The sequence below is a fragment of the Furipterus horrens genome, unplaced genomic scaffold (assembly GCF_987537825.1).
Source record: "Furipterus horrens unplaced genomic scaffold, mFurHor1.1.pri manual_scaffold_2, whole genome shotgun sequence".
Lineage (NCBI taxonomy): Eukaryota > Metazoa > Chordata > Mammalia > Chiroptera > Furipteridae > Furipterus > Furipterus horrens.
In genome coordinates, this window is record NW_028327172.1 from 132,915,494 (window position 1) to 133,059,672 (window position 144,179).

The window sequence follows — 144,179 nt, forward strand, 5'->3', positions numbered from 1 at the left end:
ATCAGTGTTCATTCCTTCACAATCACAAGCTTCAGTGGCAGATGGTATAGGACAGGAAACATGACCTGCAGGCTTTAACAACAAACCCCATTCCTCAAATGAGGTCATAGAAAAGTTTTGGAAACATCTTAGATGCTTAGGTGTATTTACTATCCGAAGGGAGTAAATACAGAACTTGTCTAATAAAAAAAGAATAATAACCTACAACCAAGATTACTCTATCCAGCAAAGCTATCATTTAGAATGAAAGGGCAGATGAAGTGCTTTCCCAGACAAGGTAAAGCTAAAGGAGTTCATCATCACCAAGCTATGATTATTTGCAATGTTAAAGGGACTTATTTAAGAAAAATAAGATCAAAACTATAAACATTAAAATGACAACAAACTCACATCTATCAACAACTGAATCTAAAAAATAAAAACAAACTCCAACTAAGCAAACCAGAACAGGAACAGAATCATAGGTATGGGGACCATTTGGAGAGTTATCAGCTGGGAGGGGGAAGGGGGAAAAATGGGGAAATGGTGCAGGGATAAAGAAGCATAATTGTTTGGTACAAAATAGACAGGGGGAAGTTAAGAACAATAGAGGAAAGGGTGAAGCCAAAGAACTTACATGCATGACCCATGGACATGAACTAAGGGGGGGTGGGATTGCTGGAGGGAAAGGGGTTACTGGGTGGAAGGGAGCAAAGAGAAAAAAAATTGAGACTACTGTAACAACATAATCAATAAAATATACTTTAAAAAAAAGAAAGAAAAAAGAATAATAACCTCAAGATCAAAGCACAGATTAACTAGCAGTACTTAGAATATAGAAACATTTTCATTAATTCCTTGCAAATGTCTGTGTAAATAAAACAGATTATAAGCACACCTTTCCTGGCTACAAAACCAAATCAAACCATTGTAGCAACCAAGAAACGCCTATGAAAGAAAGTAAACAGGCCAATTATTTATGGTTGAAGCTAATAGCAATCTGTTATATTTTTAATATTATTATCACCTTACCATATAATATTTACTATAAAACATTTCACATATACATACAAACATAAATAAAAGTATGTATGCCATATTATATTCATGCATGTTACATGCTTCTCTAAGGAGCCCAGACACTGACTTCACAAATATCATCTAAGTCCACTTGAAGGCCATGATGAAATGAAGGTAAGGAGAGATTCTGAGTGTGTCTGCCAGCTAGAAGTCAGAGTCCACATCTTCTGCGAATCTCAGCTGCAGTGGAGAGTGCAGGGGAGGGAGGGCAGAGCACACGGGCTATCGGCAGATTTCACTGAACCTGGTAATTACTAAGCAGCAGGATGTGTTACCATGAGTTTTATTGCCTTTGTTTAGAAACACCTTCACTCTGTCACACTGTGGCTGAAGCACTGAAGGATGTCTGTGCTTTGTGTGAGCTGCTGAGCCAGGGTGCCCGTGATGTCTGGAGAGTCCCTCAGCCCAGACTGCAGAAGAAACTCGACGCAGGCCACATGCTGACCTGCGCAGGCCAGGTGCAGGGCTGAGTAGAGACAGAAGTCACATGAACTTAGTGCACGACCCCCAAAGCAATACCGACCTGGTCAGTAGGTTGCTCCTAACAAAAATATTGATTGTTTCAATTGTACAGGCTTTATAGTTCCATAATCCATCTGTATGACTTTCCCTATACTAGATCAAAACATTTTCTTTTAACTTGATTGGGTTGGAAATGACTTAAAAACAACATGACCAACTGGAGAGGATTTAAGAGACTTGTCTAAAGCAACAAAGCAAGTTTATGAGTAATAGGAGACTTTAAATGGTACAGAAAACATTTTCAAAGTTTTGTGAAATCTCTGTGTAAGTAGAAGTATCACCACAAATAAGAACGTTGTGACCAAAAAACAAAAAAACCCAAATAACAAAACGGCTGACAAATCTTCCTGTTCTGGTTAGAAATTAGCACTGAAGGGACCCTGGCTTCTGTTCTCACCTTTAGGAGAAAGTCTGTGTCTCTGGACTTAGTGACCATCCTCTGTGGCCTGAGGGTGAGTAGTTATCTATAAGTTTTTTGTTTTTGTTTTTTTAAATCTGAGTCTTTGAAGCATCATGAAGCTCCCATAAAAACTCCTGTAGAATTGCCACTAATGCAGAGAATGTTACTGAGATTTATTCTAAAGTCTGAGTTTAAAGGATTAGCTCTAAAAATATCCTTTGGAGCCCTAAATTGAGAAAATTGTAATGACTATTGTTTTTAAGCACACTTCAAAGAGAGATGACCTATGAAGAATCTATAGAATACCTGGATAGTTGGTGGCATCATAGATTAAAATAGAAAGTTCTTTTATGTCATGTATATTGTTGCAGTTTAAAAGAATAAAAACAATAATAGTAACAGCAGTAGTAATGAGTAGTAGTCATCATCATTGCTATGGTAACAGCAATAGTTCTACAGCTTTGCAAACAGAGATGTTATTTTAAGAAAGTTGCTGAGCTAGTATTAGAATATTAAAACCAGTGTTCTTAGTCCTGGTCGGGTGGCTCGGTTGGTTGAAGTGTCATCCATACACCAAAAGGTTGTGGGTTTTATTCATGGCCAGGACACAAACGTAGGTTGTGGGTTTGATTCCCCAGTTGGGGCACAATTGATGTTTCTCTCTCTCTCTCTCTAATTAATAAACATATCCTTGGGTAAGGATTTAAAAAAATATATGTACAACCTTAAAAAAAATTTTTTTTAAGTCCATGTATTGTTTACATTCCATTGACTGATCATTTCAAAGGCACAAAGAAGTGGTACCTGATCGATTTCTTTCATCTTTAGAGTTGATGTCAGCACCCAAGGATACAAGCATCTGAACTGTGCTCACATGTCCTTCCTGAGGATTGAAATAAACTTGTTATCACTGTGACAAGGATCTTTAAACATAAACAGTAACGTATATATCAGGTCCTTTTTCTAAAATACTCAACTGCTAAAATCAAGTTTTCATATCTAAAAGAAAACACATTACATCACCCTCAGATTCTACTATAATTCATTAAAGATAGGTTTTGGTGATATTTAGCTATTAGAATATAGAAGGTCAACTTTGTATGCCAAACTATCAACTAAACCAGTTGGATTTCCTTCAGTGTAATTACTATTAATGATTGTGATTTCTTGTGAACACATAATTCCAAATTATCCCAAGCACATATACTCTTTGCTAAAATCTTTAAACTAGAAAAGATGGTCACCTCTCCTAGATGGGACTCTCATCATAGCTGGCATTATCATTCATGAGGCAATTTATACACTTTCTGTGTAGCCAGTTAATCCATTAGTTATGTGGTGAGACTAAAATCAAAATGGGAGGTTCAGTCTTCCTATGGATGGACCCACCAGCTTCCCACCCCCCACCCCATGGCCATAGATCACACTCATAGCCCACCCTCATTTATCTATCCACTTTCTCATAGGAGAATGCAGGAGAGAATGTGTAGCTCACTAGAAAACATTTATTCTTGTTGCTAGAAAAACAAGTGAAGGCGAGTAGCCAGTCATGTTAAAGATAATAAGCAAAAGACTCCTAGCATTTAAAAGGGGAGAATATAAGCAGCTATTTTTGTAGTGAAAACCTTTTGTATGTCTTAAATATTTTATACATTGGAGAGGCCAGTAAATGCAATTCCCTTGACTCAGTTAAAAGAAATTTTAGCTTCTGAAATCTACCGTAAGGACAGAGAGCTAGGAGTTGGATACAATGGATTTTTATAGCTTCAAATAAAACCTTCTTGAAAATGAAAACAGGGCAGGATGAAACATAAAGCTGAGGCATTATATGGAATAAAGGGTGTTTTCAGTTTCTACCTAGCAACAAATAAAGGCAGGTTTCTATTTAAAGGGACACAGGGCTTCAGAACCATGAACATTTCAGAAGCATATCATGAGCAATTTCTTTCTTCCACAAAGATGAAGCCAAAGAAACAGAACTGTGGAGCTATTCATCAGTGGAGTAAGGCAAGCCTGAAGAAGCAGGGACACCCTTATGAAAAGAAACAAACCTTAGCTGCATAATGAAGTGCTGTGAGGTGGGTTGATGTTGCTCTCACGTCTACATCAATGTCAAGTTCAGAGACCAAGAATTGGATGGCCTCATTCTGCCCAGTGACTGCTGCCCTGTGTATAGCCTGGGCCCCCAGGGAATCCTCAGCAGAAACGCAAACCTGGAAGATTGGGAAGACACAGGAACAAAAATAAGCAGAGAAACCTGGGTCCATGATCTTCTGACATTTTAGCTAAAATTTGTTGGCTATGTAAATTTTTCTGGGCCGATGTTCTATAGCTTTTGTCAGATTTTTAAAGGACTCTGTAAACAAATAAACAAAATGGTTAAGATTCAATGCTCTAAAGTGTGCTGAAAGTGCACTCAGAGGGGAGCCTGTTATTATTACTATAAAACACCTATTGTTTTTGAAATCTTACTTTGCTAACTGCTTTATGTACATTATTTTTTTTATTCCTTAGAGTAACCCTCTGAAGAATTTAAATTTGGCAGCATTTTACAGATAAAAATATTGATGCTTAAAGAGGTCAAGGGATCCCACAGGGGGACCGTGAGAGTGCTGGAATTTGAACCCAGGATATGAGTAACTAAGATTTCTGTTTGTCCTATGATCTGAAACTCACAGGAAAAACCAAAGGAATAAAACCAAACCATTGCTGTACCTTATGTTCTTCTAGGAGCAGCCTGGCTATGTTGATGTGCCCACACTGAATTGCATCCATAAAGGGTGTGAAGCCACACTTGTCTCTGCCGTCTGGTTCATACTGACACCTAGAGCCCAAACCCAAAATAACAGAGCTGAGAAAAGCCACTGCTTCAAACCCAATGAACAGCTGACTATTGACCACCACCTTGCAGTAGATGACATGGCCTACATCTGTGGAAATCTGGAGCACTCGCCTTCTGTCCCCCATCTCAGTATCAGAACTTAGCTCTTTAACAGTATGTCAATTTCCTGCAGCAAATCTGCTCCTCCTCTAACTTTTGTCATCCCATATATGGACTAGCATCTCTCCAGAAGCCCTGTAGTCATCCCTAAGCCCTCATAACTGATCTGTTGCCAGAACCTCTCAATGCTGCATTCAAAAAAAATGTTTTTTTTTAAAGATTTTATTTATTTATTTTTAAAGAGAGGGGGAGGGAGGGAGAAAGAGGGAGAGAAACATCAATATGTGGTTACCTCATGCAACCCCAACTAGGGACCTGGCCTGCAACGCAGGCATTCCCAACTAGGAATCCAATCAGCACTCCTCTGGTTCACAGGTTGGCACTCGATCCACTGAGCCTCACCAGCCAGGAATAAATATTTTTTTAATTGTACCTTTCTATCTCTGCTTTCACCCTTTAGGAGCAAGTCAATAGACAATAGCCTCCTCACCAATTTCCTCACCTTGGCTTCTGCCTTGCTAATCCATTCTCACAGCTACCAGAATAATCTTTTTACTATGCAATTGGGGTATGACCACTCCTGTTAAAAACCTTTAACTACATACTTCCCCAAACAAAGCACAAAATCTGCAACCTCAGCATGACCTCTGGTGGCCAAGATAACGTGGCACAAACTTACCTCTCCAGGTTTCTCTTGCCCGCATACCCATCACCTTGTGCTTACCACAAACTGCCCTCTCCCTGGTTGTCCTTTCTTCTAGGTCCTGCTTATTTCCAGGTCCTACATGTCCTATCTTCTTACATTCCTACATTCCTCTCCATCCTACCTGCCCCATTGTCTTCTTGGTCATACCTTCTTCTTGTCCTATCTTCTTCTCTGTCCCATTTCCTTTTCCCATTCCTATCTCCAAACTCTTGTCCTATCTTCTCAGTATCATCTCCCATCAGTCCAATCATCTTCTGTTTCTACCTTCTTCGTGGTCCTACTTGTCTTACTTTCTTTTTTTTCCTCCCTCTCATCCTACCTTCTTTTTAAAATATTTTTTTTTCCTTTTATTTTCCAGAGAGAGGGGAAGAGAGGGTGAAAGTGAGGGGGAGAGACATCAGTGTGAGAGAGAAACATTGATTGGTTGTCTCTCACACACACCCCGACTAGACCTGAAATCTGGGCATATGCCCTGACCAGGAATATTACCTGTGACCTTTTGGTTTGCTGGATGATGCCCAACCAAGCCACACCAGCCAGGGCCTGTCCTACCTTCTTCATGGTCCTGCCTTTTTCCTGTTCTCTCATTTGCCCAGCTCTTTCATGCCTTTTCACCTGTTGATCCTCTCTGCTTAGAACATTATTTCTCCATTCTTCACTTGACAAACTGCAGCTCACCCTTCAAATCACAGCTTCAATGTGACCTCCCAGAGCCCTGTCTTCTCTCCTGCATCAAGAGTACCTTTGCTTCCCCATAACCAATGTATACCTTTTCTTTGTAGTATTACAGGTTCCCCCCACTATCTGAAAGTAGAGCATACCTATGCAACTATTTGTAAGCCAAAACGGCATACTGCAATGAGTATCTCCAGCTTTCTGAAAGTTTGCATTATGTATGCCACTTCACTTTTATGAAAGATCTAGATACATTGGTATAGTAACAGCTTTTCTTGCAAAAGTGAAAATCCTCTTCTTTGGATTTCTTTTGATTAGTGAAAACAAGCAGTAATGTAGGTCTTATGTAGAGGCAAAGTGGGATAATGGGAACTTTCAGAAAGTGGGATACCTGTATTACAATTTATAATTTAATGGTATTTTTTTCTATGATTGTTTATATTTGGCTTCCACACCAGCCTACAGGGAAAGAACTGCGTTTGTTTTGCTTAACACCCAGCACCTAACGCATAGGAGATGCTTAGAAATGTTTGTTCAATGAATGAATATTTATAAGTTTGCAGACAACCAAGTACATTCCAATTGGCAGCAGACTAAGGCCTACACATACATAGCATTTTCCCGGTACTGCATTAAGCTCTCTTCTTACTATATATTGTCTCCTCAAGTAATCTCTTCGCTCTTATGAATTCAATCATTATTTCTGTGTTGATGAGGCCCACATTTGTATCTCAGCCCACACCTGTCCTTTGGGCTTCCTATCTGTGTCTCTAACTGCCCCCTTGATGTCTTTACTTGGATGTCTCACAGGTCCATGCAACTCAACGTGTCCAAAAGTGAAACTGTCATCTTCTCTCACAAAACCTGCTCCTCCTCCACTGCTCTCTACCTCAGCAAATGGCACCAGCATCATTGCACCAGTTGCTTAAGCGAGAAACCTGAAAGTCATCCTTGACTTCTCCTTCTCCCTCATTTGTTTTATTGAATTATTTCCCTAGATCTACTGATTCTACTTAAGCATCTCCAAATCTTTTTCTTCATCCCTACAGTCTGCCTCTCAGTCCAGCTACCATGATTTCTCTGTTTAACTATATATAACAACCTCCCAACAACTTTCATAGCACCCACTGTTGCTCTTCCTCCAAGTCTCTATTTTGCAACCAGAGGATCTCTGAAAATGCAAATTTCATCCACCCCCATGCTTAACCCTTCAGCGGCATCTTATAGGCTTAGAATAAAACCTAAAATCCTTCCCATGGTCTACAATGTCCCACCTGATCAAAACCTGGCCTTCCTCTCCAGCCTCACCCTGCACCATTCTCCCCCTCACTACAGGCTTCAGAGTGTTCTGGGCTTTCAGTTTCTCACATGCACTGTTTTTCCCAGGCTCTCAGCATTCCCGGGTACTGTTTCCTCTGTCTGGAATGTCCCCCAGCTTCCTACTCTCAGCCTCCTTCAGGTCACGTTTAAATATCACTGGGGCTGAGATTCCTTACTTCTAGGCCTAGCTGGGTCTTCCTGTCATACACTCCTATAGGGATCCGGCAATTCCTTGTAATGGTCACTAGACTAGCACAGCTTGTGCAGTGTTTGTGAATTCCATGAGAGGGAAACCACATTGTCTCATTTCTGTTGTAGCCCTTGTATCTAGTACATTTCATAATAGGTACTGAATAAATAGATCAATATTTGTTGAATGAACAGATGAATGATCTTCTCTCATGTCTGTTAGCTATTTTTGTTTTATGTTCTTTGAGTTATCTCCTTATATCCTTTGTTCATTTCTCCTTTGGTACCTTAGTTGCTCTCTGAACAATTTACTTGAGCTCTTCATGGAGCATTGATATTAACTGTCATAATTAGCAAATATCTTCCTCAATTTGCTCCTTTGTTCTTACCTCTGAAGAAGCACCTTTACTGCCTCTAAACAGCCATGCATTGCTGGGAGAAGAGAGTTGAGAATTAGAGCTTTTGTGTGCACAAAGAAAACACTTTCCTCCTGGCACCAGTCTCTGTCCCATCTTTTTAGCTATGACTTAAAGGAAGGTATAATTATATTAGGTACATTAATAAAAATCTGGCTGGATAATTGTAAAGAATGATGTTTTTACTGAATAGGTCCACAGCCAAAATTGATGATCTTATCTATATGAGAACTTTTATGGCAAATTTTCAATACTAAACTTATCTCCTTATTTTTGTGTTGCACCAGTTTTTGCCTAGAAAATGTAAAACATTTTAAGTGTGATCCATGACAAAATAACCGGGAATTTAATTCTCCTATTAAAAATAACTACAGTCAATAATAAAGATTTTTGACTATCTGTGCTCCACTACTTTGTGTAAATGACTGGATGCTGTTCCTCCAGAAGAGTAGAGGAGCTAGTCAAACAATCTGTGAGCTGAGAAACATTTCTACTCACTGGCAAAGTTTTAAAAAGAATTCCTTGGTTCCTACTTGCCCACTGTGGCTAGAACAAATGTATGCATATTTCCTAAACTATATCATGTCATAGGCATTGATTTTTAGAGAAACTAACAGCCCTGTATTTTAACTCGGTGCACTCACTAGAAGGCTAAAGATTATTTTCTAAATTTCTTGATCTGGACTGTTGAGCTCATTAATATCCATTTCATTTTATGCCACAGCATATTTGCTTTTTACTTATTTAAAATAATGTACAAATAGATCATTCAGAATTTAGAATAATTATTCAAAACAATGAAAACTGTACCCCAATTTATATTTGGCATTATCACTAGGCAAGTCAAATACACTCAGACCCAAGTATTTAATTATAAGCACCTATATTTATTTAAATGGATAGTACTGTGGTAGGTATTGCTGAGGATATTTAAAAAATTGTCTCTTTTCCTCCTGCCTTTAATAATAAAAACAATGTGAAAATTATCATAAAATAGTAGTAGCCAGTTCTGTGCTCAGTGTCAAGCACTGTGTTAAGGGGTTTACATACATCTGGCTCCTTAAACCTTGTAAGATCCTTGTGATATGGGCATCATTATTATCACCTTGCTGATGAGGAAACTTGCTCAAGAGACTAAGCCCCTTGCCCAAGGTAAAAGACTAAGGGAGAAACAGAACCAGCTTGCCATCTAACTAGGTGGGAAGAGCAGGAATGATATATATGACAAGTGAACTAATATAAGAAAGAAGAACATGTTAAGTACCAAATGACATTAGCTTTAGAAACTAAGTATGTGCCAAAATACCCCAAATCTGCTCTTATTCTCTGATTTCTATTTTCCAAAACACTCCAACTTGATGATATTCTGCAGTGCTGGGGAAGGAAAGCTGCACATCTATGCTTGCATAACTGCAGACCCCGGGGCCATACCTGCTGTGTGCAGAGGAGTTCTGCTAATTTTGCTCTCTGTCTTCCAGGAATCTGGGCAAACGGTGAGCAAGTACTGAAGGGTTTGAGGGTCACCTTCTCGACAGGCAATGTGGAAGCTATTCCAGCCATCTTTGTTCTTCAGAAGTGGATTTGCACCATGTGCCACAAGGTCCTGGATCACCTCAACATTCTTCCTTGTGCAAGCCATCATCAGAGGAGTCCTAAGGCCAAATAGGACAAGCTGTCAGGTGGAAGGGCAGCTGAAACATTAGAAGGGTCCGACCAGATCTTTAGAAAAACATACATCCTTGGTAGAGATGAAAAACCTAGAGGACTCAGGTCTGGGAAGCAGGAAAACTGGCAACTTCTCTGCTGTCCTAAGGACCCTGGGTGAAATAACAAGGGGAGAATGATTGTGATATAGACACACCTACACGAAAAGGATACTGAGGAGGCAAAGCTGCTTCTGATCTGGTTTACAGTATGGCACTGAATCAGGACAGGCTAATACAAACTATAAAGTGTGTCCTGAAGAATACTACATAAGGGGTACTCTGCTGGACTTATCCCATTCATTTCAGTCAGAAACCATTTATTAATTTACATTGTGCTGAAAAGGAGTTTAAAATGAGCACTTGACACAGCATCTAGCCATAGGATCATACACTGGTGAAGCAAATGCAACAGTGTGATTACAATAAATTTCTGAACTGACTTGTGTTCACAGCTATAGGAGAGTGAACTACATAAATGATTTGGGGTAAGCTATTTCACTTCCATGAGCTTTTCAGTTTTTCGTCTGCAAAACACAGGAGCTATGATTTCTGAAAAGCAGGAACAGGTCTTGTTTACCTCCTTGTTCCCAGGGTTAGAACCTGTGTCTGGCACATAGTGGGAGCTCACTATACTTGGATGGCCTCTAAGGTCGCATCATTAAGAAGGTAATGTAGTAATAAGAGTGAATGAGAGGACTTCCAGCCAAGATGGAGGCATAGACAGACATGCTGCATCTCCCTCCACAACTAAGAAGGACTACAACTACCTCAAAACTAGAAACAACGAGAAGTTCCAGAAAATCAAACTGCATGGAAGTCCAGCAAACAAAGATATAAAGAAGAAATACTCATCCAGATAGGTAGGAGGGGCGGAGATGGGGCGGAGAGGACACAGTGTGGTGGCGGCAGCAGCAGGCCAGCAGAAAGCGCAGCCACATGTTTTAAAAAGTCAGGAGGGACACATAGGGAGCATTCCCAGCTCCTCACCGGACCTCGCAGCTCCCGGTCCCAGCGCCAGGGAAAATCAAGCCTCACTGCTTCTGACTGTGCAAACCAGTGGGGGTTGGGGTGGAGGAAGATATTGCCAGTCTCTCAGCAGAGTCCACTTGTTTAAAGGGCCCCCATGGTCCTAGAACGTCCCCAGACCCACCCACTCTGGGAACGACGGCCATGGCAGCAGCTAGAGGGAGGCCAGTCCAGTGCGGAAGTGGGAGAGGTGCCTGGAAAAGGGGCGAGTGCTGGGCAGGTGGCATTGTTTCCTGTCGGACCCCTCCCCCACATACAGCATCACAACGTGGTAAAATGGGTTGCCCTGTACTGATGAATACCTAAGGCTCCGCCCCTTACAACTTAACAGGGGCGACAGCTCTACCTGGGATGCGGAGGCAAACAAACACAGGAGCCTGTCAGAATGAGGAGACAGAGAAGTATGGCCCGAAGGGGAAATGGATCAAGGTTCCAGTGGGAGAACTAAGCGACGAGGAGATAGCCAACCTAACAGATGAGGAGAGAGACAACCTAACAGACGCAGAATTCGAAACACTGGTGATAAAGAGGCTCACAGGCTTGACAGATATGCTTGAGTACGGCAAACGTATAAGAGAAGAAGTGAAGGCTATGCTAAGTGAAACGAAGGAAAATCCACACAAAACCAATGGTGAAGGGAAGGAAACCTGGGTTCAAATCAATGATTTGGAACATAAGGAAGAAAAAAGTCAACCAGTGCAGAATAAGGAAGCAAGAATTGAAAAAAATAAGGAAAACTTCCCAAATTTGTGAAAGAGATGGACATACAGGTCTGGGAAGAATGGAGGGTCCCGGGCAAGCTGGACCCAGAGGGGACCACACCAGGATGCATCATGATTGAGATGGCGGCAGCAAGAGAGAGGCGGAGAGTTGCCTACAGGGGGTGCCTATAGGACTCTCAGCTGATTTCTCAGAGGACACTTTGCAGGTAGGAAGGGACTGGCAAAAAGTATTCAATGTGATGAAAGGCAACCTGCAACCAAGATTATTCTATCCAGCAAAGCTATCATTTAGAATGGAAGGGCAGATGAAGTGCTTCCCAGACAAGGTAAAGCTAAAGAAACTCATCATCACCAAACCATTATTATATGAAATGTCAAAGGGACTTACTTAAGAAAAAGAAGATCAAAACTATGAACACTAAAATGACAACAAACTCACAACTATCAACAACTGAATCTAAAAAATAAAAACAAAACCCAACTAAGCAAACCAGTATAGGAACAGAATCATAGGTACGGGGATCATTTGGAGGGTTATCAGCTGGGAGGGAGGAGAAATGAGGAAATGGTGCAGGGATTAGAAGCATAACCGGTTGGTACAAAATAGACCAGGGGAAGTTAAGAATAATATAGGAAAGGGTGAAGCCAAAGAACTTATATGCATGACCCATGGACATGAATTAAGGGGGGTGGGACTGCTGGAGAGAAGGGGGGTACTGGGCAGAGGGGAGCAAAGGGGGAAAAAATTGGAACTACTGTAACAACATAATCAATAAAATACACTTTAAAAATTATTTTTAGACGAAGTAACTGGACTAGATTAACTAAAAATGTTATTCTTCTGGCAAAGAAAGAAAAAAAAAGAGCGAATGAGAAATTAAGAAGGAAAAACCCAGATAAATGAAGGCTGGACTCTTTGAGAGGAGCTTCACAGAGGGAATAAATGTTGAGCAAGGCAGGATGACTGGAAAAGCAGGGAAGGTATCTCAGGAAGCCAAAAAGGTAAGAATGGGAAAAATGTCTCACTGTGACTATACACATGCCAAATAGATAATCAAAGGAACCTCCTCCTTTCAGTTTTTTTTTTTTTTTTTTTTCTCTTCTTTGAGGCTGTTTCCTTATCTGAAGAATTGCTTTAAAGCATATATTAAGTCTCTGCCTCTTGGAACTGTCTTTATTTTATTTTATTTTTAAAAACTTCACCCAAGGATTTGTTTATTGATTTTAGAGATAGAAAGTGAGGAAGAAAGAATGGGGTGGGGGAGTTGGAGAGAGAGAGACAGAGAGAGAGAGAGAGAGAGAGAGAGAGAGAGAGAGAGAGAGAGAGAGAAATCTGATCAGTTGCCTCCAGGGACCAAACCTGCAACCTAGGTACCTAGGTATGTGTCCTGACCCGGGATTAAACCCACAACCTTTTGGTGTATGGGATGATGCTTCAATGAACTGAACCACCTGGCCAGGGTTTAGAACTGTCTTTAGATCAATTTACCAGCAGCACAAGAAAATCAGTCTTGGGCTTAGTCAAAGTGCAACCTTCCAAACACAACCAGGACTACTCTCCCCAGTGGGCAAAATGCACTTTACTGTATATGGCCGTCTGCTGAGTTTCTTATTTGTATCACATCAGGAACTACTTGTAGACAAGAACTTCATTATGTTATGAATCTTAAGGCATTCATAACTTCTAAGTAGCCAGACATAGTGAGTACTGAAAACAGCGTCAGTCTAACAATATGCAATTGGTTTGTGTGATAGTGAAGGTATCTTGACTGTGGAGGTGGTTATGCAAGGTAATATAGGACAAGATCATAGATAGCACCACCTACACACATGTGTATGTATACTCTGGTGAAATGTAAATAAACATATTGTTTGTAGCAATGTCAATTTCTTAGTTCTGTTATTATACTGTAACTGTGTAAGATGTTAACTTTGGGGGAGCCTAGGGGAAGAACACCTGGGACTTCCCTGAACATTTCTTTCTTTTTTAAAGATTTTATTTATTTTTAGAGAGAGGGGAAGGGAAGGAGAAAGAGAGGGAGAGAAACATGGATGTGTGAGAGATACGTGGATCAGTTGTCTCTCCCACCCCCACACTGGGGACCTGGCCAGCAACTCAGGCATGTGCCCTGACTGAGAATCAAAACCAACGACCTTGCAGTTGGCAGGCCAGTGTTCAATCCACTGAGGCACACCAGCCAGGGCCTGAAAATTTCTTTGTATGTAACTTTCTGTGAACCTATAACTATTTCAAAGTAAAAAGTTAAATCAATGCCATTGATGAAGTAATCATTTCCCTTGATGTCTGTTCCCAGAAAAACTTTGTATGCTGGGGCTCATGTAATATGTAGTACAGACAATTCATTGTCTGATATTATCCTATCTGATAATATTCTGTACTGTTCTCTGCTTTATAAAGGGAAGCAAATGCCTGGACCAGTTGACCCCACCAAGGGTAGGAACAATGTGCCCTAATGGGAAAGGCTGAGAAGCTATGCAGTAGAGACAAAGTAAATAGGACTCTATGATTCTGAGGAAAAGAGGGAAAGGGGTATCTCTCTGGAATTCCTGCCACCTACCAGTCACCCCTCTTCAGGCAGTCGATCGTGGCTCCTCGGCTCAGCAGGTACCGCACGCAGTCCCTGTGGCCCATGCAGGCAGCTTCATGCAGAGGCCGCTTGTAGTCTCGGTTGGTGGCCTCGATGTCCATGTTCCAGGTCTCGGCGAGATAGACAAGAATGTCCAGACACCCGTGGCGGGCGGCGCAGTGCAGCAGGGTGCACCCCGCCACCCCCAGGCAGCCGGCGCCCTCAACTCTCTGTAGCTCCTCCTGCAGGGTGCACAGACGGCCTTCTTGCACCAGCCTGAAGAGCCGCTTCGAGTCCCTGGGCGCCGTCATGGTCACCGGGGCCTGGCAACGTGACCGATTCCTGGCAACGTGACCGAGTCCCCTGCCCTGACCTGCGTAGGGTGGGCGTACTGTAAGCCGTCAGGGTGTCCCTTTCCCGCTCTGGACCCCGCCTGATGGTGGGCGGGGCGCGTAGAGGCCAAGCTTCCCTGCGCCGGGTGGTTAGTGCTCCTGCAAACAACTCGCCTCGCTGGTCGCTGCGAACACGCGCTCCAGGTGTGGGCTCAGCCGTGTTCGAGGACTCGCGGAATGCACGCAAGCTGCCGCCCGCACGGGTTTCATTTGGGGCAAAACACTGGGTAGTGGCGGAGCGGCTGTCAAACCCACGGCAAGGGGCGCGTGTAGCCTGGCGCAGGTCGGAGCACGAGCTCGCTCTGCGCCACAGCAGGGCTAGCCCGGGATCTGACCGCCTCCAGGGAAGGGGGTCAGTAAGGTGCCCGCACTGGTGAAGGGCTCCGATCTGGGCCCGCTCGATGGGAGCTCCGCGTCCACGAGACACCGGGGAAGGTGCCCGCCAGGAGCCGCCTCCCGTACTCTTTATCAGGGAGACACCACCCTTCAGGATGGAGTGGGCTTCCGCGTGTCCCGATTCTCTGCCAGTGCCTCACCTCCGCCCCACTGCGGCCTCTCCGAGGGTCCCCAAGAGCTCGGAGGAACTATGGGAAAGTTTTCATTGGCCTCCTCACCTTAGCGGAAGCACGGGCGGGGCGGGCCCTCCCCCCCCCCTGCTAACCGTGGCCGCGCCCCCTCCAAGCGCGCGTTCTAATTGGCCGTGGGGGATGTCTATCAGGCCCGGAGGCTGGCTCTTCCCTGAGCGGTGGCAGGGCAGAGCTGTCAGAGGAAGACCGAGGCCTGTTTAGGCTAGCGCTGCCCTGTGGATTCCGGAACTGGGCAGGCCAGGCGGCTGGGGCCCAGAGGAAACAGCAGTGGCTGGATCCCCAGTCTGTAGCTCCATAGTGCGTGAGATCACGGACGTGGCAGGGAGCGTGGGTGGGACATTGCGCTGTGGACACTTAACCTTTTGGGGTCTGAGCCAGGGTCTGGTCTCTCGGGGCGGGGTCGGGTCTGCAGGGGGTGGGGGGCGTGGGGACCCAGGGCCTGGGCTGTCTGGGGGCTAGTGAGCTGCAAGCACCGGGCGGGGCTTGTGCGCTGGAGGCCGAGGGGCGCGCCTACATTGCGTCCTTGCTCCCGGGAAGTGGGGAGCTCGTCGTTTCTTGTGGTTGTGGGAGTCACGGTGGATGTGGCCACGGCTACGGGCAAGCCAGCATTCCTTTTCTACTCTGGTATTTTGACCTTGGGCGAGTCATTTTATTGCGTCTTTTTGCCTCTTTCATTTGTATCCTCCCTCCCCCTTACCTGAATATTAAGAAAAATTGAGGTGATGTGGGAAGGCCTTGAGTTCCTGGAGGATACATTGAGATCTGAGCAAGCTGTATGGGGTGCTGGAGGGAATTTGAGTAGGTGTTGAGTTCTTTCCCGATCTAATTAGGTGCTAGTCATTTAAACCTCTTGATGTTTTCAGTTTATTTAAAGGTAAAATGGGAGGTGCTATTATTTGACAGACCTAGAAACAATTATGCTCTACGTATTATGTTGCACTCTATGGTTTACAAAGCACTTTATGTAACCTGCAAACCTGTAAAGTATGATTATAGGTGGGGAAATCGAGGCCTAAAGAACTTAGTGATTTTGCCACGAAGGTATAGCTAATGAAGTCTGATGGAAGGAAGGATGGTAGCAGCTAGTGAGTGTCTGCTAGTTCCTGGCCCTGTGCTAAAATAAGTTAAGGGAGATAAAATTTTTAAAAGACCTCTGGTGTGAGTATATGAAAACAAGCCCATTTTACCACTGAGCAATATGGACAGTCACTGGAGACAGAACTAGGTCCGCTATCAACTTTGCCAAAGTGTTTGCCATTTCAAAAAAAAAAAGAGAAGACATGAAAGTGGTTTGAAATGCATGATGTTTTAGAACATGCCAAGCATTGCTCCTGCTGCTGTTGGAGTCAATGCAAATGGAAGTGAAGGCATCTATTTGGCAGCTTCACGTTTCTGGAGCAAATGCTCCCCCCATCCTAATTATGATACAAAACAGTCCACCTTCTCTTGCCTTCTGCCTCCAGTGTCCCTGTTTTTAAAAACAAAATAGAAAGCTATCCCATGCACAATAGGACAGATTATTTTAAATCCAGATGATTGGTTACTTAACTGCTGTCAAATGCCGCTGTTTCTCTTGTCTTTTTTAGAAACTTATTTTGATCTGTAGCCCCATTTGGATAACTAGTTGATGAAGTATGCGAATTGATCCACAGCCCCTGTGATTTTATGGAGCAAAACCTTGCTGTACAGGAAGCTAATGGATGGAACTATTCTGGGCTCTTGCTAATTTTCCATTTGGGTTGCCCATTTCTTTTGTGCAGGCTTTTGAGTTTTGTGGTCTGGCCTTTACTGTCTCATTTCGCATGTAGTCACTTTGGCATTGTGATTTGCTCCTTGTCTGTCTTCTTTCCTTTCTCCTGCATTGTATTTTGTGATTATGTAGCATTCAGTGATGGTCATTGGCGTGATGAGCATTTGTCATTTTTTGTGATCTGTGATGTGTGAGCACCAAACTTCGTGTTGAATTTACAGCTCTAATTTCAGATTTGTTGTCATCCTCTTTTCTCTGCTTATCATATCCCTCTATACTTCCTGGACTGATTTTGTTTGAAGACTGAATTTGGTTCTCTCTTTGCCCTCTGGCTGTGGAATTATCTCCTTCTCCAAAGCACAAATCTTATGTCTTAACTGTCATTCACATGCCTTTTGAAGACCAGTCTCATATTTCGAAGTACCTCCTGGAGCTTTACCTGGCATTCCACAGATACCTTTAATTTTTTTTTTTAATCCTCACATGTGGATATGTTTTTTAGTTGATTTTAGAGAAATGAAGGGAGAGAAAGAGAGAAACATTGATCTGTTGCCCCCTGCATGCGCCCCAACTGGGGATCAAACACGAAACCCAGGCATGTGCCCAGACTGGGAATTGAACCCGGGACCTTTTGGTACATGGGACTACACTGCAATCAACTGAGCCACACAGCCAGGGCTCCCAGATAACTAAAACAAAGCAAACAACTATTTTCAAAACTGAAAACTTTAACCCTCCCCTCACTCCAGGAAAAAGTGATTAAAAGAAAAACACTATTTCTTCTTTACTTCTTAGTGTGGTTAATGACATTATCATTAAGTTCTAGCTGGAAATGTCAGTTATCTTTGTTCTTTCTTTTTCATCTTTCTCTTCCAGTTTTGTTAGAAAAGACTTGTTGATCTTCACTCCCCTCTACTCCCTGCCCCTCCTGCTGTTCTCGGGCCTTTAGCAAATCTTGCTTTGGTTAGTAAAGTCACAGTTCTGCCTTGTTTTCCTGACAATCTTCATGTTTACCCTACATCCAGCATTACTGTTCTAATGTGTAAAATTGATTGTACAAAATATTGACCTGCTTAAAAGGTAGATGATGCTCTCAGTTGCCTACTTGATAACGTCCAATTTCCTTACCATTATACAGGAGTTGGCAAAAATAGGTTTACAGTTTTAGTGTATGAAACAAAGAGTTTATGCTTGTATCATTTATTAATTATTGTAGTATTTTCCATATGAACAACTGTAAACCTGTTTTTGCCCACCCCTCTAATTAAGGACCTTTATTGTCTGTGCCTCCAAGTTCCTTTTCCAGCTTTGTCTCCCATTCGTGAATCTCTTGTTCTAATGAAACTCAACTTCCCACAACACTCATGCTGTGCTGTGTCTTTGTGATTTTGTACATATTGTTTCTTTTACCATACTGAATCTTCATGTTTTGAGGCTGAGCTCTTCATAAAGCCTTTTTCAACTTTCCTAACTATTCTGTTTTATTTATATACTATCACAGCACTTGATGTGTGCATTTGTGTGGAATTTGTATTGCCGTATGTATAGTAATTTGTTTTGGTAGCTATCTTATGGGAAGACTAAGCTTACTGATTTTTGTATCTTCAATGTCTAAAATAACATTTGATACCAGAGATGCCAAGAGAGGAAGCACTCATAGTGTTTATAATGCATTTTGGATATAGTGAATAGTTAAAAGTGGTTGTAGAATGAATTGACAGTAGAAAAAGCCTTTCAAATATATAAAAACATGTTCTAGTCTGTAGAAAATGATTATTTTCTTATTTTTCCTTATTTTTTTTAAGAAAACCATTCTTTTTTTTTTCCCTTGTGAGAAACATACATAGAGAAAAGCTCCCTCCATCCTAGTTTGCAATATTAAGTGAATGTGTCTCTAAGGGCGAAGCAGGTGTTTGCTGGGTGTGGGAAGACAGATGACTGAGCCTAGAGCCTAGACCTTTTGGGTTTGTAGAGAAGCACCTTTGGCACTGGGAAAGACCTGGCTTTGCATCAGGATAAGTACTTGGGAAGGGGCTAGCTCTGTGTTTATTTCTTTTAGAACTAATGGGGACAAAAATATTTTTAAGGTCTTTGTTTTGAATCTACAGTATTTAGTGATATTTCCCCTGTAGTTATGTTATTCATATACTTGCTTGTTATTAAATCATTGGTTATGACATTGCACAATAATTTTTTTCAAGTGACGGAAATTAAACCAGAGGTTTTTAAAAGATGCTTTAAATCTTTCTGTACATGGAAGGGAGAATGTTACAGCTGGAAGAACACTGGACATTCTATTACCTGCAAGTTGTGTTGTGACTTCAAGCAAGTCTTCTCTGAGACCATTTTAATCATGGCACAATTGTAGGATTGTGTAAAGATCAAATAAGGGCATGTGAAAGAACTTTAAAAGCTAAGAAACATTTAGGAGCTGAAAGATACTATAGGGTTTTGAAGATAAGCTAGACTTCTTTAAAGAGACATGCTATAGTTGTGCAGTTGTTCGTTTATTTTACAGTTATTTATGGAGTAATATGCAGTGGGTGTTGGGGCTTAGTGAGTTTCTCATTCTTTCCTCCCACCAGACTATAGAGCTTTCAGTCCAAACTTACACAAACAATTGTTAATACTATAATAATAAAATACACTCTAGTAACAATTATTTGTATGTGACACATATTAAACACATAGTTATACAAATATTTATGACAGTATCTCAGAGACATATGGGGTGGTTTAATTACAGCAGAGTGCTTCCTGCTGGAAAGAATATTTTCTACTATACTGGAATTCAGGAATAACACTGTTAATTGTGTTTAAATTGTGCTCTTAGGCCTCACAAGTGGCACCTTGGCCTGTGAAGTACTTGAATCTTTGTAATAATGAGCTACCTTGCAGAGCACCTCTGATGTCTCCACAGGAAACACAAGAAGGAAAGTGTCTACTTGTTGATCTTCACAGAGTCCCTCAGATAAAATTGAGAGACTTGTGGGGAACTAACAAGATGAGGTTAGGGACTCAGTAAGTTTTCTAGATTAGCGGAACTGCCCTCTGTGATTCTTGTTAAGGGGAGTCTTTCCGGTCGGGTACCTTGTACTAGAATTGTCTTGATTTTTAAAAAAATAATAATCTTTTCCTCCAGGAGTTGTAGATACTTATTACCTTCATCTTGTCCATTTAGGTCTGTAACCTGTAAATTTTAGAGGACTTTTTGGTATAATTATGATTAGTAAAGGTAGAAAGGCCCTGGCTGGTTTGGCTCAGTGGATTGAGCGTCGGCCTGCGAGCTAAGTGTCGCTGGTTCGATCTTCCAGTCAGGGCACATCAGAGAAGGAAAACTCTGACTCCAAAAAACCTCCGCTGCCTTGCGGCATATCTCTTCAGGGGAAAGGCTAAGGGAGTAAACCCCGACAGAAAATCCGGAGCCGGAGTCCCTAAGGTGGTTTGACGTTGTAGTCAACACCGGCAACTCCTGCGGCGCACCTGAAGCCAAGCTGTATTGACTCCGTCTTTCCCTTGGACCCTTCAGCTGCGAAGAGAGGGGGGGTCTGCTGCATGGGCAACAGCAGACCCTCCATATCACCCTGCCCAGGCTCTGTAGCTTCAGCTTCACTGGAGAGGACACTCCAGTGTCATCGCAAGATGTCGATTCAACACAGGAGGAGACAGATACCGTGTCACTCCCGAGTCGGACTGCACAGCCATTCTCGGCGGTGCAGATAGACTCTTAAGAAGCTACACCATCGTCTCTTGAGACGGACGGCTGCCAATACGAAAGGTAGAAGAAGAAAGAAAATTATTTGCTATCTGATAGCCTCAGTTCCCATGCCCTCCCCCGCCTGCCTGCAGCTGCCTGGGAGATAACGATATTTTGGGCCAGGGTTTGTCAAACCAAGCCAAGTTTGGCCTTGATCAGTCCGTAGTACTTGCAGCTGCGAGATAACCAAATGGCCACTAATCTCAATAGTTCCTTTTTTCTTCCCCCTATAAAGCAACCCCCTCCTCCCCTAGGAGATCGGAGCCAGAGCCACCTGCGGCATGGCTCCCTCCCCACATGCTGATTCTCCCAATAAACTTCTTTTTTCCTGCTCGCTGAATCTTAATGGCCTTCTGAGCGACTCTGTTCTTACATTATCAATTTCAAGTGATCCTGGAGTGATTAGGGTAAGCTTGGCTACAGTAACAGATGCAAACATGTAATGAGCTCACAATAAGAATTCAATTTTCAATCCCTTAACAATCTAAGGTATATCCAGGTAGCTGGGGAGTTGGGGGGGAGAGAGAGGAGAGGAGAGGAGAGGAGAGGAGAGGAGAGAGGAAGGGTGGGGAGGAGAGGAGAGGGGAGGAGAGGGGAGGGGAGGGAAAGTGTGTGTTGTTGGGAAGGCATGGCTCTCATAATCCAAGGACCCAGGTTGCTGGAGGCTCTTTCTTTTTGAATGTGTGTCTGCAAACGATGTCCTGGGGAATTCACTTCCTGTGTTCACTGAAAGGGAAGCAGAGAATGGAGGAACAATCCTGAGAGGGTTCTGTAGACCAGGCCTGGAAGAGGCACACATCCCTTTTATTCACTTTGCCTGGGCTCAGTCAAGGCAACATCCCCCTGTAAGCAGAACAACGAAGTGTGGACTAGCTGTGTGCTAAGGAAGAAGGGGAACTTCGGCCTTTGCCATAAAAGCCAAAGCACTCTATTTTACTTTCAGTGACTTGTTTTGTAAATTGTTCTGCAATAGAAAGATTTAAAAATGGCCCTGGCTAGTGTGGCTCAGTGGATTGAGCACCAGTCTATGAACCAAAGGCTCACCAGTTCAATTCCCAGTCAGGGCACATGCCTGGGTTGCAGGCCAGGTCCCCAGTTAGGCGCGTGCGAGAGGCAACCATACACTGATGCTTCTCTTCCTCTCTTTCTCCCTCCCTTCCCCTCTCTCTAAAAATAAATAAAATCTTAAATAATAATAACATATAAAAAGATTAAAAAATGAAACCAGGCAGATTAAAACAGAATCAAGGAATCAGCCACATACTGCTTATTCAACAAATATTTGAGTATCTGTTATTTGCAAAGTATTGTGCTAAGTGCTGTGAGGAATAAGGTGATGAGACATGTTCCCTGTCTTTTAAGAGCTTGCAGTCTGGTAGAGGTTTAGTAGGAACCGTAGTTCAAGGGAGACTGATCAGAGTCTAATCTCATCAGTGGGCATGACTGGTGGAGGATGGGGTAGGGTCCAGAAGTGGGGCTAGAATGGGACAGATCATCATAACGGCGAAGGAGAGATCAATGGTGGGTAAAGGGCCAAACTCCAGGTAATCACCACTTGAAGAGAGATAGCAAAAACCGGGAACCAGCTGTCTGAGCTGGGGGCTTTAGAAAGGGGGCCATGGAAGTGGGCGATCAGAGAGATGTCACCCTGTAAGAAAGCCATTGCAGAAAGAGTGGGGGAAGGGGCAAAATTGTGTTTGATGAAGTGATTTTCATACAGTCTCAGTTATTTTTTGTCCTAACACCTGAGGGAAACAACACATTTCTGTTAGTCACTGTGGTAGAGTCTCCAAGAGGGGTTCAAATACTCAGGTTTTGAGGAGACTCAGTTGAGCATCTTTGGGGCCTTATAGTTTGTAAAATCCGTAAGTGACTGACCTCTCTCCATGTCTTTCTTCTTACTGGTGCACATTTATCATGGAGCACTCTTTGACTTTGATCTTTGATGGATCTTGAGCAGCTTCTAACAATAAGTGTCCTTTAAGAGAGGTGCAAAATGCACTTGCTGTGTAGAGGAGGGAGGAATACCATGGGCTCTGGGGGACTCAGGAGAGGAAGAGGTAGCATTTGAGCATCTTTATTTTGATAAAGTTATATTTGCCCTGTTAGTTTGAAAGCATATTAATAAGAGTATAAGGGTGGTTAGAATTTTACTATAGTTTAAAAAATAATAATTTTGCAAGAATATTAAATGCTGTTAAACCTTATGCACCTTTTAGGAGACACTCAGAATGGTGTGGTTGATATGTAATTCTGACATTTCGCTGATAGGTTTTGTCAGCTTCAACGTGGGTGTCACAAAGTACTTTCATCTATATTGTCTCATTTGAACCTCATATAACTATTCTGTGAATTCAGTGTGGCAGGTTATTATAATCGCCATTTTTAATAATAAGGAAATCAAGGCTTTTAGTGATTAATGCACCTACCAAGTGGAGGAGGTCTTCTGACTCCAAATCTGAATATATCATGTACCTTTTAGTGAAATGATTTGTTTAACACAGGGCTCCTGATTCCAGTTCATGAATCACAGCAGCTCCTCTCTCAGAGATCTGAGAGGCAAATAAAATACAGTCTAATTTTTCTGACCTCTAGCTAAAGTCAGAAAAGTAATTTTGGACATATAAATAAAAGTGTTAGCTCTGCATTCCAGGTAAGCAGTCATGGCTCAGGAGACACCATTCCAAATGGACAGTATAGGCATCCGTATTAGTACCCGGAAGCCAGATTGCCCTGTCTATGTGCCCTTCCCCATTTATTAACCTTCTATCCTTCCATGATGGCTTCTTGTGAGAACACGTTGGAATATACTAGAACTCCGGAGGTACAACACTGTGTTCCTCCACTCACTCCCCTTACCTCTTTCTTTTGCTCCTGTGCCTTTGTTAGATTTCAAACATTTAATCCTTTTAACAAGCACTTAACATTCAGATGTATTTTACAAAATATATCCATAAATGAAAATCTATCTTTGTCCATATTACCTACTTTTCCAGAAGTTTCTTTTGGGCACTTAAAAATTATTTATTTATTTATTCTATTTTTAGACAGATTGGAAGGGAGGGAGAAAGAGAGGGAGAGAAACATCAGTGGGAGAGAGAAACATTAATCGGTTGCCTCTTGCAGGTGCCCTGACCAGGGACCGAGCCAGCTGGCAACCTAGACATGTACCCTGACCGGGTATCAAACCAGTGACCTTTCGCTTTGCAGGGTGATGCCCAACCAACTGAGCCACATTGGTCAGGGATCTTTTGAGTATTTTTGATGTACTTGTGTCTAGTGTGCTACATTTAAGGGTTCCCCTATGTAGTCTGCCCTTGCCAAGTTCTAAATGAAAGCAGTTCTACAGCAAATTCCTAGTGATAAAGGGCTCAGGTGCCTCTGCCACCAACCTTACCACTCTGACTTTGCTGTCTTCTCATCCTCCTTCATTCTTTCAGTATTTGTTGAACATGAACTGTGTCTGCCACCATGCTACATACAGAGGGTACAGCAGTGGAAAACATAGAATACTGTCTACCTTCTTGGAGTCCGCTTTGACTCTTAGGCATGTGATTAAAACATGACTGCCTAGTTGATGGTTAGTTTCAGTGCTTCTGTGTTTTTACTATGGCATCATTATTATACTTAGTTGGCTGGGGAAAGATGGGATAAAGCTATTCTTACAGACTTTTTACAGGAAACATTCCAAGGTGCATTATGTATGTATCACTACCTCTTCTATACGAATCTTCTGACAGCTTCTGTCCTGTATCATTCCAAAAACTGAATTTAGGAGTATATTGTATATTTAGGTGGGCAACTAAAGACCTGAGACAGAATTCTAGGCACAGTTGCTAAAATGTGTTGCTAAGGGAGAATATGAGATTTTCTCCTTTGAGATCCTTAAAGGTAGATTTGATCCTCTTCTACTTGGGAGCCTTGCTTATATCCTATGCACAATGCTGAGATCCTCTGGATGCTAAGAGGTGGACACTGGTCTTCTCTAGGAATTTACAAGGGCAGTTTTATTAGTCACTTGCATTCTGCTTCTGAGACTTGGAGAAGCTGGTATATGCTGTACAAGGGATGATGAATGAGTTTATTTCTGAAAAGCTATAACCAACTTTTAAATATTTATGGTTATTATGGGAGCATAAATGCCTGGCTAACATCAAGGAAAAGATGCTATATCTCAATTTATCCATTAGTGATAACTTCTTTTTGAAAGAGTATTTTATGATTTGGGCTTCTAGAAAGTATAATAAGTGGAAAAGAAGTCTTTTCAGATTCTTGTTTTAGGATTCTTTCTTAAATTTTGAGCAAGAAATGCTAACAAACTGAAAAAACTAAAAATTGATGGGAATATAGGCAAAAAGAAAAGCATCGTCTGGGGTGGCCCACAGTCACGGTGTTACTTAAAAATTAAGGCTAATTTGCTGGCTAGCTTGTAGAATTGGTGGTAACTAACAGGTGTTCCATTTCTTCCACCTTTTGGTACAAAACAGTGAGACGGTTTAAGCGGAAACATCTTACAGCCATTGATTGCCAACATTTGGCTCGAAGTCACTTGGCTGTGACCCAGCCCTTCAGTCAAAGATGGACAAACAGAGACCCAAACCATGGTCTCTATCCTAGGCCCAGAACAAAAAGAGGGTCTAGAGGTATGTCTTCTAAAGAAGTACCTTGCATTTCAGAATCTGTAGTGTGTGTGACCTTTGAATATCTCCAGTATTTATAAGTATTACAGCTGTGATTTTCTAGTCCTGTTGCAACAGTTTGACACTTTTAAAACAATTCTTCGTGAGTTTTCCATGAAAATCCCATTCTATTATATTGGTTGGTAAAGGCCTCAGGAAAATGTGAGTGAATGAACTCCATTAGCTTGCTTAGTTATAACATGGTTGAAAACACATCCTAATATCACCACTATTCCAATCTAGAACCATTATGATTTTTTGACTCTGCAGTAATCCTCTTTGTCCAATTGTCACTAGGTCCACTGTGTCATTATTTTTCTTCACAATCTTCCCTCATTCAGTGATTTCATGGTAGACTACACCCTTGCTCACCTCAGACCTGGACTGCTGCAGTAACATTTTTCCTTGCCTTTAGACTATTTCTTTCAAATCAGCTGGACCATACATCAGATTAATATTCTTAAGTACCATTTCCTATCATGCCACTGCCACTCTAAAGAACCTACAGTGAAATGTCTCCATGTTACTATTATGGACCCAAGCTCAAACTTGCCATCACCTGATACTTATTATTTATTACATATAAGTTTTCTTTCTGACAGTTCAGTTTTCTTATTACCTCTCTTTGTGCCAAATGAATTCTTACTTTTGCTAATAGCTATTAGTATGATTCAGATTACCTTATTTCCCTTTGATATAACTAATTTCAGAATCCAGCTTAAATCTTACCTAGTTATCTTTAAATATTGTAATATGTGTTTATCACTTTTGGGGATGGCTATAACCAATTTGTGAGGGAGTTTTAAACTACATGGTTATATTTTGTTTATTTTGTGTGTGTAAGTCAACTCCTCCTCTGTTGTGAGTTCTTTACAGACAAAGACTCTGTCAGCATGTGTATGTTTCAGTGGGGAGTCCTAGCACTGAGAATGTAGTAGGCTCTTAATAGGTATTGCTGTGATTCAATTCCACAATTAGAAAAATGTGAAGAATTTTTTAAAAGATTTTATTTATTTATTTTTAGAGAGAGGGAAAGGGAGGGAGAAAGAGAGGGAGAGAAATATCAAATGTGTCAATCGGTTGTCTCTTGCCAGCCAGGGGACCTGGCCTGCAACCCAGGCATGTGCCTTGACCAGGAATCAAACCAGTGACCTTTTGGTTTGCAGTACAATGCCCAATCCGCTGAACTACACCAGTTAGGGCAGAAAATGTCAAGATCTAACCCATACCTGTTGACTTCAAAACTGGGTTTTTATCAAATTGTCCCAGAAAGTTATAGTTTTTTTTCCTAATGTAGAAACAATATTAAATTCTATAAATTCTGTTAAAGGCCAAACTTAGTTTTATTCCACTCTCTCATTTTCCAAAGTGAGAATTCTGGCTATAGTCATTTAAAAAAGGAACCATATATTTTGTTTATATGATAGGTGTTTAAATACTTCATTGGCATTTTACAATAATTTATAAGAGTTTAAAATGCAGTGGTAATCTGTAAAATGATCATTTGATTCCCCTGAGTGCCTGAAAAGCCTGTGAGGTCAGGGACTATATATACCATATTTCACTTAATTTTTGTCTTAGAATCATAGATGCTTATGAATAAATATATAGAGTAGATTAGATACCACTCTAATAATATGAAGAGAATTCTGACTCCTTCCTTTTTATTTTAAAATAAATTAATGTGTCAGCTTCACAGGAGGAAGTGAAAATAAAAGGGTTTTCTAACTGCCACAGGAGAGAGTTGGTTTTACTGAATCCTGATAACATAAAGTATTTTTCCTTCTACTTAGGCAAACTTAGATTTTTTTTTTATTGTAAGAGCAAGCCAGGAGGTGTGAATTTTTATAAGTGGATGTGTGAATGAATGTGAGCAATTGCTTAATTTTTGTCTGTCCATTCATGTATTCAGTTTACATATATTACAGGGTATAATGTTGTCCTCACGCCATCTGAAGACAGGTCTCTGTCTCATTTCATACGTGTGCTTGACTATATGATAGAGCCAAATGTAACATTTTTTTTTTTATTAAGCTCTTCATATAATCAATTAGCCAATAACTGTGTACTTGTCTCTTAATTGAAAATGGTTTGTATCATTTGGGTCAATCATTATTGGGTCAGCAGCCATTATTCATTTCTCATTATTCTGTTTGGGTTCTCTGTACAGGTCAAGGATCTCAAAGATATATCACTGAATTCCTCCTAGCTGGCCAGCAGTGGTGTACCAATGATATGGCTAAAAGCAATTCTGTGGAGCAGGACAGCTCTAAGGACTCGGAGGGTGAAATGACCTTTGCTGCAGAAAGCAATTGTCCCCTGCCTCGGGAAGGTGATGGAGAAGCAAGACTGGGCTCATCAGGCTCTGCTCTGCCTGCAAGGAAGCGCTCTCGGTCCTTTGAGGATGAGCGGAATCAAGCTATAGGGACTGATCAGTGGGGTGAAGTTTCTAAGAAAACCCTACGGCATCATTTGTCCCTGTCCTGCACAAAGGCCAGGGAAGCCAGGCAAGAAGTAGAGGGCTCTTTCTCATGGCTCTCTGCAGAGTCTGAAGAATCCAGCCAGGAAGTGGAGGACATGGGTCCTGATCCCATTCCTGACTCTTACTATGGGCTTCTTGGGACCTTGCCCTGCCAGGAACCCCAGAGCCACATCTGTAGCTTGCCCAGTGAAATCCTAAGGCACATTTTTTCTTTCCTCCCTGTGGAAGATCTCTATTGGAATCTGTGCTTGGTGTGCCACCTTTGGAGGGAGATAATTAGTGATCCACTGGTATGTAAAGCACTTGGAGTTCTATGATGTTTTCTCTAAAAATTCATAGATTTACTTCCCTCAATGTATACTTCTGTTTATAGTGTTTAGTTTCCATTTGCCTCCAACTAAAATCCCAACTCCCTGAAGGCATGTAAGGCTTTCCATGTTTGTCCCACCTTGTTATCCCCGCCTCATTGCTCACTTCTCAACACATCCCTGTGTTCTGTCCATAACAAATGATTTGTTGCATCCCAACCAAAGACTGTGTATTCCTTTCCACATGTTGGTCTAACGCCTCCACCCATATGCCCACATAAGGGGTCCTTCATATACATTGATATCTTACCTCTTCTTCAAGTCTTTACCCTATTCCTTCCCATTTCACCTCCTTCCTTGTGCTACTGTAGCAATTTTTACCTGTGTTAGAAGCTTATCACATTCTGTATTACACTTTAGAGAGCCTTCTTCCCCCCCTTTAAATTATTAGCTCTTTGATAGAAGGTAGGTTGTCCATTGTCCTATCAATGTTTTCTGTATTTTCCACTGTGCCTCATGATGTTTTACTTATAGGTGAATTATAAATGAGTGTTGTCATAGGATTCTCTTATAATCCTTTTTATTTCTGTGACATCAGTTGTAATGTCCCCTTCCATTTTTGATTTCAGTTATTGAAATCTTCTCTTTTTTTTTCTTTATCTACTGAAGGATTGTCAATTTTGTTGATCTTTTTTAAAACAACAACTCTTAGCTTCATTGATTTTTAATATTTCTGCTATTCTCTATTTTATTTATCTCTGCTCTACTCTTTATTATTTCCTTCTTTCTGCTAGCTTTGGGTTTAGTTTGCTCCTCTTTTTTGTAGAGCTCTTTTTCTAGTTCCTTTGGGTGCAAAGTTAGGTTGTTGATTTGTAATCTTTCTTTTTCTTCTTTGTTTTTTGATTGTCAGTGTTCATTTATTTCTATTTTATTTTTAATTAAAATTTATTAGAGTGACATTGATTAATAAAACTATATAGGTTTCAAGTGTACAATTGTACGATACATCATCTGTACATTGTGTCGTGTGCCCACTGCCCAAAGTCAGATTTTCTTTCATCACCATATATTTGAACTTTCTTCTTTTTCAATGTAAGTGTTAACAGCTATAACTTCTTTCTTAACACTGCTTTCATTTCATCCCATAAGTTTTGGTATGCTGTATTTTTGTTTTCATTTGTCTCAAGGTATTTTCTAATTTCTTTGTGATTGCTTTTTTGGCCCATGGATTAAGAGTGTGTTGTTTAATTTTCACATATTGTGGGGTTTTTGGTTTTCTTTCTGCTACTGATTTCTAGTTTCATTCCACAGGGATTGAAAAATCCTTTAAAATTTGTCAGGACCTATTCTGTGGCCTAGCGTGTGATCTATTTTGTAAATTGTTTCATGTGCACTTGAGAAGACTGTATGTTCTGCTGTTGTTAGGTGGAGTGTTTTCTTTAAGTCTGTTAGGGTCAGTTAACTTACTGTTCAAGTTCTTTGTTTCCTAATTTACATTCTGACTGGTTGTTCTATCCATTCTTGAAAGTGGAATATTGAAGTCTCCATTGCTGTTTGTTTCTCCTTTCAGTTCTGTCAGTGTTGGTTTCCTTGACTTAGGAACTCTGTTGTTGGTACATATATATTTATAATTGTTATATCTTCTTGGTGAATTGACCCTTTCATCATTGTATAATCTCCTTCTTTGTCTCTTATAATAATTTCTGACTTAGTCTCTTTTGTATGATATTAGTATAGCCACAGCTTTCATATTATTTAATCCTTGTTGAAACTGAGCCTTTGTGTCCTTATATTTTGAAAGAGAAATTGAAGCACTAGCTTTTCCCAGATTCTATATCAAGTTAGTGACCGAACCAAAACCAAGACCTGGTTCTCCTACTTTCCAACCAAATTTTCTGTAGTGTTTGTATCCTATTTGCTCAGCTTTTAAATTGTGGGCTATAATTGCTTTTTTTTAAAACTCTTCACCTGAGGACATGCTTAGAGGAGAAGGGGGGAGAGAGAAAGGAAGAGAGACATTGATGTGAAAGAGAAACATTGATCGGTTGCTTCTTGTATGTGCCCTAACCTGGGACTGAACCCACAAAGTAGGCATGTGTGCAGACTGGGAATTGAACCCAACACCTTTTGGTTTATGGGATGATGCCTCAACCAACTGAGCCACACTGGCCAGGGCTATAATTGCTTTTTAATTGGTAGAAGGTTATCCATGTGTTTGTGGCCTAATCTGCTAATAGCCATTGCCTGCATGTTATTTTGGATTTTTTCAACTATATAGTTCATTCCTTGGAAAAAGCTCTATCATCGATACCTGATGAATGAAGAGCAAGCTGTCAGCAAAGTGGATGGCATCCTGTTGAACTATGGTATTGAGAAAGAGTCAGACATGTGTGTGCTGAACCTCATCCGGTGAGTTACTTTTCTTCTGCCAGGAAGACAGTTTCTGAAGTCTTTTTTCCATATATTATCAATTATAACCATTTTTCTCATGGACTCCTCTGTGAATGTCCTATAGCTACACAGCCACCACTAAATGCTCCCCAAATATGGATCCTGGAAGGGCACTGTGGAGTCTGAGGGATCATCTCCTCCTTCCTGAGGCAGAGGCATGCGTGCGTCAACACCTCCCTGACCTTTACGTTGCTACTGCGGTACGTGAAGGGGGTGTGGGGAATTACTGGGGAAGGTGACACATTTTTCTCATTTCTCAGTGTATTGGTGATTAAGTTTGGCTAAAGGTTGTTTTAGATTTATTTTCAGAATCTTTTTTTAATCTCTGTTTTGAAGCCTTAATCTTGATATTGGTCCCATTAGAGAAGTGAAAGGCCACATTTTTGTAGATTCTTAAACTTGGAAGAAATTTTTAAAAGCATTTAGTCCAGTGTTCTGTGGTGTCTCAACAGAGGGTGGTCATCGAACCTCTGGACACTTCAATTAAAAAAGATTTCTTTCCAGGGCAGCCCATTCCATTGTCAACAATGTAGGTTGTGTGAGGACCAGAGAAATTCAAGGTCTTGCTACAGACACACGTGAGTTAGTGAGAAGGTGAAAGTAGTCCTCAGTTTCCTGACTTGTGACTCCTCATTTAGATCATGGATTTTCAAATTATTTTAGAAGCTACATGCAGCCTCAGCCTACAACCAACAGAGGATGTTGCATTTATATTTGTGGAAAGAGACGCTGAGATTAAGTCCAGCAAGCAGGATGAGTGGCCAGCAACGAACGGAGGGCTATAACTTTCTCTGGTTATCAGCGATTATTCACAGCCCAACCATTCCTCTTATTGGGTTGCAGAAAATATTTTTTTTTTTTTTTATTTTATTTTTTTTTTTTTATTTTGGTTTTTCAATTACAGTTGTCCCCTTTTCCCCCAATTTCTCTCCCCCACCCAGCCCACCCCCTCTCCTGCAATCATATCCCTCCCCGCTGTCCATGTCCATGAGTCCTTCATACAGGCTCTTTAATTAAACCCTTCCCTTACTTATCCCCCTTCTCTCCCTCTCCCCTCCCCCCTATTGACTGCTACTCTGCTTTTTGTTCTATTTAGTTCCTTTGTCTGTGTTGTTCTTTAGTTTCCTGTATTAGGTGATATCATATGGTATTTTTCTTTCTTTGCCTGGCTTATTTCACTAAGCATAATCCTCTCTAGTTCCATCCATGTTGTTGCAAATGGTAGGAGTTCCTTCTTTCTTTCTGCTACATAGTATTCCATTGTGTAAATGTACCACAGTTTTTTGATCCACTCATCTACAGATGGGCACTTAGGTTGTTTCCAGCACTTAGCTATTGTAAACAGTGCTGCTATGAACATAGGGGTGCATAAGTTCTTTTGAATTGGTGTTTCAAGATTCTTCGGGTATAATCCTAGTAGTGGAGTCGCTGGTTCAAAAGGCAGTTCCATTTTTAATCTTTTGAGGTAATTCCATACTGTTCTCCATAGTGGTTGCACCAGTCTGCATTCCCACCAACAGTGCAGTAGGGTTCCCGTTTCTCCACATCCTCGCCAGCACTTGTTGCTTGTTGATTTGTTGATGATGGCCATTCTGACTGGTGTAAGGTGGTATCTCATTGTGGTTTTTATTTGCATCTCCCTGATGGCTAATGATGTTGAGCATTTTTTCATGTGTCTATGGACCTTCTGTATGTCCTCTTCGGAGAAGTGTTTGTTCAGGTCCCTTGCCCATTTTTTAATTGGGTTGTTTGTTTTCTTGATGTTGAGTCGTATCAGCTCTTTATATATTTTGGATATCAGTCCCCTGTCTGTGATGTCATTGGCAAATATGTTTTCCCATATGGTTGGTTTCCTTTTCAATTTGCTGTTGTTTTCTTTTGCTGAGCAGAAACTCTTCAGTTTGATGTAATCCCATTTATTTATTTTTTCCTTTATTTCTCTTGCTTTAGGAGATGTATCCGTGAAGAGATTGTTACGTGAGATATCTGATATTTTCTTGCCTATGTTTTCCTCTAGGACTTTTATGGTGTCACGGCTTACATTTAAGTCTTTGATCCATCTTGAGTTTATTCTCGTGTGTGGTGTAAGTTGGTGGTCTAGTTTCATTTTTTTGCAGGTCCCTATCCAGTTCTCCCAGCACCATTTGTTAAAGAGGCTCTTCTCACTCCATTTTATGTTCCTTCCTCCTTTATCAAAGATTAGTTGACCATAGAGGCCTGGGTTTATTTCTGGACTCTCTATTCTGTTCCACTGATCTATATGTCTGTTCTTATGCCAGTACCATACTGTTTTGATTACAGTGGCTTTGTAGTATTGTTTGATATCTGGTGTTGTGATTCCTCCTGCTGTGTTCTTCTGTCTCAAGATTGCTTTTGCTATTCGGGGTCTTTTTTGGTTCCATATGAATTTATGGAGTATTTGTTCTAGGTCTGTGAAATATGTCATTGGTATTTTAATAGGGATTGCATTGAATTTGTAAATTGCTTTGGGTAGTATGGCCATTTTGATGATGTTGATTCTTCCCATCCAAGAACATGGTATTTGCTTCCATTTATTTGTTTCTTCCTTAATTTCTTTCTTCAATGTTATGTAATTTTCAGAGTACAGGTCTTTTATCTCTTTGGTTAAGTTTACTCCTAGGTACTTTATTTTTCTTGTTGCTATAGTAAATGGTATTTTCTTTTTTGTCTCTGTCTCTGCTATTTTATTGTTGGTGTACAGAAATGCCTTGGATTTCTGTATATTTATTTTGTACCCTGCGATTTTGCCAAATTCACTTATTATATTGAGTAGTCTTTTAGTGGAGTTTATAGGATTTTCTAGGTATACTATCATATCATCTGCATATAATGAAAGTTTCACTTCCTCTTTCCCAATTTGGATTCCTTTTATTTCTTTTTCTTGTCTGATTGCTGTGGCTAGGACTTCCAACACTATGTTGAAAAGGAGTGGAGAGAGTGGACAACCTTGTCTCGTTCCTGAGTTCAGGGGGAATGCTTTCAGTTTTTGTCCATTGAGTATGATGTTGGCCTCAGGCTTCTCATATATAGCCTTAATTATGTTAAGATATGCTCCCTTTATTCCCATTTTGCTGAGTGTTTTCATCATAAATGGGTGTTGAACTTTATCAAATGCTTTTTCTGCATCTATTGATATGATCATGTGATTTTTGTCTTTCATTCTGTTTAGGTGATGTATTATATTTATTGATTTGCGAATATTAAACCATCCTTGCATCCCTGGAATGAAGCCCACTTGATCATGATGTATGATCTTTTTGATGTGTTGCTGGATCCTGTTTGCCAATATTTTATTGAGGATTTTAGCATCGATGTTCATCAGTGATATTGGCCTGTAGTTTTCTTTCTTTGTTGTGTCTTGACCTGGTTTGGGGATTAGGATAATACTGGCTTCATAGAAAGAGTTTGGGATTTTCCCTTCTTCTTGGATTTTTTGGAACAGTTTGAGGAGGATAGGAGTTAGTTCTTCCCTGAATGTTTTGTAGAATTCGCCTGTGAAGCCATCCGGTCCAGGGCTTTTGTGTGCCGGGAGATTTTGGATTACTGTTTCAATTTCCTTCTTTGTTATTGGTCTGTTGAGACTTTCCACTTCTTCTTGATTCAGTTTTGGAAGGTTGTATGTTTCTAGAAATTTGTCCATTTCTTCTAGATTGTCAAATTTCTTGTCATACAGTTGTCTGAAGTAATTTCTAACTATCATTTGTATTTCTGAGGTATCAGTCGTGATTTCTCCTCTTTCATTTCTGATTTTGTTTATTTGTGTCTTCTCTCTTTTTTTCTTGATTAGACTGGCTAGAGGCTTGTCGATTTTGTTGATTTTTTCGAAGAACCAGCTCCTAGTTTCGTTGATCTTTTGGATTGTTTGTTTAGTCTCTATGTCATTTAGTTCTGCTCTGATCTTGATGATTTCATTCCTTCTTCTTGCCCTAGGCTTTGTTTGTTGTTGTTGTTCTAGTTCTTGTAGCATTGTGGTTAGGTTTTTTATTTGAGATTCTTCTAGCCTTTTCAGATATGCCTGTATTGCTATAAACTTCCCTCTCAGGACTGCTTTTGCTGTGTCCCACAGGTTTTGGGTTGTTGTGTGCTCATTATCATTAGTTTCTAGAAATTTCTTGATTGCTTCTTTGATGTCATTGTTAGCCCATTCATTATTTAATAGCATGTTATTCAATCTCCATGAGTTTGGGTGTCTTTGATTTTTTCCTCTGAGGTTGATTTCTAGTTTCAAGGCATTGTGATCTGAAAAGATGCTTGATATGATTTCAATTTTCTTGAATTTGTTGAGGCTTGTTTTGTGACCTATCATGTGGTCTATCTTTGAAAATGTCCCATGTGCACTTGAAAAGAATGTATATTTTGCTTCTTTGGGGTGAAAAGTTCTATATATATCAGTTAGATCCATGTGGTTTAGTGTGTTGTTCAATGCCTGTATATCCTTGGTGTTTCTTTGCTTTGATGATCTGTCTATTGTTGATAATGGAGTGTTGAAGTCCCCTACTATGAGTGTGTTGTTGTTGATATCCTTTTTGTGGTCTTCTAGTATTTGCTTTATGTATTTGGGTGCTCCTATGTTGGGTGCATATATGTTTATCAAAGTCATATCTTCTTGATGGATTGTTCCTTTAAGTATTATGAAATGTCCTTCTTTGTCTCTTTTTATTGTCCTTGCTTTGAAATCCATTTTGTCTGATATGAGAACTGCTACCCCGGCTTTTTTTTCCGGTCCGTTTGCTTGGAATATTTTTTTATATCCCTTTACTTTCAGTCTGTGTAAATCTTTTGTTTTGAGGTGTGTTTCTTGTAGACAGCAAATATGTGGGTCCTGTTTTCTTATCCATTCCGTTACCCTATGTCTTTTAATTGGAGCATTTAATCCATTTACATTTAAGGTTATTATTGACGTGTATTTATTCATTTCCCTTTGTACCTCTGTTCCTCTCCTCTCTTGTTTTTTCCTAGAACAGTCCCTTTAGCATCTCTTGCAATGCTGGTTTGGTGGAGATGTATTCTTTCAGTCTTCCTTTGTCTGAGAAACTCCTTATTTCACCTTCTATTTTGAATGAGAGCCTTGCTGGGTAGAGTATTCTTGGTTGTAGGCCTTTGTTTTTCATTGCTTGAAATATTTTTGACCATTCCCTTCTGGCTTGTAATGTTTCTGTTGAGAAATCAGTTGATAGCCTTATCGGAGCTCCCTTGTATGTTATTTGCTGCTTTTCTCTTGCTGCTTTTAGGATTCTCTCTTTGTCTTGGAATGTTGCCATTTTAACTATGATGTGCCTTGGAGTGGGTTTTTGGGGGTTCCTCTTGATTGGAACTCTCAGTGCTTCTTGGACTTGCATAGCTTTTCCTCTCATCAGGTTCGGAAAATTTTCTGTCACTATTTCTCCTATCAGATTTTCAATTCCATGTTCCTTTTCTTCTTCCTCTCGTATTCCGATGATCCTTAAATTATTTTTCCTAATGCTATCCTGTAATTCCCTTACATCTTGTTCATATTTTTTCAATCGTTTTTCATTTTGCTGTATTGTCTGGGAGTTTTTCTCTACATTATCTTCTAACTCACTAATCCGATCTTCTGCTTCGTTTAGTCTGCTTTTGACTGATTCTACTGTGTTTTTCAGTTCAGAGATTGTATTCTTAAGTTCTTCCTGGTTCTTGTTAACGATTTCTATGTCTTTTTTTATGCTGGTGTAGTTCTCTGCCAGTTCCCTGTAATTTTCTTGGAGCTGCTGGTAACTTCCTTGAAGGTTGTCATAGTTGATTTTAAGGATGTCGAGTATATTGAGCTTCTTTACCACCATTGTTTTGAATTCCATGTCTGACATTTGGGCTATGTCTATTTCGTCTATCTCTCTTTCTGAGGATTCCTCTTTTCTTTTCATTGAGGGAAAATATTTTTTTAAAGTAAAACTAAACAGAAACTAAAAGGGCTCACATAGTAACAAACATTCTTTCCACTAAAAGGGATATACATTAACCTATAGAGCTACAGAACTAAAAGACTTACATGATCCCACTAAGAGGGGTAAACATTAACCTAAAGGGCTATAGAGCAAAGCGGTAAATCACAAAAAGTCCAATGGTCTGTTCCACATCTGATATAGTTGCTATGGGAGAGAGGAGACACTAATTTTCGAACTTCTTTGTTCTTAGAGACTTGTAAACCAGCCCCCAAGAATTGTGTGCAGGTAAGGGTCCAAGGGTCTACACCACATCCGATGTTATCACTATGGGAAGGAGGCTTAGGTCTTCAGCCCACTTTGTTCCCTGGCTTTTGTGACTCAGTCACCAGGAGCCGTGTGCAGCTGCTGGCATCAGCAAGACTTGCTTGCAAGTTCTTGCAGGCTGAGATGACAGGACACCTGGGTAGGGGGGCCCGCTTGCAGGCCCCCCGGCAGAGGGCTTGTGACTTTCACCTACAGAGGACCTGAAATCCATCCATGTCCATTTTTCCTTCTATCTTCAGTGAAGTGATTGTTGATGATGGAATGAGTTTTCTTTCACAGGATTGTTGTAGTGAGAGGTGCATGGAATGCGCCTTTCCTGGAATGCGGTTTTATTTTTATTTATTTTATTATTATTTTTTTTATTTTTTATTCTATTACAGTTGTCCCAGTTTTTTCCCTTTTGCCCCCTTCCACCCATGTCTATGCATTATTCATATGTGTTCTTTATCTAGTCCCTTCCCCTTCCTTCCACCATTCCCCCGCTTCCTCCTCCCCTTCTACAGCTGTCAGTCTGTCCCATGTTTCCACGTGCCTGGTTGTATTTTTCTCATTAGCTTATTTTGTTCATTAGGTTCCTGTATTAGGTGAGATCATATGGTATCTGTCTTTGGCCAGCGCTTATTTTACTTAGAATAATAGTCTCAAGTTCCATCTATGCTACTGCAAAACGTAAGAGTTCTTTCTTTCTGCTACATAGTATTCCATTGTGTAAATGTACCACAGTTTTTTAATCCACTCATTGACTAATGGGCACTTGGGCTGTTTCCAACACTTAGCTATTGTAAAGAGTACTTCTTTGAACATAGGGGTGCATAAGTTCTTTTGAAATTTGTGTTTCAGGATCCATAGAGTATATTTCCAGCAGTGGAATTGCTGGGTCATAAGGCAGTTCTATTTTTAATTTTTTGAGGAATTACCATACTCTTTTCCACAGTAGCTGCACCAGTCTGCATTCCCACCAGCAGTGCACTAGGGTTCCCTTTTCTCTACATCCTCACCAGCACTTGTTGTTTGTTGATTTGTTAATGATGGCCATTCTGACTGGTGTGAGGTGGTATCTCATTGTGGTTTTTATTTGCATCTCTCTGATGGCTAATGATATTGAGCATTCTTTCATATGCCTATGGACCCTCTGTATGTCCTCCTTGGAGAAGTGTCTATTCAGGTCTTTTGCCCATTTTTTAATTGGGTTGTTTGTCTTTCTGGTGTTGAGTTTTATGACTTCTTTATATGTTTTGGAGATTAAATTGGAATGCATTTTTAAACAGGAAGATTTGTAAAGTTTAGAATGATAAAGATGTATGTCCATTATTGACTATTTCCATGTTAGTAAATGTTTTCTTAAGAGATTACTAAGTGGAGCATACTGTGTTTGTAACAATAAATTTTCAATCATTTATTTTATATTTATTTGACTTAATATTTAATAATTATTAAATAATAATAAATAGTAAATTAATATCTGATGCCAGAGAATTGTCAATCTTGATTTCCCCCCCTTCAGACTGGCTGTTTTCTTTTGTATTGCTCACCTTTTGTGCCTCCTAGGCAGGCACCCATTTAATAGTGATCCTGTTGTGATTCATTGAGTACGTATGGACCTGAGAGCTCACCCCAAACTGGCGAGGAGGGGTGGGGAGATGAGAGCATCATCCCTCACAAGGTTCTATGTTAATTACTTTATAAATGTTATTTAATTACAGTAAGAACTTAAATCCAGAAGCAATTAGAAGACAGGAATCCAGGGCAAAAGAAAAGGTTCCCGTTGTTTCGCAAACATCATTTGGGAAGTTTGCAATCAGTTCAGGCAATCTGTAGATGACACCTGAGTTCCAAACTTAGGTTTCCTCACTGGTTGTCTGATGTGACATTTTTAAATTGTGACCTATGTTTTTGCATCTTTTCTTCCTTTCCCCGTCCATCTCCCTCCAGGGTATCAACGTGTGGGCTCTGATAGCAGCCATTGTTCTCCTCTCCGGCAGTGTGAATGACATCCAGCAGCTACTCTTCTGCCTCAGAAGACCTAGCTCCACTGTGACAATGCCAGACATCACTGAAACTTTGTACTGCATTGCTGTGCTTCTGTATGCCATGAGAGAGAAAGGAATTAACATCAGCAATCGGTAAGGTGGTGGGAGGGAAGGCGGAGACTCTGACAGTGGGAAGGTCCTAGACTTGTGATAAGTCCCAGCTCTGCCGCCTTAACACTGGGCAAGCCATAAAACTCACACTACCCAATTCTTTATCTGTAAAATGAAGGTGTTGTGAGACTTAAGTGTAGTGATATTGGTACCAGTGCCTGCAAATGTAAAGTGCTATGCAACTGTAAAAAGAATCACTGAGGCAGTTACGTACAAGGGTGTCAAAGGACCAAATGAGGTCTACTCACCAAAAGAAGCCTTCTTTATTCCTTTATGGCTACATTTTTCTAGAAAAACATTAGGATTTGGTTCCTCCATTTCTCACTTTTGGGGGGAATAGAATGTAAAAATTGTGGTTAAGTCTTGTCTGTTTATCATCTTAGAGTGAGAAAGGCTGTAGCTTGTGAATTTCAAATTCTGACTGACCATCATGGTTTCACTCACCAGCAGATATGCACAGGTCAGTTTAGAGAGGGTTGTGTACATTCAGCAAATTTTTGAGCACCTACTTACATGTCAGATAGGTTCCAGGCACTAGCAATGCCTCTCATGTGGACTGTGTTCTAGGGAGGGGAGGTAGATACTGCATAAATAAATAATTTAAACGAGAACATTTTAATGAGTGATTAGTGGTGCAAAGAAAAGCATAGGGTGATGGGCAAGGGAAATGAGGAGCACTACTTTAGTTTGGGTGAGAAAAAGCTTCTCTCAGTTGGTAACATCTAAATTGAAACCTGAATGTCAGGAGGAGCCAGCCACTTTAAGATTTGTGGGGAGAGCATTTTAGCAGAAGGAGTAGATAATTTAAGAGCCCAAAGATGGGAATGAATTTAGTATATACAAAGAACAGAAGAAGTCTGGTGACAAGAATGTAGTGAATAAGAGGGAGACTGGTATATGATTAGGAGAGGTCTACAGTGCCTAGATGAAGGAAGATGTAGGCCATGTGAGAAGTTAGAATGAAATCCAAGATTTGAAGTGCAACTACTGGAATGCCCTGACCCCTGTAGCAGATCCTGGAGAAGCAGACATTCCAGAGAGGGTTTCCAGATTTTCTGCTCTGGAATTAATGAGCCTTAGTAGGAACATTGCTGGAGGTACCAGGTGAGCTGAGGCCCAGTCATTCATGGTGAAGTTTAAGGATGGAACATTTATTCTCCAGAAAAGAGTAGTTGCTGTGTTTCTGAGATATATATCAATTCATTAGATATAGTTTATATTTCATCCCTCTCCATGGCATTGAGATGTGGGGCAAGGAGCTTTATGACATAATTAGGATGAGACAAATATTCAAATAATGAATAACGACTTTAAGTGCAAATATAAACCTACAAATCATCTGCATGTTTATATGGGCATTGATGAGGAATGGGAGATGTGATATGTTATGTTGATATGTTTTTTTCCTGCTTTACCTGGGAGATGATCTTTTTCTTTTCCACTTGTATCGAGGATTACTATCAAACTTGGGCCAGAGAGCCTCGCAGTGTTAGTGAAAAACTTGCCCCTCATGTAGCACACTACCTACACTTGTGAGTTCATCTGCCACCAGGGGCCTCAATTCCAAGCTCAACAATGTTCAGTCCTGAGAGATAATCTTAATGTGACCAGAGACTGAAATGTTGTATTATTAAAAGTATTTGTTGCATCAAAAAGATTGATGTGTGGAAATCATCTCTTCTCACTCTGGGAGTGGGGAGCAATGCCTAAATGGTACACAATTAGTGATAGAAGGTTATGAGTTTGGGTTCATGTGAACACCGAGAGGTTTGGGATGGCTTGTGATGGGACATGTTTAACCATGTCCAGTGCCTCTGTTGAGTGCACCACATCATCATTGATCTTTTGGTGGCTTTCAGGCTGTGTTGTTTTCTAGTTCTTTGTAATCTTATCTTTTTAAACAAAATTTGTTGGGGTGACATGGGTTAATAGGATCATATAGGTTTCAAGTGTACATTTCTATGACACACGATCTATATATTACATTGTGTGCCCACCATCCAAGTTAAATCATCTTCTGTCATCATATATTTGGTCCCCTAGACCCTTTACTATCCCCAACCCCCTTTCCTCTACTAACCACCATACCGTTGTCTGTCTGTCTGTATGAGTTTCCATTTTATATTCCACATATGAGTGAAACAATGGTTTCGTAGCTTTTTTATGACTGACTTAATTTCAAGGTCCATTCATGTTGTCGCAAATGGCAATATATCATCTTTTCTTGTGGCTGAGTAGCATTCCATTGTATTTATGCAACACATCTTCTTTATCCAGTCCTCTATTGAAGGACACTTTGGTTGTCTCCATGTCTTGGCCACCATGAATAATGCTGCATTGAGCATAGGGGTGCACATATCTTTGCAAATAAATGTTTTCAAGTTTTTTAGGTATATACCAAAAGAAGGGTTGCAGGGTCATAAGGGAACTCTATTCTTAATTTTTTGAGGAATTGTTGTACTGTTTTTCATAGTGGCTGTACCACTTTACATTTCTACCAGCAGTGAATGAGGGTTTCCTTCTCTCCACATCTTCTCCAACACTTGCTATTACTTGTACTGTTGATAATAGCCATGCTAACAGGTGTGAGGTGCTATCTCATTGTAGTTTGATTTGCATTTCCCTAAAAGCTGGTGAAGCTGCACATCTTTTTGTATATCCAATGGCTGTTTGTATGTCTTCTTGGGAGAAGTGTGTTCTGGTCCTCTGCCCATTTTTTAAATTGAAATGCTTGTTTGATATTGAGTTGTATGAGTTCTTCATATATTTTGGATGGTAGTCATGTCTTGTTACTCATATAGCACCTTTTCTTTGGGACTTTAAAAGAGAATGTTTGTTATGCTTCTAAACAAATAGTACCTCATGAGACTCAGGGAGCAGAACAGCAATGGAGGCTCATGAAGATAAGATGACGTTATGTTGCTGAACAAGAATCTCACCACTAGGAGCATAATTTACATTTTTTCAACTGGTTCCTACTGCTTTTGTGATTATTTGCCTCTTATGGTCACAGCTAAGGCCTTGTTCCCCAAAGGGAATGCCCTGGTCTCTCTCCTTTTGCTATTGCACCTGGAGCCAGGAGTCTTTCCCAGCACTGTGCTCTCTGAGAGGGCTTAGGTCAGCTCTGGGTTACTTGAATTCTCTTCTTTCCTTTTTTTCATAAAATGGTGGTAGGTTTCTTTCTTTTTTTTTTTTTTTGAGGAATAGTAAGGAGTCTAAATACATCTGAGAAAAAAATATGATACAGTTTGTGACTTAATTTGATAATTTCCAAATCTACTTTTTCCCTGGTAGGATTCACTACAACATTTTCTATTGCCTGTATATTCAGGAGAATTCCTGTACTCAGGCCACAGCAATTAAAGAGGAAACATCGGTTTGGCCAGGGTATGTATATAGATACATGTGTACATGTGTGTGTACGTGTGTGTGTGTATGTGTTGTCTTCCATTCTTGACACTTTCTCATACTTGAGGAGAGGTGTTTTAACAACTTTATTAAGGTGTAATTTGCATTACATAAAATTCACCATTTTAATTGTACAATTCAAAGACTTTTAGTAATTTTGCTAAGTGTGCAATCAATATCATAATCTAGTTTTAGGACATTTTTATCACCCTAAAGGGAGGAGTGTTTTTTTTTTTGTTTTTTGTTTTTGGTTAAATTTTGTTCATCTGATTTACGTGTTTGTTTGTAACAGTTCATCACTAGTCTTTTCAATTCCTTTGTATTTTTCTAATTTTTATTCTGTAATGATTATAGCAAGAAAACAGCCATCCAACTTACACATGAACAACAGCTGATTCTGAACCACAAAATGGAACCTCTCCAGGTGGTAAAAATTATGGCATTTGCAGGTAAGGGAATTCGCCAATACTGGAATAAAGAGGTTCATGACACTTGTGACTGCATTCCTCTTCCCTGTTAGCTTCCAGAGTACCTTTACCTTGATCTGTTATTGAACTACTGCAGTGAAATAATCTAAAAAGCAGTTGCCAAGTAAATCTTGCTTTTTCTTACCACTCCAGGGAGCATCCACACTGGAGATCCTGGTGAGATAAACAGTTCATAGGAGTTGGTTTGCAGAGTAGTTACCGAAGGGATTGGTCCACCCTGTCATTTATCATTGTATATGCTCAGTCACTGATTGCTTATGAACTGGGAGGTCATGTTAATGTCCTCTGAGAGAGTTTTAGTAGCTCTTGATTTCTGTTTGGAGAAGACTAGAAGGCCCTTCCACCATTTGGTTCTAACCTATATTCCTAAATATACTGTGTACTATTCTCCTGCTTCAGTCAGCTCATGTCCTTACAGTCTCCTAACGTATTTGACTATTATTTTGTCTGAAACTTTGCTCATACTATTTTCTCTATCTGGAATTGCTTCCCTCTTTTTTCTGCCTACATATCCTACTAAAAACAGCAACAACAGCCATTTCTTAAATGCCTGCCATGTGCCTGAGAGAAATTAAAATGACTTGCGCAGGCCCTGGCTGGTGTAGTTCAGTTTGTTGGGCATCATTTTGTAAACCAAAAGGTTGTGGACTTGATTCTTGGTCAGGGCACATGCCTGGATGCGGGTTCAGTCCTTGGTTGGGTGCCTGCCATGGGCTGCTAATCAATGTTTTTCTCTCACATCAACGTTTATCTCCCTCTCTTTCTCTCTCCCTTACCTTCTCTCTAAAATCGTTAAGCATGTCCTTGGGTGGGGATAAAAAAGTGACTTGCCTCAGGTTAAATAACACAGTAAAGTGAAAAAGAATATGTATTTGGAAACAAAAAATTCTCACCAGTGAAAGAAGAAAAATAGTATCTCTTTTCCAACCTTACAGGATTGTTTTGAATATGAATGACATAGTGTGGAAATAGTTATATAATGTGCATGTTGGCTATTCTTACTATAGTATATCATATACTGTATGAATTAAAATTCAAAGCTGTATTCAAAGTAGAATTCAAATTAGAATTCAAAGCTGGATTTGTTCCTCTCCAGAAACCTGCCCTTTTTCCTCTTCCTCTCCTTCCTTTTTCCTCCCCTTTCCTCTTATTCTTTAACCCCTGGCTGGTTTGGCTCAGTGGATTGAGCGTCGGCCTGCGAGCTAAGTGTCGCTGGTTCGATCTTCCAGTCAGGGCACATCAGAGAAGGAAAACTCTGACTCCAAAAAACCTCCACTGCCTTGCGGCATACCTCTTCAGGGGAAAGGCTAAGGGAGTAAACCCCGACAGAAAATCCGGAGCCGGAGTCCCTAAGGCGGTTTGACGTTGTAGTCAACACCGGCAACTCCTGCGGCGCACCTGAAGCCAAGCTGTATTGACTCCGTCTTTCCCTTGGACCCTTCAGCTGCGAAGAGAGGGGGGGTCTGCTGCATGGGCAACAGCAGACCCTCCATATCACCCTGCCCAGGCTCTGTAGCTTCAGCTTCACTGGAGAGGACACTCCAGCGTCATCGCAAGATGTCGATTTAACACGGGAGGAGACAGATACCGTGTCACTCCCGCGTCGGACTGCACAGCCATTCTCGGCGGTGCAGATAGACTCTTAAGAAGCTACACCATCGTCTCTCGAGACAGACGGCTGCCGACCTCTTATTCTTTGCCTTGCTGTGTTAACTCCCATTATTTCTCTTTTTTCTTTTCCTTTTTAACAATATTTTATATATTATTATTAGATAGAGAGAAAGGGAGAAAGAGAGGGAAAGAAATATCAGTATGTGGTTGCCTTCCATGTGCCCCCAACTGGGGACCTGGCCCGCAACCCAGGCATGTGCCCCGACTGGGAACTGAACTGGTGACCCTCTGGTTCAGCACTCAGTCCACTGAACCACACCAGCCAGGGACATTTCTGGTTTTTCTTGATGAAGACTTCTTTAGTCATTTGAGTCCTAGATGATCTCTGAACTCTTACCTAAAGTAATTATTCATATTAACTATTTGGTACCTGATTATATAGTAAAAATAGCCAACATGCACATTTTAAAATACTTCCACACTATGTCATTCATATTCAAAACTTGGTAAGATTGGAAAAGAGGTACTATTTTCTTCTTTGGTGAGAATTTTTTGTTTCCAGATTCATATTCTTTTTCATTTTATTATGTTATCATTATATTCTCATTTTGTTCTAATTGTTTCAACTGTGTTGGTATTTTATTTTTAACTAGATTATAATGTAAGGACATTGCTTTATGTCTTTTAATATACTCCCAGTACTTAGCATACAGCTGAACATGTAGTAGGTGCTCAATAAATTTTTTTAAATGAATGGTTGGATGAATGGTGGAGAGGTAGTGCAGACACAGTTCAGAATGAATCTCATTTGCATGCTCTTGTCATCAGAGCATTAATGAGCCCTAAGTCATCTGTAGCTACCATTTATTGAGTTCTTCTGCTAGTTATCTTGATGATTATCTTTATCCTGCCTGACTCTACAAGATCAGTGTTACCCACTCATGGCTGAGAAGCCAACTGAAGTTCATTGAGGCCAAGTGGCTTGCCCTGTGCTACTCAACTAAAACCTGACAGAACCATGATCCCAGCATAGGTTAATCTGGCTTAGAATCTGCTATTTTTTTTTCTCACTATACCATTGTTCATTTTTATCATTATTGAAAAATTTGTCATTGTCTGCTCTCAAGCAGAAGGTAGGATAAGTATGAATAAGACCTGATAAAGGCATCCTTTGGAACAGTTTTTTCTGGTCAGAGGGTCACTTTCTTTCCTCTTGGCTTCTCCAGGCACCGGAAAGACCTCTACCCTGGTCAAGTATGCTGAGAAGTGGTCTGGGAGCAGGTTTCTTTATGTGACATTCAACAAGAGCATAGCAAAGCAGGCCGAGCAAGTCTTCCCCAGCAATGTTACCTGCAAAACATTTCATTCCATGGCCTATGGACACGTTGGGCGGAAGTGAGCATTACGTTGCTACCATAGTTGTTATGTCTAATTATTGTTTTTCATTTTACAATCCACATGATCACATGGACTTACACCACAATAACACTAAGAAAATTTAACCCTTTTATCTCTATTAATAGGCAGGAAATAATATAGATAGGTTTAGTGATTTGCATTTTTACCCAATAAAAATACATTGTTTACAAATAATATCTCAGGGGGGAGCCAATCTCATTTCTTTAGAACTGAAGCATAGAAAGTAAAAAAGACTTTTCTAGAGTTCAGGATATCAGCAATCTGATTGGTCACTTCTAGGCTTTCCTTAGAATGGGGCCAGAGGGAGAAGACTAAGCTGAGGTGCACTTGGCCCAGCTCTCCTGAGGCCTCTGAACCAGCATTCCCTTGGACGTGAAGGCTGCAAGAAACTTTGAGTGTCTGCCTGCCATTGGGGGCCTCTTGGAGTCTGGTGCACACCTTGGAGTGGTAGATTCTGCCATAAGCCACTTCACTTCATCTTCTGGGTTATTATATATGAATTTCTGAAAACCTAATGTGAAGCCATTTCAAATACATGGACCTGGCTCAACTTCTCTGGCTTCCTTTTTTTCCTCATCTATTTGTGACACTGAGAGTGAGAGAGAAGGGGATTAGGGGTGGCAGGGGTGCATTTTACTGGCATCAGTAAGACCAAATATTGTTCATTTGGGATATGTATTACAGGTACCAATCAAAGAAGAAATTGAATCTCTTCAAGTTAACACCCTTTGTGGTCAATTCTGTCCTTGCTGAAGGGAAAGGTGGATTCATAAGGGCCAAGCTAGTGTGTAAGACTTTGGAAAACTTCTTTGCCTCGGCTGACGAAGAGCTGACTATTGATCATGTGCCTATTTGGTGTAAGGACAACCAAGGACAAAGAGTCATGGTTGAACAGAGTGAAAAACTGGTGAGTATTTAAATATCTTTAACATTAGGGATATGGGGGTAAATGGAAAGAGTTGACATGATACAGTGTTATATTTGTCTTTCATTTCTTCACAACTGCTGGCAGGAAATAAGGGTGGAGGGATGAGACTGTAGGCCAGTTGTGAGTTGTAAAGCATTTTCTGTGAAGAACACATGGACAACTCACTCAATTCTCACACTGGTCCTCCCATTCAGCACATGAGGCACCTCCAGGGTTTATAAGAGCTTTTCTTTGGGGCTGCTGAACAAATCTAAAGACTGGGAATCTCTTTTCTAATTTTTAACAAGTTTTTACAATCAGTTGCCATTCTTTTTATGAATTAATTGTTAGTCATAAATCTAGAGAAATAATCCAGCCTTTTCTGGTCATCAGATTTTGTGCTGTCTGAGCAATGTTCTGTCACTGGGCTGTTGTAGAGCTGGAGGAAGTTAGGGAAGTGACTGCCACTCACCAAGCTATGATGGTGCCTTTATTCTGACCTCTGCTTTGTATGTGGAAACAAAAAGTGTGATTTCAGGGTGCTGTCTTTTCTAGGGTCTTAAACTAGGAGTTACCACTTACTTGTTTTCTAGAACAGTGTTCTTGAAGCAAGCCGCCTTTGGGATAACATGCAGAAGCTGGGGGAATGCAAAGAAGAGGCTTACCAAATGACTCATGATGGTATGCAAGTTCCCAGATCTCAATATCTGTTAACTGTAACTGCTTTAGTTATGAGTTCTGACTCTTGCTACTCCCTTTTTTAGGTTACTTGAAACTTTGGCAGCTGAGCAAGCCTTTGCTTGCCTCTTTTGATGCTATCTTTGTGGATGAGGCCCAGGACTGTACCCCAGGTGATAAACTATGCAGGGCATCAGTAGTCTCAAATATATAGAAACAACATCATGATTATACAAGATAACATATATGTGAAATGAGTTGGTTATTCTTATTTGTCCTAAAGAAGAGGAACATATGATATTTAGTCACTCAGAAATCCCTTATTTTTTGACTTTGGATTTCAACAGTTGTCTTTCCCCTGACCCAAAGCAGATTAATTTTCCTCAAATTTTTTGCTTCAGGTTATTCTTAAAATGTTGACTAATCATAGGTCATCAGAGGATAGGGACGTAGACTCATGATAAGTGGGAAAAGATTGTCAATTTAGAGTGAATAATTTGTGTTGTATATTTTTCAAGTGGCTAATAGAAAATAGTGTGACTTTGTAGGTCATTTGGGGACCTTAGTTATAATATTAGGGAGAAAAGACAATTTACCTTTTTTTATATTTAACTGTCTGGTTTCTTATACACAATAATTTGTCTAGGACTAAAAATAATCTACACTCCTATGATTAGAAACTGTTTCCTTTGTTATTATATCATTTCTTTGGCTTAAGTGTGCCTATACTGCAGGAAAAGACAACTCTGTTGTTCAGTGTGCCTTGGCTTAGTTTCATGAAAGCATTTTCATCCTTTCTGTCAGAAATATGGTTTCTTTCTGTCATGTGGGTTGGCGTTCTTTTAGATTGTTACTTTCCCTCTTATTGGTTCCAGCAATCATGAATATAGTTCTGTCTCAGCCATGTGGAAAGATCTTTGTAGGGGACCCACACCAGCAGATCTATACCTTCCGCGGTGCAGTCAACGCTCTGTTTACAGTCCCTCACACTCATGTCTTCTATCTCACACAGGTAAGTGCTCTCTTTGCTTCCAAGTCCCCAGAAGTACATAAGTAAGCATTGTGGTTCTCCACCCTTGTTTTTCAGTGGTTACTATGTGCTAGGACCTATGCAGGGTTTTGTGTCAGGTTCACAGTATGTAGCCAGTCTTTGCTTCTGAGCAGTGTTTCTCTGGTTCTCAGGGGATCTACAAAGTCAAAACAGTTTCATAATAGTAATTTACCTTTTTCACTGTGTTGACATTTGAACCGATGATGCAAAGCAGTGGTAGGAAAAACTGCATGTGCCTTGCCATGAACCAAGGCCTTGGCACCCAGTGGTACCAGCAGTCACTGTATTCTTTACTGCCATGCACTCATACAGTTTGAAACAAACAACAGCAACAAAAACAAAAACAGTTTACTTAATAATGTACTTGATATAGCAAAAATGATTAGTTTTATTTACTGTTCTCTCGTAAAGATGTCTCTAATGTGATTGAGTAGTGAGCTACATTGGCAGCTTTTTTTCTTGTAGTAACATTTGTCATTGAAAGAACAGCTGACAACCCAACTTCTGGTTATTCAGATTTGGGTTTTTTACATTTTCAAAAAAATGAATGAAATGAGCTGTGACTCAAGGAAAACAACTGACAAGTGTTTGTTGCCAAAGATAAAATCTTTGCTTTCAAGTGAAATTGAAATTTGGGAAACTTATGTCTGCTACTGTGAGCATGACAACTCATGGTGTCCTTGATTTTCCAAAAAGTTATTAAACTTTCCTCCCCTTTCTATATGCATGTGTGTAAGGCTGAATTTTCTTCATGTTTTCCAATTAAAACAACACATCACCACAGATAGATGCAGACAGAACTGAGAATCCAGCTATCTTCTGTTCAGCTGGGCATTAAAGAGATTTGGAAAATATATTTTAAAAATTATGTTCTTTGTGTTATTATGCAATGGGCTTCTTATTGTCTTTTTATTATTTATTTTTTATTGCTTGATTTGTGAGAGAGAGAGATGCAGACTGGTTATTCCACCCATTTACTCATTCATTGGCTGCTTCTTGTATGAGCCCTGACCAGGGCTATTATTGTTATTTTTAAATGAATCCAAGTTTCTAATGATTACTCTAGTTAGATACAACTCACATAAATAAAAGCTCCTTTAGAGTATCAGCAATTTTTAAAAGTATGGAGAGTACTGAGATCAAGAGGCACAAGAACCACTGCTTTCAAGGAACTCTCTTCTAGTTAGAGGATATGAGATGTGCCAACTATTCAGGTATAATTTCAATTGCTTTGTTCTTTGATAGAATGTTCTGTAGCCTATTCTGTGACTTTATTCTTTTGAGTTCCTGTTGTATTCTACAGTGATTTAGAGTAACATCAACTCAGAGTAACTTTTTTAAATAGACTGTTTTTAGTTTCAGATTTACAGAAAAATTGAGAAAATAGTACAGAAATTTCCCATATACTGTGCATTCAGTTTTCCCTATTATTAGCATGTTAGTGTAGTACATTTGCCACAATTAATGAACTAGTATTGACAGATTATTATAAAACCCTTAGCTTATTCAGATTTCCTTAGTTTTTACCTAATGTCCTTTTTTTATGCCAGGGTCTTCTGAGGGTTACCACATTATATGTAGTTATCATGTCTTTTTAGCCTTCTGTTGGCTGTGACAGTTTCTCAGGCTTTCTTTGTTTTTGAAGACTGACAGTTTTGAAGAGTACTGCTCAGGTGTTTTGTAAGTTGCCTATATTAAAATTTATCTGATGTTTTTCTTACTATCTTATGGGGAAGATCTCTCAAAACAAAAATTGTCATCATCACAATATTGAGGGCACATACTATCATTTTCATCACATAATAATGAGGGAATATTATTTAAGACTGTTGATGTTGACCTTGATCATCTAGTGGAGGTGGTGTTTGTCAGATTCCTCCACTGTGAAGTTAATCTCCCTGCCTCCTGTCTTTCCATACTATAATGCATTGGAAGGAAGTCATTATACTTAGCCCTCACTCAAGGAATAAGTGTTGGGGTATCTATATAAATTATTTGTAATTCTGCAAGGGAGATTTATGCCTTCTCTACCATTTATTTATTCAATCATTTATTTATATCAGTATGGACTCACAGACATTTATTTTATGATTTAGATTATAGTTCACTCAGAAAAGTTTTATAGTAATGAAGTACTATGTGTTGAAAGTCTCATTTTCCTTAGACTGTATTATTGTTGTTCACCAAAGCACATACTACTTTATTACCTTAAGTTAGGCATGTATGGAAAAGACAACGAATATCATGAGTTTGGGGAAGAATGATGTCTTTCCAGCTGCAGTGGCCAAGGAATTACAGTGTGAATCAGAATTTTGAGGGGTAGGTAATTGTTTTGCCATGCATCAAGGCAGGGAGAGTGCAGGAATGCTCAGGAATGATGATTATATAATACTGGTGGTTGGTTGTGTAGCGCAGTGGTTTTTAGATTAATGTAGAGAGAATTTCAAAGGCAAGGAGAGAAACCCTCCCTAACCTTCCTTAATCTTTCATATAATTTATACTTGTAAGATTTGATTTGGAAACAAGGGTAGATTTGCTTAGAAACAGTTGCTATTGGTTTTGGGAATAAAGGGAAATAGGTTGTTCAGTCTGTGCTGAATCTTGAAAATATATTCATTACCTTTTCCTCATGTATTGCTCTTCCTTTTTTAGCAATGACATGGCTTGAGGACAGTGTGTAGGAAAGACTGATCTGACAGCCCTAGCCAGTGTGACTCAGTTGGTTGGGCATCTTCCCATAAACGAAAAGGACACGGGTTCGATTCTAGATCAGGGCACAGGCCTGGGTTATAGATTAGGTCCCTGGTCAGGGTGCATGAGAGAGGCAACCGAGTGATGTTTCTCTCTCACAACCATGTTTCTCTCTCACTCTTTCCCCCTCCCATCCCCTCTTTCTAACCAATAAGTATGTTCTCGGGTGAGGATTAAAAAAAAAAAAAGGTTGATCCAACAGAGGTGTAGAGAGGTGTTTGGCAGTGGGAGGAGACTGGAGGGGAAAAGACCAAGTAGGTGAGGCATGAAGTTTGTGTCTCTGAGCTGACCTGACAGCAGTGGTTAGAAAAATAGTATAGAAGATATGGTGGATAAATTGTCAAGATTTGGATTTGGGGACAAGAGGTAAAGAAAAATAGGTAACTCTAAGGTTTCAAGATAGAAAATGCTATTCTGAAAACTTAGAAATAAAGTCAGTGATTCTATGTCAAGCTCTTACTCAGTACAGGGGGGTTTAATGGTAGGGAATTTCCAAATACGCTTTCCAGGTAAGGTGAATCAGGAATGATCAGTTTGGCAAGGCTGGGACTTGGCAGTGATAGGAATATGCTAACGTACTTCAGAGAGAGGTTTTTAACTCCTTTTGTTTTGCTGTTTTCCAACAGAGTTTTAGATTTGGTGTGGAAATAGCTTATGTGGGAGCTACTATCTTGGATGTCTGCAAGAGAGTAAGGAAAAAGACTCTGGTTGGAGGAAACCATCAGAGTAAGTCTTTCATTTACTCTTCTTTTATTTGTTACAAAAATTAGTTTTCCTCTTTATTTGAATTTGCCATAGAGTTTGTGCTCTCTCCCAAAAGGTGGCATTAGAGGTGATACAAAGGGACAGGTGGCCCTGCTGTCCCGGACCAATGCCAACGTGTTTGATGAGGCTGTACGGGTGACCGATGGAGAAGTACCTGCAAGGATACATTTGATTGGGGTAAGAGTAAATTTCTCTTGACTGCCTCATGCACAGAAACATTGCAGACAAACATAGCCAATGAAAACATTTAATTTAATTGGGATTATTATGTAAGCAAGCATTTGGGTTTTTGACAATTTTCACCATCTGTGCTGTGACTGAAGTCTTTCTCCCTGAACATTCTGGTTATGCTAGCCAAACATTCCTGTAAAGTCAGGTCCAGCAAGAACTTTGAGGATCTTTTCTCCTAGTCTTTAAAAAATAAAAGCCCTTCTCACCTTTGTCTCTGCAATGAGGCGACTGGCTATCTGTGAGTGTTCTGGTGTGTGTTGTCCTTTAGTGTAAGAACCAGTGAGGCAACAGCACAGCTCGGACAGGCTAGTGGGCACTGGAGGAAAGAGTGTGTATACCTGGTTCTAGTTCGGGTTCTGTCACTAACCGTGTGGCTTGCGGCAAGTCACAATTTCTGTGTGCCTCATTCTCTCCATCTCTAAGATAAAAATAATGCCTTTCCGTTACCTGTTTCACGGGGAAATTAGGGTTCAGTGATGTGTATGGCACTTTTGACTTCAAAGCAAAGTTTTATGACTAAAAGACATTCATTCATTTATGAAAATATCTTTTCTCTGTGTAGGCACTCAATAAATGTATTGAGTGAATTATAATCAAAAGATGTTCTGACTTTTTATTTATAAAGATTATATAACCAAGTTATAGGAAAAAATTCAGCCTTAATCTCAGTATTCCATATAATTCTCATTTTTGCCAATTATTTGTCATTGTTCTTCTAGATGTATATTTTTACGTAATTATAATTATAGGGTACATTAAAAATATGCTGTTTTAAATCAACACATATTTTCTTTTATGTTGCTACTATAATGATTACAATAGTTCATGTAGTGGTTATAGCATAATTTAGCCATTTTTGTTATTTTAAGAAAATAGTACATACTTGGGAAATATCATCCATGCTGGGCATGATATAAAGTAAGTTGCTCTCTTCCCTTCTCTGTATCTACTCATCACCCATAGCGTGTATCATTACACATGATCACATCTGATTTCCAATTATGTATACTGTCTTATTTTAGTCTCTGTTTTATGCTAATGTGTTATGTGTCCCTTCTCAAAATGACAATAAAGCATTTGACGTGTGTTTTTTCTGTACTGGAACCTGGAGCCATGCACCAGCCAGTGCTTAGTACATGCTTCCAGGTAAAATTGGGTTGAACTGTGATATAGTCAGACCTGCTCCTTCAGGAGCTAATAACCTTTTAAAATACAATCATCTGGACCTGTAGACATTCTGTAGTTCTTTTCTCAAAAGAAACAATGGTAAGTATCCATATTTTATTCTTTGTATTTAGATATCATTTTATTCTTCATTGCAACCTTTTATATTCTTGGAAGGTAAATGATTTAAATTGCCCTTTTTTGACAAGAAAAAGTGCAGCTAGTTTCTTACCTTTTTTAAACATAGGACGAGTTTGAGGTAGCAGCTGAATTTCTAGGCTGCATTATAGCCTAGTGCTTTCATGCCTGCTCAAGTTTCCTGCTTACTATCCTTATGCTTTGGGTGCAATTTGAGATTTGTTTCCAAGAAACCATCTAATTTCAAAATCACATCTCTACATTTGGTTTACTTGTGTTTTGTTAAGTCAACAACAAAACGAAAAACAACAAAAACCTCAAAAATCCCACCAAAAAACTTTTTCAGGGGATTAAATCATTTGGATTGGACAGAATCATTGATATTTGGATCCTTCTTCAGCCAGAGGAAGAACGGAAGAAACGTGAGTACCTTCCTGGCCATGGTGCAATGGACGGAAGCACACCGGTGACAAGGGATGGGAGAAGGATGGGCCTATTCTGAGTCAGAGTTCTTGAATTCTGGAGAAGTGTGGAGCTAGTGTTGCTCTTTTCCCATCAAGACTGGGATGCCTAAGGCTTCCTGTTTTCAGAGGTGCTGATAGCTTTTTCCAGATGCTTCTCTCAGGACTCTAAATTTCTTTCTATTGTTGGCCCCTTAGGCTATCTTCCCTCATCATCTTTTCTGTCTGCCTGGGCAACTTTACACATTGAAACTTCTGCATGTGCCCCAAATGATCATTGCTAACATTTCTATTACTTTTCATTACCGTGCTATTTCAAATCCCTGTGAAGTAGGTAAGGATCTCAAGGGTAGGGCTCTTGATCCTATCCTCAGTTTGAAGACGGAGAGGCTAAAGCACAGGTCATTTCACTGACTTGCCCAGGAACACACAGTAGGTTAGTGATGTAGTCAGGACTAGAACCTGGATTTCCCAACCTTAAGACCATTCACTTATGCTGTTGGTTAGGAATGTGTAGCTGCTGCCACCTTATGTCAGTATAGCCTGTATCACATTAACCTGTGTCTGTATTTTCCTTAGGAAACCTCATTATTAAAGACAGGTTTATTAGAAGATGGGTGCACAAAGAAGGCTTTAGTGGCTTCAAGAGGTATGTGACCACAGCCGAGGATAAGGAGCTTGAAGCAAAGATTGCTGTTGTTGAAAAGTATAATATCAGGATTCCAGAACTGGTGGGAAGGATAGAAAAATGCCACATAGAAGACTTGGACTTTGCAGGTAAGGAAAAATTAGTTCTTCACTTCTCACCAAGAGAAGGAACAGATGGTCTTCTGATGATTCTTGCCTGTATGAATATCATGTGTGATCAAGGGTGGCTTTGTTGCATTCCTGGCATTGCCTAAGAGAAGGGAGCAGAGCTGCCATTCTTCCTTAGGGGCCCTTTGCTTCAGGCTGGTAGAATGGGACTTTCTGGTCCCAACTCTGCTGCTGTGTGTCTTTGGGCAAACCATCCACTCCTCCTCCAGGCCTCTGTCCCTTCATGTGTCAAGCACAGGAGGTGGTCTAGTCACTGAGCTCTGGAATGTGGTTCTCAGATGCAGTAACTGACCTACAACGACTATTCTCCTTTTCTCCTTATCTTTTTTTTTTCTTTTCTCTTTTTCACTCTTTCTTTTTCTTTTTTTCTGACTGTATTTTCTTTCCTCTTTCCTGCTTTTCCCACAAAGCTGCACACAGGTGGGAAAATAAAGTTAGTTTTAAGGTTACAGTAGGAAGAGTACATTTTTTCCCCTTCTCTTGTTTCTTCTCCTGTCTAGCCCCCATCTAACGCTATGCTGTGTTTTCATTCCAGAGTACATTTTGGGTACTGTGCACAAAGCCAAAGGCTTGGAGTTTGATACCGTTCATGTTTTGGATGATTTTGTGAAAGTGCCTTGTGCCAGGCATAACCTTGCACAGCTGCCCCACTTCAGAGTTGGTAAGACAGGTTGCATGCACTGAGGAGCCTCTTTAAGAATTGACTAGGGATGCTTCCTTGGGATGCCTTGCTTTTTGTTGGATGGTGTGGCCTCTTGGAAGGATTCTTCTAGAAGAAAAAAAAGCATCTCCTGGTCTTAAATTTTTTATTCATATACTATATTTTTTAGAAGCTATACTTCCAGAGCCCACCTCCCTTGGTGCTGCTTCTAGGCTAGTTATGTTTATAGTGTCCTTATTTAGACTGCATCAACTCTTCAACTTCGGATTTTTACCATCAGACTCATAAAAGCTTTAAAGCGTACAGCTTACCTGTTCACCAGGTGTTTTTTTCTTTAATTAACTCTCTTTTGTATTAAAGAGGCCAGAAAATCATAAAAGGTGAAATAGTAAGCACTCCATTATTTGTCTGCTTTTGTATAAATTTATACTAAAGACTAGTTGTTAAACTGTAAGCATCAGTGCTATTGCTTTAGTTTTAACTCTTAGCATAAAATCATTTGAAGTTTTCCTACAAACGAACAAATAAAAGCTCTCTGTTAACTGTGAATTCAAAATCTGGGGCATAACATACATTGGCAGGCTAAAATAGAAATACTAAGACTCCTAATGTCTGATGAATATATACATAAAATGAGAGCAAGACATGGTATTGAATATAAATTAAAGTGGAGTGGAGAAAAATGGCCATAGAGAGTTATCACTTGCTTTATATTGGGGGAGAGAAGTTTGTTTAATATACTACTACCCTTTTTGCCCTCTGGTGGTTATTCCACATTTACATGTATGTATTTTGGGGAACAGCTTTTTGAGACATGATTCACAACCATACAATCCATTGATTTAAAGTACACGATTTAATGGCTTTAGTGTATTCATAGATCAACTGTTCTTTATTGAGTTTTTACCATTGTGCTAGGTGTTATAAATGAGAGAACTGAGGCGTAAGGTAGGCAGTAATGACTTGTAATTTGTTTTTCTCCTCTGGTTGTCCTGTGACACCGTAAGACATTTCCTCATTGGCCCAAGTAAGAGGGAGAGTGTCAGGAAAAGGATAGAACTTGGGTTTTAGAGACTTGGGTTAAACTCCTGGACCCTTGATTAGCTACGGCTTATTTGTTCAAGTGCCTTGCCCTCCGTAAGCCTCAGTTTCTCCATCAGTCCCACAGGGTCATAGTGAGTGAAACTGGGAGAATGGACAGGAAATATGCACTGGAACACATCACAGGTGTTGAATAACCAGTGAACCAGTTCCTAGGATTTACCAGTAGTAGTACTAACTAAAACTCACTGCTTTGTGCCACTAGTCTGTTAGGTTTTTGTTTATTTTTGGAGTTGGTGTTTGTAGGAAAATTTTGTATATCTTGCCAGCAAATTTGGGGTGGTGTCTTTTTTTCCTGGGGGCGGGGGGGTGTGCTGGGTGAGTGGTACTTAACATTTAGATGAGAACATAAATTTTTGTGCGCAGGCTTCTGAGTTGATATATTTTCTCCCCTTCACTTTATCTTTAGAGTCATTTTCTGAGGATGAATGGAATTTACTGTATGTTGCAGTAACTCGTGCCAAGAAGCGGCTCATCATGACCAAATCATTGGAGAACATTTTGACTTTGGCTGGGGTAAGAGAAACCGATAGCACAAGTTAGTTTACAACATTGGGATTTTATTGGGTTTGAATTAGGGATTAACCTATCCTGAGATAGAAGAGAAGGGCTTCTCTTTCTTGAGTGCACAGAGGCCAATTGTTAGTGCAGGAAGCGTCCTAACTAAATAAACAAAAACGTGGGTTCCTTTCTAAATTCTTTCTTAATTAAGTTTTAAAAGTTCTTTTAGCCCTGGCTTGGGGGCTCAGTTGGTTGGAGCATCGTCCTGTATACTAAAGGGTTGCGGGTTTGATCCCCAGTCAGGCACATACCTAGGTTGTGGGTTTGATCCCCAGTTGGGGGGTGCATATGGTAGGCAACCAGTCAATGTTTCTCTTTCACATAGATGTTTCCTTCCCCCTCCCCCTGCCTTCCTATTTCTCTAAAAATCAGTAAACATATCCTTGAGTAAGGATTTTTTTTTTAAATTCTTTTAAAAAGTACCAACTATGTTCATGTGTTTTTAAATTTCTCCCTTACTCAATTCATGCTCAACATTCTTAGGGAAAAAAAAAACAGCAAGAATGATTTCTGCATTTGAACTTCTTCCCCTCACTCCCTAGTTCCTCTTGAACTGGCAACTGCTGCTGCCACCAATAGACTTCTCTGAAAAGCACGTGTTCTCGCCAGGGGAGAATGTGTATTCAGACACCTGGCCTCTTGTCTCCAGCTGAGATGCAGAAAAGTATTGGCACTCACTCTTTACCCCTACACACTGACCTTCTCCACCACTCTCATTTTCACCTCCTTTCTGCCTTTCACTGGCTAGAGTATAAGCCATTGAGTCTTTTCAACCCTGTTGGGAATTAGAACAGAAATTTGAGCTAACAGTTACTATTTAGTCCATCTTTTCCTGAACCCCTAGACACTTAAGCCTGAAACCTAAAACTTAAATATAGAGGTTGTTATAAATACTCTTTCTTCCTTAGCTAGTTCCAAAATTATATAAGATTTTGTATAGCAGGATGATTTAGTCCAAGTGCCATACTGCATATTTTGTCAAGGAGGTGAGACTTTGTGGACCTGTAGAATCTAAGCATTGCTGCCATGGCTTTGAACCTCTGGATGAGGTAGATAGAGGTGTGGGACAGTAATCATTTTTTAATAAATGGTGTTCACAGTCTCAGATTTGTTAAGTGGTGGTAAAACAGAACCCTGATACTCAGAATTGAATATTTATTGAGTGCTTCATATATGCCAAGCACATTTCTATGCTCTAGAGTTATAATGGTGGGCAAGGGAAATTCCTGCTCTCACAGAGCCCACATTATAGGAGAAAAGACAGACCGGAGACAAGTAAACAAATAATATTTCTCTTTACATTTTGAGGAAGAGAATATCAGCTTAAAGGGGAGAAACTTTGCAGGTAAATACTCTTTATGATCAGTCAGAACAGCAAAAGCTTCTTGCCTAAGACCAATTACCTTGCATTTTTATTGAGCTTTATTCTTTCAAGCCTCCTTCTCATTTTTTTCCAAGCCTCTCTTGAGTCAGGCGTATTTGGCCATAAGAATGTTTCTGCAATTTGAAATCAGCTGCATGTTTTCCCAAGCAGTGTTGCTTCGCCTGCCTCACCCTGTATGACGTCTTGCCTTGTGTGGCAGCTCGCGTGGCAGAGCTTGGACTGAAGACCTTTTCCTTGAGTGCATCCTCAGTGGCACCTGGGTCACCACTGGAGACGACTTAGAGCAGAGCTCTGTAAAGATCCAGACAGTAAATATGCTAGGCCATGGTATCTCTGTTGCATCTACTCAGCCCTTTTGTTGTTGTAAGAGAGCAGCCACAGGAATGCATTAATAAACCAGTGTGGCTGCATCCCAATAAAACTTTATTTACAACAGGTGCTGATCTGGTTGTAGTTTGCTGACCCCTGGTTTAGAGATAAGTATGGCTTTCCCTAATTTTAGGGAGTAGAATAGAATAATAATTATTACATACAAGTAATCTCTACCTATCACATGACTTTTTCTATAAACTTTGATCTTGAGTTTACCTGCAGTATGGTTTTCTAATAGAAATAGTGTTACATTAGTGGTTAGATCTATAACAAAACCAAATTGTGATGTTGGTAACTTTTAATGAAGGTATTGTAGAGCAGTAATATCACTTCACAACATAGGTTAAATCTAATTTTTCTTTTATTTGAGGCATTTAAAAGTTGAGAAAATGATATATTAAATTACCATATACAAATCATCCTGGTATATATTTGGAGTACACATCTCTAATAAAATATGGGCCATTTTTTTCATAGCCAAAGTGCCATTATCATCTTATAAAATTTATAATAATTCCATGTGGCCTCTACTGCCCCATCCATAATCACACTTTTATGATAATCTCAAAAATGCTTTTTTACAGTTGGTTTGTTCAAATCAGTATCCAAACATTTGGTTGTTAGGTTTCTTAAGTATCTTATATAGAGTGGTCAAGACCCCCTTCCTCCTTCTTATGCTTCTGGATTTTTGCAGAAACTGAGTCATTTTTCCAAGATAATGTTTCACATTCTAGATTTACTTCCTTGTGTGGTTGTATAACTTATTCTACCACTGCCTACCCTGGATTTCCTATAACTGGATGTTGGCCATAGAGGCTTAATTAGATTCAGGCTTAACTTTACTGGCAGGAATCCTTTATTTGGGGGGTCACACAGGGGCTTTGCTTTGTATTGCCTCACATCAGAAGGCAGTGATGTCAGATTAGCTCCCTTTTAGTGATGCTGAGATTGTTCAACTTTTTAGTAGACAGAGGTAGGAAATCCATATTTTTAAAAAGAAAGAAAAGTCAAGAGTTCATACTGATAATTTCAACTTTCTGTTTAAACCTTTTATGGTTAATTATAACACAGATCTAGAAAACAGATGTGCACTTTATAGTTCTGATGACTGAATGCTCACCCAGGTCAGGAGATTGGACTTGCCAGCTGTCCCAGGTGCCTTCCAGGTGGCCCCTCACGTGGCCCCTCACAGTCAGCAGCCCCCACCCCACCTCGTGAGAGTCACTGCCATCTTAGCTTTTCCCACGAGGACTGTTTTTTACTTTTCCTCATAGTATCTTACCAAGTGTACACCACCACCAATATGAATAATAAAAACATTTTGGCACACATGTCTTCATCCTTTCATTACCGTAAGGCTGTCCCTTGTCTGCATTGTCAGAGCCTGAAGCCATTTACATTTATAACTCTTATCAGTTATAGTCTACAATCCAATTCTGATGAGCATTAAGGTATTTTTACTTGAAGCTTTTCTCTTACACTGAAAATCTTGGTTCCAAGCAGTATTTGTTAATTGCTTATTTACACTAGTCTGTATATAAAATTTTTAAAATAATACCAATATTACTGCATACTGAATGGAATTTAAGATTTCCTAACAGTTCCATTTCTCCATATTCCACTAAGAATGTATATGAGAATATCATATTCTTTTCTTAAATATTTTTTTAATTTATTTTTAGAGAGAGGGGAAGGAGGGAGAGAAACATCAATGTGTGAAACATTAACTGGTTGCCCCTTACATGCCCCCAGCTGGGGACCTGGTCCACAACCCAGGCATGTGTCCTGGTGGGGAATTGAATCAATGACCTTTTGGTTCACAGGCAGGCACTCAATCCACTGAGCCACACCAGCCAGGGCAGAATATCATATTCTGAAAGCAAGTGAAATAAGTTCTTTTCCTCTGTAGTTTGAGTATCAATTCAGTTACAGTTAGATATACATTGTTTGTTTATAATCCCTATAGGAATTGCTTGGCTTCTTTTTGACTTAATTATCTTTTTTCGAATGAGTAGGACATTGATGTTTTTAACACCACAGTTTTGTAACATATCAGAGAAGTCTCATTCCACCCCTGTCCCCTTCAGACTTTCCCTCTATCATTAATAGCTTATTTTTAAATTAGTTTTTGATGTATCCTTTGGTATTTTTTACAAAGTTGTATATATTTTTATATCCTACTTTTTCCCCAAAGGTATCATTCTATTTATAATGTTCTGTACTTCACTGTGTCACTGAGAAATATGCATGGAAATCATTGTCAGTTCATGAAGCTCTTTCTCATTCCTTCTTATAGCCGAGTAGTATTCACTGTGTTGACATATCATGATTTTCGCAGTTTCTCACTGACGGATACTGGGTTCTTTCCAATATTTTGCTTTAATAATAATGCCACAGTGCATAGTCATTTTCTATTCTTGCCAGTGCATTTTGAGGGATACACTTCTAGAATCTAAATTTCTGGGCAAAAGAAAAATAGATATGTGATTTTTCTAGATATTGCCAAATACTTCACAGATTGTATACCTAGAGTCCTACCAGTTTATGCGTAAGAGTCAAAAGGCTTTTTAAAGCTAATTGGAAGCTTATCAGTTGATTACTGCATACATTGTTTGTGGAAAATGAGTTTTCTTTACAAAGAAATAAGAAAAATAAGGGGGAAGAAATACTTCCCCCTTACTGAGACTGGGTTGGGAAACATCTGTTGGCCCACAAGGGTCTCTAAGGAAGCCTGGATATATGGCCCATTTGTGTGAACAGATGTTTATAAGTTTGAGAGACCTTGTGTGAAGTATGGGTACTTATGCTTTTTCTTTATGATAGCTTATGAATCAATTTGGGGGCATGCTATTTCAGAAGTAGCTAAGTTCACCTTCAGCTCAGAGAGGAAGGCTATTGGGAATCTCAAAGGCTTTGAGGGAGAGGAGGTTTAATAATTTAGATAATATGAAAGCACATTGTGAACAGTAGAGTCGTGCATGCTGAGGGTTTAAAACAAAAGTGAGCCGTTGTTTCCCACTTCGTAGAGTGATGAACCACTTGGTCTCCCCTGTAACCAGGAGTAGGGCAGGCAGCCTACTTTTTCTCTGACTCTCTTAGAAAATCTAGCCAATCACCAGGAACCTTTTTGTTCCTTTGCTTATTTCAGGTTTTGAGGAAGGAAAGGGAATCACTGCATTATTGAATTTGAAGTGACATGGAGTTATGCTACTTGCTCAGGGACAGCTTCTTAGCCTCCCAGAATCTTAAATTAGGAATCCAGATCTCACAGGCATGTCCCTAGAACAGTGCCTAGCATATGGTTGGTGTTTGTCGAATGGATGAAAGCAGCGTCCTCTCACTCTTAGAATGGACATGGCCCAATTCCACAGGCCTCAGATCAGACTGCCCCAGCTCATATCCCAGTTCTTCCAGCTGGACACTGTGTGACTTTGGGCCAGCTGCTTATTGCTCTGTACTTCTGTGTCCTAATCTGTCAAACTGGCATAGCAGCACTGACTGCACCTCTGAGGAGGGAGATGAAGGGCCACATGGAACTGGTGAAATAACTGCTTTACAATCAGTTGAGGAAAGCAGAGGGGACACTCAAAGGCAGTTAGTTTTCTTCGAAACTCTGAACCCTAAGAGTGAGGTATCAAGGGGAGAACTGGCATTTGCAGCGGAGCCGTGTGGTCATGGCATGCATGTGCTCATTTATTCAGCAGTAATTTTGAGCACTTTCTATGTGACAGAAGTGCTGTTGAGTCAATTTACCTTTGTATCCAGAGATTATAGGCGAGATGGAGAGACAGAGAGATGCTCTGTTGCTTGGTGATTACGAGCACAGGCTCTGGACTTGGGCATACCCGGGTTTGAGCCTCACACCTGCTGTAGTCTAGCTCTGTGATCTTTTGCACAAGTGACTTAATTTCTCAGTTCTCATGCCTTCATGTATGCAGTGGGGATGAGGACAGTATCACCCCCAGGAAATCATTGGTGAAGATTTTATGTACAGTGCTTTATAAGCAAAGGACCTAACTGCTAGTAGGGAAGCAAGGCATTTGAAAACAAAACAGCCTGGCATGATTAAGGAGGGAAGTGTAGGTGGTGGCATCATAGGCCTTTGGATTCCTGAAGGCCAGGGGTTCCAGTGAAGCTTTCCCCCCTGTGATAATGTTTACAATAGCTGGCAGTAGTCCATCTGCCCATATATTACACGATTTGATGTATGCCCTTCACAGTTCTTTGAGTGATGGTTGCTTCCCAACAGTTACTGGTCTTCATACCTGTAAAAGTATGAGATACCCAAGATGTCACTAAAGGATGTGGGTGGCTTAATTCGTTGATTTACCTATTTATTCAGTTGACAAATATTAATTTATAGAGCCCTGTTATGTGCCGAACACTGTAGTTAGTACTGGGTGGTTTTGGTAACAAAATTAGTGAGATGCTTTGTGATCTCATGGAACTTACAGTCTAGGGGAGAAGCCATTAGGCAGCTTTAGATCTAGCAGCAAGATTTTGGGAGCTGGAGTGTTTTCAGCTCCTTAGCTATTAGAGTTTCCAGGTAGAATGTGGCATAGATGTTGCTATTATTCTCTTTCTCACTTTTTTCTTTCCAGGAGTACTTCTTGCAAGCAGAGCTGACAAGTAATGTTTTAAAAACAGGAGTGGTTCGCTGCTGTGTGGGGCAGTGCAGCAACACCATTCCAGTGGATACTGTGCTCACGATGAAGAAGCTCCCCATCACTTATGTATGTGCTCTTGGCTGCAGCTCTGGCTTTCTGTAGAATTTAATCTCATCATTTGTGTTTTATTGCATGTGAGCTATGTGCTTTCTGGGCTGTGGGTGAGGGAGATAAAAGAAATTTATGTAATCCTTCTTAGGACCTTTTCATATATAAGGCACAAGAGATGCCAGATCTACCTCTGTATCAGAGATGATGATAACATAATTAGTGTGGGTAGCATAGGCCGAGAGGTTGGGTTGTGACCAACACTCTGAGGAGAACTACTTACCTAGAAGGCCAGGTTAACTTGTTTTTGACTCTTCATCCCTTTCCTTAATAATTCCATTTTCTGCTGTAAGGGAATTTGAAAGAGTTGAGCCTACCCTAGATGACCATGTAGTGGGAAGTACAGTGGTACCTCGGTACTCGTCGTTAATTCGTTCCAGAACTCGTGACTAGTGCTGAAACCGATGCATACTGAGCAAGCGCCTAGTGATGAAGCATTTTCTCTTGTGGGGCAGTGTTGTGACTCATCCAAGTTCTAGCAAGTGAGATGAGTCTCAAGTAAGCACCGAGTGTTGAAACATTTTTTTCTCATCAAAATACAACAAGTACAGGAATGGACGAGTTCTGAAGCTGATGAGTACCAAGGTATGACTGTATTACTTAAGAGGTTTGCACAAGTCTGAAAATATCGTAATCATAATACATAGTTCCTTGGCAGTGTGACAGCAGTTCAGCACTTCCTGGTGGAAAATCCTTGTGTTTTGATTGTTCCTTTGCCCTCTTCTTCTTATCCCTCACTACAGAGCAACAGAAAGGAAAACAAGGGTGGCTACCTCTGCCACTCCTGTGCAGAACAGCGCATTGGGCCTTTGACCTTCTTGACTGCCTTCCCTGAGCAGGTGCACTCAATGGACCGCACCATCGAGAACATAGTGCTGCCCAGACATGAGGCTCTGCTTTTCCTTGTCTTCTGAAAGCCAAGAGGAGCATTCTCCATGGTACAGATTGCCTTGTGTGAACTTCAGTTACTTGAAGAAAGCCACTGGGGTAGGGTTCTCATTCACCTGAGACTCTGAATTCACTCACAGAGCATTTTTGAGGAAGATGAAGCCAACCAGAGTTGGACCTGCCATTTCTCCATTCCTTATAGGTCACCAGTTTCCACTGCCCCTCCTCCATGCACACAGGCTGGGGATGTGAGGGATGTTCTTTTGATAAAAAACAAAAAAACAAAAAAACTCACAACATTTTATGTATTTAAACTTTTATTACAAGATTTCAATTAAACGAACATTATAGAACTGATACCTGCTTTCAGCCCTGCTGTTTTGAACTTTCTCCAGCTTTCTCTTTTTCCCACTTACTGTTTTTAACAGCTCAGTCACTATTCACATGACACACCAAGCGGAATATGAGACTTAGTATCCAGTGTGATAATAGGTGCTTCAAAAGTGAGATTTTCTTGCTGGGGAGACCCATACTTGTATAAGATATAGTGGGTGCTTTCGTCATCACGGGGCTCACAGTCCAAACAAGGAGGCAACATCATATAGAAAAAGACAAGCACAAAGTGACAATAGCTAGGCTTCTTGTGTTTCCCACAAGTAGAACTGAAGATCAGAAATGCTTGAGAATCGCTTCTCGGCCTTTTGGCTAAGATCAAGTGTAGAAATGCTTGAGAAGGAATGAGTGAAAGGGGTCAAAGGTAAAAAGATAAAAAATAAATACGTACATACATAAATACAAGCATTACTGAGCAACACCAGGAAATGCCTTACTATTTAGTGATTTGTAAACAAAAGAGAAAAAAAATACTTGAGAGGAAAGTGGAGTTGGCCAGCCAAGGGGTTGGAGGCGGGGGCATGGGAATAGGTAGAGATGGAAGGTTGGTTCTTGGTTTGCTGCCTGGGGATGTGGGGTGGTTTTAATAAAGCTATCGTTACAGAAACCAATGCAAAATACACATCACTTAGATGTTAATAGATCTGGTATTTTTACATTTTTGCCATACAGTACTTCAGGGATGCAGATGGCAGGTGAGGGAGTTGGCACGGCATTGCCCAAAGAGTTCACCATATCTAGTGTCGGTGCCAGTCGAGTGGAGTCCGAGAGCAGACCCCTAGCTTCAGTGGTCTCAGGCTCCCTTTAACCTCTCCTACATCAGGCCTCTAGTGGAACTTAGCGGGCAGGCTGGTGAGTACAGCAAGGGTGCTGTTGTATTGGGCCAGGGTTGCTTGGAAAGGGTGAATGCCAAGACAAAGTTTGCATGTTGAGGAAAATTCACAGAATTGGACCTGAAGACAAATTTAATGATAAAGGGAAGGGGCTGTTTCATACACTTGGCTGGTATTCCTGGCCTAGCCTCATTTGATGCTTATGGATGACTCACAATAAAAGAGCAAGTGAAAGGAAGTTATTTGAATTTACATTGGTCACAGTATTCAGTGTTGTTCAAAAGAGTGCTTGAGGGGAAGGGTGGCAAGGGATGGCTCATTAACATGTTTCCTGATGATCTGATTTTGCCAACCAGAGTGGAAGCAATTTATTTATTGGAGGACAAGTAATTAACTCAGTGAACCTTCACTGAGCACCTGTTGCATGGCAGGTGCCATGTTAGTGGGTATATGGAATCAAAATGTGGTCCCTTACTTATGGAGATTGCACTCAGTGTAATTGTAGTTCATGCTGAAAAGTAGTTGGAGAGAGGGCTGCGTAAGTGCTCTGGGGGTGGGAGTACTGGGCTAAGGGCTGCCCAAAGGGGATGGTGCTGCAGCTGTGTTTAATAATAGCTATTAATGAATGAAAGTACTCTGAGAAGAAGGAGCCACATGAAGGGCACAAAGAATGTATATGGTAATTTCACTACAAGAGCAAAATATCAGTCAGTACTAGTATTTTGATACTTATTTTGAAAAGTAACAGAATCTAGGAATTTGAATTGGTGTTTCATTTTTAAAAGAATTAGTACTGGTATTCATTTTTAAAGAATTTTTTTAATATGCTTTATTGATTATGCTGTTAAGTTGTCCCAATTTCTTTTCCCTTTATTCCCCTCCACCCAGTGACCCCCTTCCCTCTAGTTGTCCCCCCTCCTTAGTCCATGCCCATTGGTTGTGCATATAGTTCTTCTCAACATCTTCCTATCTACTCCGCTTACTCCTACTATGCTTCTTAATTCCTGTACCATCTTCCTCCCTTTCCCTCCTCCCTCCTCCCAGCTGACCTTCCCTCAGAATGTTCCCAATACCTATAATTCTTTTCCCACTCTTGTTGCCTACTTAGTTTGCCTTTGTTTTGATCCCCTAGCTTCTGTTGTTGGTTGTTGTGATAGTTTTCTTTATTTAAAAAAAATTTTTTTTTTAAATTTATTTTTAGAGAAAGGGGAAGAGAGGGAGAGAAACATCAACGTGTGGTTGCCTCTTGTGCGCCCCCAACTGGGGACCTGGCATGCAACCCAGACATGTGCTTGGAGTGGGAATTGAACTGGCGACCCTCTGGTTTTCAGGTCGGCGTTCAATCCACTGAGCCACACCAGCCAGGACCAGTTTTCATTTTTAATGTTCATAGTTTTGATCCTCTTTCTTCTAAACAAGTCCCTTTAACATTTTATATAACAGTGGTTTGGATCTGATGAACTCCTTCAGTTTCTCTGCCCTTCTATTCTGAATGACAGCTTCGCTGGATAGAGTAATCGTGGTTGTAGGTTTTTGCTTTTCATTACTTTGAATATTTCTTGACAGACCCTTCTTGCCTGCAGTTTCTTTTGAGAAATCAGCTAATAGTCTTATTGGGACCCCTTTGTACATAATTCTCTTCTCTCTTGCTGCTTTTCAGATTCTCTCTTTATCCTTAATTTTTGACATTTTGATTATAATGTGTCTTGGTGTGGTTCTCCCTGGGTCCAGTTGTTTTGGAACACTCTGTGCTTTCAGGACCTGTAAGTCTATTTCCTTCCCCAAGTTAGGGAAGTTCTGTTTCATTATTTTTTCACATAATTTTTCCATTTCTACTTCTTCTTCTTCACCTTCTGGCAGCCCTATGATTCGGATGTTGGCTTGCTTATAGCTGTCTGATAGGTTTCTGATCCTCTCCTCATTTTCCTCACTTTTCGTTTCCTCTTTCTGCACTGGTTGACTGTTCTTTCCCTATGTTCTGATTTGTTGATTTGATCCCTGGTTTTCTTTCCCTCACCACTAGTTTTGTATATGTTTTCATTCATTGCAGCAGGACTAGCCTTCATTCCTTCCCCATCTTGTTTAAGATCTGCTGTTATGTCTGTAAGCATTATTTATAACCAAAGCTCAGAACTGTGCCTCAGAAAGATTTCCTATCTTCTGCTTCGTTACATTAGATATTTGCTCGCTGGTCAGCTGCATCACTGGGATCTCTATCATGATCTGTGCCATCCTGACAGTTTTGTGTTTACCTTTGCTTCCTGGGCAGGACTGTCACACCTCCTACGCTATAGGAGGCGACCCTTCTCACCACGCTGTGGTGTTTTCTGTGGGGGCATGGGTCCAAGATGGATTCCTGCCGTTCACTCTCCGTGGAGAGACCGGGAGCCTCCTCCTCTATCCCCTCCCCCTCCGGGCCTCACAGTGCAAGGCAATGGGCGTCTGCCTTCCCTGGCATTGGAATTGCAAGCTGATGGGTCTTGTCTGCAGCCAGGGGTGCTCCCCAGGCGCTTCTCACTTCCCCTTAAATGCGCGTGTCTGTGCTTACTGCTGTCCCACTGCAGTTGCTGCTGCCGCCGCTGCCAAAACAACTTGACCTCTCCACCCCGGCTTCACCCCTTATACTTGTCCGGATGAGCACCACTTCTTTATAACTTCATACATTAGACTTCCATTTATTTTCTGGAATTTCTGGTTACTTTTGGTTTTGCGATAGTTGTATTCCTTCTTAGTTGTGTCTAGTGCTCTACTCTTAAATCAGTGCACTAAACCAAGGATTTCCAAACATCTTAATAGAAACTCCAGGGTGAAGGTTTGGTGTCAAAACAGAGAAGAATCAACTTGGAAGAAACAGTCTATGCAAGGAGAAGGAAACATCTAAATATCTTAAATATATTTAGGTAATAAGAGAAAATACTGCACCTGTGAAAAAAGTCATATTTAGAGACAAAATTGAAAGAAATAAAAACCTAATAGAAAAATAAGTTGAGAAGATATCCAGAAAGTAGAGAAAAACAAAGACTGGAAAAAAGAAAACAAGTAGAATCAATTGAAGTTTAGCATCTGAATAATAAAGTTTTAGGGCGAGAAGATAGAGGCTGTCAATTTTTTTTTTTTTAATCATGAAAATTATCCAGATCTGAATATATGAGTTTCCAGATTCAAATGCTCAGCGAAGTGTATGAAAATAGACAGTATTGTGTTGAAGTCATCTGCAAAGGTCCGAGACCCAAAATGTTTTCAGGTTGTGCAATAGCAGCATTGTGGAGCTGTAACTTATGTACCTGTACCTTCCATCCTCCATGTGAAAGGACACACAGTCTTACAATGAAGTCTAAATTACATCACCTTCCTACTTAAAACCCTTCAGAAATTCCTCACTGTAATCAGAGCATGAGTCTGACTTGGGCTGCAGGCAGAAAAGACCTCTCAGCAAAACCATATTTTCTTCCTTACAGTTATCCCAAGTTCTTTTATTTATTTACTCATTCATTTTATTGGTTTTTTAAATTAATTTCTTTTTTTGAGAGGGAGAGCGAGAAAGAACTTGATTTCTTATTCCACTTATTTATGCACTTATTGCTTGCTTCTGTGTGCCCTGACCCAGAGACCTAACCCACAGCCTTGGAGTATCGGGACGACACTAAGTAACTGAGCTACCGACCAGGGCCCCAGGCTCATCTTTTATTTTTATTTTTTAAGTATATTTTATTGATTATGCTGTTACAGTAGTCCCATTTTTTCCCCCTTTGCTCCCCTCTGCCCAGTACCCACATTCCCTCCAGCTATACCACCCCACCTTAGTTCATGTCCATGGGTCGAGTATATAACTTCTTTGGCTTCACCCTTTCCTATATTATTCTTAACTTCCCTCTGTCTATTTTGTACCAACCAGTTATGCTTCTTAATCCTTGCACCATTTCCCCATTTCTTCCCTTTCCCCCTCCTGTAGGGAACCGCTCCTTGTAGTTTAGGGAATTGTAGCCCCAGCCGAGCATGACCTGCCGCCGGCATTCCGGCTGTGCTTGTCTTTAAGTCTCAACATAAGGCTGTGCGGGAGACATAACCGAAAACCAGTCAGAGGGTTTCCATGGGAATTGGATTTAAAGATGCTTATTATGCTTTAGAACTTGCTCTGCTTTCCTTATTTTTAATGTAACATAAGCAATCTCTAGCAAGGAATGTATGAAACCTTGCACCTAATGCCAGTGTGGCGTCAAGATGTTTGATAGACCCTGACACAGACTGGTCACTGTGCCCTCTGTACCGGTACATGTAATCTGTTATTGTCAACTGTAATCCAAATGCCTAAAAGCTATTGACGATTCTTGAATTACGACCTTGTATCTCCTATGTATATCCTCCTCAATGAAAGGCATGAGAAAAGGAGGTCTGATTGTTGTTCTCCCCCAGAGAGAGCAGCCACCTTCATACCCCCAGACATAATAAAATGTCCTGGGTAAATTTTTTCCATGGTCACAAAGCCTCTGCTGGACAGAGTAGTTTGCAACCGAGCCTAGGGTGTTGGAGGTAACTTCGCCTTACCCTCCCAGCTAATAACCCTCCAAATGATCCCCGTACCGATGATTCTGTTCCTATTCTGGTTTGCTTAGTTGAATTTTGTTTTTATTTTTTAAATTCAATTGTTGATAGTTGTGAGTTTGTTGTCATTTTAATGTTCATAGTTTTGATCTTCTTTTTCTTAAGTAAGTCTCTTTGACATTTCATATTATAAGGGCTTGGTGATGATGAACTCCTTTAGTTTTACCTTGTCTGGGAAGCACTTCATCTGCCCTTCCATTCTAAATGATAGCTTTGCTGGATAGAGTAAACTTGGTTGTAAGTGGTTCTCAACCTTCCTAATGCCGTGACTCTTTAATATAGTTCCTCATGTTGTGGTGGCCCCCAACCATAAAATTATTTTGGTTGTTACTTCATAACTGTAATTTTGTTACTGTTATGAATCATAATGTAAATATCTGATATGCAGGATGTATTTTCATTGTTACAAAATGAGCATAATTAAAGCATAATGAGTAATCATAAAAAAAAACAATATGTAATTATATATGTGTTTTCCGATGGTCTTAGGTGACCCCTGTGAAAGGGTCTTTCGACCCCCAAAGGGGTTGCGACCCACAGGTTGAGAACCGCTGATGTAAGTCCTTGCTTTTCATCCCCTTGAATACTTCTTGCCAGCCTCTTATTGCCTGCAAAGTTTCTTTTGAGAAATCAGTTGATGGTCTTGTAGGCACCCCTTTGTAGGTAACTCTCCTTTTCTCTTGCTGCTTTTAAGATTCTTTTTTATTTTAAACCTTTGGCATTTTAATTATGATGTGTCTTGATGTGGTCCTCTTTGGGTCTAGCTTGTTTGGGGCTCTCTGTGCTTCCTGGAGTTGTATGTCTATTTCCTTCACCAAATTTGGGGAGTTTTCTTTCATTATTTTCTCACATAAGTTTTCAATTTCTTGCTCTTCCTCTTCTCCTTCTGGCTTCCCCTATGGTTCAGATGTTTGCATGTTTAAAGTTGTCCCAGAGATTCCTAAGCCTCTCCTCATTTTTTTTCAATTCTTGTTTCCTCATTCTGTACTGGTTAACTGTTTTTCTTCCTTATGTTCCAAATAAGTGATTTGAACCCCGGTTTCCTCCCCTTCACCATTGGTTTTGTGTGGATTTTCCTTTGTTTCACTTAGCATAGCCTTCACTTCTTCCCTTATGCGTTTGCTGTACTTAAGCATCTCTGTCAAGCCTGTGAGCATTTATCACCAGTGTTTTGAACTATACATCTGTTAGGTTGGCTATATCTTCATCTGTTAGGTTGGCTATCTCCTCGTTGCTTAGTTCTCCCATTGGAACCTTGATCCGTTCCCCATTTTGGGCCATACTTTTCTGTCTCCTCATCTTGACAGGCTCCTGTGTTTGTTTGCCTCCATGTTTTAGGTAGAGCTGTCACACCTGTTATGTTGTAAGGGGCGGAGCCTTAGGTATTCATCAGTACAGGGCAACCCATTTCACCACGTTGTGGTGCTGTATGTGGGGGAGGGGTCTGAGAGGGAACAATGACTCTTGCTCAGCAATCGTCCCTTTTCTAGGCACTTCTCCCACTTCCATATGGGACTGGCGCCTCTCTACCTGTTGCCCAGAGTGGGTGGGTCTGCGGATGTTCTAGGACCATAGGACCCCTTTAAACAAGCAGACTCTGCTGAGATACCGGCAGTTTCTTCCTCCGCCACAATTCCCACTGGGCTGCACAGTCAGAAGCAATGAGGCTTTATTTTCCCGGCGCTGGGACTGTGAGCTGCATGGTCTGGTCTGGTGCTGGGAGTGCTCCCCAGGTATCCCTCCTGACGTTTTAAAACGTGTGACTGCATTTTCTGCCAACCTGCTGCTGCTGTGGCCACTGCACGGCGTCCTCTCCACCCCAGCTCCACCCCTCCTACCTGTCTGGATGAGTATTTCTTCTTTATATGTTTCTTTGTTGGACTTCCATGCAGCTTGATTTTCTGGAACTTCTGGCTGTCTCTAGTTTTGAGGTAGTTGTATTCCTTCTTAGTTGTGGAGGGAGATGCAGCATGTCTGTCTAGGCCTCCATCTTGGCTGGAAGTCAGACTGCTGAATCTCCAGGCTCATCTTTTAAAGGACCTTACTGAGGCCCCAAGAAATAGCCAACACAACATGAACGTCCTGGGGTTTTTTCCCCACTTTTTTAATGTCCAATTCAAGGGTTCTGGATTTTTTAAAGTAATCATTTTACTAATACTACATTTTCCTAATCTGTACCCAGAGTAAAACAGATAACATTTTAATGAGTTGTTTCATAACTACATAACATAGGGACACTGGCTTCCTAAACTAAAGTGGGTACCTTACTAGCCTCTGTCCTACCTCCTCTGCTCAGCAGTTACTCATTTTAGGGTCTATTGTAATATCTCCTATTACAAGTACTGAATTCAGTATCAGGACATTTGGGGATATGAGTAACCTTCCCCCCTACCCCAAAGTCTCACAGGCACTGAAGAGAAACTGTTACAGTTTCACCTAGGACTGTCAAGGAGGGCAGGCTGTAAGGTGGTGACATCAGTTGCTCAGCACTGTTTAGAAAGCCAGGTTCTTTTGCCTCTTCTTTGCCCCAGGCTGGCTTCTCTGCAACAAGCTGTTTGCAGCAGTTCCAGGCACCTCCAGACTCAGCTGTGTCAGAGAGAAGAAAGCCTATCTTCTGTGTCCTTAGGAGTTAGGAAACCTTTCCCAGAAGCCTCCCTAGTCAATCTCTCACCTCAGGGGTCAGAATGGGGTCATTTGCCCATTGCTAAGCCAATCACTAGCAAAGAGCATGGTTTAAAATAATCAGTGTTTCCTTTCCTGAAGCTTGAAATGAGGTGTGCTTCCTTTGATGCACATGACTGTGTGGAAGAGGATAAGCATGCAAAATGTTGGGACTCACTAGAGGATGAAGAAAAGGAATAGGCTGCTGCCAGTACCAGATTATCCAGTATCTAAATAGATCTCATTTAGGGAATGAATTTAGCCTTTATTAAGTACCTCCTACATGGTAGACACACTTAGGAATTTGTGTACATTATTTAATTTAGCTATCACAGTAAAGCTGGAGGAGCAGATGATGAAACAGGCTCTGTAGTGCTTGGGCCCAGACAGCTATGCTCTAGCTAGCACATAGAGTAGAGCTGAGGTTAAAATTCCAGTGCTATCCCAAACCCATGGTTTTTCCACTGCTATCATATAAACAGGTGGAGCTAGAACTTAAACACACACACACACTCTCTCTCTCTCTCTCTCTCTGTCTCTCTCGTTAAAAACAGAAAGCATGGATGTTTTCAGCCATGACACTCTTCAAATCACATTTTACCCCTGCTTAAAGAGTGTAGATGCTATAATTAGACAGGACTGGAATTTTTTCTAAGCTCCCCACCCCCACCCCATCCCTGGATAACCCCTAAGGTGCCTCAGGATCCTCTGAAGCTTCATGGAACATGCCGAAGACACCATCATTCACAAGCAACCCAGGTGACCCTGGACCACTGGGTCCTGGAGCAACTCAGGTGCCCTCTGGATTGCATTGATCTCAAAGGGATTGTAAAGATTACATGCTTGTTTTATACTTAGTGCTTTGGCTCTCTGCCCAGAGAAGTGACAAAACAGCCCTGGAATTTAGATAACTATCTAATTTCATGGTGATGACATCTGCCAGAAGGGGGCCATTGGGCAGAGCCAGGGACTTGGGAAGAGACCTACAGTTCTGCGATTCCATTCAGTCCCTGCAATACCTTCGCTCTTTAAGGCTCCTTTAAAAAAAAAAAAAAAAATTTACTGAGCAATCCTCCTGGAACCCTAGCTAATGTTATATATAATCCCAGGGGGTTATAACAGAAGCATGATTCTTCACAATCTGACTCTCATGTTGTCCTAAAAATAGTTTGCCATTCCAACTGCTTTGCTCTTTCTTCTCTGAACCTGTCACTTGCATTCCCATTTGTCTTTGCCTGTGTCAGTCCCCCTGTTTAGAACCCTCCTTGCTTGTTTCTGTTTACTAAGTCACATCCATCCTTCAACTCAAGTCCCATTATGTGTAAAATATTCCTCAAATATCCAGGCCAATAAAATGCAGCAGAAGCAATACATGCCAGTTCCTACTCTAGCCTATAAGGGGCCTGGCAGTTTCTTCTTGCAATCACCATGTTAGCAGTCTGACTGCCCTGAGGCCACCACACTGTGAGGAAATCCAAGCTAGCCATGTGCAGAGGCCATGCAGAGGAGCGCTGAGGCACCAGACAAGCAACTGAACCCTTCTTAGACCTTCCAGCTCAGTCCAGCCACTAAATGAATGCAGCCAAGTGAGTGACTTCAGTTGATGCCACATAAGACAAAACTGCCTGACTGAGCCCCATTGACATGGAGATAAGAAAGAGTGGTGGTTTGTTATGCAACAAAGGATAAATAGAGCAAGCAGCATCACAGCAGGTCAGTTAGCGGGACTCTTCCCAGGTAGGCTGAATCTGAGTCTTTCAGGCGGCATGGGAAAGTGGTGACCTTGGAGATCTCTGGCGGATAAGGGATATGGGTGTGGATTAGGAACGGGGCCCTGATGCGCAGAAGAAGTGTGCCTCGGTTCCCTAGTACTATTTATCCACTTTTCCAGCATAACTTGTTGTTATTCTCCATGTACTTCTCCACGCTTCCAGGTCACACTGTGCCTTCCCAAGCCAAACCCTCTGGTCAATTACTATTTGTGTGTTAAATGGGGGACAGATGTATGTAGAACTTGAGGCAGTGCTTGGAACTGTCAGAGAAGCATAGGGAGATAGGATGCACAAAGAAAAACAGCTGAGTGCCCCAAATATCACCTCCTTTGTAGCTCTGCCTGACAACGGATTACCCACTCTCAGAAACTTTTGCCATACTTTGGTTAGGAAGCTTCTCATTTATTGATCTAGCATTTTTAAGCACTTTCTGGACACTGCATTAGTCTCTGAGAATTCAAAGGTGAAGACGGTCTTACTTTTGAGATGTTCATCACTGCTTGATGGATAAATTCTGGGGCCATAGTATGTTTGACATTGTAAAGGTTATTTTAACGTTTTCTAGAAGAACTACACCACTTGGTTAAAGAATTCATTTTACCCCTTTAAGTCTTTGGGGGAGAAAAATCATGACTTGTTTATTTACTTATTTATCTACCCCATTCCACCCTCCCTGCTCCTTTCAGACCTCAATTCCACCCCACCCTGCTTACTTCCATGTCTAGATCTAATTTTCTAGATCTAATTTTTGTCATATAATTTACTCAGCTTGAACTTGGTTGGTGACTGATGGATCATGGGTTGCTTTTGTGATTATCTGAACCAGTGATTTCAAAGCTCCAAAATGAGCCCCCAGAAGATACCATATTACTCGCGTCTCCAAAGACAATGGCGAATTCAAACCACAAATCTATGAACTAGCCCTGAGACTTGACCCTCTTACACTCAATAGAAATCTTTCAAAATTGGGTTCCATTGAACATTTGCCCAATTTTTTATGTAAGTTGTGTTTTCTGTTATATTAGTTTTATAAATAACAAGGGTTAAACTCTTAAAACTTCTTATAAAGAACAAACTGGATCCAGCCCTAGAAACATAGGGGCAAGCAGCTGAAGAGTTTAAATCAGGCAGATTCAGGATAGTGAAGTAATTAAAGCCAATAGTGAATAAAATGGCTCAGCTCACGTGTTAGCAGTGAGGTTTTCTACTTTTTGAAAAGGGTATTTGCAGGCAGTGAAAACTGTGTGGCTCTAAAATTCCAAGCACCAGCCATTAAAATTCCTACCCTTCCTTTGCTTTTGATGAAACCATCTAAATTGGTGACATGAAGAAGTTAAGGGCACTTTGAAAGCTTCTAGCAGAGCATAAATTGGTTGCTAAGCCCGGCCTTGCAAGTGCTTGTGATGGCTACTTGGCTACACCTGGCTGCATGATTGGGCAGTTGACAGCTGGTTTGTGGTCAGGACTGCTATTCCCTGCCCCTCCCCTCATTCCTAATTCTGTCCAAACTCTAGCATTAATTGAGCCATGTGGCCTTGGGCAAGTCAACTTCTCTGGGTCTCAATTTTCTCATTTATAAAATGAGGAGGTGGGAATAGGTCCATGATTTTATTTTTAAAATGTTATAAACAGCAAAGAAAGAAATAGAAGAACAAGTCAGAGCAAAAGCATGTGTGTACCAGGCATACCTGGCTGTAACCTGCTATGTATGGCTTGTCATATAGAAACCTCATTAGAAATTCTTTAAAACTGTGATCTGATCCAAGATTTTTTTTTCTCCTTTTATAAAAGCTGAGCTCCACCATTTGGGACTCAGCATTCCTGCTCTTTCTCCTCTTATTTTTTGTTTTGTTTTGGGTGTGTGTGTGTACATTTCTTCTCAGTGATTCTTTTACTGCATTTTTAATTGAAAATAAACATTTTATTTTATTTATACAAGGTACAATTTCAAAATGCAGGTCATATAATATGTAGCTATAATAGATAAGAAAGTATAAATATAAATGTATATTATATGGAAAATGTCACTGAGTTGTTTTTTTCCTGAATCCTTAACCCTTTGAGTGCCAATGTCACTGGGAGCGATGCTGACAAATTTTCCCAAAAGTGCCAGCACCGCTCCCAGCGACTCTTTTTTCGATGGCCATAAATGTAAATAACAATGGAATAATTCGTGTTTCATATTTTGTTCTCTTTTTTTGTGCTTCAGATTATAGATTGATATAATTTTTTCTCATGTTGATCCAAATTTTGAATTACACATGGCTCTCAAAGGGTTAAATCAGGAGGATTCATTTGGGCACAATATCTCTTTACTCCCTTTCAGTACATGCTGAGCACTTAAATGGTGAGAGTTTTAGGAGCTGAAAACCTGATGTCAGTCATCCTAATAGATTTCTCCCAAGCCAAGAGGAGCCTACTAAGTTCACTTAGAGCCTCAGGTATATATATTTTTTCTTTGTAAACTGCAAGCCAAGAAGAGGGACAGAAGAGATAGTCAAGCTGATAAGCTACCCTGAGTAAATGTCATAATGAAATAAAAGCCCTGATAGGAAGACAGCTGGGACTTGGGTAACTCGGCCCTGTATCTGCAGCAGGGCCTGGCATCGACTTTCCATCCTAAGCCTGCAGAACCCACTCATACAGGCCGTGTCTTGGGTAGGCACGGTTGACAGAATGCTGCCTGGACATTTTAGCATCCTGGCACCTTTTCCCTGGTGGCCAACTCGCTGAGTCTTTTCTAGGTCCCCCCTGGCCAGAGCAGAGTTGGTACCTTCGCTCTGGCACTGGCTGGTTCCGGTGTTCCCCTGGGGTTTCCTAGGTTGTGTGGTAGTTTTCTGTGTCCTCCTCTCCACTGTTGGTTCCCCTGGTCATTGGCATGTCTTCCATATTTTCCATCTGAACACTGGGTGTCTGGGAAATTTGCCTGTAAAGCAGATAATTGACAGGTTTTGAAAAGAGGAGTTGCCCTCAAATTAAGTAAACAGTCCCTGTTGAACAGTCAAATGGAGAAAACTCTATTCACAGGTACTATTTAAATCATATTTTGCTATTTTTAATCCCCTCATCCACCAGAGATTTCCCAGTGCTGTTGGAGCAACTTGCCCCACCTTGCCAACTCTGCTAAAGAGTGGTAGCTCAAGTGGCGAGAACAAGAGAGTAACTTGGAGCCAAGCTAAGCTAAATGTGATAATCCTAATAAAAATGATGTAAATCTATAAAGTTTTAAAAACAGTTCTTGGCACTTAGTGTTAAATAAATAAACAAATAAATACTTTAATCAGTTCCCAAGTACCCAAGAGACGGGGACACCTTAATTCCATGTTTCTGTCTTGTGTTGAATGATATGTTTTTTAGGCCATGAGTATCTGAGTCAGCAATTTCTTTCATGGATTATTTAATCCACCTCCTGAGGATAAGCACTTTTTAGGACATTTAAAAATAAACACTTTCAGCTTCTTGGTGGTTAACCGATTCTTAAAGATATGTTTATGAATATTTCTCTAACATAGTCTGTAAATATTGATATTTCCTCTTATGAGCATATTTATTGGCCATATATACCACATTTTCAAATTCTTTTTAAGAATATATATACATTAAAGATTTTACTTATTTATTTTTAGAGAGATGGGAAGGGAGAGAGAAAGAGGGGGAGAGAAACATCAACATGTGGCTGCCTCTCTTGCGCCCCCAGCTGGGGACCTAGCCAGCAACCCAGGCATGTGCTCTGATTGGGAATTGAACCGGCGACCTGTTGGTTCGCAGGCCAGTGCTCAATCTACTGAGCCACACCAGCCAGGGCCTAAGAATATATTTTTAATGTATTATTATTTTTAAAGATTCTTTTTTCATATAGTCAATGAATATAGTGATTACAATCTCCTTAGAATGTAACTCCAAATGCAGCATTTAACCAAATACAACATTTTATATGGAAATTATTATAATGATATTTTGAAAATCCTTCTAATAATAATTTATTTTGCCAACATTTTAACATTTTTTGTTTTTTTTGACAAGTGTTTAAGTAATATATCATCCTTAGTTTGTTAATTTCTAAACTATGAGGTTTATGACATTTCTTATTGGTTAAGATGGTATTGTCAGGTTCTGAAGATTTATGTAAATTTTTACATGATGTTTTCATTTTGGCTTTACAGTAGCATTTCATAAAATGTTCACTTTTTTCAAAGTTAGGCTCAAAGGGTGGTATAGTCATTATATTGATGTGATATTTAGAAAAGAGAATTTTTTTACTAGTAACTAAAAGTTTATTTTCAACAAATTTGATATCCATTCATTGTATAATGCTGAGGAAGGATCCAGAGCAACCGTATTAATATGGAATGCTGAAATACTCGTTACTGATTGATAAAAGTATAAAAATAAGGCTAATATGTCATTTGAAACTTTAATGAAAGAATGATAAAAATGACTGAAGACTAGAAAAATAATAAGATGTGAAATTTCAGCAAGTGGCAGAAACAATCTTGTCACAAATGCTGAAATGTAGAATTTCAATTATTATAAATATAACAGTAAGGCTGATATGAATAAGTATATTTGTATATTTATAAAAAGGTATATCCATAGTTAATATAGTCAAGGAGAATATATTCATGACTACATGATAAGAATTGATACAAACTGCATTTATATCAAATTGGTTATTTAGCACAGTCTTTCCTTCTGAGTTGGCTCCTGGTAAAATTGTCCCTGTGTCATCAGTTAGGCTCTGGCTGCTCCATTTCTGATGAGTGGCCTGCTTTGGACAGTGAAGGGCTCCCTGGGACTGGCTCAGAGACTGCTCAGCTCCAACACTTCTTTTGGCCACATAGAAGGGGGTAAGAGTGAGAGCCTGTGCCTTTGGCCAGAGTCATGATAATGAAACTCTTTTCCTGGAGAAGAGGAGGGATTTTGTCCAGTGTGATTCTCCCGTGCCACTCACCTTGGTTTTTTGCAGTAACGTACCAGAAGAAATACCACACATACTCCACAAAGTACAAGAAGAGGTGTGGAGACTAACACTGTAAAAGAAGAGAACTAAGCTGGTATCATACTGAATGTCCCGGAAGCAGATTCATTTCCAAGAATCTGAAAATTTTTTACAATTTTCACTCCTGAAGAGATATCCAAACACCTTCCCAAACAACTTACTGTTACTAACATTTCTTAAAGTCCGTGTAATTCAATCTATTCTACACCTGGGCAGAAAGTTTATTTTTTTCCCACCAACACTGCCAGTTCAAACTGTCCACCTTCATCTTATGCCAAGTCCTCTGCTCCAAATCCTTGTGCTTCCTGAGCTGAGTGACATGGTGATGGGCAGGGACAGGAGTAAGTCAGGAGGAGAACAGAAGCTGGGGTAGATGTATGATGGTGAGGAAGCCAGCACTTCGTGAGAAGAAATGCTGCTAATTCCAAAGTCAGGAAAATAATAGATGTGGCAAGGGGCCTCCTCAGTTGTCCTCAGACACAACTCCCCCCTTTTCTGCAGCTTCGCAGAATCCTTAGACGTGATGGCTTGCAGTGCCATTTTTCTTCCAATTTCATGATCATTATTTATTTATTTGTTACGCTTTATGACAGAGAAACGGTGATAAGGAGAAGGAAGAGGTGTTATAAGAGATGTCTTACAGATGAGAGAAGAATAGGTAATGCTTAGGAAAAGGAAAAAACACATTGACTGAGCTGGAAGGAAAAGCATGGAGTGGTGGGAGGAGTTAAGGGTGGAAGGCCAGAAGCCACGACAGCGTCTGAGATTTATTAGGTGGCAAGAGTGGGATCTTCATGTGGAAACTAAAGGCTTATTTTATGGGCAGAGTAAACATAACTATTTTTAAAACACTTGTGTCAATAATAAGCTCCAAACAAATTTGGCCAATTTGCCTTGATGTTATGAAATTTCCCTGCAGAAATCGTCTCGCTGCCCCATGTGCAAGATGACAGCCCTGAACATCTGAAGAGCCAGCTGACTCACTGTGGACCATGAGTCCCATACATCTAGACTGTTAAGTTTTTCGAACCTGTGCCCATACAACCAACACACAACCTGGTAGGCAAGAGTAATTTCCCATGGCTCAGCCTTCAAAACACAACCTTCTTGAAAAACAGCTAAATATGTGGATGTGGGGAAATACTCAGATTCTCCCCTGGGTAGGCGTGTAAATGGTTACAGTTTTTCTCAAGGGCAATTGGCAATATAACAAAAGCTTCAGAGAAGACCATATCCTTTGACTCTCCAATTCTACTTCTAGGAATTTATTCTAAGGAAATATATATAGGAATATTCACTGAAGTATTGCTTAAAGTAATTTTAAAATGTATATCTATATCTCTTATCAATAGAAAATTAGTTAAAATATGGTACACCCATCCAATGGAATATTTTTCAGCTTTTAAAAATTATAAAATGAGTCCTGACGGTGTGGCTCAGTTTGTTGGGCATTGTTCTGCAAAGTGAAGGATTGCTGGTTCAATTCTCTGATCAGGGCACATGCCTGGGTTACAGGTTTGGTCCCAGGTCAAGCATGTACGAAGCAACCGATCGATGTATCTCTCTGTCATCGATGTTTCTTTACCTCTCTTTCTCCCTCCCTTCCCTCTCTCTAAAAATAAATAAAACCTCAAAAAATTATGAAATGAGTCTATATTAACATGGAAAGATATCTATGATATCATAAGTGAAAAATGCTGATTGAGATAAAAATGAACCAAAAAAATAATCTACAGTAAGCCATGTATGTATCTAAATGTACAGAAAAGTCTTCAAGAATATATACCAAAGTATTAAGTAATGGTGGGATTGTAAATCTTTTTTTTCTTAAAAAATTTTTCTGATATTTTTGCAATGCTACTGTAATCAGAAGAAACAGTAAAGTTGTAAAAACAAAACTACTTGCAATAGAAGTAAACATGGAGGAGTTGTTCCAAAAGAAGGAACAGAAAACATAGGAAATTAGTGAAAGATATTTTGAGTTTTCAAACTTAACATTACTCATCAGAATAACTAAAAATCAGAAATCTTTTATTAGTAAAGATATTGCAGCCTATGATAAACTATTTTTTCACATTGACTAATCAGCTTGGCATGCATTTACTGTTCATAGAGAGATTTATTGGAAAAGGCAAGTTGACATAAACAATAGTTGTGTTGTGAAATAGTTGTATTTCACAACACTTCTTCCTCTTTCTTTTCAATGAGAATAAAAACTACAGACTCAGACTCAAGTAAGAAGAGGTCTCCTGGGTCAATGACACAAACAAAGCAATTTGAATTTAGTGATTTAAACTCAAACCCTTGGTCTCTTCCTCAATTATATCAGACAAATTTAGTAGAGAAAATGAAATCAGAATCACTAAATCAGCTGCCAAACTTCTCCACCCTTCAGCGTTTCCTGGGGGGTGCATAGATTAGAGAAAAAGGAAGTGAACGGGATTCAGTGAGATAAAGGAGGAGAGAGGAAGATTAGAGTCTGAGGAACGGAGGAGAAAAAGTGGGTTATTGGACAGGAGGCCAGAAAGGCCAGTAGTTGCCTGCTTTGAGTTCAGCCTACAGTGCATGTTGGGTCTGGGGCTGAGAAGACGACCTAGACAGCCAGTGGCCACTGTTCGATGTGGATGATGAAATGTCCTTTGTGAATATACAGGGAATTGCCATTCCTTAGCAGTACCTGCAAACTACATCAGTCAGGTAGTAGTATGTATTTCTGATGTTGCCATGCCCAGGGTCCTTGTGTGTTTGCATTTGATGAGGGCAATTTTGAAGTAAAAATGTCAATTCATTAAATTCATTATGCCTGGGCAATTTTGTTAGTTTCTTTTCTATCTCTTACTGTACTAAGCACATTCTAAGTATTGGGTTCAGAGTATACTCAATCAATACTTGATTGAATTAAAATTAACATTCTATAAGTTGAAGTATGTACATTTAAAGTACCATTTACATTTGACTTGGGGTGGTGAACACACAATACAGTGTACAGATGATGTGTTGTGGAATTGTGCGCCTGATGCCAGTATAATTTTGTTAACCAGTGTCACCCCAATATATTCAATAAAAAAGGAAAAAAGTTAAAAAAAATAAAGTGCTATTTGCTTTTTAATGAGAAATCTGCATTTCATTGCAGTTTAGGACCATATCTGGCACAAAGTAGGATCTCAATTTATATTGGATGAACATATGAATGACAGAGAAGTACCTCCTTTTAAAGGCTGAGAATATTGAGTGAAGCAAACTTATTTCAGATGTGCCAGACTAGAGCTGTAACACATTCAGAAAAATGAACCCCTCACTCCTACCATACTAAATGAATATGACTATGTAAATTCTGTCATAGATAACATTCTGACCTTTTATTTTACAATTGAGACTATTCAAGAATAGCTTAGCCAAGAATCAGAGGCCAGATATTGGAATAATTGAATAAAAATATTGATGAAAAAGGCTACCAAGTGAGGCAGTAGATATTTAAGACAATGAAATAATGAGCCACACTTTCTGAATATTTATTTAAATGTTAAAGTCCTCAAATTTACTTACCCATTTGTGCATTTATTCAGTATTTATTCAGAATCTACTACTTACCACTTTCTATAGAACTAAAAACAGCAACTTTAAAAATTGTGATGTCTTTTATCTTATTTTAAAAATCAAATTATGATATTGCTAGTATCAATGGGCTGATTAAAACATTAAGAAAACATTTGCTGAGCAACCACTATAGTAAAGCATCATTTATATTTTCTTACAAAGATGAACTCAACTGATTGCTTATTCATGTGGGAATACCAACACACACCGATGCCCAGGGAACCAGCAAATACCTCTGTCACTGGTACCTGACTTGGGCATACTCGTAAGTCTCGGGTGCCTGCAATTGTATGTCACATACTTTGAATGCATTATCACTGAGTGTTTTTAGAAAATATGCATGCTTTTAATTTTAGCATTTACCTTCTTAGCAGATGAAGCTCAAATAATACATAATGAAATATATCTAGTTTTCATCTACTTGCTGAAATTACTTGCTCTGTCCTATAGTTGTTAACATGTCTATCTTTGTATTTTAAGCAACTTGAAAGGTGAAATTCTTACTCATATATATGGAAGGTTTAAAGTTTATTTTTTCTTTTAAATCTCTGTATTTTCATAGTTCCTTGAACATAGCTATCTCTGTCTATTGTACATGTTCAGTTAATGTTTATTATATTAATTTCAGAATTTGGGAGTGAGTTTCTGATAGTTCAATCCAGTGAAAGACATAAATTGGATAAAATATTATAAATTATAGCCCATAATCAAATAGTTTGAAAGTCTGTATAGAAAATATTGCCCCAAAATTTTATGTGTAGAATTTTATCCTATAGGTATAGTTGCACATATGTAAAACAATAGAAGGCTTTACAATTAACCATTGTTTGTACTACAGCCAAAGAATGTAAGCAATCACATTTCCAAATAGGCGTGTGGCTGAATAAATTGTAGCAAATCCATACTATGGAATACTTTGAAGCTATTAGAAAGACTAACATGATTTTATGTATTGATGTGGAAGGATCTCCAAGTTATACCATTAAGTGGACACAAACAGAGTGCAGAACAATGAAAATAAAATACCTAACTGGTTAGCATATGCCTCCTCTATGTGCTGTTTACATCCTGACTTTTTCTGAAAAGACCCACAGAAATCTGCGAGCAGGAGTTTCTTCCTTCTGGCAAGGGGATTTTTCAGAGATAGGGCTTCGTTTTTACTATATATATATATCCTTTTATAATGTTTAGAAAATTTTAAACCATGTGAAAATATTACCAATTTAAAAATATGAATAGAAATTCTAAAAGTTTGTAGAAAGATTAATGTAGTATGTGATATGAAAAGAAAAATTAGACTGGCTTCTTTATTTATTGGTCTCCTCTTAAATGATAAACATATTTTTGTTTCCATGTTCTTGTTATTAAGTGCCATAGTTTCTCTAAGAAAATACTCTCAAAAGAGCCTTTCAAAAATGTTTTGCCTTTGCATATATATTGATTTAAACAAAAACAAAAACAAAAACATTCTAATCAACTAACTGCTGAAATGACCAAAGCCACTTGGTTTTTTCCCAGATGACACCAATGCAGATAAAGTGTAACCACAAAAATATGAATCCTTCTGTATCAGGAAAACTTGTAAGTCAGAAATAGAAATAATTTTTGCCCATGTGGAATTAGAGTAGTTTTCTGGTTCATTTGAAAACCTGTCAGACAAAAACATTAGATCATTTCTTATTATACTTGCATTTCTCTCCTTTTGCCTCTGTTTCTCTTTTTCTCTCCTCTCTTCTCTGAGCTCCCCTCCCCTCCTTTCATCTTTTTCTTTCATCCTTGCTAACACTTTTTCATTTCCTTCCTTACATTTCCTGGGACAGTCTTTCTCTCCTAGCCTTAGTGTTCCGTGTGTCTTCTGTAAAAAGAAGCCTTCTAAACTGAGAAATGTGAACCGTCTGGCTGTACATACATGGTGCTAACACTCTGGGAGAGTAGTGCAACCTATGTGTCAACACAACATCATCTCAATGATGCCAGCACTCACTCATGGATTTCTAATAAATTCTGGACAGAAGGGTGGCCCTGCTTAGCAGAATCGAATTGCTGAATAGGCCCTTATTGTGATGTGTCTACTCTCTGGTTTCCATATCAGGAGCATGACAGAGAGAAGGTACCAATATAAAAACAGTGATGTCAAATAAAGAATCCCATAAGTAGGGTGATCATGTAACTGACTCCCTAAACTGAGAACTTTTGAACGTGAAAGGAGATGCTGGTAGTGATCCTGCTGGGACAGCAGGTACAAACCAGGGCGGTTCAGCTTCCTGGGACTGAGGTCCTATGAACATCAACACTGACATGACAAAGGAAAATACTTACCAGTGACAGCTGTGGAATTGTATGAATATGCACCTGCAGAGAAGAGATTGCAGCTTAGTTATGACTGTAGTCCTGAAGGCACTGTTCTCATTAAAAAGGAGAAATTCTGGACATTTTGGTTCCCATCTTAAAGCCTTAAGAAATTCACGGCTGGCAAAGCTAAACTCATTTTAGCAAAGAACAAGCAAGGTAATTACTTCATTTAGATTCTGGGCCACACTTAAGAATCAGAGATGCCCTTACAGAAGATACAGATCACCAAGAGTTTCTCCATCCCATAGATCGTCACTCCAGATGGTGGAAAGCTTCCTCTGTCCTATATTGTGAGGAGGTAGATATTCAGATTCTTGGCAAAGCAGGTTAATAACGGTGAGCCTTGCCACATATAGGAGATAGACTTTCTTTTTCACCTGGACTGAGCCAGGGCAGAGCACAAAAAATAGAGACCAGAGCAAGAAGGCTGTGGCAGACAGAGAGCAAGTGGCAAAGGGTTGCTAAGTTGTCCTGACTTTGGATGGTATAATGTCATGCAGGCAGAGCTGACCTCTCCTAAAGTATGCGAATCCAGTGCTAACCTGGCTTCTCCAGAGAGGCAGAGGGCGTATGTTCCAAGGCTTTTGCTGTTGTTTGAGATTGGTCTTGAAAGGGCTCATTCCCAACTACCCGTGTGGTTTCTGCAGAAGGAGGTTTTGATGGTGTTAGCGTGGAGCCTGGTGAAGTAGCTGGCTTTGTGGCCACTGCAGTGTCTGACTTGGAAGTGAAAGCTGCCTCTGTAGGAACGTGCAACACATAGAAAACATAAATGTTTAGAATGGTCGCTTTTTCAGCTCCTGAAAAGAGTGAATTTAATACCTGCTATAATGAGCCCACCCTGGACCAGCCCTCCCCCAGCACACTGTTCCACAGCTCCTTATGAAAATCCCTTAATGGCCACAGACCTTTGAGGATGCTAGAGGATTTACAGTGATTTATTATGGGGCACCTAAGTTAAAGACCCCAAAGGTTAGAGTAGAGCCAGGTTTGTTTACTAGACAAGACTGATATCAAAAAAAAAAAAAAAAAAAAAAAAAAAATGGGGAAGCTGTGTTTGCCAAAGATGTCTGGGATGCTGATTTTAGATTATTTTATACATGTTTTCACAAAACTTCTAAATAAGGGGAAGCCCGAAATTCAGTCCATCTCAACTATAGAGTGTATTTAAAGGATGTTCTGGCTTTGCCCCAATTTCAGCTTCTGTGGCCATCTGACCACACTGTTTGGGCCACTTTCCCATGCACTTCCAGCCACAGATGCTGTGAGAAATCATCATGCCCTTTAATCCTTTGTCACTTCCTCACACTGCCCAGGCTGCAAGCACTCTGGGTACTTTGTATATAGAGTTCCCCCAGAGCATTCTCATCCAAGTGCCCATGGCCATGTCACCCTGCATCAAATATGACACCCTCACATCTGAGATTTCAACTGTTCAGTTTCATCTGATCAAGGGTTTGGCACACGAAGGCAGGACTGGGAGAGGCCACTTAATTATTCTCGTGATTTGGGTGAACCAGATGTGACTCTGATCAAAGGAGCTTTAGAATTATCCCAAACTTAAATATATCCAGTATCTCAAGTCCTTCCTTCTGTTTGTAGCCAACTAACCAGGAGGAAACATTTTTCTGGCCTCTCTACCCTCCCTTTAGCAGTGGTTCTCAGCCTCAGCTACCCACGAGTCACCTGCAGAGCCTCTAGAATTCTGATTCCTAGATTGCTCTCCAGAGTTCCAAGGTGATTTCAGTGGACAGCCAAGCTTAGGAACCAGTGCCCTAGGGAAGGCATGTCAAGCATGGGAGGGGAGGAGACAACGGCCAGGAAAAGCCACAAACTGGATAACGGGACACAAAAATCAAGAGTTAAGTGTAAAGTAAGGCTATCATAGGATACGGGGCACATTGTCCCATGATATTTGGCACCCAAGATTGTGAATTTCTTAACATTGAGACAGTGCTGAGGAAATTGGGATAGATGACTACTTAAGATTCAGTGGAAATCTGGAACATAGGCAGCTTTGTGCAATGCTTCTACACTAGGGCCTTCATAGTTAATTTGCTGGTGTTTAGTAATGTTGGAGGCAATTCTGCATGGGTCTCTCATGTTTCTGCAAGTCATTTCTTTCTTTGTTAACCCTTACAGAGCTCCTTGTAGGACCAGAATTTATTCACTGTTTTTTGTTGTTGATTTAAAACAGAATCATAGATACGGAGATCATTTGGAGCATTACCAGCTGGGATGGGGAAGGGGGAGAATGGGGAAAAAGGTACAGGGATTAAGAAGCATAACTGGTAGGTACAAAATACACAGGGGGATGTTAAGAATAATACAGGAAATGGAGAAGCCAAAGAACTTATATGCATGACCCATGGACATAAACTAAGGGGGCTATTGCTGGAAGGAAGGGAGGTACTGGGTGGAGAGGGGCAAAGGGGGAAAATTGGGATAACTATAATAGCATACTCAATAAAATATAGTTAAAATTTTATTTATAATTTACGTACAGTATTATATTAATTTCAGGTGTACAACATAGTGATTCGACATTTACATACTTTACAAAGTGATGGCCACAACAAGTCTTTGATCCCGGAATGTTGTGTTTTCTGCCAGTACCCCTAAAACTGTGGCAGCCTAACATGCAAGGCAGGCAAAATCCCAGACCTTCCCTGGTTTTGGTGAGGATAGCAATCTACAATTAAATTAGGTCTGACATAGTAAGAGTGGATTTCAAACCATTATTAATCATGCACATATAAGACCCGGATATCAAGCCCCTTTGATTTAAAACAAAATTAAGCTAAAATAAGTTTTTGTTCTTGACTTTAAAAAATTTTGTTCTATTACATAAGTTTTTAGTGGAATTCCCGCAGTGGTCCATGAACCTGAGGGATTTGTGGGGACCTGAGTGTTAAAAGGGAATGAAAGTCCTTAAAAAGTTTCCAACATTCCTACCTTTTCTAGAAGGGGAAGGGCTGTCTGGCTCTGGGGTCACCCCTGCTGGCGCTATTGTGGAAGGTGGCCTTTGGCGAGTCAGGGAAGGGTCTCCTAGAGAGAGGACAACCACATGGCATTTATGATCTTGAGGGTGGAACCTGGGGTGGCTTCAGAACTGGATATAAATAAAAAAATAAATAAACATATTTAAAACAGATACACCTGGCTTCCTAGGACAGATCAGAAACACAAGAAATAAACTACAAATAATGTTTTCCAACATGCAGTTCTGATGCAAATGCAAACACAGACTGCAAACACAGCAGGCAGCAGGAACATCAGCAGGTTTGCATCAATTCCCTCATCCCCAAGCCCCGAAGAGGCTACACGGTTGGGCCTAAACAGATACATCCAGCAGGTTGCATTATAGCAGAGGAAGCCTGAGCTCAGGGAACCCAAGTCTCTTATTAATGGCATCACCATGTCTGCCTTTTTCCCAGAAGGAGGTGCTGTCTCCATCTTCCAAGACTATATATATATAAACATCATTGAAAAGATAGCCTGGGAAAGGGTCCACCAGTCCTTTGCATCAAGTACTTCCTCCTCACCCTGTCTCTGATATCTGTGTGGCAGTCATGCGAAGAGATGAGGAGGGGCCACCAGGTGATCTAAACACTACAAATTCAATGAGAAAGTGTGGCTCTCCAAGGAGTCCTACAACTGAGTGACTTTCCTATGGAACAACTCCTCTCTTCTGCTTCCCCCATGGAGAAGTTGGGATTTTCACAAATGTTATTGAGAAAATATTGGTCTCGCTGCTGGACATACACCATGGAAGCAATAAATGTTAAGTCAGAATTCTTTTGGAAGACTATAGGTTAATCTTCATTTTGCTAGAGTAAGTGGATTAGTATTTCTGGAAATGGCACAATTGGTTTCTACCACAAGATTAATTGTCTTCTGGCATGGTTATCCAGTTGTAGATGGTTTTTAAAAAATTGATTCTGGCCACTTTCCCTCACATTTGCTCTGGAGCACTGACTGGGCACCAGACCTGAGTGACCAAGTTAAGGGAATCTGTGCCCCATGTGTCTCCCCAGTCTTCTGGGGTAGATACCAATGGAGAAAAAGGGCAATGATTTCCCTTCAGGCTCTCTCCTAGGGAGGAACTGGAAAATCACTCTGAGAAACAAGCACGCTTGAGCACACACCCTTGTCTACGTCAAATTCTTGCTACCAAAATCTTAAAGCATTGATGGTAATAATAATTAACATTTACCAGGTTTCACTTAATCCTTCTGCAAGCCACAATGTTGACATCAGGTCCACTTTCTAGATGAGAAACCTAGAGTTTAGAGATATTAAGGCCCTTGTCCAAGATCTCACAGTTAGGTTAAGTGGCAGAGCCAAGGTCTGAACCCAGAATTGCCTAAGCCCCCTCCCCACAAAGCCCATGTATTTCCACGCCCAGGAAGTGTTGTTTAGAGGACGATTGGTTTTTTTAGACTCAAACCTTAACACAAATCCCTTGGCCTCTCAGATGGGCTCTTTTAGTGACCCATAACGCAGCAGTGCTGGCTGTGTGTCCTTGGTGACTGTGGAGAGGAGGGACAGGGCAGGGACAGCTACTTACTGATGCACTTGAGACTGGGAATTGTCCATTGGGTAATGTTTGTATCCTCATTCCGCAGGCACTTAGTCAGGCTGGATGTACCAGCTTTACGCTTGAAACCAGAGTTACAAATATACCGCTCCCTGGAGTTCTCATTGTAACTCTTAACCTGGATATTTGCATGTTCAATAGATGTGGGAGTCGAGCATGTGGCACCTGCAAAAGAATAGATATGAGGGGAGAGATGAACACAGTTCAGCTTGTTCAGGAATCTTCCAGAAACCTTGCCTTAGGTGCCAGCCATCCAGCATAGCTAGAGAGAGAGGTGTTATCAATGTAAACCTCCTTCGCCTCACCGTCCACTTCCCATGCATCCCCAACCTCGATCTCTTTCAAAGGTATCCATCTCTCTGTTTCTCTTCTACCTCATCCACACCAAGCCTCTGAGCTCTCTTGCCTAAACAAACACCAGTAGCCTCCAGGCAGCCAGCATCATCTTTAGAAATGCATATTTCATGGCTTCACTCTTATCTGACTTTCTGCTGCTCTTAGAATAAAAGTTAAAATCCTTAAGTCTTCAAGAATCTTCCAGCACTGGCTGTGCCTGCCTGTCTAGCTATTCCTCCTTGGCCACATGGGCCTTTGGTCCTCCCTCTGCCACTCACAAGGCCCCCCATTCTCTTCTCACCCCACTCTAGGCTGGCTATCTGCCATCCTTCCTCAGGAAAGTCTTCCTTCACCCCCACAATCAGTCAGGTCACATGGTTCTGTTTTTCCCTGTGCAGTTGTTTCACAGTTGTATTTAAGATATTGAGGTGATGTAATAAGTGTATGTCTCACCATCTGCAGTGCAAGCCATAGAGGGTAGAGGTCACATCTGTTTTGTCAACATTGTATTTTCTGAGCCTAATACAGTACCTGGCAAGAGCAGGTGCTCAAGAAATACTTGTTTAAAGAGTGAATAGATTAACTCTCTTCCTCAACACCAGGCTTAAGTCTGACCTTCTAATAAAAGAGGCAAAATTAATTTCCCCAGACAGTTCTACTTTTGTGGTAGCTGGAATTAAACTCTGACTCCAAAATTTCAGCTAAAAATACTGGATATAGGGCTCTAGCTCTGTTTTGTGGAAATAAAGAGATTTACAAGTTAGTATCAGAGGATATTTGCTGTAAAAAAACACGAAGGACTGAAATGTTGACCATTTCCATTTTGAGGATGCTCCAACCAACTGAGCCACCCAGCCAAGGCTGTCTGCCCATTTTTGAATTAGGTTTTGCTTTGTTGTTGAGTTTTAGGAGTTCTCTATGTATTCAGGATGTTAATCCCTTATTAGATATGCGATTTGCATAATCTCTCTCCCCTTCTGTGGGTTGATTTTTACTCTGTTGATAGTCTCTTGATACAGAAATTTTAAAAATTTTCTCCAAATCCAATATCTCTATTTTTTCTCTTGTTACCTGTGCCTTTGGTGTTATATCCAGGAAATCATTGCTAAATTCATTATCATAAAGAGTTTTTTCTATGTTTTATTCTTTTTTCTTAATGTATATAACATCAGTTAACTAATTCATTGAGGCAACATTGGTTAATAATATTATATAAATTTCAGGTGTACAACATTATAATTCAATATCTGTATACTCTATTGTCCCCCTGGCTGGTTTGGCTCAGTGGATTGAGCGTTGGCCTGCGAGCTAAGTGTCGCTGGTTCGATCTTCCAGTCAGGGCACATCAGAGAAGGAAAACTCTGACTCCAAAAAACCTTCGCTGCCTTGCGGCATACCTCTTCAGGGGAAAGGCTAAGGGAGTAAACCCCGACAGAAAATCCGGAGCCGGAGTCCCGAAGGCGGTTTGACGTTGTAGTCAACACCGGCAACTCCTGCGGCGCACCTGAAGCCAAGCTGTATTGACTCCGTCTTTCCCTTGGACCCTTCAGCTGCGAAGAGAGGGGGGTCTGCTGCATGGGCAACAGCAGACCCTCCATATCACCCTGCCCAGGCTCTGTAGCTTCAGCTTCACTGGAGAGGACACTCCAGCGTCATCGCAAGATGTCGATTCAACACGGGAGGAGACAGATACCGTGTCACTGCCGAGTCGGACTGCACAGCCATTCTCGGCGGTGCAGATAGACTCTTAAGAAGCTACACCAACGTCTCTCGAGACGGACGGCTGCCGACGATACTCTATTGTATCCTCACGACCAAAAGTCTACTTTCCTTCAATTACCATATATTTGACCCCCTTTATTCAATTTGCTCTCTCACTGCCCCCTTCCCTATGAACCACCATTCTGTTGTCTATATCTATGAGTTTGTTTTTATTTTGTCTTATTATAAAGAAGATGTGATATGTGTGTGTGTGTTGTGTATGTTTTATGTGTATACACACACAATGGCATACTACCCAGCTATAAAAAAGAGATAAAATGATGCCATTTGCAACAACATGGATGGACCTTGAGTGTATTATGTTAAGTGAAATAAGTCATATGGCAAGAGACAAAAACCATGTGTTTTCATTCATATGTGGAATATAAAAAAAAAAAAAAAACTAAAAGAACTATGTTTTCTTCTAATATTTTTATTGTTTTAAGTCTTACATTTAGGTCTTTGATTCATTTTGAGTTAATTTTTGTATATGGTATAAGATAAGATTTCAACTTAATTCTTTTGCAGTTGTATGTTCAGTTTTCCCACAGGTTGAAAAGACTGTTTTTCCCAATTGAATGTGGTTGGTACCCTTGTCAAAAATAATTTGGCCATATATGTTTTGGCTTATTTTGGGGCTCTCTGTTATATTCCACTGGTTTATATGTCTGTCTTTATGCCAATACCATACTGTTTTGATTACTGTAGCTTTGTACTAAGTTTTGAAATAAAGAAGTGTGAATTCTTTACTTTTATTTTTCTTCTTCAAGATTGTTTTGGTTATTTGAGATTCCATGTAAGTTTTAGGATGGGTTTTTCTATTTCTGAAAAAAAATCATTAGGATGTTAGAAATCAGATGAGAGAGCAGGTGAATTCACAGTGGTATGGCCTTGTCATTGGAATTTGGGTAGGGAGTGCATTGAATCTGTAGATCACTTTAGGTAGTATCAACATTTTTATAGTATTAACTTTCAGTAGTGTTTTATACTTTTTATGTACAAGTCTTTCACATCCGTGGCTAAGTTTATTTCTAAGTATTTTTGTTCTTTTTGATGCTATTTGAAAATGGAATTGTTTTTGTAATCTCCTTTTCAGATTGTTCATTAATGTGGAGAAATGCAAATGGTTTTTCTGTGTTGACTTTGTATCTTGCTACTTTGATGAATTCATTTATTACTTCTAACAGGTTTTTGTGACATGTTTACCTTTCTACATATAAGATCATAACATATACAAACAGAGATAATTTTATTTCTCTCTTCCAAATCTGTTAACTTTTATTTCTTTTTCTTGCCTAGTTGCTCTGGCTAGAATTTCTAGTGCACTGCTGAATAGAAGTGGTGAAAGCAGGCATCTTTGATATGCTCCTGATCTTACAGGGAAAACATTCAGTCTTTCACCATTGAGTATGATGTTCACTATGGATTTTCCCATATATATATATATATATTTTTTAGCATATTTATTCTTTGTTACACAAAGTGATGCAGTAATAAAACTAGAATGTTCATTTGCCTAGGGTCACCAAGATGGTGATTTAGGCATTATCTCTCTCTCTTTTTTTTAAAGTATATTTTATTGATTATGTTGTTACAATAGTTCCAATTTTTTTCCCTTTGCTCCCCTCCACCCAGTACCCCACTTCCCTCCAGCAATCCCACCCCCCTTAGTTTATGACAATGGGTTGTGCATATAAGTTCTTTGCCGTCACACTTTCCTATATTATTCTTAACTTTCCCCTGTCTATTTTGTACCAACCAATTATGCTTTTTAATCCCTGCACCATATCCCCATTTCTCCCCCTCCCCCTCCGAGCTGATAACCCTCCAAATGATACCCATACCTATCATTCTGTTCCTATTCTGGTTTGCTTAGTTGGATTTTGTTTTTATTTTTTAGATTCAGTTGTTGATAGTTGTGAGTTTGTTGTCATTTTAATGTTCATAGTTTTAATCTTCTTTTTCTTAAGTAAGTCCCTTTGATATTTTATATAATGATGGCTTGGTGATGATGAACTCCTTTAGCTTTACCTTGTCTGGGAGGCACTTTATCTGCCCTTCCATTCCAAATGATAACCTTGCTGGATAGAGTAATCCCGGTTGCAGGTTGCCTTTAATCACATTGAATACTGCTTGCCAGTCCCTTCCTGCCTGCAAAGTTTTTTTGAGATATCAGCTGATAATCCTATAAGCATCCCTTGTAGGCAACTCTCAACCTTTCTCTTACTACCCCCAGGACTCTCATTATCTTTCACCTTTGTTATCTCAATCATGATGTGTCCTGGTGTGGTCTCATCTGGGTCCAGCTCGCCCTGGACCCTCTGTGCTTCCCAAACCTGTATGTCCATCTCCTTCACAAAATTTGGAAAGTTTTCCTCCATTATTTCTTCACACAAGTTTTCAATTTCTTGCTCTTCCTCTTCTCCTTCTGGCACCCCCATGATTCAGATGTTGGCATGTTTAAAGTTGTCCCAGAGGTTCCAAAGCCCCTCCTCATTTTTTTCAATTCTTGCTTCCTCATTCTGCACTGGTTGACTGTTTTTTTCTTCTTTACGTTCCAAATCACTGATAAGAACCCCGGTTTCCTTCCCCTCACCATTGGTTTTGTGTGGATTTTCCTTCGTTTTATTTAGCATAGCCTTCACTTCTTCTCTTATGCATATGCCCTACTCAGGCATATCTGTCAAGCCTGTGAGCATCTTTATCACCAGTGCTTTGAATTCTGCATCTGTCAGGTTGGCTACCTCCTCATCTGTTAGGTTGGCTATCTCCTCGTCGCTTAGTTCTCCCACTGGAAGCTTGATCTGTTCCCCCTTTTGGGCCACACTTCTCTGTCTCTTCATCCTGTGCTTGTTTGCCTCTGCGTCCCAGGTAGAGCTATCACTTCTGTTTCGTTATAAGGGGTGGAGCCTTAGGAATTCATCAGTACAGGACGACCTGTTTCACCACGTTGTGGCGCTGTATGTGGGGGAGGGGTCCGCGAGGGAACAATGCCGCCTGCGCAGCAGTTACCCCTTTTCCAGGCACTTCTCCCACCTCCACACTGGACTGGTGCCCCTCTAGCTGCAGCCCTGTCCTTCATTCTCAGAGTGGGTGGGTCTGTGGACATTCTAGGCCTGTGGGGGCCTTAAAACAAGAAGACTGTGCTGAAAGACCGCAGTTTCTGCCTCCACCACAACCCCCACTGGTTTGCACAGTCAGAAGCAATGAGGCTTGATTTTCCCCAGTGCTGGGACAGTGAGCTGTGAGGTCTAGCGAGGAACTGGGAACGCTTCTCCAGGTGTCCCTCCTGACTTTCTAAAACATGTGACTGTGCTCTTTGCTGGCCTTCCACTGCCACCGCTGCTGCTACCACCACACAGCATCTTCTCTGCCCCGGCTCCGCCCCTCCTACCTGTCTGGATGAGTATTTCTTCTTTATATCTTTGTTTGCTGGACTTTCACATAGTTTAATTTTCTGGAACTTCTGGTTGTCTCTTGTTTTGAGGTACTTGTATTCCTTCTTAGTTGTGGAGGGAGATGCAGTGTGTCTGTCTACGCCTCCATCTTGGCCAGAAATCATATATGGCTCTTATTATGTTGAAGTAATTGCCTTCATTCCTAATATTTTTAGCAGTTTTAATTGTTGTTAAATCATGTGTGTTGAATTTTGTCAAATGCTTTTTCTGCATCAATTGATATAATGATGTGTTTTTTTCCCTTTATTCTGTCAATGTGGTCTATTACATTGATCAGTTTTTTGTTTCTGTTTTTATATGACCATGTGTTTTTTTTTTCTTTCATTTTATTTATGTGGTGTATTAAGTTTATTGATTTTTGAATATTAAACTATCCTTGCATCCCTAGGATGAATCCCACTTGATCGTGGTGTATGATCTTTTTAATGTGTTGCTGGATCCGGTTTGCCAATATTTTGTTGAGGATTTTAGCATCTATGTTCATCAGTGATATTGGCCTGTAGTTTTCTTTCTTTGTTGTGTCTTGATCTGGTTTTGGAATTAGGGTAATACTGGCTTCATAGAACGAGTTTGGGAGTCTTCCCTCTTCTTGGATTTTTTTTTTTTTTTTTTTTTTGAATAGTCTGAGGGGGATAGGAGTTAGTTCTTTCTTACATGTTTTGTAGAATTCACCTGTGAAGCCATCTGGTCCAGGGCTTTTGTGTGCCGGGAGTTTTTTGATTACTGCTTCAATTTCACTAGTTGTTATTGGTCTGTTCAGGCTTTCTGCTTCTTCTTGATTGAGTTTTGGAAGGTTATATGTTTCCAGAAATTTGTCCATTTCCTCTAGGTTGTCAAATTTCTTGCTATACAGTTGTTCGTAATAATTTCTTACAATCCTTTGTATTTCTCTGGTATTGGTTGTGATTTCTCCTCTTTTGTTTCTGATTTTATTTACTTGGGCCCTCTCTCTTCTTATCTTGATGAGCCTGGTTAAAGGCTTGTCAATTTTGTTTATCTTTTCAAAGAACCAGCTCCTACTTTTGTTGATCTTTTGAATTGTTAGTTTAGTCTCTATGTCATTTAATTCTGCTCTGATCTTGATGATTTCCTTCCTTCTACTCGCTCTGGGCTTTGCTTGTTGTTCTTCCTCTAGTTTTTGTAGCTGTAGGGTTAAAATTTTTATTAGAGATTCTTCTAGCTTTTTTAGGTAGGCCTGTATTGCTATGAACTTTCCTCTCAGGACTGCTTTCGCTGTGTCCCATAGGTTTTGGGTTGTTGTGTGTTCATTATCATTAGTTTCCAGAAACTTTTTGATTTCTTCCTTGATGTCATTGTTAACCCATTTATTATTTAATAGCATGTTGTTCATTCTCCGTGAGTTTGAATGTTTTTGAGTTTTTTCCTTGAGGTTGACTTCCAATTTTAAGCCATTGTGATCTGAGAAGATGCTTGATATAATTTCAATTTTCTTGAATTTGTTGAGGCTTGTTTTGTGTCCTACCATGTGGTCTGTCTTTGACATTGATCAGTTTTTATATGTTGAACCATCCCTACATTCCAGGAATAAATCCCACTTGGTCATGGTGTATAACACTTTAAACATGCTGCTGAATTCAGTTTGCTAGTATTTTGTATAAATGTTCATAAAGGGATATTGGTCTGTCATTTTCTTATAGTTTTTTTTGTCTTTTCTGGTTTCAGGGCAATGTGGACCATATAGAATAAGTTAGAAAGTGTTCCCTTTTCCTCATGTTGTAAGAAGTTTAAGAAGGATTTGTATTAGGTCTTTAAATGTTTTGTAGAATTCGTAAAGTGAAGCCAGGGCTTTTCTTTGTCAGGAGTATTACTAGTTATAATAGGTCTTTTCAGATGTTCTATTTCTTCATGACTTAATCTTGGTAGGTTTTGTGTTTCTAGAATTTGCCCATTTCATCTAGGTTATTCAATTTGTTAGTGTGCAATTGTTCACAGTACTCTTATAATCCTTTCTTACTATAGAATTGGTAAAAATGCACCCACTTTTATTTCTGATTTTACTAATATGATCCTCTCTTTTTTTCTTAGTCTATCTAAATGTTAGTCAATTTGTTGATTTGTTCAAAAACCAACCTTTATTTTCATTGCTTTTCTCTATTGTTTTTCTATTCTCTGTTTTATTTATTTCTTCTCTGGTCTTTATTATTTCCTTCTTTATGCTGGCTTTGGGTAAGTTTGTTGTTTTTCTTGTTCCTTGAGGTATAAAATTGGGTTGCTGACTTAATTTTTCTACTATTCCTTTAGTTTTTTAAGGTAATTGTTTTGAAGTCTTGTATAGTATATCTGCCATCAGGTTTTCTTCAGGGACAATTTCTATTGACTTGTATTTTCTTTTGAATGGGTCAGACTTTCCTGTTTCTTTCTATGACTTGTATTTTTTTGTTGAAAACCGGACAATTGAATCTAATAATGTGGTAACTCTGGAAATAAGCTTTGCTCCATCCCAGGGCTTACTGTTTTTTTTTTTTTTTTTTGTACTTTTTAGTTGTTGTAGGCTGTTTCTGTGCTAAGGGTCAAACTGAAGCAAAAATTTAAGATCTTTCAGACCTTTTCTGACCTTTTCCCAGAGCTTACATAGGGGCTTCTTTCTTTTTAAAAAATTGAATATATTGGAGAGACACTGGTTAACAAAATTATACAGGTTTCATGTGCATAATTCCACAACACACCATCTATACACTGTACTGTGTGTTCACCACCCCAAGTCAAGTCTCCTTCCATCACCTTTTGCACAGCCACTTTCTAACTTTTCCTGTATATGCAGTTGTTTCTGAATGTCCTAATTGTTAATATCTAGCTTCCAAAAGAGGAAAGAGAAAAATGTAGAGGAAACAGGGGTGCTAGTCCTTTAAATTCCCTGGAAGTCACTTCAGTTGGTCTGCGAGGGGTTTGCAATAACAGGAAGAGATATAACAACAATGGCTACCACCACCTCTCTGGCAGCACCTTTGTGATCAGAAGCACCAATTTGTGATCCTAGCACAAATGCCTGATATATGAAGAACAGGGTCCGTTTTTGCTTACCGTGGCTCCTGCAAGCTATGTGCAAGCTGATCCAGAAACACATGACAACTGCCTGTTGACCACAGCTGACCACAATTTAATATCCAGTTCCTCACCTGGAAACTGCAAATCTTCAATAGACTTTAGGGTTCCGATGTAGTTTTATCAGACAGATTCTGCCAGTGCAATTATTGTCTAGGTGGGGAAATAAATTCTTGATGATTCCTACTCCACCATTTTCCCAGAATCCTATTTTACCCTACTATTTTGAATGAATGATTCCCTGGGTACACAATTCTAGGCAGATGGCTTTTCTTCCCAGCATTTGAAGTTTCTTGCTTTATTATGGCTGTTGCTTTGAAAAGCCCATTATGAGTCTAATTATTGTTTGTCAATAACGATCTTTTCTTTCTGGATATGTAAGGTCTTCTCTTTGTCTTTGGTGCTCTACAGATTCATTACAGTGGTTCTTGGTATAGGTTTCTTTTTGCTTATCCTGCTTGGTGATGTTTCCCCAATTTGATCTTTTGTGTTTTTGATGCCTTTGATCAGTTATGGGCAATACTCTGCTATTATCTTCTTGATTATTTTCTCTTCTTTGTTGCTTCTATCCCCCTTTTCTGGAACTCTGATCATATGATTCTTATTCTCTCTGTCTTATCCAGTTAAGGCTGCTATAACAAAATGCCATAGACTAAGTAGCAACAAATATTAATTTCTAACATTTCTGGAGACTGGAAATCCAAGATGAGGGTGCCAGCATGGTAGGGTTCTTGTGAAAGTCCTATTCTTAATTTAAAGACCACCACCTTCCTGCTGTATCATCACATGGTGGAGAGAGAGAGCTCTGTTCACTTCTCTTCTTTTAAGGGCACTAATCTCAACATGGCTCCACCCTCATGACTTCATCTAAACTAAATTGTCTCAGAAAAGCCCCACCTCCAAATATGATATGGAGATTAGGGCTTCAACAAATGAACTTGGGGGAACACAGACATACAGTAGGTAGCTCTATCTTTTATATCTTTTAAACTCTCCTATTCACCATCTGTTTCTCTATGCTGTACCCCGAGTGATTTATTCAGTTCTATCTTACAGTTTACTAATTTCTCTTTCCCAGTGTGTTATTTGACACTTAGCTTCTCTATTGATTTTTTGAATAAGTATTTGAATATCGATTATTTGCAGTTGATTGTATCTATTTATTGTTGACAAGCATCTACCAGATTAGGTCAATAATTAGTCAGAGAATTTGTATTTGAGTCAGAATAGCAGCCTAAGAGCATCCTCTTCCTCCTCTGTACATTCTCAAAACTATTTTATTGTGAAAATTACACATATAGAATTATATAAAATGTTTAGGTGCAATTTAAGGATTAATTATTAAATGAAGACTCATGTATGTACTAATCCATTTATGAAATAGAATAATACCAGTAACTTAGACGATACTTGAGTGCCTTCTCCAGCTCCACCCCCCAACTTTATCTCTGCAAAAGATGAACACTATGCCAATGTTTATAATAATCATTTCTTTGCTTTATTGATGGCTTTCCAAATTCCCAAATAACATATTGTCTAGTTGTTATGTTTATAAATTTTTATAATTTGAATCATATTACACATATTATTCTATACCATTCTTCTCTCACACAATGTTATATTTCTCATTGATATGGATACATATGGCTGTAGTTCATCCATTTGGGGTATTAAACTATTCTATTGTGTGAATATGCAACAGTTTTTTTCATTTTACTGTTATACATTTGTGTCATTTCCAGTGTTTTTGCTATTACAAATAATAATGCAGTGAATGTTCTTGTATATGTCTCTTGATGCACATGAGAAAGAGTTTCTTTATGTTATTTTCTTAGCAATGGCATTGCTGGGACATAGCACATGACACTATCACTTTAACTAGATAATACCAAATTGTTTTCCGAAGTGACTGTACCAGTTTACACTTCTACCAGCAGTAGGTGAATTCTTGTTCCACAATTTCACTAACAATTATCTGATTATTTTTTGTTAAATTGATGAATATGACATTATACTGTATCTCATGGTACCTAATTTCATTTCCCTATTATTAATAAGAGGAAGCAGCATTTCATGTCCTTACAACCCACTTTTATATTTATTAGTAAAGTTCCTGTATGTTTTCAAGAATTTTACTATTAGGTTATCTTTTATGCCTTTTGATTATTACACATTTTTTAAAAATGTATTCTTGATACAAATTCTTTGTTATTTCTTTATAATTTTTAATATAGTTTGCTGATTATGCTATTACAGTTGTCCCAGCTTTCACTCTTTGCCCACCTCCGCAGGTATCCTCCATTCCCTCCAGCAATCTCCCCCACCCCACTTAGTTCATGTCCATGATCATGCATATAAATTCTTTGGCTACTCATTTCCTATTCTGTTCTTCCTTTTTTAAAAGTATATTTTATCGATTATATTGTTACAGTAGTCCCAAAATTTTTTTCTCTTTGCCTTCCCTCTGCCCAGTACCCCACTTCCCTCCAGAAATCCCAGGCCCCTTAGTTCATGTCCATGGGTCATGCATATAAGTTCTTTGGCTTCACCCTTTCCTATATTATTCTTAACTTCCCCCTTTCTATTTTGTACCAGTCAATTATGCTGCTTAATCCCTGCACAATTTCCCCATTTCTCCTCCTCCCCACTCCCAGCTGATAACCCTCCAATGATCCCTATACCTATGATTCTGTTGCTATTCTGGCTTGCTTAGTTGGATTTTGCTTCTATTTTTTAGATTGAGTTGTTGATAATTGTGTTTGTTGTCATTTTAATGTTCATAATTTTGATCTTCTTTTTCTTAAGTAAGTCCCTTTGATATTTCATATAATGATGGCTTGGTGGTGATGAACTCCTTTAGCTTTACCTAGTCTGTGAAGCACTTTATCTGCCCTTCCATTCTTAAATTATAGCTTTCCTGGACAGAGTAATCTAGGTTGTAGGTCCTTGCTTTTCATCACTGTGCCAGTCCCTTCTTGCCTGCAAAGTTTCTTTTGAGAAATCAGCTGATAATCTTATAGGCACCCCTTTATAGGTAACTCTCTTCTCTTCTCTTGTTGCTTTTAAGATTCTCTCTTTATCTTCACCTTTGGCATTTTAATGATGATGTGTCTTGGTGTGGTCCTCTTTAGGTCTAGCTTGTTTGGGACTCTGTGCTTCCTGGACTTGAATGTCTATTTCCTTCACCAATATGGGGAGTTTTCCTTCAATATTTTCTCACATAAGCTTTCAAGTTCTTGCTCTTTTTCTTCTTCTGGCACCTCTATGATTCGGATGTTGGCATGTTTAACATTGTCCCAGAGATTCCTAAGCCTCTCATTTTTTTCAGTTCTTGTTTCCTCATTCTGTACCGGTTAACTGTTTTTTCCTTCCTTATGTTCCAAATCATTGATTTGAACCCCAATTTCCTTCCCTTCATCATTAATTTTGTGTAGATTTTCCTTCATTTCATTTAGCATAGCCTTCACTTCTTCCCTTATGCATTTGCCACACTTAAGCATATCTGTCAAGCCTGTGAGCATCTTTATCACCAGTGGTCTGAACTCTGCATCTGTTAGGTTGCCTATCTCCTCATCTAGTTCTCCCACTGGAACTTTAATCCATTCCCTCTTTTGGGCCACACTTCTCTGTCTCCTCATCTTGACAGACTCTTGTGTTTGTTTGCCTCTGTGTCTTAGGTAGAGCTGTTGCACCTGTTATGTTGTCAGCCTTAGGTATTCGTCAGTACAAGTGACTTATTTCACCATGTTGTGGCACTGTATGTGGAGGAGGAGGAGTCTGAGAGGGAACAATGCCGCTTGCTCAGCACTCACCCCTTTTCCAGGCACTTCTCCCACTTCTGTATGGGATTGGTGCCTCTCTAGGTGTTGTCCTGGCCATCATTCCCAGAGTGGGTGGGTCTGTGGATGTTCTAGGACCATGGGGGTCTTTTAAACAAGTGGACTCTACTGAGAGACTGGCAGTTTCTTCCTCTGCCCCAACCTCCACTGGTTTTCACAGTCAGAAGCAATGAGGCTTTATTTTCCCTGGCACAGGAACTGTGAGCTGTGTGGTCTGGTGCGGTGCTAGGAGGGCTACCCAGGTGTCCCTCCCTACTTTTTAAAAAGTGTGACTGCGCTTTCTCCTGGCCTGCCGCTGCCACCAACACCACACCGCATCCTCTCCACCCCAGCTTCACCCCTCCTACCTGTCTGGATGAGTATTTCTTCTTTATGTCTTTGTTTGTTGGGCTTCCATGCAGCTCAATTTTCTGGAACTTCTGGTTGTCTCTAGTTTTGAGGTAGTTGTATTCCTTCTTAGTTTGAAGGGAGATACAGCGTGTCTGTCTAAGCCTCCATCTTGGCCAGAAGTCTCCTATTCTGTTCTTAATATACTCTAGTCTAATTCGTACCTACCAATTTGTATTTCTTAAGCCCTGCACCTTTTCCCCATTCTCCCCCTTCCCCCACCAACTGATAACCCTCCAAATGATCTCCATATCTATGGTTCTGTTTCAGTTCTGCTTGTTTGTTTTTTAGATTAGATTGTTGATAGATATGTATTTATTGTCATTTTAATGTTCAGTTTTTATCTTCTTCTTTTTCTTAAATAAGTACCTTTACTCTTTCATATAATAATAGCTTGGTGATGATGAACTCCTTTAGCTTTACCTTGTCTGGGAAGCACTTCATCTGCTCTTCCATTCTAAATGATAGCTTTGCTGGATAGAGTAATTTTGGTTGTAAGTCCTTGCTTTTCATCACCTTGACTACTTCTTGCCAGCTCCTTCTAGCCTGCAAAGTACTTTTGAGAAATCATCTGACAGTCTTATGGGAACTCCTTTGTAGGTAATTTTCTGCTTTTGTCTTTCTGCTTTTAAGATTCTCTCTTTATCTTTAACCTTCGGCATTTTTTTTTTTTTAACCTTCGGCATTTTTATTATGATGTGTCTTAGTGTGGTCCTCTTTGGGTCTAGCATGTTTGGGACTCTCTGTGCTTCCTGGACTTGAATGTCTATTGCCTTCACCACATTAAGGGAGTTTTCTTTCATTATTTTTCAAATAAGTTTTCAATTTCTTGCTCTTTCTCTTCTTTTTTCAGAAACCGTATGATACAAATGTAGGTACCTTTGAAGATGTTCCAGAGGCTCTTTAGCCTATCCCCATTTTAAAAAAATTCTTTTTCTTCTTGCTGTTCTGATTGAATGTTTTTTTCTTCCTTATGTTCCAGATCATTGATTTGATTCTTGGCTTCACCCACTACACTGTTGGTTTCCTGTAAATTTTTCTTTATTTCACTTAGTGTAACCTCCATTTCTACCTGGGTCCTTTTCATGCTGTTGAAGTACCCAATGAGTTTCTTGAACATCCTAATAACCAGTGTTTTGAACTCTGAATCTGATAGATTGCTTATCTCCATTTCATTTAGTTCTTTTTCTGGACTTTTGTTCTTTTCTTTCACTTAGGCCATATTTCTTTGCCTCCTCATTTTGGCAGCCTTCCTATTTTTGTTTCTGTGTATTAGGTAGAGCTGCTTTGACTACTTGTCTTAGTAGCATGGCCTATTGTAGAAAAGTGCACCAGTAAGTTGGATGGAGCAGAGCCTTAGGTTATTGCCAGCACAGGGTAATCTGTGTTGCTGCTCTGTGGCTCTGTGTAAGGGAGGGCTCAGAGATGGGACAATGCTGTTGCCTGGCCTCTGGAATTTTTTCTGGGAGAAAGCTCTCTCTGGGCATTTGTCCTGATGCCAGATATTTCAGTTTCTTCCTGTATGCCTCTGGTGCCCTTTCAGCTGTTGTCCTGGTGCTGAAGACCAGAGGGAGTGAGTTTGTGTAAGACCTAAGTCCATTGTAGGCTCCTTAAGGGGAGACTCCTGAGAATCTCACAGTTTCTTCTGCCTCCCCAACCCCCACTGGTTTTTACAGCTAGGAGTTATAGAGACTTATCTTCCTGGCGCTGGCACCCTGGGTTGGGTGGTCTGGTGTGGGGCTGGGATCCCCTGTTTCTGAGGTATCCCTTCCAACTTTTATCCACCATACATGGGTGTGTGACCATGCACTCCACATCTGCATGTATCTGTGCCTCTCTCGCCTCTACCCCTCTTACCTGTCTGGATGAATGTGGCTTCTTTAATTCCTTCGTTGTCAGACTTCCATACAGCTCTATTTTCTGACAATTCTGGATGATATTTGTTTTGTAGTCCAGTTGTAATTTTTGCTTTGTTTGTTCGGGGAGGTGAGTCATGTTTACCTATGCCTCCTTCTTGACTGGAGCAAATTCTTTGTTATTTAGATAAGTTACAAATAACTTCTCCTAGGTTATGGTTTGTCTTTATTTTTTTTATGGTGCAACTGGATGAACAGGAGTTTTAAATTTCAATGTAGTGAAATATATCAGTGTTTTCCATTTAGGATTAGAGGTTTGGTGTCTTACTTAAGTTTTTCCTAACTCAGGGTTATAGAGATTTTTTTACATTTTCTTCTAAGAGTTTTATATATTTACCTTTGATTAAGTCTTCAGTCATTCTGCAGTTGATTTTTGTGTATGATGTGAAGGATTCAATTTCATTTTTTTTAAACAAAGATAGGCAATTATCTTAAGATTTGTTATAAATAGTGCATCTTTTTCAGCTCTATCATTAATTAAGTTGTTATATTTTGTCTCGCTCTAGGCCATTTTATTTCATTGATTTGGTGTTCTAGCTCTACACCATAATTTAGATAGTAAGTTTTGATAGTTAATAGGGCAAGCCTAGTTTTGGGAGAATTGACATCTTTAAGATATTTTCTTCTTACCTGAAAACAGTATAAATCTTTTTACTTATTTAGGTTTCTTTTAGAAAGTTTTTTATAATTTTCTACATATGGGACTGACATGTTTTGTTGATTTATTATTAGGTACTTAATTTTTGGTGGTATGTGCTTTTATAAATTAATTGTGTATGCTGCAACCGTTCTAAACTCACTTATTCTAAAAGTATCTCAGTAGTTTCCATAGGATTTTCTACAAAAATGATCATGTCATAGATTGTGTTTCATGATTCTATTTTATCTCTCTGATTGGCTTATTAGTTACAACTCTTTGTTGTATTATTTTAGTGGTTTCTTTAAGGTTTATAGTATATATCTTTACTTTATCATGGCTTACCTTCAAGTGACATTATACAACTTCTCATATATAGTGTAAGAACCTTAAACAATATATTTCCATTTTTCTCCACCCAGCCTTTCTGCTATTGTTGTCATACATTTTGCTTCTACATATATTATAAATCCCACAACACATTTTTATTATTTTTGCTTTAAGAAGTTATGAACTATTTAGTTGATTAGGGATTTTAGTAGATGTTTTCTCTATTTAACTAATCATTTCTGGTTGTTTTGTAGCAGGAGGATTTTTCAGAATGTCTACTTTGTCGTTTTGATGAACAAGAAAATCTAGTAGTTTTCCCATTGTGAAACATCCTCAAATAAAGATAAACACATGAATAGTTGATATATGAATGCACAAGAATATCAATGTACTGCAGCCAACCCAGTTGGCTAGTTACTTACTTTACAAAGCTAAACTCTCTCATAAGTATATTATAGATAATGCTGTTGATTGTATCAATAATCTTTCATTGAGGCCTTAATTACATCTTTTGATACTTCAATGATAATTTCTCTTTATATTCATTTTTTTATAACATTGTTCCCTAGATATTCAATATAAGCAAGTCTCACCTTGTTTATAATATTGTAAACTCCTTGAAGGGGGTGAATATATTTTAAAGTCCTCTGGTACTCAAAATGCTAAGCCTGACATGTCATAGGTGTTTTCTGAAGTTAGTGGCTTATGAATATATAGACTGGAATAGATGAATTAGTGGAAATAGGAGTAAACTTAAGATTCTGGGATTTTCAAAACTCTTAAGTAGTGAAAAAACATATATAGCAAGTCCTAACAATCATTTAAATGAAGTCATTAAAATAGTGCTTGGGATCACACCTCTTTCTACTTCTGAGAACTTGTGAATCAGGCTTTTTATTAAGTTGGCTTATACAATCGAATCTGAGTAAGTAGCTCTGGCCTACTTTCATATTCAGAGTTCCAAAGTTATCAGGTTCGCATGCCCTTCCCATTCTTTAAGGAGAGTTGGAACCCCTTCCAATATTTTCTTTCTCTTATTCTACATTTAAATGCCTAAGGAAGGCTAATTTGTAGGATACAAAGAAGTATGCCATATGATTTCTGCTTTCAAGAAGTGCACTGTGAAGCTGACATGATAAAAGCATAAAGCCTTCTGTGTTCACAGTAATCTATTTTATATAATTATTTTTATAAGTGAAATGCCAGCCAAGCCAACACACTTCCTTCTGGCACTCGCTATAAGTACAGACTGGACTCAGGTCATTGCCCTTAACTCATCTATTTTTTCTGTCTCAGGCTCATTAACTGAGTTTGCCAACATACCTTTTCCATGATAGGCAAATTTATCATACTTCAGGTCCTTAAGTAATGATTTTTGAGAGCTTACATGAGTTCAATGGCTATAGGTTAAAGAGCAAACAAAAGGGAAAGAATGAAATACATTTTATACTGATAGAACTCAGGAGGAAATCTGCCTGCTCCTCTTTTCCTTATTGACACTGTCTTGGTTTAGGATTTCATCACCACTTACTGAAACTATTGCAAAAGCCTCCAATTTAGCTTCCTGCCTCCAGATCCCTTAACTACTGGTTAGTCTTCACATTTCTTACAAGTGTAACCTTACACCATTGAGCTCCAATGATGTCCCCTTTGCCCAGAAACATTTGATGGTTCCCCACTGTGCAGAAAAAAAGTAAGTCTTTCCAAATAGAAAACATTCAGGTCACATCAACCCTGTGTAATGAGTCCAAGAGTATATAGTTGGAGATTTTACACATTTATTCACATAGTTATATACTCTTTGATAAAATCAATTTGGCAAAGGTGATTTAGCCCAATGCCAGTTAGTTGAAATGATTTGGTTGAAAAAAAAATCCCCAGAAACATTGTAATTTTTTAGAATTCAAAGAATTTCCCCTTGCCTTTTTTGCTCTATATAGATAGTTTTATTCAATTATTCTTACTCTGTGCTGTTTAGAACATCAAACATTTTGAACCAACCTAAATATCCAACCATTTAGAGGCAATTGAAGCCTACACACAGCTTCAACAATAAGGAGTTGCTTAAACAATTTGTAAAGGATTATAAAATGTATGTATAGTATGCACGAGTGTTATATGAAGTAATTTTTTAGTATCTTATTTTGAGAAATTTACAAAATATACAAAGTCATTGCCAAATAAGGAGATCAGCTATAATTTAAAATGAATTCTAAAACTCCAAAATTCTAGGTCTTTTTTGTGTTATTTTGTGGTTATTTTATTTTTCTAATTACAAAAACAATTCAAAATATTAGCACCCACATAATCCACATCTTTCTGCTACTTCTATATAGTCTAGTAAAAACTAAGTCATATTATGCAACTCCATTTTAATTATGCAGTCCTGCACTTTTGAACATTTAGGTTGATTTCAACAAATTCTATATTTTTGTACATTTAAGTTTTTACCATTTTTTTGCTATCAGTAGTAGCACAAAGCAATAATAACTAGATACAACTGATTTGAAATTAAAAAATTAAGGTTTGGGCAAAACTCGCAAGACTCCTGAAAAATGGTTTAAAAATGTTTAAAGACATAAGCTGTAAAACCACACCTAAGTGTACTAATATTCTTTACAAACCAGAGCTGATGAGCTGGGGATATTCATCTTCATCTTTCAGGTTGTGAGAAGTTTTAAGAAGTAAACGACCTTTTGCCCAAGATGATGAATTCCCTCCAAATCAGGTCTTTTTAATAAGGACCCATTAACCATAACTTGCTGTCTAGTAGCACTGTAAACTATCAGGATCATGTCTGAGAATATATTATTTTCTCAGCTAAGGATAAGGAATGGGCTGCTTTTTATACTTAATGACCAGGATCATACTACCAAGTAGCAAATTTAATCATTTGGGTCTCTTCTAAACTCTTTTAGAAAACAAAATATATCCTTGTTCTATTAGCTCTTTGTCCATCTTACACCACTACCACATTGTCTCAATAACTGTAACTTTATAATGTCTCAAAAATAAGAAGTGCTCTTCTAATTCTGTTCTTTTTCAGAGTTGTTTTGGCTATACTAGCTCTTTTGCATTTTCATGTGAATTTTGGATCCAGTTTGTTAATTTTTGCAATAAACCCTGCTGGAATTTTGATTTGGGAAGGACTGACACCTTAATGATATTGATTTGTCCAATCCATGAACATGGTATGTCTCTCCATTTGTTTAGATCTTTACATTTCTCTCAGCAATGGTTTCTCCCAGATAAAAAGATGGGCAGAGGCCACTGTCCCATTTTTGAACCCTCCCAGAACCACAGAGCTGACAGGCTAGAACCATATCTGAGACTCCATCAACCTGGCTAACACTGTTTGCCTTGCCCTGGAGATCCCCTGAGATTCCATCCCACCCATCTTATGGGCCCACACAAACTCTTAACCCTAACTTTTCAATATGAATGGCTGGTCTTGGCTCATGTTTCACAACTTCCTAAATCCTCTCAAACAAGCAGAAGCTGGCCTCAGTGAGCCTCCAGGCTCCAGTCCTGGCACTAGCAGCAGCCAGCCTAGAGTCACACCATGGCTTTGCAAGCCCAGCACAAGTAGCAGCAATCTCATATTGCTTTATAGCTCAGGCAGGGTGGCCCTGGGAAAAACACAGGTAGGAGCTAAACTTGGCCTGCACCACCCAGGAAACCCCAGAGCCTGCACACCCAGTGGATAGCTACAGACCATATCAAAGCACCACCACCTTGTCCCTATCCCTGCATGGCTGATCCTCCATGGAGGACTGAGGTTGGTGGTAAGTGGTCACAGCCAGTCATTGCAGCAGACTGGTTAAATCCCTCCCATTGGTCTGCCAACAGCAACCAAGGCTCAGCTACAAGAAGAGGGTGTACTCAGCCCATATGAAAGATGTACCTTGAGTATTCAACTTGGGTGATAGGGAAGGCTGTGGCACTGGACTCTATGGAATACGTACTATATTAGGCCACAAATGTCCATTAACAAGTCAATAGGGAGTCATAGCAGTTCTATCTAATACATAGAAACAAACCAGGAAGGCTGCCAAAATGAGGAGACAAAGAAACATGGCCCAAATGAAAGAACAGATCAAAACTCCAGAAAAAAAGAGGTAAATGAAATGGAGATAAGCAATCTATCAGATACAGAGTTCAAAACACTGGTTATAGGGATGCTCAATAAACTTAGGACCTCAAAAACAAAAAAGATCCAGTCAGAAACTAAGTATGCACTGATTGAAATAAAAAGCAATTTAAAGGGAAACAACAGTAAAGTGGATGAAGCCGAGAATCAAATCAATGATTAGAACATAAGCAAAATAAATAAATAAATAAATGAATGAACGTATAAATAAATAAATAAATAAATAAATATATAATCTGAACAACAAAAATAAAAAAGAATCCAAAAAATGAGTCTAGTGCAAGCAGTCTCTGGGACAGCTTGAGGCATTCCAATATTTGTATCATAGGAGCCAGAAGGAGAAAGAAAAGAACAAGAAACTGGAAATTTGTTTGAAAAAATAATGAAAGAAAACTTCCCCAATTTGGTGAAGGAAATAAACATGCAAGAACAGGAAGCAGAGAGAGTCCCTGACCAGATGGATGCAAAGAGGCCCACTCCAAGAAATATCATAATTTAACATGCCAAAGGTTAAAGATAAAGAATCTTAAAAGCAGCAAGAGAAAAGCAGATAGTTACCTACAGGGGAGTTCCCATAAGACTGTCAGCTGATTTCTCAAAAGAAACTATGCAGGCTAGAAGAGATTGGCAAGAAATATTCGAAGTCATGACAAGTTGGGACCTACAGCCAAGATTGTTCTACCCAACAAAGCTATCATTTAGAATCAAAGGGCAGATAAAGAGCTTCCCAGACAAGAAAAAAATAAAGGAGTTCATTATCACCAAACCATTATTATGTGAAATGTAAAGAGACTTATTTTAGAAAAATAAGATAAAACTATAAGCAACAGGTGAGCCACCCAGGGCCTTCATGATGGAGAAGTGAGCTGCTCCTGCTGCTCATGGCTGCTGCAGCCTCTTCCTAACGAAACCTTCTCCTGCTGCCCCCTTGGCTAGGGTATGCCCTGGGGTCAATGAGGGGCATCCTGGTCTCTGCCCCCACCCTGGACAACCTGGCTGCTAAGGGAGGCAGTGGCAGGGGAAGTTCTTAGCCCATGATGGGGTCATAGCCCCTGAGCCTGCCCAGGACCCTGCACTTTATCCAGCATGAGTGGGCTTGCTTTGAGTCAGAGAAGGCCCACTGGGAAGCTGAGTGGACAAGTTGTAGGCTCAGTTAGCTTTTCTCCAGGTGGAAAGTAAGGAGTAAGAGAATCTCAAGACAGACCTGGTGCGTGGATCAAGATGTTAGAATATGTGCTGAATTAGGAGTGAGCCAAATATCATAAATTGAAGTTTGAGACAGACCCAAACCAGGGGGAGAAGAAACCAGAACTGTCAGAACAAGTCGCCAATGGCCCTATGGAGACAGTCACCCTGGAGAAGAGCCCGCTGGCATGGAAGTAGGGGTGACAGCTTCTTTGACAGTACCTGGAAGAGGGGGGCTACACAGACACCATCTTGGACATGCAATCCAAGCACATGCGATCCCTACTGAAATGTTTGTTGGAGCTCAGTGGGTCTGTGGAGCCCAGCGAAGGGGGTCCCAGGGCCACATTGGGCCCTGGGGGGGCTCAGTGGTGGGGAGTTGCTGCTGGTGAAACAGATCGAGGAATGCAGCAGGCAAAGATGGGAAAGAGTGCTTGGGTGGGTCAGTGCTGGAACAAATCCCCTTCCTGCAGAACTCTGAAGACGAAGATAGCAAGGATGACAAACTAGACAGTATGCAGCAGAAGAAGTAGTGTGTGAAGCTGCCAGCCAAGGCTCTAGTGCCCAAAATGGAGGATGAAGATGAGGAGGATGACTCAGAGGGTGTCATCAAGGAGTCTGATTTCCTGGGCTTTGGAGAGGATGGAGAGGGTGCTCCAGACCCTCGGCGATGCACTAGAGGGGGCTCCACTATGAGCTGGAAAGCCTGAAGGTCAAACTCTAGGGAATTTTGGCTGACCTCCAGGATATGGATGGATTTCCCCCCAAAGTGACTGGCCTGCCTCCTGGCACACCCCAGCCCAGCCACATGAAGACATTTTCATCATGGACATTATTGGGGGCAGGGAGGTGAGCCTGGGGGACTTGGCAAATCTCACTGTCATCAATGACAATGACCTCAGCTGTGACCTGTCTGACAGCAAAGATGCCTTTAAGAAAATGTGGAACCCCAAATTCACCCTCTGTTCACACTAGGATGGCATCCGCTCCCTGGCTATCCACCACAGCCAGTTGGCTTTGCTCACCACTTCCAAGGATGGCTCCAGCTGTGGAATCTGCAGAAGGCTGTCACAGCCAAGAAGAATGCTGCACTAGACATGGACCCTATCCATGCCTTCCAGGCTCACAGGGGCCCCGTGTTGGCAGTAGCCATGGGCAGGAACAGTGAATACTGCTACAATGTTGGGGCAGAGGCCCACATCCACAGCTGGAAGACTCTAGACCTCAACATGGACTATGATGGTTACAACCCGAATGTGCTGAGCCACATCCTGGAGGGCCATGGGGACACTGTGTGGGGCCTGGCTTTCAGTCTCACCTCCCAGTGCCTAGCTTCCTGCTCAGCCAATGGCACCATCTGAATTTGGAACCCCAGCAGCAGCAGCCCAACCTGCCTCTGTACCTTCCCCACAGTCAGTGATCACAGGATCCCTACCTTAGTGGCCTTTACCAGCACTGAGCCTGCTCACAATGTGGCCTCCTTCCGCTCTGATGCACAATCCTGTATGACCTGGAGACTGGCAATGCCCTCCTCATGCTGGAGTCCCAGGAGAACAGTGGCCCAACCCAGATCAACCAGGTGGTGAGTCATCCAAACCAACTCCTCACTATCACCACCTATGACAACAGAGGCATTCACTTCCTGGACAACTGGACAGGGTAATGTATGCACTCCATGGTTGCCCACATGGACATAGTTACCTGCCTAGCCAATGGTGTATTACTGATGTCAGGAAGCCATGACTGCTCCCTGAGTCTGTGGAGACTGAAGAAAACGTGTGTGCAGGAGATCATAGCCTATTGCAAGAAGCATGAGGAGTCCATCCATGCTGTCGCCTGCCACCCCAGCAAAGCCCTCATCACCAGTGTGGGTGCCGATGCCCTGGCCAAGATCTCTGTATAATGCCCACCTGACCCAGCCCTGGCTGGGAAGCAGGGCTGAGCAGGTGGGACTAAGATGACTCAGCCACAGTCTGGAGGCCTGGTCTCATCCCACTTGTCTCAAGCCTTGTGGTGCTAAAGGACCTTTCCCCAGGTGGCCCTCCCCCATGGCCTGCCCTTCCCTCAGCAACCAGCCTGGGGAGTAGAGCCTCCTTCAGCAATCACCCTCCAAGATGGCCTCTGGGACTTTCATCTTTGCCTTGACCCCAACTCCTGGCATCCTGGCTGCCTTCTGGGGCAGCACAACTGGGGCTGGGTGTCCTTGGGGATCAGGTTTTCCAGGACTCCAGAAGGTACCAGGTTCTTTATTTGAACCCCCATCCCTCCTCTTCATCCTTCCAGACCAGGGTGGGAGCTGTGCTGGGAGGAACCCCAGATGCTTCTGCTGTGGGTCCACCAGTCGGCCACGAGGGCAGCTGGACCCAGGCTGTCCTCAGTGGAAGTGCTGGGCCTGGCCCACCCCAGAAGCTCACCCAGTCCACCACCCTCCCCTCCAGTTCCTTCAGCACAGCTTTGCAGACACTACCCAATGTCTCCAGGGCCAGTCACTGCCTGGGGAGCAGGCAATGCCCTCTGGGGAGGAATCTTCCCTTACCACCCTCACAGGGTCACTCCTCTAAGGGCAGCTGCTTACCCCTCAAGGGGTCACACATGAGAAGAGATGGTCTGCTCTTGCCCCCTCCCTGGGGCATGGAGGGTGGAGTGGGGTCCCTGGTGTCCCCCATCCCCTGTATATCTGTATAAATAAGTGGGATTTTAATGCCCCCTCACCTACATGTCATTATCACTGTGTGATAGTCTGTCAGTCTCTGCTCCTGGCCCTCTGCTCTTTCATTCTATTTATTTCACTCTCTGTTTTTGGGTTCCACCCTGAGCCTTTGGGTCCCCTTCCAGATTCCTGTTTATAAGTTCTATCCCCTCTGTCCTGGCCTTGCATGTGAAATTTGACTCAATAAACCCTTTGGAGAAAAAAACAAAACAAACAAACAAAAAACTATGAACAATAAAATGGTAATAAATACATATCTATCAACAATTGACTCTAAAAAACAAACTAAACAAACAAGAAGAATAGAGACAGAATTATGGACAGAGAGCATTTTGATGATTGCCAGATGGGAGAGGGTATGGGGGAATGAGTGAAGAAGTGAGGGGATTAAGAAGTATCAATAGGTAGTTACAGAATAGCCATTTATATAACATTCTAGAAGATGCAACAAATTAATAGTGACAGAAAGCAGATGGTGGTTGCTTGGGAGACAGGGCCCCTTTGGTGGTAAGGAGTATGAAGGGCATGGAGAAACTTTTGGTAGTGATGATTGTAAACACAATCATGGTGATTCATGAGCATATACATTTACCTCTAAATTAATCAAATTGTGCAATTTAAATGTATGCAGTTTATCTGTCAGTTACCCTCAGTAAAGCTGTTTAAGAAAAACTAGAAAACATCAAGAGTTACCAGATGGCAGTGATAACTTCATGAGATTAAAGAGCTGTAGTTCGATGAGCTTTAGAGATCTTGACTGCAGTGTTCCTCTCTGCACTTGGACAGTTCATCTTTGCTGGGTTCTGACTAAAGCTGCATTTCACTTTCACAGTTGCCTCAGTCTACTGCATCTTCTACAGGATACTGGTTAGTCAGCTCAAGCCACCAGCTTGACTCAGATTCTTGGATGGAGAGGGGGATCCAAAGACAGTCTTACGAAAATAAAACTTCATGAAATCCACAGAGCTATGGTATTCATACCAATCCCGCCAGGATGGATGGCTCTGACTAAGTACTGGCTACACTGGTCTGACAGACTGGATGTAAATGACTGGGAATATTGCCTTAGATAAACACACACACACACACACACACACACAGAGAGAGAGAGAGAGAGAGAGAGAGAGAGAGAAGTGAGAGATATAATGGATTTGCTAACTCCCCTGGAGAGTCCATTGATGGCCTTCAGTGGGTCCATTACCCCAAAATTATATGCAATTTGTGTAAGTATTTGCATTCATGCATTTTTCTGGGGAGAGGGTTCATAACTTTCATCAGACCCCCGAGGAGCTCCCACACTAAAAAGATTAAGAAGCATGAACATGCATAAAGCCAAACCCATCTATCCTTTCTTCTCGCTCCACTCTAGCTCCCAGGAGAAAAACCTATCAGTCACTCATTAGATTCTTCCCCCTGAGATTACATCTATGCAGCCCACATCAAACCATCACCGATTTCATTTCTTCCACTTTGCCTAGGAATACTACTCCAGGCTGCCCCACTACCTTGCTCCCTCCCGCAGTTTCCTGCTGCTTCAGAATTTGGAGCTGTTTCCAAATTCCCCAGATGTGCAACCTGTCCGACACGTTTTCTCTCCCCAGGGACGCAATCCCTACCCCGTCCTAACACTACCCACCAGTGTCATTTGCTTTTGTCTGAGAGTATTGATGGGGTCGTCTCCCATGATATCTTCCGAGATTGCCTGCTTTTCAACATACGCACAGCTTTCCTCCTAGGGCTCCGAGAAGAGCGCTCACGATTTCTCAAAATTGCAGTAAAACTCCAACTCGGATTTCCCACTACAAACTCCGGGTTTTTCCCTTTGCCTCTCGGGAGGAGGACCTTGCATTAAAAGCCTGGCCTCGCAGCTACCTCCCTTGAGGGACCTGGCCATCCAGGGTGGGTGGGGGCGCAGGGACCGGCGCCTCGCCACCACTCTCTCCACGTGTTCCCCGCGAGCTGGTGCAGCGTCCCCTCGCAGGTCAGCGCACACCCCTTTCCTCCCAGACCGACTCGCCGCCGCCTTAGGTTGGGTGCTCAATGCGGTCTACAGGCGGCGCCCGGGCCTCTTCCGCCGCCCTGCCAAGGGCTCACGCCTCTCCTTACCCGGCGTCGCGGGCGGCCGGAGCAGCAGCAGCAGCAGCAGCAGCAGCGTGTGGAGGTCGCTGACCCGGCAGTCCCGGAGCCTCAGGCGGGCCATGGCCTTACCCTGGACCACTACCTCCTCGCACAGGCCAGGACGCCCCGCCACCCCAGGGTGCCGATGACCAATGGTCCAGGAGGAGGTGACAGGCGAAGCGCCCGGGACTAGCCGCCCTGCAAGTCGCATTCGCTTTCACTTTTGCTTTAGCCCCCGGAGGGCTGAGGAGAGGTGAGAAGCATGACACATTTATGACTCAGCATTCCCACCCCCTCCTCTAGAAAAAGCCCCGGCTGATCCCAGTGCCGCCGCCCCAGCCCCAGTCGCCGGAGCGCCGCGGGCCGCCCGGAGCGGAGATCCGGAGCGTCACCTGCGGGGGACTGCATTCCTCCCCACTTCTCTCCTCGCTGCTCCTCACCACAGAAGTCCGTTCGGTCTCGTGTCCCCACTCAGAGGGAGTGGGCAAAGCCTTTGGGAAGCAAGGTCTTTCTAGTAAATGCGGGCCAGTGGGCGTCAACACCTGACTTCCCCTCCTCTTGGCGACCTCCCTCAGCTTGTCTCCGCCTGTCCGCCTGTCCGCCTGTCTGCCTCTCTGCCTGTCGCTCTGACTTCACCTTTCCAAGTTTCCCTGCACTTTTGAACCTTGGGCTGGCGGGCGAGTGGCCCTGCACTCCACCAGTCTGGTTGATCACGGTGGGGGAACGAACCTCACTGATGGATGACAGCCAAGGGGGTGACCGCGGTGCCGCTGACCTGGGCACCTGCCCCGAGAGTGCAGCCCATGCCACCTGCTCACACCTGCCAGAGACAAGTGAGGGGAGATGACCAAGTGGAGCCATGTTTACTGGAAAATATAGTACATCACAATCAGGAAATTGACACTGACGCAAGCCATAGCCATATTCAAATTTAGTCAGTTTTCTATGCATTCACTTTTGTGTATTTAATTCTGTGTATGTGGGAGAGTTCCTATGGCAGGATCACTCCTGCTACTCTTTCATAGCCACAGCCACCTTCCTCTCTCCCCTTGTGCCTAAGCCTTGGCACCCACTTACCTTTAGTCCATCTCTATAATTTTGTCATGTAAAGAAAGTTATATAAATGTAACCATACAGTCTGTAACCTTTAAAGGTGGACACTTTTTTTTTTTCACTCAGTGTAATCCCTTGAAATCCATTCAAGTTGCTGTTTGTATCAGTAGTTCATTCCTTTTTATAAGCAGTACTGATAGTTTCTTTTTTAAATGTTTGAATATCTGCCATCTACACACAAACAACCTGCTGCTTATATATTTGTATTAGTTTCCTAGAGCTACCATAACAATGTACCAAGTGAGGTGGCTTAACCAAAATTAACAGAATTAATAAAATAATTTGGTAAAGAAGCAGGATACAAAATTAATATATAGAAATCTGCCATGTTCCAACAAACTAATAATGAAAAATCAGAAGGAGAAATGAGGAAAACAATCCCATTTATAATTGCATCAAAAAGAATAAAATATCTAGGAATAAACGTAACCAATGAGGTGAAAGACCTCTACTCTGAGAACTATGACACTGAAGAAAAAAATTGAAGAGGACACAAATAAATGGAAGTATATACCATGCTCATGGATAAGAAGGATTAATATTATTAAAATGATCATACCATCCACCCAAAGCAATTTATAGATTCATTGCAATTCCTATCAAAATACTAATGTCATTCTTCTCAAAACTAGAACAAATAATCCTAAAATTTATATGGAACCACAAAATATCCCAAATAGCCAAAGCAATCTTGAAAAAGAAAAACAAAGTTGGAGGTGTCATGCTCCCTGATCTCAAACTGTATTACAAAGCTATAATAATCAAAATAGTGTGGTGCTGGCACAAAAACACATAGATCAATGGAACAGAATAGAGATCCCAGAAATAAACCCTCACTTATATGGTCAACCAATCTATGATAAAGGTCAACTAATCTATACAACGGGAGTAATAACAGTCTCTTCAACAAGTAGTGTTAGGAAAACTGGACATATATGTGCCGAAAAGTGAAACTGGATCACTCTCTTACACCATATACAAAAATAAACTCAAAATGGGTTAACAACTTAAATGTAAGGCCTGAAAACATAAAACTCCTAGAAGAAAACACAGGAAGTAAACTGACATCAGTCTGAGTAATGTTTTTTTTGGATACATCCCCTTGAGCAAGAGAAATAAAAGAAAAAAATAACCAAATAGGACTACATTAAACTAAAAAGCATCTGCACGGTGAATGAAAGGAAACGTTCAACAAAACAAAACAAAAGCAACCTATTGACTGGGAGAATTTATTTGCAAATGATATATCCGATAAGGAGTTGATATCCAAAATATATAAGAAATTCATGCAACTCAATAACAACAAAAAAACACTACAATTGAAAAATGGGCAGAAGATATGAAAATATGTTTCCCCAAAGCAGACATACAGGTGGCCAATAAACATATGAAAAGATGCTCAACATCAGTAATCAGTAGGGAAATGTGAATCAAAACCACAATGAAATACTACCTCACACCAGTCAGAAAGGTTATTATCAAGTCAAAAAAATAAAATGTGTTGGTGAAGATGCCGATAAAAGGGAACCCTTGTGCAAACTGGTACAGCACCAGTCATATTCAATTAGGACCCACCCTAATCCTAATGACTTCATTTTAATTTGATGATCCCTGTAAAGGTCATATTCTGAGGTACTGGGGGTTAGGACTTCAACATATCTTTTTGGGTTGACACTTCTGCCCATAATAATATGGTGTCTTTATTTCTGAAAACAGAGTTTATTTTCTGAGGCCAAGGGAAAATGCATTGGCTGCAGGAAGGCTAGAATCCTGAGAAATAGTGTCCACACTTTCAGGGGTGACTCAGGTGGGAGTTATTTGGGGGTCCAAATCAGAGAGCTCATACAAGGGTGGGGAACTTGGCCAGCAGCCATCACTCAGAGCAGAGCTGAAGTGAAGGACAAAGTTGGGGGGGTCAAGAAACACAATGCCCAATAGCCGGGTCTTCAGCTATAGGCTGTCCTCTGGGGGGGGGGCAGACATACACAGTGGGCCCTCAGAATTGGAGGTTAAGATATCAGGCTGAGCCACCAAGAAGGGTATAGCTGTAGCTCAAGGCTAATGGATTCTTATTCTCCCTCTTCCTCCCTCTCTTTCCCCTCCTCTTCCTCCACCTCCTGTTCTTTCTTCTTGATTCAGAATCTTAAACTTTTAAATTGAGATGTAATTTACATACATAAAATTTACCATTTCAAAGCATATACTTCAGTGCATTTTAGTATATACATGATATTGGGCCATCACCACTGTCAAATTTCAAAATATTTCCATCACTCCAAAAAGAAACCCGTACCTGTTAGGAGTCACTCCCAATTTCCCCTGTCCTTAGTCCTTGGCAACTCTAATCTACTTTCTGTCATTATGGATTTGCTATTCTGAATAGTTCACATAAATGGAATCATACAGTATGTTCTTTGAGGCTGGTTTCTTTCACTCGGCACAATTTTTTCAAGGTTCATCAATGTTATAGCATGTATCAGTACTTTATTTCTTTTTATTACTGGATCATATTCTATTAAATAGATATTCCACATTTTGTTTATTCATTTACCTGTTCGTGGGCATTTGAATTGTTTCTACTTTTTGGCCATTATGAATAATACTCCAATGAATATTCATGTACAAATTTTGTGTGTGTTCTTGGGTGTATACCTAGGAGAGCAATTTCTGGGTCTGCAGAGTAATTCTAAGATCCTTGAAGGCCAGTAAGAAGACTCAGAGAGCCATTTAGGAGCCAGGCACAACTCGCTCTCACACTGGGAGTGTGTTGGTGATGTAGTTATAGTGCTCAACAAATGACAGTGTATTTGGCTTTGGGAGATATTGACTTAGGAACTAAGGCAAGATAAGCCTGCAGGAATCAGCATAAAGGCATCTAGCTGCTGCAGCTAACCTAGGCAGTAAAACCAAGGCCATAAAAATGAGGTAGAGGAAATTAAAGAAAATAAGACTACTCACAAAAGGAGTTTTGCTTAAGAGTAGAAAAAGAAACATCGGCTATAAGAGGAAGAATTGATATGCAAAACTCAAAGTATAAGTACCACATTAACTTATTTTTGTAAATCACATCACATCTGGCTTCAAGCTTCCACTTGCCAAGATCAACAAAAATCTGTTATCGTTCACACTCCACCCCACACCCATGGCAAACAATTCTCTTCCTTTCCCTTAGGATTTGCCAGGACCCAGGAAAAATAGGGAGAGACCTGTGACCTGTGTCTTTTTTGTTACTTCCAAATGATCATTGTCCAGACCCACCCTCCAAGCTCTGGTCTCTGTAATCCCACCTGACTTCCTTTTAAATGGCCCATCCCCATTCTCTTCAAAACATTTTTTGCATATCCCTTTCTCCTCACAGAGAATTTAGGCTCTTTATCTCAGTTAGCCTAGGTCTTCCTCCAGAAAAGGTCTATTTGGGTCAGCCTCCTCGGTGTCCTGAGCTCAAATAAACAAATGCCAAACAAATAAACAATGTGTAAATTGCATCCCTGGGGTGGGAGAGCCCCAAATTCTAGAACATAAAATCTTGCCTGCTCTTGGAGAAATCACCCTTTTCTTCCCTGTGATGAATCTTTGGTAGCAAAAATCTCCAAGAGACCAATTCATTTTTTGATAGCTCAATTTTATTAATTTGGAGCCTCATAACCAGACCTTAATCAACTTTGTAGTTGAAAATTTAAACTATGAAATAAATTTTGATTTTTAAATATTTAAGTATATCAATGTAGCATGAGTTTAGCAACTTTTTAAGTTTTATTATTTTTTAACTCAAAAGTTGTTTTGGAATTTCACTTTTTAATTATCATTGAAACCATATTCTATCTTGTCGTGGATATATGGAGATAATAGGACCTAAACCATAGGGTAGTTGTGAGGAGTAAATGGGTTAATAAAAGCATTTTGAACAGTGTCTGACGTATAATAAATGCTCAATAAGAAATAAATAATGCACAATGTATAATATTTAATATGTTGTCCTTTGTAAACTACTTAACACGATTGTAGAGAAAATTGTCAGCTAAAAATGTTAAATACAAGTTAGGGGTTGAATAAGTATTCAGAGAAATGTTATCTATGATACTGAGCCAAACCATCTGTCAAGGCAGATGCCAGAGCACCAAGGAGTTGGATGAGAGGCCCCATGGACAGATGGTGAGGATAGTAACTCCACCCTGGGTGGAACTTCCAACAGCTGGGACCCAAGTTCTCACTTCGGTGTGACTTCCTACAGCCAGGCTACACCAAACTAAAACTTGTAAACTACTCCACAATGAAGCAGTTTCATGTTCCACTCCCAATTATACCAGGAGCATCTACTGACCCTCATCTACCTAAGAGCTCAACATAATGTGTGGTGTCACCCCCTGGGGCTCTCTCTTCATGTTAATGAAATACATCTGCCCTTTCTCTTCTGCCCCACCTCCTTCTCTACCTTCATTACTCCATCTCCTGGTGAGAACTTGAAAGAAGAGGAAAACCTTTGAAGAAACTTCTGCTTCCACCTCTGTTTATTTGTTTGTTTTATTCCTAAACTCAGATAAAACCAAGAAATTGATGGAATAGCAGGGTTTTAAAAATATAAACCCAAGATTTATTTGGGAGTTCCAAACTCAAATGTCTACAGGGCTGGTGAGCACAAGGCAAGAGGAAGAGAGTGATGTGTGTCCAGTGACACTACATTTTTAATATTTGAAGAGACTTTGAAAATATAGGAACCATATGTGAAATCTCCCCATTTACAACTAGTGATTATTGTTTTGGAATGAAAGTCAAAACACCAAGCAAGCCAGACAAAGCCCACCTGTAGGTTTTACAAATCTAATTTATAGTAGTCTTTTTATTCAAACAGCTATTAAGTGTTTCTATTCCTCTACCTTGCTAGAAATCAGAAATATTAACTTACTAGAATAAATTTGGGTCATGAATTTTAAAATTTTAGATCCATGATCAACTAAAATAGGTGGCCCATGACCTCTTAAAACATTTTGCACAAAGTTTATTGGAGTGTGCACTTTTCTGCAGAAAAGACCCATAGAGTTCATCAGCTTTTTCAAAAGGGTCCTTGACCTAAAATATTAAGAGTAAAATGTCTACAATATGTAGTATTTTATACACATTGCATTTTTAAATGTAAGAACTTATAGATTTTTTAAAATTTAATTTTCTCTATTACAGTTGATATTCAATATTTTATATTAGTTTCAGATACACAGCATAGTGGTTAGATAAGTTTATATTTTATAAAGTGATCTCCCCAATAATTCAAGTACCCACCTGGCCCCATATATAGTTATTACAATATTATTAACTATATTCCCTATGTTGTACTTCATATCCCTGTGACTATTTTGTAATTACCAATTTGTACTTTTTAATCCCCTCACCTTTTTTACTCAGCTCCCCCAAACCCATCTTCTCTGACAACCGTCAGTTTGTTCTCTGCACCTATGACTCTATTTCTGTTTTGTTTATTTATTTATGTTGTTCTTAGATTCCACATATAAGTGAAATCAGATGGTATCTGTCTTTCTTTGCCCAACTGATTTCACTTAGCATAGTACACTTTAGGTCTATCCACACTATCACAAATGGTAAGATTTTTATCCATTTTTTATGGCTGAGTAATATTCCATTGTGTATATGTACCACAACTTTTTGTCCACTCATCTATTGATGGGCACTAGTTTCCTCTCATATCTTACGTATTGTAAATAACACTGCAATGAACATAGGGGTGCATATGTTCTTTCCAATTAGTGTTTTGGGTTCCTTCAGATATATTTCCAGAAGTAGAATAACTGAGTCATAAGGCAGTTCCATTTTAATTTTTTGAGTAACCTCTATACTGTTTTCTATAGTGGCTACACTAATTTGCATTCCCACCAAGAGTGTACAAGGATTCCCTCTTCTCCATATCCTTGCCAGCACTTGCCATTTGTTGAATGATTGATGATAGGCATTCTGGCAGGTGTGAAGTGGTATCTCATTGTGATTTTAATTTGCATTTTTCTAGTGATTAGTAATGTAGAGTATCTTTTTATGTCTATATGGCCATATTGGCAATATGTCTATTTGAATAAGAGTTTATTCAGGTCCTCTGTCCATTTTTTAATTGGATTGTTTGTTCTGAGGGTGTTGATTTGTATGAGTTTTTTATAAATTTTTAATATTAACCATTTATTGGGTATATTATTGGCAAATATCTCTTCTGATTCAGTAGGTTGTTTTTTCATTTTGTTGATGGTTTGCTGTGCAAAAACATTTTGGTTGGTGTAGTCCCATTAGTTTATTTTTCTTTTGTTTCCTTTGCTCAAAGTGACATAAAAAAAAAAAAAAAAAAAAAAAAACTCTGCTAAGAGAAATGTATGAGAGTCTACTGCCCATGTTTTCTTCTAGAAGTTTTATGGTATCGAGTTTTACATTTAAGTCTTCAATCTATTTTGAGCTTATTCTTGTATATGATGTAAGAAGTTGGTCATTTCATTTTTTCTGCATTTTTTGCCTGATTTTTTCAATACCATTTATTGAATAGACTGTCCTTACCCGATTGTATGTTCTTGTCTCCTTTGTCATATATTAACTGACCATATAGGCATGGGTTTATTTCTGGGCTCTCTATTTTGTTCCATTGATCCATGTGTTTGTTTTGTGCCTGTGCCATGCTGTTTTGATTGTAGTTTGGCATCAGGTAGCATGATACCTGCAACTTTGTTCTTTCTCAAGATAAATAAGCATAATTGGTAGGCATAAAATAGACAGGGGGGGTGTTAATAATAGTATAGGAAAGGGTGAAGCCTAAGAACTTATATGCCCAACCTATGGACATGAACTAAGCAGGAATGATTGCTGGAGGGAAGGGGAATACCAGGTAGAGGGGAGCAAAGGGAAAAATTTGGGACAAATGTAACAGCATAATTAATAAAATATACTTTAAAAATGAAAAGATGAACAAAATTGATTTTTAAAAAATCTTTAACCAGACTCATCAAGAAAGAAAAAAAGGGACCTAAATAAATAAAATCAGATAGAGGAGAAGTGACAACTGACACCACAGAAATACAAAGGATTATAAGAAAATACTATGAAAAATTATATGCCAACAAATTGGACAACTTGGAAGAAATGCACCAATTCCTAGAAACATGCAATATTCCAAGACTGAATCAAGAAGAAATGAAAAATCTGAACAGACCAATTATGATCAATGAAATTGAAGCAGTAATTGAAAACTCCCCACAAACAAGTCATAAACCAGATGGCTTCACAGGTGAACTTTACCAAACAGTAGTAGAAGAATGAGCACTTATCCCTCTCAAACTATTGCAAAAAAGTCAAGAGAAGGGAAGGCTCCCAAGCTCACTTTATGAGACCAGCATTATCCTCATTCCAATACTTAACAAAGACATTACCAAAAACAGAAAATTATAGGCCAATATTCCTGATGAACATAAATGCAGAAATCCTCAATAACATATTAGCAAACTGAATTCAGCTATATATTAAAAAGATCATACATGATGATCAAGTGGGATTTATTCCTGTAGTGCAATGTTGGTTCAATATCTGCAAATCTATTAAAATGATATGCTATGGAAAATAAAAGATAAAAACACATGATTCTATCAGTAGATGCAGAACGAGCTTTTGACAAGACCTAGCACCTATTTATGATAAAAACTCTTTGCAAAGTGGGAAGAGAGGGACTATACCTCAACATAATTAAGGCCATTTATGGCATAACCACAGCTAACCACATATTCAACAGGTAAAAGCTGAAACTATTTTCCTTAAGATCAGGAACGGGACAGGGATATCTGCTTTCATGACTCATATTCAACATAGTATTGGAAGTTCTACCCACAGCAATCAGACAAGAAGAAATAAAAGGCATCCGAATTGGAAAGGGAGAAGAAAAACTGTCATTATTTGCAGATGACATGATACTATACATAGAGAACATTAACAATTTCACCAAAAAACTTCTAGAACTAATAAACAAATTCAATAAAGTAGAAGAATATAAAATATTTAGAAATTGGTTGCATTTTATACACCAATAATGACATCAAAAAAAGAAACCAAGAAAACAATCCCATTTATAATTACATCGGTAAGATAAAATAAAATGCCTAGGAATAAATTTAACCAAGGAAGTAAAAGACCTGTACTCAGAAAATTATAAGGCATTGAAAAAATAAATTAAAGGAGATACAAATAAATGGAGACATAGTCGGTATTCACAAGTAGAAAGAATTAACATTGTTACAATGTCCATACTACCCAAAGCAACATATAGATTCAATGCAGTCCTTATCAGGATACCAATGGTGTATTTCACAGAACTAGAACAACTACTCCAAAATTTTATATGTAACCACACAAGACCCTGAGTAGCCACAGAAATCTTGAGAAAGCACAAAGTTGAAGGTATCATGCTACCTGATGCCAAACTACAATCAAAACAGCATGGCACAGGCACAAAACAAACACATGGATCAATGGAACAGAATAGAGAGCCCAGAAATAAACCCATGCCTATATGGTCAGTTAATATATGACAAAGGAGACAAGAACATACAATGGGGTAAAGACAGTCTATTCAATAAATGGTATTGAAAAAATCAGGCAAAAAATGCAGAGAAAATGAAATGACCAACTTCTTACATCATATACAAGAATAAGCTCAAAATAGATTGAAGACTTAAATGTAAAGCTCAATACCATAAAACTTCTAGAAGAAAACATGGGCAGTAGACTCTCATACATTTCTCTTAGCAGAGTTTTTTTTTTTTTTTATGTCACTTTGAGCAAAGGAAACAAAAGAAAAATAAACAAATGGGACTGTAGTACTATCAATATCTCCCTTTATGTTAATCAATATTTGCTTTATATAGTTAGGTGCTTCTTTGTTGGCTGCATAAAGATTTATAGGGGTTTAAAGGATTGTTTGAATATATGTATATTATTGTACACTTTAAATTTACACAATGTTATTTATCAATTAAATCTCAATAAAGGTAGAAAAATAAAAAATAAGAAAAGGTTTGTTGGTGTGGCTCCTTTATCATTTGTGATGTCCTTCATCATTCTTGCTGGCTAAAGTGCAGACATAACAACTGGAGCTCCAGAAGTCATATTAGACCATGAGACTCTTGAAAATGCAAATCACAAGCCATTTATAGAGTAGAAAGAAGATGGAAAGAGCCTGGTCCCTGACACCAGGAGGACCACACGAGTTTGGACTCTGTACCTTTGGACTTTTTGAACTTGAAAGAGAAATAAAAATCTCTTGTTTGTCATTGTTACTTTTTGTTTTTATCTTATGAACAACTAAACTTTCCCCTAACAACAACCCTTAAAAGAGAAACTAAATGTCAGATAGGCTTGGATTTTTTCCCTGATATAGATTTTCTTTTTATCTGCCATGGTATTTTCATTTCTCTGATGGAAAGAAAAATGTAGAACCATGGTGTGAGGCATGAAGAATTCTTCAACAGGCTTATTAGCACAATGGACACAGCACAGGAAAGAATCAGTGAATTTGAAAATAGGTCAACGCTGAAACATAAGAAGTAAAAAGGCAGAACAAAACAATAGCAGCATTCAAAACTGTGGAATGGTATGAAATGGTCTAAACACACATCTGAGTCCTATAAGAATAAGAGAGAGAGGAAGAAAGAAGATAATAGCTGAGATATTCCCAAAATGAACGAAAAACAACAAATGTGAGATCCAGGAAGCTCAGAGAACTTCAAGCAAAATAAGTACAAATAAAAATACAAGTAGTGACTTCTCGTCAAGATGGAGGCCTAGATTGACACGCTTCATCTACCTCACAACGAAGAAGGAACACAACTGCCATAAAACCATAAATAACCAGAAGTTCGAGAAAATAAATGGAAGTCCAATGTATGAAGTTATAAACAAGAGGTGCTCATCCAGACGGGCAGGAGGGGCAAAGCCGGGGTGGAGAGGTCAAGCTATGTTGACGGCGGCGGCAGCAGCGGTGATGATGGCAGGACAGAGGTAAGCACAGACACCCGTATTTGAGGGGAGGCAAGAAACACCTGGGGGGCACTCCTGGCTGCAGACCAGACCCATCAGCTTGCGATTCCAACACTGGGGAAGGCAAACCCCCCATTGCCTTGGACTGTGAGGCCCGGAGGGGGTGGGGATGGAGAAGGAGGTCTCAATGGAGAGTAAACAGCAGGAATTCATCTTGGACCCCCACCCCCACAGAAAACGTCACAGCGTGGTGAGAAGGGTTGCCCGATTGTGATGAGTGCATGGGGCTCGCCCCCTATAGCGTAGGAGGTGTAACAGCCCTGCCCAGGAAGCAAAGGTAAACACAAAACTGTCAGGATGGCACAGATCATGATAGAGATCCCAGTGATGCAGCTGACCAGCCAGCAAATATCTAATGTAATGAAGCAGAAGATAAGAAATCTTTCTGAAACACAGTTCAGAGCTTTGGTTATAAAAATGCTTACAGACATAACAGCAGATTATAAACAAGACAGGGAAGGAATGAAGGCTAGTCATGCTAAAATGAATGAAAACACATACAAAACTAGTGGTGAGGGAAAGAAAACCAGGGATCAAATCAACAAATCGGAACATAGGGAAGGAACAGTCAACCAGTGCAGAAAGAGGAAACGAAAAGTGAGGAAAATGGGGAGAGGCTCAGAAACCTATGGGACTGCTCTAAGTGGGCCAACATCTGAACCATAGGGTTGCCAGAAGGTGAAGAAGAAGAACTAGAAATGGAAAAATTATGTGAAAAAATAATGAAGCAGAATTTCCCTAACTTGGGGAAGGAAATAGACTTACAGGTCCTGGAAGCACAGAGAATTCCAAAAACACTGGACCCAGGAGAACCACACCAAGACACATTATAATCAAAATGTCAAAAATTAAGGATAAAGAGAGAATGTTAAAAGCAGCAAGAGATAGGAAGAGAATTATGTACAATGGGGTCCCAATAAGACTATTAGCTGATTTCTCAAAAGAAACTTCAGGCAAGAAGGGACTGGCAAGAAATATTCAAAGTAATGAAAACCAAAAACCTAGAATCACAATTACTCTATCCAACAAAGCTGTCATCCAGAATAGAAGGGCAGAGAAAGTGCTTCCAGGACAAAGTAAAACTGAAGGAGTTCATCAGATCCAAACCACTGTTATATAAAATGTTAAAGAGACTTGTTTAGGAGAAAGAGGATCAAAACTATGAACATTAAAATGAAAACTGTATCACAACAATCAACAACAGAAGCTAATAAACTGAAACAAAAGTAAACTAAGTAGGCAATGAGAATCAGAAAAGAATTATAGGTATGGGGAACATTTTGGGGGAGGGGACAGATGGGAGGGGGAAGGGGGAAAGGGAGGGAGATGATGCAGGAAATAGGAAGCATAGTAGGAGGGAGTGGAGTAGATAGGAAGATGTTGAGAAGAACTATATGCACAACCAGTGGACATGGACTAAGGGACAACTGGAGGGAAGGGGGTCACTGGGTGGAGGGGAACAGAGGGAAAAGAAATTGGGACAACTGTAACAGTATAATCAATACAGCATATTAAAAAAAGCCTTCAAACAACAACAACAACAAAAACACAAGTAGTCAAACTGCTGAAAATCAGTTATAAGTGAAAAAAATCTTGAAGATGGCAAGAAAATAACGAAATAGTCTATAAAGAAGACATTATATTCAGCAGACTTGACAGCAGGCACTGTGCAAGCCACAAGATAATGGAGTGACATATTTAAAATACACATGGTTTCCGCTTATGATAGTGTGACTTGCAATTTTTCAACTTTACAATGATACAAAGTGATATGCATGATAAGTTACATGAGATGGACAATACTTTATTATAACTAAGCTTTGTGTTAGATAAACTAGGCTTTGCAGGATGATGCTTAACCAACTGAGCCACACCAGTCAGGGCTGTCAGATTGGATTTAAAGAGCAAAACTCAACTGTATTATCACTATAAGAAACCCATTTTAAATATAAAGACACAAATGGGTTAAAACAATGGGAAAAGACACATCATGCTAATACTCTCAAGAACCCTGGAGCTATATTAATATCAGACTTTGAATTCAAATAATTTGAATAAAAAATAAGACTATTACCAGGGATAAAAAAGGACATCATATACTAAGGATAAATTAATGAAGAAGACACTACAATTTAAATGTTAAAGTACTTTATAACAGAGCTTCAAAACACATTAAACAACTGAGAAGACTGAAAGGAGAAAGAAACAAATATTTGGAAAGCCAATAAAACATTTCTAAATAATTCATGGGTCAAGTTGGAAATCACAAAATAAGATAGAAATGATATGATGATATATTTCAAAAATTGTGAGCAACAGCTAATGCAAGCTTAGAGGCAGATTTATTATATTGAATGCCTATATTAAAGAGAGAGATTTCAAATCAACAATCTCAACTTCCACCTAAAGGAAGTATAAAATAAGAGCAAATAAAACTAAAAGTAAGAAGAATGAAGAAATAATAACTATATTAGCACATCACTGAAAATGAAACAGAAAATCAATGGAGAAAATCAAGGGCACTAATACGTAGTTTTTTGAAACCAGTGATAAAATTGACAAACTGATAGCCAGACTCAATTTTTAAGAAGTGACAAGAGACACAAATGACAAATAATATGAATTAAAGAATACATGTCACTATAGATGCTACAGACAGTAAAAGGATAATATTTATGAGTAGTAATTTGATGACATAGATGAAATGAACAAATTCAATGAAAGACAGAAACTCAACCCAAGAAGGAATAGATAATCTGAATATAGTTTGGGGAAGGTAGTTAAACACATCCCCCAAAGAAAACTCCAGGCACTGATGGCTTCAATAACAAATTTTTATAAAAAGTTTGAAGTATTGCTCTTGTCCCCCAAGTCCTTCACTCATCTGGAGTTAATTTGTTTGCATAGTATGAAGTAAAGATTAATTTCATTTTTTCCCATAGGGAACACCCACTTTTTCTAGCTTTGCTTATCAAACAGTCCCCCTTCCATGCTCCACCATTCTCATGTGCCCTATATGCATGGGTCTGCAAGTTAACTCTCCCATGAATGAACTATGCCAGGTGAAGTGTGCCCCCATGGGATTCCTGTCAGTGGAGATCAGGAAGGGCATCATCTCTGGGGAAATATATTGGGTGACTCAGATGGACACTAACTTTTTATTTCAGTCATCCAAAACAACAAAAAGCTAAAGTGTATACATTTGTCAATACATACATACATACATACATACATACATACATACATACTGGGTGTGAAATGATGAAGAAAACTTGATGACTGATAGATGCCTATGAAATCTAGAAATTGCTTGCCATTCTGAAAAGCTTTTCTTCCTCACCATATTTAATGAGAGGTCTAGGGATCCATGCAAAGAGGAGTGATCTTGACTTCCTTATGATGAAACCATGGAGAACAAGATTTTATCCTTCATTTCAAACCTGAGAAAGTTGAGGGAACAAGGCTCAGATTCTTGCCATAGATAAAGAAATGGACACTCAGCCAGGCATGTTCTTTCTTAATTAATACTCTGTTGAGAATTCCCCAAATCATTCTATGAAATCAGAGAGATTGTTTTCAGAAACACCTGGAAGAGTACATTTCTCTTTTCATTCAGTTAAGATCCAGATTAATTGTAGAAAACTTGATCCAAATAGCAAGGATAGAAATTAAAATAATCACTGGGTCCCTGAAGAAATATTTATATTATTGTACTGGATTCAGAATTATGGTTCTCCTAGGGGTCTTCTCCCAGGGAGTGCTCCAAGGGAGGTGCTGGGTGACAGTGCTATGCCATAATGCCACAGTGCTCTGTGATGACTGTCAGCCTATAGGTTTTCAAGCCAGAGTTCAAGGTACTTGAGTTTGAGTTTTTCTACACACTAGCTATGACTTAGCCTCCTGCCTCCATTTTCTCACCTGTAAGTTGGGAACAGAAGTGAGGTTGTTGTAGGTTGCAGCCCCCTCCAGAATGTCTATGAAGCCTGTTTGAACCAAGATAAAGCTGGGTCAGTAGGGAAGAGCTATCAGGGGTGGTGCTGGGACCTAGAGAGATTAGAGCAATTTAATGACCATTGCAGCTGCAGCTGAGAATTCTAGCTGGATGATCATGTCAGGGTCTGGAGATACAGGGGATGATGGCCTTCTAGCACCTTGGCTGTTTTCCATGGGCATGAAGTTGCATGAACCATCACCACCACCCCTGCCCTCCACACATTACTTGGAAACCATTTTAGGGCAAAAAACAAAAAAAACAAAACAAACAAACAAACAAAAAAAAAACAGAAAAAGAGGATATTTGAGACATTGTGCGTTTCTATTAAAGAGAGACTGAACATTACCTACAGAGATTGTTTAAATTGGATGGGACATTTTGTTAATTCTCCTGTCAACTAGTAGGTGGGGTCAGCCAGATTCATTATAGACTTATTATAGATGATCAAAGTTATAATTTGTGTGCATCACTGAATGGTAGTGTATCAGTCAGAGTCAGGCAGATTAGGCTTCAGTGACAAACAGCCCCCAAATATTAGTGGCTTAAAAAAACACAAGTTTTATTCAAGTTACATTTTATCATAGTTTGGCCAAGATTCTGAATAGGTTGCCTTCATATTGAGACCCAGACTAACCAAGAAACTTCTGTCTGGAAAATTGCCATGGTGAAGCATGTGCTGTCTCTTAAAGCTGAGCCCAGAGGTGACACCCATGCTTCTCATGTTTATTAGTCAAAGCAAGTTAAATAGCCATACCTGAGTTTAAGAGGGTGGACAACAGAATTCTCCTGTACAATGAGGCACTGAACATTTGGGAACAACTGTACCTATTAGAGGTATAATGTGACCTGCTATACTTGCAGCTTATTTATTCACTAATATCATTGTCTTGTAGGATTCCTTTGAGCTGCAGCAGATAGTTTGTTAATTTGTAATGACTGATAAAACTCTAAGGAGAGGAACTATTGAAAAGGAAAGGAAAAAACTGTGAATCCCAAAGGTGTACTTTGGGAAGCAAAGATGCCATCTGATTTTTTTTCAGGCAAAGCAAGTAGTTAGTTACCCTTGCAGGGCCCAGGGTGGCAACAGCTTTTTAGAGTCATGACATTTAATTTCTGATTCTATATCTCTCATTTGCCTGGTGCCTTCAATTGAATCTTACGCACTCTATGTTTCCCTTCTGTCTGCTTCATTAATTTCTCAGGCCAATTATTAACTCAGGCAGAGTTTAGCTCAAAATTCTACCTCAGGTTTCCATTCCTTCTTCCACCGTTACTACTGTCATGGCACAAGCAGTCTGGGATTCTGAGAGGAAGAGAATGGTGGTGGTTACACCTGGCCACACATTGTGCAGGTGTGTGTGGGGGTGGGGGGTGGGTATTCTCTCTTCCGTTTCTGCCACAGATGTCTCCATTGCTGATGATTTCTTATTCTAGGTCCGGGCAGGTAGCAGCATGCAGGTCTGTGGGTGCCATTCATTCCTGGCCCAAAGATCTATGGAAGTTCTTGGCCTCCACTCCCGTGGGGTCTATAGAAGGTTCTCAGGCTGCTTCCTTGGTGATGCCCTGGAAAGAGTGCCTCTCCATGCCCTAAGTTAACCTCTCTTCTCAATGAAGAAACATGGGGATCTTTAGGTCCTGTTCAGGCCACATTTGTCCTGAAGGAAACTCAAAGGCCTCTCTGGAAGCTCTTTCTTAATTTTCCCACTTCTAGTGGTACAGGACTGGTACTCCTGGCTGTGCTCTCTAAATGGCCAGAGTCCCCTAGAGCCTTTCCCCCAACCCCTTTAACAGCTTTATTGAGATATTTTTGACATACAAATTGTATATACTCGAGGTGTACAACTGGATGTTTTGATACATGTGTATGCATTGTGACGAGATCACTACAATCAACATAATTAACTCCTCGATCACTTTACATAGCTGCCTAGTTTCCCAGCCGTCTCAGTTTAATGAGGTACTGTGTATCAGAACCTCCCCTTGCTCCACAGACGCCCAAGCAGGCGGAAGGTGGAGGCATTAAGCACAGCTGTCACTGTCTCCTTTCTGCTTTTCCTTCACAGCTTGGGCAGGGAGAATGGCCTAGGGAAGGAAACCAGTTCTTCTAGTTGTCCCATATTTCCCCACCTATTTCATCCCACACCCAGTGGAGTGTTCTTTGAACCCAGTTGATTAGAATCTGGTGACGTTGTTTTTATGAGTCTAAATATAGGTGGTTGCAGGGGTGTGGAACATAGTGTGATATCTTTTTATTCTTTTTATTTTTTTGATAACTGTTGAAGCTAGGGGAGCTACACATGTTTTTATTATACTAAGAAAAGTTTTAAAAATTATAGATAAGTAAGGGATCATACAGATAAATTTTAGCACATACTGGGGCTTGAGGCTATTTCATATAATCATTCACTTTATTGTCTAGCACAGAGGTGGTCAAATTTTGATAAAATAAAAATTTTAAAAAAACAAACAAACCACTCACTCTGAAGCCCCTCTTACTGGTCTAGGTATTATTCCCAACCAGACTCCTTGACCAATCATCCAGCTCTTTACACATACACAGTCTTACGCTTTTCCAACAAGTATTTATTATTAGTTAAGCCATGATTCAGGATTCTAGGGTGGGATGTACCCACGTCCCCCTTCACCTCCCTGGGAGAAAGATGGAAGATGGAGGACACGTGGGTTGCAGCCAGTTCAGATCTCCCCAGGAGACATGCCTTCTGCCCAACGGTCATCCCAGGTCGACACCCAGGATGGGGGGCAAAGGGACTTGTACACACACCGGTACCATTCATACATGGAGACATCACCCCCTTTAGCAGTCATTTCCTTCTCACAGCGGTGGAAGTCCAGGTAGTTCTGCCAACAATTCCTGGTCTGGTTCTGGTTGGGGAAGCAGTTATCAAAAGGGGCAGTCTTGTAGTTCTTAATTTTGGTTTTGATGTCGTCTGCCATGTTGCTAACTCCCAAGGACGCCCCTGCAGTAGCACACAGTTCAATGTGACCCTCAGCAAAGATGCCTCTGTCTGAACAGAAATGGAATTTCCATAGTGTGATGTCTTAGTTTCTAACTCTGCCAAAATATAATACTTGGCATATCCACCTATTCCACCAGCTACAGAGCCTTCTTTCTGTTTGCTGGTTTTCTCTTGGGAGTGGTGTTTCGTGCTTGTAAAATGAATACTTGGAGGTAGTCCCGCCCCAGAAGTAGCCCTGAGCGGGCCCTGGTGACACCTGGGCAGTGGTGGCCAGTGTGGCTGCCTGTCACCCTGCGGAACCTGCCAACGCACCAAACCCTGCACCAGGTGACCCCGCTGCGGGATGTGCTGCTTGTCCAGCATGAATAGGGCTGCTTCTTCATAGTTCTCGGGCAGTTCTGCACTGGCCAGTGCATCGTCTGGGCCTCCCTGGCATGGCAGACTTGGCTCAACCCAGTCCCAGCGCGGCAGAGTTCCAGGCTGGGACTGCTTGGACTTGCACTCCATGCTCTGGTGCTATGGCTTACCCATCGGCTGAGGTGCCACCTGTACCCTGGTACTTGTGCTGATCTTCTCCCTCTTCTCTATGCATTCAGTGATGCTATACGAGAGCCCAGGCTACAGTCGGGCAGGCAACCCTTACCACTCACACCCCTTTGTCTTAGGTGCCCACGTCAGTGTTCCCTTGAATCAGGTATCCTGCATGGCCCAATGGGGTGAAGTCCCTGCCCTGTTGCCTCTGAAGGTCAAAGGTCAATGCTTCCATTTCTTGGACAAAGCTGGGCACTTCTCCAACATGGGAAACTCTTTGACAACACTGTGGTTGCTTACCATAGCTCGTGAGAAAACGACCTCAGGACATTCACCCTTCCCAGGGCAGAATAAAAACAACATTAGGGATGGGGTGACAACCAGAGTTACACAGGGGGGGCCAAGATTCATGAACAAAAAACAAAAGCAGTCATCCCAAGTACCTGAAAAACAACAATAACAGAAAAACAAAACAAAATAAGTATGTGAAGAACTTAAATCCAGAGGCCCTAACAGATGTTTCAACAGTCTTCTTGATATATATGGATTGGAAGTTGCACTCTCTTGAGCTGGCCCATGGAATTCATATCTCTCTGTGCATGTCTGATGAGCCTACATGGCAGGATGCAGGAATCAATTTGCAGTTGTAGAGGAGTGAGCCAAGGGGAGAGGAGTAGGGAGGAACAGAGAGGACATCCTGGTGCTTGTCTGAGACTGTTCCATTGGTCTGGCCCCTTGGCCATGTTTGAGAGCCTGATGGAAAGAAAAACTATAGGCATAACCTGAGAATACATGTTTCATGGAGAACTTGGTGGGTCTCTAGGGCACAAGTAACTTGTTCTAGTGTAAATGCAGTCCTGCCAGCTGGATCCTGGAGATGCCCCAAAGTATCAGAATGAGACTCTGTGGGTGTGTTTATGTGCATGGATGTATGTAGTGCTGAAGTTCTACACTAGCAGGTAGAACAAGGTCAAGGAATTATGGGTTACTATAAATAGCTTGACCTCATCTGAATCTACCAGCTGGTGAGGCCAGGGAACATTTCAGTCAGAGACCAACCTCACCACCAACAAATAAAAAAAGAAACTGACTAAAAACCCCACAACTCCAGAAACTGGCCACAAAATTTCAGAGGTGATTTTTTTTTTAATACAAAGAGTTTTATTGGGGGTTTAGTTGGCATGCAGAAAGTGCACATATTTGAAGCATACAGTTTGATGAGTTTTGACATGTCTACACCTGTAAAACTGCAATCAAGACAATGCCACTTCCTAATCCTCGCTTCTGCCCCTTCATCTCCTCTCCTCTGACAATCTGCTTTCTGTCACTGTACATTGGTTCATATTTTCCAAAAATTTATGTAAAATAAATGGACTCAAACAGTAAATACTGTTGTTGTTTTTTTTTAGAAAATTTTGGTAAAAATATATAACACCAAATTTACCATTTTAACCATTTTTAAGTGTATAATTTGTGGCATTAAGTACATCCACATTGTTGTGCAACCATCACTGCTATCCATCTTCAGAATTCTTTTCATCTTGCAAAACTGGAACTCTGTCCCATTAAACAGTAACTCCCCATCCCCTACTTTCTACAGACCTGGCAACCACCATTCTACGTTCTGTCTTTAAGATTTTGACTATTCCAAGTAACTCATATAAGTGGAATCAGGCAATATTTGCATTTCGTAATTGGCTTATTTTATTAGTATAATGTCTTTGAGGTTCATCTGTCCTGTAGCCTATTACACAATTTCCTTCCTTCTTAAGGCTGCATAACATTCCATTGTATGTATAGAGCACATATTGTTTATTTATTCACCTGTTGATATATGGGTTGCTCCCATGCTTTAGCTATTTCACAGGGGAATAATTTTTAACATAATTCCTGTTGAGTTAAAATTTTCAGCTGTTTTAGACTTAAATAGGCATGCTGATTTCAAAACCGCAGTTAGTTTTCCTCTGTCATGTCAAGTTTTTCCTCTACAGCTTATCTTAATGTGACCACTCTAGGCTGGATTGAACCTGGATCAAGGGAAGCACTAGTGCTCTCCTATTGGCTGAGAGCAAACCTCCCTCAAGTGGGGAGGCGTGGGGGATGACCTTGGAGACCAGCGACAGGTTCACACTTGTCTAGGCTATTCAGTTACACATGAGACAGTGTGCTGAGAGTTTGTGTGCCGCTCTATATAGTGAATCGTATTCCAAAGTGTAGTCTGAGTTCTTGTCTGTATACCAGGAGTTAGCAGGATTAATTTTTTTATTTACATACATACTTATTTCCTTTCCTTCAGATCGTGTCTGCCTCTGCTGTTTCTCATTGTAAGTGCCTTAACAATCCTGATTCATTTTGTTATATCTGTGCTAGTTTCACCATTCCCAGTCAAAGGACAAACATCAGCCCATTTGTCAGGCAAGCCTATTTTGCACATTTTAAAGTAAAACTTGGTGATCAAGATAAGTCTTGGGCCCCTCACAAGGTGTTCAAGTAGTGTGTCAAGAATTTATGAATGTGGACAAAGAGAACACGTGATAAATTACCATTTGGTATACCTATGGTTTGGCAAGAGCCCAGAGATCATTCAAGTGACTATTACTTTTGTGCAGTGAAAACGTCAGGATATAACAAGAAAAATAAATGTAAAACAGAGTATCCTACTCTACCATCAGCTATACGCCCAGTGCCTCATTCAGCTGAAATCCCAGTGCCAGTTTTCATTGAACTACCCTCTTTTGAAAAACAGGAGTATGGTGAAAAACTAAGTGACAGCAACAATGAAGATTTTGAAATTGAAGATGACTCAGTTCATAAGGGATTTGATCAGCATGAGTTGAATTATTTCACACGAGATTTGGGACTATCCCAAAAGGTTTCAGAACTCCTAGCATTAAGAGTGCATGAGAAAAAACTTGCTTGAAAAAGGAGCAAAGGCGTCCTACTTTCAATCAAGAGGAAGCGCATTTCTGCAGTACTTTCGAAGTGACAATGGCTTTGTGCATTGCCATAATATACATGGTTTAATGGAGGAATTGGGAATTCCAATCTATAACACAACTGAATGGTGACTGTTCATTGATAGCTCAAAGCAGAGTGTGAAGTATGTCCTCCTCCACAATGGCAATTTATTTGGTGCAATCCCAATTGGCCATTCAGTTTGTTTTCGTGAAGAATATGAAGACATAAAGAGAGTCCTTGATCTGTTGCAATATCACAAGCACAGTTGGATTATTTGTGTTGACCTTAAAACGGTCTGCTTGCTTGTTGGTCAGCAACGTGGATACACCAAGATCCCTGTTTTCTGTGTATGTGGGGCAGCAGAGCTCCTGAGAAGCATTGGGTGGAGTCAAATTGGCCTCCAAGATCTGACCTCAAACCTGGTGATTCAAACATTCTACATGAGCCACTTGTTGACAGAAAGAACATTGTACTCCCATCTCTGCCCATAAAACTGGGTCTCATGAAGCAATTTCTTAAAGCTTTGCCAACTGAAGTAGACCATTTCAAGTATCTCATTATGGCATTTCCTAACCTGTAGTTAGAAAAGATAAAATACCTTAGTATGTATTTTTGGTAGCAGAACTTCACTACTTGTACACAATTTGACTTACAGTAACAGTATATAGCCTTTATTGAATAAAATAACTAAATAAACAGTAATTTTTTCTTTATTTTCCTTTGTATGTACATTTTGTATGATTTTTGGGACAAAGGGAAGGTATCCTGTACCTTAAAAAGTTGGCATGATAGAGAAAACTGGGGTCATTTTTGAATTCAGATGCCAAAAGTTAGTCAAAAACAAATGTCAGACCTAACTCAACGAAAATTGTGTTCCTCAGTGTTATGAATAATACTTGTATAAACATGGGTATACAGATAGTAGTTCTATTTTTAATTTTTTGAGGAACCTCTATAACTGCACCATTAGCACTGCACCATTTCAATGGTGCACAAGAGTTCCAATTTCTTTGCCATCACTTGCTATTTTCTGTTTTGTTTTGTTTCTAATAGCCATTCTGATCGGTATGAGGTGGTAATTCATTGTAGTTTTGATTTGCAATTTTCTTAAGGATTAGTGATATTGAGGATCTTTTCATGCACTGTTTTTTCATTTTTTGTTTTTTTAGCCTTTTTCCCTCTGTGTTTTATTTTGGATAGCTTCTTTTGAATTCTTCCCAGAGTTCATAGTTGTATTTTGTAGTTGCTGTTGTTATTATTTCCCCCCACCCCTGTGTTTTATTTTACATGCTTTCTATTGCTATGTCTTCAAGTTCACAAAGTTTTTCTTCTGCAATATTTAATTTGCTGTTAATCCCATCCAGTGTATTTTAAAATCTGAGATAGTATAGTTTCAAGTGTGAAAGTTTTATTTGGGGTTTTAAAAAATTACCTCCTACATCTCTGCTTAACATGTTTGATCTTTCCTCTAGCTTTTTAAACTAATGAAACAAAGTTATTGTTACTGTTTTGAATGTGCTTGCCTGCTAATTCTAGCATCTATCTCAGTTCTGCTTTGTTTTTGATTGACCATCATATCACTGTGAGTCATATTTTCCTGTTTGTTTTCATGGCTTGTAATTCTTGACTGAATTGTGGATTTTACCTTCTTGGTCAATGGTTATCTTTTGCATTCCTGTAAAAGTTCTTGAGCTTTGTTCTGGGATGTAGTTAAGTGCTTGGATAGATCTTGATCCTTTGCAGTCTTGCTTTTAAGGTGTTAGGCAAGATTAGAGTACCTTTTAGTCTAGGGATAATTATTCCCCACTACTGAGGCATGATCCTTCTCAGTGCCCTACCTAATAATGCTCCATGAATTGTGGACTTAGAAGGTGACTCCAGCTGCCTTGTAGAAACAGGCATTATTCTTGACCCTTTATAAGCTGAGTGTTGTTCTCTCTAATCATTTAGGGTAGCTCTTTTCCTGGCCTTGAGTAGTTTCCTCATACACATATGGTGATCATATGGTGAAGTTTAGGACACTAAAGCAGTCTTTCATAATCTGCAGGTCTCTGCATGATCTCTCAGTGCTGCCTTTTCTGCATGTCTTTCTCTCTATGAATTCTAACAGCCTTGTTCTCTCAGGACACTCAGCTCCTTCTCCAACTTGGGAATTCTCTGGTCTCCACCTGGGCTCCTCCCCCCGGCACAATGCCGGAAAACTCTCTTAAGGTAGCAAACTGGGACTAGCATAGGGCTCACCTAGTTTTTTTCCTATCTCTCAGGGATGAGATTCATTGCTTCATAGCCAATGTCTTAAAGATTGTTATCTCATACATTTTGTTCATTTTTTGACATGAGGGCAAGTTTTTTCCCTATTACTCCATCTTGGCCAGAAGTGGAAGGCTAAATAGAGCTTTTTAAATACAGGTTATCTGGTTACAAAAATGTCTGAAGGGCTGAGGAGCAAAATAGAAATAACTCAGAAATTTGTACTGTGGGAAGCAAGATCTGGAGGAACAAAAGGAAGAAGGTGATGTTACATGAGTCTAGAAGCACTTAGTGGACACTGGTGGACACAGTTGCTGCTGTTAAAATCAATGCTGCTATAGCTGCAAAAGTTTTCAGAGCCTGAAACACCCAGAAGCTGACTGTGGTCAACAACTGCTCTCTTTGCTGGACCTGCCAAAGGCTCCTGGAGCCTGGAACCATCTCTTGCTGATAGAGATGCCACCAGAAGTAGATAAAAAGGAAGGATTATGTCTTCTCTTTTTTCATCTCCCTTCCAGTTCTTTTTAGGATTTGCTATTGGCCAAACCTACCCAGAAGCAAAGGCTAGATCATCTGGGAAGTGAAATTTGCAAAGATTCAGCCCCTAACCTTGGAGAATAGGGCACGGAAGGACAGGAATGCTTCAGTACTTCTGCTGTTGCATCTTTTACTCCTTTGACGTTTAATGGTACTACTTTCACAATTAATCACTTTGCTCTAAAGCACTATTCCACCTAAAATGCTGAAGATTTCAAACACTTAGTGTCTTCTTATGTTAGGTCCTATTTTTCAAGTTTATTTAAAGAGCTTAAACCAAATTTTCTCTTTTGATCTAACTAGAAATGAAAAACACCTAGCTGTCCACCTTGCCTGACTGCTCAAAGACAGCTAGTTAGCTATTAGTCTATTTTTTCAGATGCTTTATTCTATTAGTGATGTTTCCATAATATTTTGTCATTTAATCCTTGTATAACTTTTTCCTTGCTGGTCTGTTCAGGGTACCAAGCACAAAGAATATAAGAGAAAAGAATTATTAATGGGCACTAATAAGGACCAGGAGCTACATCTAGAACTCTAGGGGAAAGCTCAATGTATCTGTACTCTTCTGACTGATGCTCAATCAATAGATGTTAATCTCTAGGTCTAATGAAGTAAGAAACCATTCTTTCCTCAAATATTAAGGGATTTCTAGTACTTGCCTAGCCCTAAGGTATACTATGGAATTCTATCACATGCAACTAGCTCCAATTGCGGGGGAGGGCAGGGAAGAAAAATAAAATACAAAAGGTTTACTCACATGATACAGCCATTATGAAAATGATATCCAGGTTTCTCAAAAATTAAAACAAGAACTATAATACTATAAGCATTTCTACTTCTGAGTATATATCCAGAGGACACAAAACTAGTATATTGACAAGATATCTGCACTCCCATGTTCACTGCAACATTATTCACAATAGTCAAGATACAGAAACAACCTATGTGTTCATCAGCAGATAACTACACAAAGAAAATATGATACACACACACACACGCATGCATGCATGCACTTACAGAATGGAATATTAATCAACCTTAAAAAGAAAATTCTGTGTTTGTGACAACATGGATGAAACTGGAGGTACAATAGAATAAATGAAATAAGCCAGACACAGAAAGACAAATACTGCAATAATCCCACTTATATGAGGAATCTGAAAAGGTCAAATTTATATAATTAGAGAGCAGAATGGTAGTTAACAGGGGCTGGGGGTGGGGAAATGGGAGATGTTGGTCAAGGAATACAAAGTTTTGGTTATCCAGGATGAATAAGTTTTGGAGATCTAGTGTTAACATGGCAATTATAGTTAATACTATCTTGTGTATTTGAAACTTGCTGAGAGAGCAGATCTTAATTGTTCTCACATACACACAAAAAGTAACTATATGAGATGATGTATATGCTAATTACTTGATTGTGGTGATCATTTAATAATATTTATATACATAAAATATCAGATTGCACACCTTAAATATATGGGGGGGTGTTAACTGAGAATAACTGTCAAATAAGTGCAAGTGAATACCGAATTGAGAGGACAAGACTGTGATTGGCACATGGCAGAGCTCTTAGGCAGTGGGACTTGAAATGGCTCTGGTAGAAGGACAGAAGTGAAATAAGGAGAGTAGTACTGATGTTTGGAGGACTGCATGTAATACGGCAGCTTGGTCAGAGTGGAGGGTAGGGCAGTTCCAACTGGCATACTGAAGATTATGTACCTTATCTTATAGCTGATGGAGTCTGAACTTTCTGAGCAAGAGATTGATGGAGAAGAGGAAATAATCATTGACATGGAATCATGGAGCATGAGGAGGTTTGGGCACACATCATAGATTCTGTCAGTGCTGAAAGGCACAGAGCTGTGTCCCTGACCATGCACACACATGGAAGAAGAGGAGAACATTTTCTTAGCATATTTCAACCCTTTTCCCTCCCCACTCCCCATCTCCAATCTCTATACTGTAATTTGCTGATGCCTGCTTTTTAATATCAAGATTCAAGTGCTTCTGAGTCTCCACCCTCCCTTCTTGCACGCAACCCAATACTCCCATCCTAATTCCACTCCAGTCAATAGTGATACATCTCAGATACTGAGTCCAAGTTTTGCTTGGACAGCCTAGCACATTGTCAATGGAAGAACAACAAAGAAGTTTTCCTACACCCTTAAAAATTCCCATATTCCAGTCCTAACACATTTTTTGTCCACATTTTTTTTCTATTCCCATGAGTGAGCTTTGACCTAGGTCTTTCCAGGCTTTGTGATAGTATGATTGATGTGAAAATTTAGAATTTTTTAAGTAGAATAATGCTTCCTTATAGGTGATAAAGAAAAGTATGTTTGCTTATCCCTACATCCATTCTCCCTTCTTTTGGTAACAACGCACTTTTCATTTGTTTTTTATAATTCTCCCTATTCCAAGCAGCCAATGAGGGAAACTGATTTCACTCTTAGTTCTAGGGGTGGGATATGTGGGTCAGGCCTAAGGAAGTTGTTTCATTTTACATCCTTTCGCTACAGTGCAGAGTAGACATGAGGCCTAATTTGAGCCAAAAAGACTAAAGAAGCCATTTCCTGGAACCTCCTTAGGAAAGAAGCTCTTTTTGTTTGTAGATACGGTGATCTGATAAAAATTCTGGAATATGTACAGCCTATTTGACACCATGAAATTAATTTTGTTTTTGGATAAAGCTGACATCACTAGAAACAGAGAAGAGATAGGGGGAAAGAAACCCAAAACTACGTTATTGGTAAGATTGTTGAGCTATGAAAGAAACTAATTCTTATCTTTTGACCACATACATTTCTTTTGTCCCTACTCCCATAGCAGTAGTATAACTACAAAAGCATATTTCTCAATATTGTAAAAGAAGAGGACATTCTTCAAAGGAGGAATGGAGATGACAGGGATTCTCTTTGAAAATCTCAGCAGCTCTCTCTTTCTGATTCTTGACTTGGCCAGAAAGCACCATCTGACAGCAACATCTGTTGTGAGTCAGCATTGTTGGAAAGCCTTCAGGGACAGTGTAAATTAATTGCAGTCATTCTCCGAAGACAAGTAAGGGAGCAATTAAAGAACTGACACCATTTTTTTCTGATATACTTATTTACCTCCTGGAGGAAAAAATTTTAAGGTAATATTTATGGAAACAAAAACATGTAGTTACTTGAGTCTGCTTGAATGTTTAAAGCTAATGCTTGTCCCATTTTCTATTGAAAATATTTTAATGTTAATATTATGGTATTAGCTAAATTTGGGGGAGGGGCATATATATGCCAGATATTAGTAGGGATAGGTAATTGTTTTTTTTAAAGATTTTAAATTTTATTATTTATTTTCAGAGAGAAAGGAGAGGG

General features: G+C 40.0%; 3 protein-coding genes, 1 non-coding gene and 3 pseudogenes across 8 annotated transcripts; 3 read left to right on the plus strand and 4 right to left on the minus strand.

Moving 5' to 3' along the window:
- Positions 1–1,326: 1,326 nt before the first annotated feature.
- ANKRD16 (ankyrin repeat domain 16) lies at positions 1,327–15,278 on the minus strand. Its single transcript, XM_090268001.1, has 7 exons — positions 14,262–15,278; positions 9,660–9,880; positions 8,202–8,244; positions 4,697–4,805; positions 4,033–4,194; positions 2,786–2,864; positions 1,327–1,525 (listed from the first exon to the last, which is right to left on the minus strand). Exons 1-7 carry the CDS (start codon positions 14,579–14,581, stop codon positions 1,368–1,370), a joined length of 1,092 nt encoding a protein of 363 aa, XP_090124127.1. The 5' UTR covers positions 14,582–15,278; the 3' UTR covers positions 1,327–1,367.
- Positions 15,279–15,398: 120 nt separating this feature from the next.
- Positions 15,399–65,052, plus strand: FBH1 (F-box DNA helicase 1). The gene is made up of 21 exons (XM_090266464.1): positions 15,399–15,546; positions 25,244–25,399; positions 27,606–28,207; positions 30,504–30,634; positions 30,741–30,876; positions 38,857–39,047; positions 42,360–42,452; positions 42,828–42,922; positions 45,799–45,967; positions 46,676–46,898; positions 47,492–47,579; positions 47,663–47,749; positions 48,452–48,588; positions 52,005–52,104; positions 52,199–52,320; positions 54,023–54,098; positions 54,717–54,914; positions 55,489–55,614; positions 57,125–57,231; positions 63,634–63,765; positions 64,551–65,052. Coding segments are annotated over exons 1-21 (3,141 nt in total). The 5' UTR covers positions 15,399–15,545; the 3' UTR covers positions 64,722–65,052.
- LOC150019523 (small nucleolar RNA SNORA62/SNORA6 family) lies at positions 40,506–40,649 on the minus strand. The gene has a single exon (XR_016509460.1). It is a non-coding gene; the product is annotated as a small nucleolar RNA SNORA62/SNORA6 family (small nucleolar RNA).
- Positions 65,053–72,608: 7,556 nt separating the features above from the next.
- Positions 72,609–116,658, minus strand: IL15RA (interleukin 15 receptor subunit alpha). Of its 5 annotated transcripts, none has more exons than XM_090266466.1 (8): positions 116,380–116,658; positions 90,472–90,666; positions 88,857–88,949; positions 86,447–86,641; positions 85,872–85,904; positions 79,908–79,986; positions 77,730–77,882; positions 72,609–73,109 (listed from the first exon to the last, which is right to left on the minus strand). In XM_090266466.1, the coding sequence occupies exons 1-7, from the start codon at positions 116,600–116,602 to the stop codon at positions 77,774–77,776; spliced, it is 927 nt and encodes a 308-aa protein (XP_090122592.1). In that variant the 5' UTR covers positions 116,603–116,658; the 3' UTR covers positions 72,609–73,109; positions 77,730–77,773. The 5 variants fall into 5 exon arrangements, with proteins under 5 accessions (XP_090122592.1, XP_090122593.1, XP_090122591.1 ...); XM_090266467.1 differs by lacking the exon at positions 72,609–73,109 and adding an exon at positions 73,857–74,221; XM_090266465.1 differs by lacking the exon at positions 72,609–73,109 and having other exon boundaries at positions 77,166–77,882.
- LOC150019525 (striatin-4 pseudogene) lies at positions 109,411–113,466 on the plus strand (annotated as a pseudogene).
- A 17,574-nt stretch (positions 116,659–134,232) lies between the features above and the next one.
- LOC150019526 (cytochrome c oxidase subunit 6B1 pseudogene) lies at positions 134,233–134,647 on the minus strand (annotated as a pseudogene).
- LOC150019527 (transmembrane protein 223 pseudogene) lies at positions 134,517–135,384 on the plus strand (annotated as a pseudogene).
- Positions 135,385–144,179: the final 8,795 nt, after the last annotated feature.

Bases quoted from the DNA above. Each gene is read 5' to 3' on its own strand.
- ANKRD16 (XM_090268001.1), bottom strand. From the start codon at position 14,581: ATGACGGCGCCCAGGGACTCGAAGCGGCTCTTCAGGCTGGTGCAAGAA. The intron at 8,245-9,659 runs GTATGGCCCCGG...CTCTTCTCCCAG, and splicing joins AACTCCTCTGCACACAGCAG to CAATGCATGGCTGTTTAGAG. The intron at 1,526-2,785 runs GTACCACTTCTT...GTCTCTACTCAG, and splicing joins AGATGAAAGAAATCGATCAG to CCCTGCACCTGGCCTGCGCA.
- FBH1 (XM_090266464.1), top strand. The intron at 48,589-52,004 runs GTAAGTGCTCTC...GTTTTCCAACAG, and splicing joins ATGTCTTCTATCTCACACAG to AGTTTTAGATTTGGTGTGGA. The intron at 57,232-63,633 runs GTAAGAGAAACC...TTTTCTTTCCAG, and splicing joins ACATTTTGACTTTGGCTGGG to GAGTACTTCTTGCAAGCAGA.
- IL15RA (XM_090266466.1), bottom strand. From the start codon at position 116,602: ATGCGACTTGCAGGGCGGCTAGTCCCGGGCGCTTCGCCTGTCACCTCC. The intron at 90,667-116,379 runs GTAAGGAGAGGC...ATTCTTTTGCAG, and splicing joins CCGGCCGCCCGCGACGCCGG to GTGCCACATGCTCGACTCCC. The intron at 88,950-90,471 runs GTAAGTAGCTGT...TCCTCTCTCTAG, and splicing joins TCCCAGTCTCAAGTGCATCA to GAGACCCTTCCCTGACTCGC.